General features: G+C 47.6%; 4 protein-coding genes across 8 annotated transcripts in view; 1 reads left to right on the forward strand and 3 right to left on the reverse strand.

The window, feature by feature from the left end:
* Nucleotides 1-479: 479 nt before the first annotated feature.
* APAF1 (apoptotic peptidase activating factor 1) lies at nucleotides 480-40397 on the reverse strand. Of its 3 annotated transcripts, none has more exons than XM_048509626.1 (28): nucleotides 40195-40397; nucleotides 36278-36450; nucleotides 35327-35507; nucleotides 33797-33986; nucleotides 32155-32352; nucleotides 30821-31004; nucleotides 29555-29667; nucleotides 28274-28405; nucleotides 27139-27377; nucleotides 26694-26861; nucleotides 25859-25990; nucleotides 24916-25029; nucleotides 22429-22613; nucleotides 21316-21442; nucleotides 19869-19994; nucleotides 19486-19620; nucleotides 18099-18224; nucleotides 17078-17239; nucleotides 15598-15726; nucleotides 13678-13803; nucleotides 13082-13201; nucleotides 11503-11628; nucleotides 10186-10311; nucleotides 9012-9131; nucleotides 7757-7882; nucleotides 5684-5809; nucleotides 4379-4525; nucleotides 480-3135 (listed from the first exon to the last, which is right to left on the reverse strand). In XM_048509626.1, exons 3-28 carry the CDS (start codon nucleotides 35474-35476, stop codon nucleotides 2980-2982), a joined length of 3783 nt encoding a protein of 1260 aa, XP_048365583.1. In that variant the 5' UTR covers nucleotides 35477-35507; nucleotides 36278-36450; nucleotides 40195-40397; the 3' UTR covers nucleotides 480-2979. The 3 variants fall into 3 exon arrangements, with proteins under 3 accessions (XP_048365583.1, XP_048365584.1, XP_048365585.1); XM_048509627.1 differs by having other exon boundaries at nucleotides 36274-36450; XM_048509628.1 differs by lacking the exons at nucleotides 33797-33986; nucleotides 36278-36450; nucleotides 40195-40397 and having other exon boundaries at nucleotides 35327-35429.
* A 2400-nt stretch (nucleotides 40398-42797) lies between these two features.
* Nucleotides 42798-61152, reverse strand: TMEM237 (transmembrane protein 237). 3 transcript variants are annotated; one of them, XM_048510041.1, is made up of 13 exons: nucleotides 61065-61152; nucleotides 57919-57950; nucleotides 57674-57687; nucleotides 57149-57205; nucleotides 56575-56688; nucleotides 52926-53019; nucleotides 51638-51792; nucleotides 51270-51393; nucleotides 48079-48270; nucleotides 47197-47270; nucleotides 46568-46661; nucleotides 44050-44171; nucleotides 42798-43907 (listed from the first exon to the last, which is right to left on the reverse strand). In XM_048510041.1, the coding sequence occupies exons 1-13, from the start codon at nucleotides 61080-61082 to the stop codon at nucleotides 43846-43848; spliced, it is 1152 nt and encodes a 383-aa protein (XP_048365998.1). In that variant the 5' UTR covers nucleotides 61083-61152; the 3' UTR covers nucleotides 42798-43845. The 3 variants fall into 3 exon arrangements, with proteins under 3 accessions (XP_048365998.1, XP_048365996.1, XP_048365997.1); XM_048510039.1 differs by having other exon boundaries at nucleotides 60667-61152; XM_048510040.1 differs by lacking the exon at nucleotides 61065-61152 and adding an exon at nucleotides 58543-59386.
* A 2875-nt stretch (nucleotides 61153-64027) lies between these two features.
* CCNG2 (cyclin G2) lies at nucleotides 64028-76253 on the reverse strand. Its single transcript, XM_048509517.1, has 8 exons — nucleotides 75933-76253; nucleotides 72829-72957; nucleotides 71553-71690; nucleotides 70082-70332; nucleotides 69418-69496; nucleotides 69232-69330; nucleotides 67749-67954; nucleotides 64028-65486 (listed from the first exon to the last, which is right to left on the reverse strand). Exons 2-8 carry the CDS (start codon nucleotides 72955-72957, stop codon nucleotides 65366-65368), a joined length of 1023 nt encoding a protein of 340 aa, XP_048365474.1. The 5' UTR covers nucleotides 75933-76253; the 3' UTR covers nucleotides 64028-65365.
* A 50647-nt stretch (nucleotides 76254-126900) lies between these two features.
* The window catches only part of CCNI (cyclin I), a 75261-nt gene continuing 59385 nt past the window's right edge, over nucleotides 126901-142776 (forward strand). The window contains exon 1 of the mRNA XM_048509072.1: nucleotides 126901-127033. The gene's annotated coding sequence lies outside the window, so the exon portion shown is untranslated. The remainder of the gene's footprint in view (nucleotides 127034-142776) is intronic.

Genomic DNA, 142776 nt, shown 5'->3' on the forward strand with positions numbered 1-142776 from the left:
TCCCACTCGTGATCCCTTCTGGCCCAAAATGATCAGGTTGGTTTCTCTCGACAAAGGGGCAGGGCCTTTTCAGCCCTGGCCCCTACCTGGTGGAACAGGCTCCCTAGGAAGATCAGGGCCCTGCGGGACTTACAGAGTTTCCACAGGGCCTGCAAGATGGACCTGTTCTGCCAGGCGTTTGGCCAGCCTGGTTAAAATATATCTACCATGTCATCTGGCCTCCCGTGGGCACAAGGGGGGGGGGGGGTAGCCAGACGCCATCCACATTTTAAAATGGGTTCTGTTTTTATGTAATTGATATTTAAATTATGTTTTAATGTATGTTTTAACCTTGTTGTGAACCGCCCGGAGCCCTCAGGGGGAGGGCGGTATATAAAATTAATAATAAATAAATAAAATAAGGCTAGGAAACAAACGAGGGAAGAAAACCAATGGATGAACTGAGCAAGACTTGACACACACGTAAACAAACTATCTCATCAATTCATTAAAAAAATTTATTGATTCAAGATGCACGATCAACTTATTAAAACCCAGTCCCTTTGTGAAAGCAACATTTTAGCACCATAAAAAAACCCCAGCCTGTTCAACAAATTTAACAATTTCGTTTGAAAAAGGTGTATCTTAAATAGCACAGCAGTCGGGCAGTTTAGCCCAACATGAAAGTTTTCAGACGCTATCAGGACCTCTGGTGGCCTACATTCACCCCTTCTGTTCGGCAATGTTTGAGGCCTTATTCCAGCCTAGGAAGACTTCCTCCAACTTAAGCAGTTTTTCCTCTGGTGGAAGAGCCATTTCAATTGCAGGCCGGCTTTCCGCTTTGCTGAGCAGAGTGGTAGAGTACAGACCACTATCTATGGTAACATCAAACTGGAAGCCATGTCTTCCAAGTATAATTATTTCAACAGAGGCTTTTTAGGCGCACCCTAGTCTAGGTTGCAATGGATAGCACTAACAGAAAACAGAAAAACTTATTTCAAGAAAATCTTATTTCACATTTCAACTGTAGAAAATCTCATTTTCAGGCACACACAAGAGCTGGCACAAGTTTCAGGAATTCTAAAACAAAGAAAAAGCATCCTTTTTGTATTACAAATATCCTTTCTAAATATTAGCTCCAAACTAGTGAAAAACACAAAGGATTTCCCATTGTTTCTGGACAAACTTCAGGGGTAGGTTTTCTTTAGTCCCGTTACATGGCATTCTATGGGCCATTTTGGTCTAGGGGTTTTCTGGTGAGTAGAGGCAAGAACTAAACGACCTGCACATCTGAAGGTGAAGACAGCCCATAAAATCAGACACATCTTAAGGACATGACAACTTGCTGTGGCGTATGGCATCCGAAGAAAATAAGCAAGATGTGGACTAAATACTGTTTTATTTGATGTATTTAATGTTGCCCTATAGAATTATTTATAGTTGTGGGTAAAGTTTGGCAAACTCAGAAAGGCCATAGTTAAATTTAATCTGAAGTTACTGAAAGCGCTCTTCAGAGGGATAACACTTTGAAAAAAGCGATGTAATCCATTGATGCTATTATTACTACAAATTGCTCACGTAGTAAGTTGTCTGCAAATACTTCCTTATTTCTGAAGTCCATTGATGTCAGTAGGGAAAATCCTTCAAAGGGTTTTATCTCAAACCCCAGAGACACTATTTTAGCTCCACGCCATTGAAGATAATATTGGCACAGTCCCCGAGACTGTCCAATCGGCACATTTGATTTACATTTAACACATTTACATTTCGTATTATCAATTTAAATAAAATTCACTTGGCTGAAATATATTCTTTAGACATAATGATTAAGCAGGGATAAATTTCGTGATTTTTTTCTCCTCTAAATATTCACAAACACAAGACTGCCGCCTAGAAAATTAACATATGGTTTCCACCCAGAAAGAAGTTACAAGGTAAGGAGGCAAATAGACTTAAGGAGGCAAATAGACTTCAGATACGGTCGTCTGAAGTTATGACAGTGACAACCCCTATTAAAACCCTGACTGAGGTAAAATAAACCTTGCTGAAAAGTACAGGGTTTAATTATTTCATGACGGTAAATTCTGAATTTTTTTACCAAATGGAAAATCAGTGCTGGTTTACAAATATCTTCACTGAAAATACACAGAAGTGGACCCTGAATTCTGCGGGCACAAGGATCACGGAATTCCCCCTCTCTGCCACCCCTACCCACAAACCCTTGCTCAGCCAGAGCAAATGTTATTACCAGGAGTGAGGGACCTGCAAATGGGTTAGGAAGCTGCCGGAGGAAAGGGAGGGATCAAATCTCTCCTTCCTTCTTCCACAAGCAGAGCGCTGCTCATGCAAAAGGCATTCTCTTCCCTCTCCCCACAACAGCTGCAGAGTCTGCATTACTATTGCTCCATATGTGCTCTTTGATACCGGGAATAGGCTTTTGGAAATGGCTCTGTTGTGGTGGGGAGGCAAGAAAAATTCAACTGTCAATGCCTTTTGCTGGTGATTTGCAGGAAGTAACCTGCAGTATATCTGTATATCGTACTGGGCTTTTCAGTTATTCACATAATATACCAATGCCATTACAAAATCATTTTTAAAAAATAAATCAACAAGGATTTTTTTTAAGCACCCCAAAATTGCACAAAGTGAAACAGCAGTTTATGGTACTTTGCAGTATCATTATTTATGGCTTGGGAGCTTTTGCCACTGGATCTATGCAATCTTATTAAGCTTCCTTTGATGGTGACTTTGTGCAGTACCTATAGAAATGTTTCTCCCTGTAACAGTGGGAAATAGTTCACAAGTTAGACCAAATGGAAGATTCAATATATACTGATTTGAAAACCATCCCGGATGTACCATGCAAGTAGAGCTGTGTAACTCCTGGAAAGAGGGTTTTTTTTTAAAAAAACCACTTCATGATTGAACAAATGTGTAAACGTTTGTGGAATTTGCTTCCGGCTCAAAATGCTGCTTTTTCAAAAGCTGTCAGATCCGGTCTCATGTTCCATATTCCATAATCTGCAGCACATAAAGAATGCCGAGGTTATCAACAGTCACACACACTTTGAAATCTGGAGACACATGGAGGAATTTCAGATTGGTTCCATTTGTGTAGAATGTTTGTAGGGGTTGACCAGTGTCCACGTTCCACCACTGCAAGGAAGAGAAAAATGCTTCCAGTAAATCTGAATATGGTATACTAGCAGGTTATAAATAACACCTACAAGAATTATCCCCCCCCCCACACACACACACAAAATATGATAAATGCTAACATAGCGGTTCTCAACCTGGGGGTCGTGACCCCTTTGGGGGTCGAACGACCCTTTCACAGGGGTCGCCTAAGACTCTCTGCATCAGTGTTTTCCATCTGTAAAATGGATAAATGTTAGAGTTGGGGGTCACCACAACATGAGGAACTGTATTAAAGGGTCGCGGCATTAGGAAGGTTGAGAACAACTGTGCGAACACAAGTGCGACCCTTTGCCACACTGGTTGCTGAACATAACAGCTCAGAACTATTTTGATACCATCTGAAATCCTAAAACTTATCCTACACCTTTAGGTAGTTTCTACTTATAATAATAGGATCACAACTACTGTTGCACTCTGGCAAGAACTAATTTTTCAAATGCGTATATCTATATACATGAGTTTATATCATTGTTCATATTTTTTTTATATTGCATTAGCTATAAATACAATCATTTCTTGTCAACACCATCCAACAGGTAAGTTCAACTTATTTTTAACAATTATAACAAATAGATTCAGGGTCATCCATATTAGTTCAGGTAAGTATTTAGTTCATACTCTCCCATCAGTTCAACATCCATAAGGGAAGTATACACATAAATATATATTCAGTCCACCTTGATTCATCAACATTTTATGTAAATCCACTCAGGTAGGTATTCTGTACGTATTCAATAATAAGTCCAAAATTGTGCACAGGCATAAGTCTCATGTTCCATATTCCATACAGCCTCTTCCAGTGAGTCTTTCCTTCTCATGAAGTGCCAAAAGTTATTTGTGAAGTTGCAATTGTCCACACAGTGATTAATGAATCATATAAATTTCAGACAAGGTGTTTTCAAAAACACTGGCAAATAAAACCAACCAACTGGCAAACAAAACAAAACTCACCAACACCTTGTGCTAGAACCTGTCACATGGGCAAGAGAGGGGATAATTTCCTCCTCCTATGGTGGCCCTCTAACTTCCCCTCCACATGTTGCTTGTGGGGGAGGGGGGGTTGCCACTCCCCAAAAATAGTATTTTAGATAGTATTTGGGGCTACCGGGGGTGGGGAAGGGGGCAAGGAAATTATGCATCTGTGCAGAGAATTCAGATGGGATCCAACTCGTGTTTTCGTATACAGTTGTGTTCTGCTTACCTTAACATACCCCCCAGAAGAAACAAGCATTTTACCATCCGGGGAAAAGCAGAGGTCTGTCACCCAGCCTCCGTGGGCTGATTCTCCATCCTCTATTGAAGCACGGGAACAAAGGTGAAGCTGCTCTCCACTTGAAACACTCCAGATCTGAGACATTAAGAAGACAAAATGTATATGCGGCATGATATTGGAAGCATTCACAGAGAATCGTTGTAGTACAGGTTTCTTCAGCCCACAAAACCAGATCCTATACCTGAAGTATGTAGACATGTGTCTATCTAGATTTTTCTTGAGATCCCCACAAGTTGTTCTAATATTCAGGTTAAATGCACTGAGCCCCCCCCCCCCCCCAAATCCCTGCTGCAAATTTGGTCCTGGGGGGGAATCAATTCGGCAGAGGCCAATTTACTGGTAGTCCCTGTCCCCTCAATGATGCGGCTGGCCTCCACTCGGGCCAGGACCTTTACAGCCCTGGCCCCTGCCTGGTGGAACACTCTTCCTCCAGCTGTCCAGACCCCTGGAGATCTTGGTGATTTCCACAAGAGGGCCTGTGAGATGGAGGATTGTTCCACCGGAGCTTTTTAGAATGTCCAGTCAGCTGAAAGTGCCCCCCCCCCCCCCCTTTCATCCCCACAGAACTTTGGGTCCATTATCATCTACAGGACCCACCCTCTCTTCTCTCCGCTCGGGAGGGTTTAAGAAGGATTTTAGCAGGCATTGTTATGTATTAATTGCTGCATTTTAACTTATATTATTGGAAGATTCTTGTATTTGATTTTATGTCTATTTGTATTTGAACTTTATGTTGTTCACCGCCCAGAGCCCTTCGGGGGTTGGGCGGTATATAAGTTTGATAGATAGATAGATAGATAGATAGATAGATAGATAGATAGATAGATAGATAGATAGATAGATAGATAGATAGATAGATAGATAGATAGATAGATAGATAGATAGATAGATAGATAGATGGATGGATGGATGGATGGATGGATGGATGGATGGATGGATGGATGGATGGATGGATGGATGGATGGATGGATGGATGGATGGATGGATGGATGGATGGATGGATGGATGGATGGATGGATGGATGGATGGATGGATGGATGGATGGATGGATGACCGACCCCTGGGAACAGAATGTAGGCAAAGTGAGTCAGGAGAAAACTGCCCCCTTATTGAAAAATGTGTTCTTTGAAGTCTTCAGAGTGTGTAGCTGGTCGCATACAGGCCAGTAAAGTTTTTACATTCAGTTATTATAGAAATCATTTTTAAAATAACAAAAAAAAAAAGAATAATTACCCGTATTTCTCCATTGTCATCTCCTGTGGCCAGCAGTTCATTGTCAAGAGAAAAGGCACAACATCTCGCACAACCCTCATGGCCACTCAACTTGTGAAGGACAGACAAGCTTTCAAAACTCCATATCTAGATTTGAAATTTTAAAACATAAAAATCCATTTAAATTTCAGCACTATCCCATTCAAACATTCTAGCTACCGGAGACACGAGGACCTCATCCAACTCAAGAGAGAGGCAGGAGAGCTGGAATCTCCTACACAATTATTACAAGATGCCTACAAAGGTCTGAAAACTGGGCATTTAAATATATTTGTTGCCTGAAGCCTGGGATATGAACTCTTAGTGATGGCAGAACTCTAGCCATAAGCCTGTGGCTCAGATAAAATGCTGGAATTTGGAATGGGAGAGGAAGAGATCTGCAGTGGCAGCAAGAACCCAAGTCTGTAAGCAGGTCAAGCTGTTAGAGAAGGAAGAGTTTGGATTTATACCCCACCTTTCTCTCCTGTAAGGAGACTCAAGGTGGCTTACAAACTCCTTTCCCTTCCTCTCCCCACAACAGACACCTTGTGAGGGAGGTGGGGCTGAGAGAGTTCCAAAGAACTGTGACTAGCCCAGGGGTAGGGAACCTGCGGCTCTCCAGATGTTCAGGAACTACAATTGGCCATGCTGACAGGGGCTGATGGGAATTGTAGTTCCTGAACATCTGGAGAGCCGCAGGTTCCCTACCCCTGGACTAGCCCAAGGTCACCCAGTAGGAATGTAGGAGTGCGGAAACACATCTGGTTCACCAGATAAGCCTTTGCCACTCAGATGGAGGAGTGGGGAATCAAACCTGGTTTTCCAGATTATAATCCACCTGCTCTTAACCACTACACCACACTGGAAGGGACTGAGGATGCACATGTGTATATACACATGTATGTAAGCACACAATCCAGGTCCCATGCTGCACAGGTGCAGGTGTTGTGTTCCTAGATGGCGCAAGGGATGAAGAAGGCATATACATAAGAGCCTGAAACTTATGTGTAGTTGTGTGTAGAGGAAAGATAACAAAGATGTAGGTAACGTCTAAATAAGCATTAACATACAAACCACGTAATTTACATCAGAAGTTAAGCTTTGTGGTATTTTTTATTTATATTAAGGAATATAACATAATAATATTGAGATTATCAAAGATTGTTCTTCCATGAATTATTTTTTTTTTCATTCAATACCTAAACTAAATCCTTTTCTCTTTTTTTCATTCCAATAGTCCTGTTCAGTAGGTGTATCCACATTGGTAATTCAATTCATATAATTCAAGTTTCTATAATACTTCAGTCATAAATATTGCAGCAATGAATTGAAACTGCACATTTATGACTGAACTTTAAGGTCAATTGTAAGAACTTGGGATTTATATGAATTTGGATTTATATGAATGTGGATACACCTTTGAAAGGACTATTGAATGAAAAAAGAGAAAAGGTTTAGTTTAGATTATTGAATGAAAAAAGAGAAAAATAATTCATGTGATGATACAACAGTGAATTATATTATTGTATGTTATGAGCATTGTTCCTTATTATACAAATAAGAAATACCACACTTAAATTGGCTGCCTGTAGAGGAAAGATGACACAACTTCCCCCTTATGCTTGGATGGATTATTTCCTCACAGGCACCCTGCCTACTGTAGAGTAGCTCAAGACCATAATACTAATTTTATCTAAAAGGGTTATTGGCTACTTTAAGACAGACAGGTTTGAACTGGTCAGGCATCTGTCAATACTTAAGCGTTTCTTAAGACCCGTTGCTCTAAATTTCAGAGACTTTAGAAATATGTCCAACTTTCCCACTGAAATCAAGCAAATGTAACAATCACTCATTCCGCACATGCAGAATAATGCACTTTCAAACTGCTTTCAATGCTCTTTGAAGCTGTGCGGAATGGCAAAATCCACTAGCAAACAGTTGTGAAAGTGGTTTGAAAACACATTATTTTGCGTGTGCGGAAGGGGCCAATGTTTATCTTTGGCTGGATTGGACTCGCATACAAATGTTAGTGTTGATCTGTAGGCATTGACTAACTTTGGCCGTCTTGTCAGCAGAGGTAGTAGAAAATCTGGTGGCATCATGCGAAACAGCACAAGAAAGAATAGCATCTTCGTGGCAACTCACGTCTCTTTCCAATTCTCCAGTAAGTATGTTCCAGAGCTACAATATAAAGAACTAGTGAAAATTTCTGTTGGTACAAGTTTTTCAAAAGAACAGAACTCAGAGTTTAGCTTTGCTTCAGAAATATTTAATTACAGATAACACATTTTTTTTAACTTAATAACCAGGATTAGAATAGTTTTTTCAACCTTCAGTGGTACAGCTACTGTATTGTCGAAGGCTTTCACGGTTGAATATTGGTGCTGGTCAGTAGCATTTTGATTTGCCAGGGTGCTGGCATCTTCAGAGGATCTGAAGATGCCAGCCACAGATCCTCTGAAGATGCCAGCCACAGATGCAGGCGAAACGTCAGGAGAGAATGCTGCTAGAACACGGCCATACAGCCCGGAAACCACACAGCACCCCGGTACAGCTACTGTTTGTCACTGTTTTACTGCTGATATATTTGGGTATAGTCAGAGCCGTAGCAAGGGGGAACTGCGCCTGGGGCACATCTGTGCCCTGAACCCAAGCCACGCCCACGCCCCGGTGCGCGCCTGGTGCAAGACACCCCCCGCCCCCTGGGCGCTACACCACTGGGTATAGTTATCTTATTTAACATGTTTATATCCCCAAACTCCTCCAGTAGTCAGATTACACAAAATGATAAACAAAACACATGAAAATAGAACAATTAGTTTTTGAAACATCATCCAGGTAAACATTCAGTAAAAATCTTAAAAATTCCCAGCCAGCATAAAGAATAAAGTATCCTAAAACAGCTAAAAGCTAAAGAAGAAGAAGAAGAAGAGTTTGGATTTATATCCCCCCTTTCTCTCCTGCAGGAGACTCAAAGGGGCTGACAATCTCCTTGCCCTTCCCCCCTCACAACAAACACCCTGTGAGGTAGGTGGGACTGAGAGAGCTCCGAGAAGCTGTGACTAGCCCAAGGTCACCCAGCTGGCGTGTGTGGGAGTGTACAGGCTAATCTGTATTCCCCAGATAAGCCTCCACAACTCAAGCGGCAGAGCTGGGAATCAAACCCAGTTCCTCCAGATTAGATACACGAGCTCTTAACCTCCTACACCACTGCTGCTCATGTGGCATGGGGTAGCGTTTAAAGTTTTGGACTGGAGATCCAAGTTTGGAGATCCAAATTTGAAGCCTCACAATGTCGACTTTTACCTACCTTAACGGTCCCATCAAATGACCAAGAAAGAAGCTCAGAATGTTCCAGAAGCCTGAAATTCTTGACCGATTCCTTATGACCTTCCAGGAGGAGAGATTCGTCTGACTGCCAGTTCCAGACCTGATTTTAAAAGATTTTACAAAGATTTTGTGGTTTCCTTAAGCCATTACTGAGTTAGGTTTTAATTTACCATGATGTATGTCAATGCTTATTGTCACAGAGTTGAGTTTACGCTAGAGAAAGCCTGCTACAGAGGCCAGCAAGGTGCGGCTAAGCACTGGCTGAGCACAGCTGAAAGCAATTACCACTGCACACAGAAGTTTAACTGTGAGGAAAAACTTTATCAACAGTGCAGATATTTACAGTGCATACAGGAACTCAAACAGCAAACGGGCAGCATGCCCTGCAGCAATAGGTAATCCCTAAGAGCTAGGGATTACCTATTCTTCTCTCCCTAAGAGAAGAAGAAGAAGAGTTTGGATTTATACCCCCCCACCTTTCTCTCCTGCAGGAGACTCAAAGGGGCTGACAATCTCCTTGCCCTTCCCCCCTCACAACAAACACCCTGTGAGGTGGGTGGGGCTGAGAGAGCTCTGAGAAGCTGTGACTAGCCCAAGGTCACCCAGCTGGCGTGTGTGGGAGTGTACAGGCTAATCTGAATTCCCCAGATAAGCCTCCACAGCTCAGGCGGCAGAGCGGGGAATCAAACCCGGTTCCTCCAGATTAGATACACGAGCTCTTAACCTCCTACGCCACTGCTGCTCCTGGTAAGCAAGCACTTCTTTTATATAACAAGTAACCAATCATAACGAAGAACAGCTGACTGGTTTCAGCTGGTTCTGACAAGGTGTTGGGAGGAGCAGTTGTCAGATTAGATCAGTTTGATCTACTTGTCTGCTCTCAAGATGTGACAGGTATTTTGGATACTGTAACACTTATTGCTTCATCTTTTATCTTATATCTTTATTTTCTCAAGACCTTTGGTCTGAGGAGTGTAGTAGGAAAAGAAAGGGCCAAATTCTAGAATGGGGGAATTAGCTGTAAAATAATATAGTTCTCAATAATTTCAACTATTTTTGTCTGACTTCATGGAGCTCAAGAAAAGCATGTATGTCCCTGGACTTTACATTATTCAGAAAAAGTACACTAACAGACACTTAAAATATTTCTGCACCTGAATTGTTGAATCGTCAGAGCTTGAAAGAAGGGTTTGCCCATCAGAGGTAAACTGGCAATGTTGTACGGCTTTCCTGTGTCCAGTTCTAGATTTGACAACTTTTCCACTCGACAGACTTAATACCTTTTCAAAATGAAAGCAGACAATGGAGCTGGGTAAGAAATTTATTTACAGTCACACTGGCTCAAAAGGCGAATCCGTAAGTCTTACTATAATAAGTTGCAAAAAAGCTACTTTTAAAATAAAAAAGCACAACAGCTAGAATTGCACAGTCTTGAATTCAGATTTCCCAAATAATCGACATAGGTCATAGGGAAAATCTGCCTACATGTCAATGACCTACACATTTTCTTCATTAGTATAATTATGAACTGTGTAAAGTTGGGTGGGATTCAAAGCTTTAGTGAACAAAGAATGTTTACATAAAATCAGAGGTGGGATCCCGAGAGTAGGTTACTAATTATTTGTGTGTGCCGAGAGGGGGTTACTAATGGGTGATTTTGCCACGTGATTTTTGCCTTAGTTACGCCCTCCTCTCAGCAGTAGCACGCAGAACTTGAAGCAGTCCAGCAGGAGGTGCACCGGCATGCGTGGAAGCCTGCGCCTGCGTGCATTTGTTTCCCGTCCAAGGACCGGCGCAGCAGCTGCGTCCTTGCCACAGCCCCGCCCAGGAATGCCCCGCCTCCGGAATGCCCAGCCACGCCCCCGTCGTGCCCCGCCCAGACCCATTGGCATTACGGCACATTTTGAATTCCACCACCATGGGAACCTGTTACTAAAATTTTTGGATCCCACCACTGCATAAAATCTCTGTGGGGCACTCTGTTCAGAGAAATGCTGAATCCAATCTTAAATATTAAATACCTGTTGATTTTATATACCGTGTTTCCCCGAAAATAAGACAGTGTCTTATATTAATTTTTGCTCCCCAAGATGCGCTATGTCTTATTTTCAGGGGATGTCTTATTTTTCTGCTCCACAGCTGCATGCTCTAGTGTTCTGTTCGACGGGCATGCTTCCAAACAAAAACTTTGCTACGTCTTACTTTCGGGGGATGTTTTATATTTAGCACTTCAGCAAAACCTCTACTACGTCTTATTTTCAGGGGATGTCTTATTTTCGGGGAAACAGGGTAGCTGTAGTTCATCTCATTTATAACAATGTTCAAACACAATACACTTATTTATAAAGTGCCTAAAGACATAGACACACTGCAAAAATACTAAGTACTGAATAACAAGTATTTTATAAAACAAGTAAACATATTCTAAACAGGGCAAGCGTACAAAAGATAAATGAAGAAAACTACTTTACCTTTACTGTCCCTTCCTCGTCGCCGAACGCAGCGGTTTGCAGGTCTTCGTTTAGACAACAGCAACAAATGAAAGGCTCCTGGGCTTCAGACTGATAAAGAGTTTGACCTGTGCGTCCATTAATTAGCTGCATGCAACACATACCTGGATGTTATTATAGAACACCCCACAGCGGTTTATAAACCGTATAAAATCATATAAGGAAAATAATTAAAACATAAGGTGAATAAAGTACGCTTAAAACTACATTAAGTGCACCAGAGGTGGGATCCAGCAGGTCTTCACCAGTTCCCGAGAGTGGGTTACTAATTATTTGGGTGTGCCGAGAGGGGGTTGCTAATTGGGTCCGCTTTTCCGTTAGAAATTCCATTAGGTCCCACAATCATAAAGTCCTGTTGTTTCCTATGTGGCTGGTGAGCGAAGGTAGAAAACGGGATCATTCTCCCTGTTGGGCTGTTTTAAAAACATGTTTTGGAAATATGGTGAAGTTCCTTGTTTAAGGAAAGTATCCTGCTTTTGATTTCTAGAAACAAAATTAAGTATTTGAAAGTATTAAGTATTTGACAGGCAGTCAATTAGAGGAGAAGTAGTTGTTTCTGTTGGCAGCAGACGACAGGACTTGCTATAATGAGTTTAAATTATGGACAGAAAGATACCAGCTGGAAATTAGGAACTTTTTTTTAACAGTAAGTTTTTTTTACAGGAACAGAGAAATTATTAATGCCCCGCCCCCGGAATGCCTGGCCACGCCCCCATCATGCCCCGCCCAGCCCCATTGGCGCTACGCCATTGTTTGAATCCCACCACCATGGGAACCTGTTACTAAAATTTTTGGATCCCACCACTGAAGTGCACCTATTTCCAGTGGCCTTATTCAGACACACACACACACACACACACACACACACACCCCCAATGCTCTGAGTTTGTTTCACAGCTAGAATTACCAATTCTGGGTTGTGAATTTCCTGGAGATTTGGGAATGGAGTCAGGGGAGGAGGGAATTTGGGGAAGAGGGTGAGCTCAGCAAGGGATGGGAGGCCATAAAATCAAACCTCTGCCGTTGCCATTTTCTATTTTATCTCTTAGCTAAGAGCTATGTTGTAATTCCAGGAGAAGATACCACTTGAAAACTGCTAGGGAGAACAAAGCTAATGAGGCCAAAATACGCCCCCCGCCAATTACTCCTGGGGCATTTGTCCATCACTTGTCATTCTAAGCTGTTGTTATCACAGACAGACTGTGCATAACTCAAAATTAGTTAACAGCTCTGAGAAGTTTCAAAATATGAAACTTGAACGTTCATGTTGGGATCTCTTCAGACGAGGACTGCGTTATGCGGAAAGTCAAATGATAGCCGAAAGACTGTCTATGCTTATCCTTAACATGGCTTATGTACTGAACTGTCAATCTAAATTGCCTGTGCCATTCATAATGGGAACAATCCTATGAAAGAGCATCATTTCTCCATGCTGCTTATATATGTACATGCATCCTTATACTGTATCCAAAGCCCATAGTTGAAACAATGTCGAAATCCTGGCCAAATTGATGATGTTTTTCATCATAAGCAAAATTACCTGCAGACGTTTCAGACTGTCAATGGCTAAGACGATCACTTCATTGTCCAGAAACAAAACATCTATTTCACGCTTTAACACAACAGCAGAGGACTTGCACACCTTATTTGTCTCCCAGACCTGTTAAAAACAGATGAGGCAAAAGTTTTGCAAACGAACTTTTAAGGACATATGAAGAAGAAAAAGAAGAGTTTGGATTTATAATCAGCCTCTCTCTCCTGTAAGGAGACTCAAGGCGGTTTACACATTCCTTTTCTCTCCCCACAACAGACACCTTGTGAGGGAGGCGGGGCTGAGAGAGTTCTGAAAGAACTGAGATGAGCCCAAGGTCACCCAGCAGCCTTTATGTGGAGGATTTTTCCACAGATTGTCAGATCAGAATCAGAGAGATCCAGGTTCAAATCTCCCCTCTGCCCTGGCAGCTTGGTTAATGATCCTGGGCCAGTCATACCCTCTCAGCCTAGCCTACTTCGCACAATGCTTGTTGTGAGGATAAAATATGAAGAGCCATGTTGTAATCCACTTTGGCTTGCCATAGCAGAGAGACAATGGGGCATAAATATCAAAATTAATAAATATGAACAAGTTTAACTTACTCTTATTGTCTGATCATCAGAAGACGTCAGAAACAGAGATCCGTCGTGTGAAAATGTCACAGAATGTACCCAACTCATATGTCCCCGACAGTCAGCCATTTTGGAAAAGGTTTCAATATCCCATATCTAAAGTAGACACAAAAAGTTTTTTAGAAAAACAAAGCAAAACCCTACAGATATTATATCAGTGGTTCCCAACCTTTGTTCACTTGCATACCCCTTGGCAACCCATTTCCCTACAACTGTACCCCCATATTAGCAATTATTTTCACATAACCCCAAACACTCCGGGGCGTACCCTTGGGAGTATGTGTACCCAGTGGTGGGATCCAAAAAATTTAGTAACAGGTTCTCATGGTGGTGGGATTCAAACTGTGGCGTAGCGCCAATGGGGCTGGGCGGGGCACGACGGGGACGGGGCATTCCTGGGCGGGGCTGTGGCAAGGACGCAGCTGCTGCGCTGGTCCTTGGGCGGGAAATGAATGCATGCACGTGCAGGCTGCCACGCACACCGGTGCACCTCCTGCTAGACTGCTTCAAGTTCTGCGCGCTACTGCTGAGAGGAGGGGCATAACTAAGGCAAAAATCACATGGCAAAATCACCAATTAGTAACCCCCTCTCGGCACACACAAATAACTAGTAACCTACTCTCGGGAACCTGTGAGAACCTGCTGGATCCCACCTCTGTGTGTACCCCAGGTTGGGAATTACTGCATTATACTACGTTAACAGTATCATGGGCCATCTCTTTTCACTTTTAACCAATGCACTCGCTTGGTTTAGATAAAGCTCTGATCTTGCTTGGAAAAAGGATCAAATTATTGTCTTGTGCCAAGTTCAGTCCAATTACTGCCTTCTATTAAAGGCCAAACTGGACATGTGGGTTTTTCCCCACAGCCACACAGCAGCTGCAGAGAACAGCTACCAAAAAATAAAGGGGAGCCCATTTGGGCATGGAATGCTTCCATCAGGAGAAGAGGGGCTCCTGTCCTGTCTTCCGCTCATCCCCAATAGCATGAGGCGAGCTATCTCCTTTGTTGTTCCACAGGCACAGAATATTCCAGAAGGAACTGCAAAAATGGGGAAACAACTCACCATCCAATTGCCATTTCAGCAGGGGGAAATGTCGGGGGAAGGGGGGAACAGACCCTCCTTTATGTTTTTCATTCCCCAAAGCAGCTGTGAGGAACCCAGACCCAACTATTTGAGAAACTGGGGTATTGTGGGGTTTCCAGGCTGTATGGCCATGTTCCAGTAGCATTTTGTCCTGACATTTCGCCTGCATCTGTGGCTGGCATCTTCAGCTCAGAAACCCCACAACACCCCAGTGATTCCGGCCATGAAAGCCTTCAACAATATATTTAAGGAACTCTTAGCCTTTCCTGAAGGAGAAAAGTTCCTCCAAGCCGTTGTCCTTTATTTTCAGACTGTAACTAGCTGCACTTTGGGGATGTGGTTTACAACAGCACAGGTAACCACTCTGTAAGAGGACAAAGTCGTACAGTTGTTTCTCTCTTCATTCTACCCCAAAAGTACAACCTGGTTAGGAAGATAGCCTCAGGCACAGGTTAATAAGGCTAGCTGGTCACTCTGTCTCAGCCTAACCTACCTCACAAGATTGTTGTGTTGAAGCTTAATAGAGGAGGGGAGAATGAGATTGTTAAGTTGCTTGGGTCCCAACTGGGGGAGAAAAGCAGAATATAAATCAAAAGAAAAGTTGGTACATCTTTGATCAGAATCTAAGAATGACTATATCTATTTTAGGTTTTGCTAGAAGTCACCCAAGACCCCTTTCTGCACATAGGATGCTCCTCAGAAGTTATTTAGAATGATATTTAAATCACTGAGTCTACCAAAACAGTGGGAAAGAAAGTGGGCGGGAGGGAGATATACACGGTCTTAAAATGTAGTTGACTTACCTCAACAGAATAATGGGATAAAGCAACGGCTACCATTTGACTGTTAGGACAAAAATCGCAGTACTGAATAGTACTATGGCAATTTATAAGGATCTCTGCCAATAAATCACTGGTCTTGACATCAAACAGCTGTAAGGACAATAACCATTCTAAGACCACGGTTCTATTCATACTGAACAATTAAAAAGTTACATCATTGTATGAGTTAGTAACATCAGTAATGACTATGATCGTCGCCAAATCCTTAAGAGCAAAATAATTACTTATAATTTCTTTTTACTTTACATCGCTGTATCTAAAAATATGCCTGCTGGATCTGCGTGGATGATGAAGGAACAAAATACCAAGTCTGATGAGGACAGAAGATTTATTACGGGGGGGGGGGGGGGAGAAAAGGAGAAGGAAAAACCAGCCCACACAAGCCTATTAGGTAATCCAAAGGCAGGACATTTCTGAGGACAGAGGGAGTGGGCATTCTGGACAGTCCTTGTTAGTACAATCCCCTGGCAGCTTTTGGTTTATATTAACCACAGACGGTTCAGATTTAAGATCATTTTTATTTTTATACTGCGAACACACAGCTCTGTCCCCTAATTAAAAAAAAACCCTCTAGGTATACGACAGGACACAAACAAATCGTAAACAGTCTCACAAATCAATTTGCAGCACCAGTATCTATTTTAGAGCAATATTCAGGATAATTTCAGAGTTTTGTAAAAATTACTCCAGCCATTTCCTTTTAAAAATAACATGATGGCTCATATAAAAGAGTCTACTGAAGAGACTACATAAAATGAGAGTCCTGGGGGACTTTAAAGAGTAACAGTTTTATTCCAGCAAAGTTTCCCCTGGGATGCACATAGGAGCTACAACGTCCGCTGATACCTCTTCTGGTACCAACAAAGTGTTTTTTAGGAAGTATGCAGGATCAAAGGGCTTTTGTCCAGCAAGTCTTCTGATTGGCTGTACAGATTTTTTAAAATGTTGCTTTGGCAGCAGTTACTACCACAGCACAAGGATCTTCACTGTGTCACTGAAATCTGTGGCAATCATTTTGTGGCTGGCTCCGCCTCCTGCGGCAGCCATTTTGTTGCTATGCCCACCATGCTAAGTCAGAATTCCACATGTGCCCATAGGCTCAAAAAGATTGAGGACCCCTGCTTAACATAGACTAGACTTCATCAGGTGATATGAGGGGGCATTCAGTCCATGAAAGATTATGCTGACATAAAATTTAATTCATCTTGCAGTCAAGACTCCTATTTATTTTTGCTACAACAGACTCATATGGCTACCCCTCAAAAATAATTTACAGATTTTAATCATTTCATATAGCAACTAAAAATACCATAGCTTTCCCCCTCTATTTAAGGAAGGGGGGAAAAACAATTCAGCTGCCCGTTATTTTCAAACACCAATTGGGAAAAAAACGGTGACCTATCGGAGAAAGCACACCTGTAACACGGCACATCGCACTTACAAAAAGTTTATTTTTGGCTGCCGCAATAATTCTAGTGCCATCTGACGACCAACAGCAGCATTTCACCAGCACTTCCACATCATCATAATATTCATCCATATTCCGGAAGTTTTCTCTCACATCAATTGTTTTCAGTTCATTTGCTGAACGCACCTTCCAAAGCTGCAAGAAGGAATATACTAGATGAAGCCTGAGAATCAATACAACAGAAAGTAAAATTAAATGCTATTAGCTATTAGCAAATTTCAACTTGCAAAGGGAACATTCATAAGAAAAGAAGAACATAAGAACTAGCCTGCTGGATCAGACCAGAGTCCATCTAGTCCAGCTCTCTGCTACTTGCAGTGGCCCACCAGGTGCCTTTGGGAGCTCACATACAGGATATGAAAGCAATGGCCTTCTGCTGCTGCTGCTCCCGAGCACCTGGTCTGTTAAGGCATTTGCAATCTCAGATCAAAGAGGATCAAGATTGGTAGCCAAAAATCGACTTCTCCTCCATAAATCTGTCCAAGCCCCTTTTAAAGCTATCCAGGTTAGCGGCCATCACCACCTCCTGTGGCAGCATATTCCAAACACCAATCACAGGTTGCGTGAAGAAGTGTTTCCTTTTATTAGTCCTAATTCTTCCCCCCAGCATTTTCAATGAATGCCCCTTGGTTCTAGTATTGTGAGAAAGAGAGAAAAATTTCGGAAGAGGCCACAGTTTAGCTACCGCACCCAAACACTGCATCAATTACCCATGGACTTGTCCGCCAACACCTGCTGTTGAACTGTAAGCAAGATGTTCTTGTTCCTCTCTCTCATGTTCTTTAAGTGAATAGTTGTGGTACTAAATGCCCCATGGACATCAAGAAGGCAGAGAGACAGTCCAGAAGTGTGATTTTTGCTTTTGAAGAGCTATTATCTCATTTTATTCTCAGAACCACTGTTTCAAAGATAGGTTAGATTGAAAGATGCTAGAACAGAGCAAATCCCATACAAATGCCCTTGACAGAGTGATACTCAAAGTCTTAAAGTGCACCTTCAAAGTTCCATCGGTTGAGCAGCTAGCCACATACTTGTCATCTGGTGAGAATCTACAGTGTGTAACAGAATTTAAATGGCCAAACAATGTGTTACGACAGTATTTCTTGTTCAAATCCCAGAGCTGTATTCAAACAAAGAAAAAAACACATTTGTAAAATGTTGGCACCTGGTAAACTGTAACTGGTAATTACAATTAGTAAAAATTCACCACAAACGTTTCCCCCCTTCCAGCCAACCTTTTCTACTACATGCCATACACAGTTCGAGCAATTATTACATTTGAGTACTGTAGGGGTGAGCCCCGCGAACCCAGCAGAGCCTCAGAAAGAGCGCATGGAATGCCTGTGCCATCTGTGTCCTTCTGGGCGCACATGCTCACCCATCCCCCAGACCCCCCGTGAGTCACAGGTCATGAACTACCTGACTCATGGTCACCAGGTGTCCCAGACAAAGGGACAAAGGGGCTCCTGCCCCCAGGTATGGATTAGACCCAGACGCGAGCGTTTCCTCCCGCACGTAGGCAACCCCATGATGTCATGTATCATATGATATTCTCCCGCTCTCCCGCCTCCGAGATACGCCCCTATTGTAAACCCTAATAAAGGTGCCAGGGACTAGCACACAGCAGAGTTGCCGGATCCTAGGATCGCGCTTCCTGCTGCTGGCTCTCTCCACCCGATGATATCACCGCGTCTCGCCTCTTCCTTGCGACCCCCGCGGGCCGACTTCAGAGTACGCCAAATTCAGTAATCATAAAAAATCGAGATTCAGCTACTATGGCATAAAACAGCAGAGGTCGTCCCAGTGGTAATCGGCACCCCGGGCGCCATTCCCAAAAATGCTAGGGTGGTATTTGAAACATCTTCAAATCGACAAAATTAACATCTGTCAGATTCAGAAGGAAACCCTGTTGGGATCCGCACGAATACTATGCCGATACATTATAACTTCTTAGGCCTGTGGGTGAGACTCAAAGTGTAATGAAAGGCCAACAACCAGCTAAAGAACTAGCAGCTGTGATATTAAACAATAGTAATGATAATGTATTGTCGAAGGCTTTCATGGCCGGAATCACTGGGGTGCTGTGTGGTTTCCAGGCTGTATGGCCGTGTTCTAGCAGCATTCTCTCCTGACATTTTGCCTGCATCTGTGGCTGGCATCTTCAGAGGATCCTCTGAAGATGCCAGCCACAGATGCAGGCGAAACGTCAGGAGAGAATGCTGCTAGAACATGGCCATACAGCCCGGAAACCACACAGCACCCCAGTAATGATAATGATACCAAATTCCCAGATGACTTGCCATTTGAATACTCCTGACCTCAATTACTCTGATTGTAACACACATACAAATATAAATTTTACCTTGTGATTTTCTACTCACTTTGATAAAGGTATCATTTGAACAGGTAGCTAATAGATACAGGTGGGCATTTGTGTGGTTAAACTGGCAGCAGTTGACCTGCTCGGTATGTTCTTCAAATAAATTCACAAGCTGACCCGTTCTTGAATTCCAGACCTAAAAGAGAATTTTATAAAATATTCTGGGGAGGTGGTGTCTAATACATTACAGACTCATCTTGGTGTGTGACAAAAAGCTTCCTAAAATAATTTTGCACTCCAGAATTTAAAAAAAACTAACTTCTGCAGAATAAGCAAACAGCAAGCAAATGAAAAATGCACTTGGATTCTCAATGGCAAGAATTAGAAACAGAAGTAATACTTTAGGCTTATAGAAGAGAACAAATTTGCCACCAGCATGCTTACTTTCACTTTTTTATCTGCGGAACAAGTGGCCACAAACTTGTCATCGGCAGAAAAAGCACAGCAGAGAATTTCATCCTCGTGAGCTTTTACTTCCAGAAGCTTTTCCCCGCTTTCAGCTTTAAAAATCTAGATAAATACAAGATAACAAATACTATTTTCAAATAGCTCTAGTTTGGTCTAACAAGAATGCTGGCAAAGATAAAATACTCATCATGGTTTGTTTGTTTGTTTGTTTATTATATTTTTAGACCGCCCTCTTCAGTAGGCTCAGGGCGGTGTACATCATAATTAAAACATACAATAAAATATAAAACAGTAGTTCCATCTGTAATTTAAAACAATCAAATGGCGACAGTTCCCTCCCCCCAACCCCATCCACAGGGGGCCTGGATGACATGGCTATCCCGGCTGGCCAAAAGCCTGGCGGAACAGGTCCATTTTACAGGCCCTGCGGAAACTTTGAAGGTTCCAAAACTGAAGGCAGAATGGGGCAATGTAAATAAAAGGAGTGGGGAGAAAAATAAATACATGAGGAATCCTAATCACGAATAGGATATTGGACAGCATTACGTCTGCGCAGGACCTGATTATTGTTAGAAGTTCTGCTCATACAAACAACACACATGTGAAAACTGGTAATAGTTGATCTATGGAATCAAGTTATTTGGATTACATGCAAGTATTCGATGCACAGTGATTACATACAGCTGATGAAAACACACTATGCAGAACATGAAACAGTTTATTTCAGAATGAACTTTTTACAAGCAAGATAAGAAAAAAGGCAATCGTAGCGTATGTTGTTTGCTAGACTTCCAGCTTTCTGGTTTGTGGCTAACTTTTCAATGTCATTCAGGCCCCTTCCGCACATGCAGGATAGTGCACATTCAATCCACTCTCACAACTGTTTGAAAATGGATTTTGCTATTCCGTCCAGTAAAATCCATCTTCAAAGTGCATTGAAAGTGGACTGAAAGTGCATTATTCTGCGTGTGCAGAAGGGGCCTCAGCTCTTGGGCAATTTTCTCATTCATATTTTGTTGAGAGTAGGCATTGGTATATATGTTTCTTTTCTCCCTCCCTCCCCTTTTCCCTAGGGTTAGTGGGCCTCAACCAGATGATGGGCCCCCTCCCCTTCCCCCCAGGGTGGGGGGCTCACGATCAGATGACAGGCCCCCTTCCCCTCTCCCCCTTCTTCCCCTACGGTGACCAGTCTATGTTTTTCAAAATAGATTTTTCATACATTGAAGAAACTGTGCATGTTTTCTAAACAGAACTTTCATACATTTTCCATTGATCCAATTTTCCATTGCTGGTGGGTATTTCTCTCCTTTTCTCCAGTTGCATGTTCATAACAAAGACTGTACATCACTCAATGCACTCTCAATCAAAGGTCAGTGCACAGTTGCCAATATGTAGTTGCCAAAATGTATTTATAGCATCTTACCTGCAGTGTTTTATCAGATCCGCATGATGCTATTCTCTGTCCATCCTGGGAAAAACAAGCGTGATAAACTGCATCTGTATGTGGACGCACAACCAGACGGTAGATGTTCTTCATGGATTTTTTATTTCTGCATTACAGAAAAATTAAAGACACCACCTTTACTAACTTTAGACCGAATATTCTTCCTTTTGATTAAGCTTTAACAGCATATATTTGCAATCAGACAAATTTTTAGTTAATATGTTTCAGCAGACAAATTTAACATAGGTTTTAGCCAACCAAACTGCAAATTAATGAGTGTGTGTGGTTTGTCACCAAATAGAATAGTCTTGTTATTTAAGTAGTTGCTTCATTAGAAGGATGTGTTGCATTCTTTCTTTACAATTGTATGGTACCTGAAAGGAAAACGGGGTGGGGGAACAATTCATGTATGAAAGCAGCACTCTTGTGTATACGATGTGAAGATCAGCAGTTATATGCTGCCCAGACAGTTTCTAGCTCCAAAACAATACTGAAACTGTGTTTATCTACATATCCTCCCCCCCCCCCCCCAAAAAAAAAAAAAAAAGTAATTCCTTTGGCCTGGGCTGGAAGCAGTTTCTAAAATTAGCTGGGAATGTTGGGGAGAGTTAGGGTTAGGCTATAACCCATAGGTGTCAAACTCGCGGCCCTCCAGATGTTATGGACTACAGTTCCCATTATCCCCTGCCAGCATTATGCTGGCAGGGGATGATGGGGAGTGTAGTCCATAACATCTGGAGGGCTGCGAGTTTGACACCTGTGCTATAACCCATTTTAAAACATGCACGAATGAAAATATGTTCTTTGATTGGGCTCAAACGGAAGAAAAGAAGTTTCAGAAATAATTACTTAGTTTCTGTAAACTGAAGTGTTTTGCACAACTACAGAGCATCTAAGCAAGTTGTTTACTGCCTGGGTTGGCGCCAAAGTAAAATCCCCAAAGCCAAGAATACACTCCAATTAATACCATTATTAGGACTAACCCAATAACACATCATAGCATGCAAGCTTTGTAGAACTCTTCATTGGGCAAGGTTACAAAAAAGACGAAGAGAGGGAAGATGAAGGAGAGGAAAAGATGCATCTACTAACATCCACTCCACATAAAAAGATCCCTTGGCACATTCTTCCTGCGCTCGTAGCTTTGCTTGCCGATACACTTCTGAGTTTTCAGGCTGACACAGTCCTAACTGTACAATGTCTGGAAATGGTTGTCGTCCAAGGAGGTGTCCGTTTAAAGACAGAAATTCCTGGAAGTTTTCCCGTACAACAGTGTCCTGGGGAACAAGACACATCACATCACAAACAAACAAAAGCACTGCTGGATGCAGGTGTTGTTATTGTTATCTGTAGGACCTGCATTAGATGTAGAGACATCTTCCCCTAAGCTGGGAGACTCCAACGTAGCCTCTGGCCCAAGGGAAATACATGCCGATAGCGAATGCAGATTTTGCTACTTTTCTCTTTCCCCATTTGCTACAACTGAAGAGTGTGTATGTTTAGTGTCCCCAAGTCACTTCTGACCCAGGCCAACCCTATAAATCAATCTCTTCCCAAACATCCTATTGTTAACAGCCTTGCTCAAGTCTTGCAATCTGAGGGACGTAGTTTCCTTTATTGAGTCAATCCATCTCATGCTGGATCTTCTGCTTTTCCTGTTGTCTTCAACTTTTCCCAGCATTATTGTCTTTTCTGGCAATGCTTGTCTTCTCTTAATGCAATTAATATATCATAGACTCAGGCCCTTTCCGCACAGGCCTTTTACAGTGCCCTGGGGATGGCAAAAACGCTATCCCGAGGGAGCAGTTCGCAAGGGGGGCGTAGCTGCTTCGCAGCACCGCTGCCCTTGCTCCGCCCCAGCGGCGCGAAGCCGCCATTTTCCCACCTCGCTCCCCAAGCGAGGTTTTTGGGAAATGGTGGCTTCCAGCCACTGCCGCGCGAATGGCAGCGGCTGGAAGGCGCCATCCCTCCCCCCTTGCCCAATCGACTTACTGCCCCTGCGACCGTTCGGCACATTGCCAAGGCCTGGGGACCCGCCCCTCCTGCCCTGCGACTCCGGAGCGGTTGCGCAGGGCAGGGGGCATGTCCCCTGGCCTTGGCAACGCACCGGATGGTCGCAGGGATGGTAAGTCGATCGGGCGACAGCACAGTGCCGTCTTCCCGGTCGTTACTGAGACCGTTCGTGCGAACGGTCATGTATGCCGACCCGACCCCCAGTGTGGTCATGCGGAAGCGGCCTCAGTTTAGTCATTTTAGCTTCTAGGGACAGTTCAGGCTTTTAAAACAAAATTTAAATGTATTAATTTTTCACAAAGCATTGTAACAACAAAACAATTACAAGCGAGGGGGCAGTGCAAAAGTTAAATCACTGGAAGGCTCCTAGTTGAGAGAGATCACTGCTTCCACATTTGTACTGTTGAATCAGTAAAGCAAAGAGCTCTTTTTTCTGAACAGACCAGGCTATGTTCAAAATAAGCCACCCATTCAGGGGCGTAGCTAGGGAGGAAAGGGTCCGGTGCATGAGTGCATCCTCCACCCCCACCCCCGCCCCGGAGCACCCCCTGCCCCAGAACGCCACGCCACGCCCTCACCACATGGGCATGCACCCAATGCATCGCGAACTCCCCCCTGGAGCTATGCCTCTGCACCCAGTACAATACAAACTAACTACCCCAACATGCAGAGGTAGGATCCAGCAGATTCTCACCAGTTCCCGAGAGTGGGTTACTAATTATTTGTGTGTGCCGAGAGGGGGTTACTAATTGGGTCCGCTTTGCCATCTCCACGCCCTCGCCTCCCCGAGAGGCATACTGCCTTTGAACATGAAGGTTTCATATAGCAATTGCGACTAATAATGTAACTCCCTGAACTGGGTTAATCCCTTCCAGGTACTGCAATTCATTGATTCTCAGCCTTTCGTACCTTTTACCTCACCAGTCTCTATCAAAGAACCTGTGTGTTTCACCATTGCGGTGTTCAGATTTGTGAGTTGGGGCATTTTCTATAATGTGATGATGATTTAGAAATGACCTGGTGCAAAAAAAATTTTTGGGGTTGTGGTGGGGTGGCTGCCCATGGGGGGGGGGCATCCAACTCAGGTTTTGCCAGGGCTCAGGTTTGCCCAGGTACGCCTCTGCCCCCTTTGCTGAGGGGGGGGGCTGGCGAGGGAACCTGTTACTAAAATTTTTGGATCCCACCAATGACAACCTGTACTGTCAAAGGCTTTCATAGCCAGAATCAACTGGCTGTGGTCGTTTTAGTTCCTAATGTCTCCCCCACATCTAAGGCTGCTGTCTTCATGGTCAGATATACTTCCCTCCATGGTGAAGTGTGGACTCCAAGCTCTGAAGATACCAGCCATAGATACAGGCGAAATGTTAAGAGCTAAAACCACCAGACCATGACCAAACAGCCTAGAAAACCCACAACCACCACAAAATGAACTGTACCAGAACCTGGAAAGACCCACCAAAATCATCTGCACTTTAAAGCAAACGTCCTTTTCTTTTTTTGGTAAAATTATCTCAGGCAACTGAAGTGCGAATTGTGAAAAGTAGTTGTATATTCATCACGTTGTACCTTTTGATCCAATATTTGACTGTATTCAACATATTCATGAATCAAATGAGCAGGACCCAACAGTTCTGTTTTTGTTTTAATCCAATCCAGCGAAAACAGGAGGGCGCACAGTTCCTATAAAAAGTGAGAGAAGCAGACACTGTTTTAAAATTACTTATAAACAGTTAAATAGTTTTCAGCCCCATTCAAAGGAGGGGGGGGATGGCTGGATGGAACCAATGTGACCAGTGGTGGGATCCAAAAATTTTAGTAACAGGTTCTTATGGTGGTGGGATTCAAACTGTGGCATAGCACCAATGGGGCCGTGGCCGGGGCATTCCGGGGGCCATGGCCGGGCATTCCGGGGATGGGGCATTCCTGGACGGGGCTGTGGCAAGGATGCAGCCACTGCGCAGGTCCTTGGGTGGGAAACGAATGTATGCAGGCGCAGGCTGCCACGCACGCTGGTGCACCTCCTGCTAGACTGCTTCAATTTCTGCGCGCTACTGCTGAGAGGAGGGGCGTAACTAAGGCAAAGATCACGTGGCAAAATCACCAATTAGTAACCCCCTCTCGGCACACACAAATAATTAGTAACCTACTCTCGGGAACCTGTGAGAACCTGCTGGATCCCACCTCTGAATGTGACCTTGTGCAGGTGCATTTGGCAAATGCACCAGTGGGGTGGGCAATTTGGGAGTTGGGCGGGTGCCGTGGACCTCAGCGGCCCCTGACCCAGAAGGGAGGCTGTGTTAGGAGCTGTGCTGGTGTCAGATCAGATGCCAGCATGGGAGAGAGGGCATTGCCGGGGGGAGTAGCCATTGCCAGAGTAAGTAAAAAGCTTCATCATACTTTTGTTCATGCATTTCTACATGTTAGAAGATGACATTAAGAACTGGGACACCACAAATCCCCATATATGACAGTGTACAGACTGGGAGGACTGATACTGGTTTTCACTTACCTCATGCATATTTGCACTCGCCATATGGTAAGCCAGAAAATGATACCAATACATGCAGTCCTCTTGTGGCGGAGCTGGGACAGAATGCTTATAATGTTTCTTGAATTGATGAACTGCTTTTTTATGTAGTTCCTGTGAAATTAGCATGTTAATAATACAGTAATATCATATTCACTTTTCTATTTGATTGGCACTGGCTTGGGTCCATCCTAAATTTCTGTGGGCATAACAAAGGAGGGTGATCTTCAAGACAAAAGAGCCAGCGTGGCGTAGTGGTTAAGAGCAGGTGCACCCTAATCCAGAGAACTGGGTTTGATTCTCCGCTCTGCCACGAGCTGTGGAGGCTTATCTGGTGAACTTGATTAGGCTGTGCACTCCAACACAAGCCACCTGGGTGACCTTGGGCTAGTCACAGTTCTTCGGAGCTCTCTCAGTCCCACCCACCTGACAGGGTGTTTGTTGTGGGGGGGGGGGGGAAGGGAAAGGAGATTGTAAGCCCCTTTGAGTCTCCTACAGCAGAGAAAGGGGTTGGGGGTATAAATCCAAACTCTTCTTCTTTTCTTAACCACTACACCATGCTGGCTCTCATTTAGGGGTATGTGAAAAAATTACGTAACGGGTTTTCTAATATGGGGGTACAATTTTTAGGGAAATGGGTTGCCTAGGGATACAGGAGTGAAAAACGGTTGGGAACCACTGCTCTATACTAACAGACTTGTATTATCAGAAATAGCTTTTGTACTCCGGCTAAACTTATGGCTTTTTGTGTTTTAAAGTGTGTCTGCTTTTCTGAAAAAGGAACAACTAGAAATCTGTAAAGAATGGCTACAGATACCTGAAGCTGGGATCGATTCTTCTCTGTAAGAAAATCAAGCTGGAGATCATGCAAATAATAACGAAATGATTTCCCATTCCGATCACAAAATAGGAGAGATTTGTTAACAAATTCCTGCAGCATGTCCTCAGCTTCTTCGGTCTCCATGTCCCAAAGAATACAAAACACCTAAAATACATTGTGATTTTTTAAAAAAAATTGATCAAAGAGCAAATCATTGTAGCAGTAATAATCAACTTAACCAAAGAATACCAAATTAATCAATTTAATATGCAACCACCACAACAAACAAACACAAACCAATAAAACCAGCAGAGGTTCATATATAACCAAAATGAACTTCGCGGAATGCACACGAGCTCTGAAGTTGGCACTCTTAAATGATTAAATAAATGGTGGCCTCACTGTCACACAGAGACGAGGAAAGCTTTAGAATTGCGCTTACTTTTGAAGGCACTTTAACATCCTTTTGAAGGACAGAAAGATCCATGTAGTAGTCTTTCAGATCTTTTCGAAGCATTTCGACACTTATGGACATGGCTTCATCGAGCGCTTCATAATCATAAGAGGATGACTTTCTTATCCTTTTAAATTGCTTGTTCTGAAGCTGTTTATGGTAGTATTCCCAACGATTTGGAAAATCTCGTAATAAAGCTCCTATCAAGGACACCACAAGAGGAGATCCTGTAGCACAGAAACAAATGGGTGAATTAGAAAGAGGGGGGGGAAAGGGGGTATGTGCCATTTTTAAAAATGAAGAACAATATATGTGGCTTTGAGCTCCCCCTGGGGACACAAGTGGGGTATAAATATATCCAATATTTATTTGCTCAAATTGCAGACTGAGGAAAGGAAGGATTTTCACTTTGAAAGGCATCAAGAGAACAGGAGAGTAGAAAACTCATGAAGACAAAAGGCTTATTCAAATATATGACATCTGGAGAGCCAATCCCAGTCCCAACTGGATTATGACCTGTTGAAGACATGGTTGAGTTTATAGCCTCCCTCTGTAGACATGATGAACTTATTAGGGAGAAGAGGAAGAAGAGTTTGGATTTATACCTTGCCTTTATCTCCTGTAAGGAGACTCAAGGTGGCTTACAAGCTCCTTTCCCTTCCTCTCCCCACAACAGACACCTTGTGAGGGAGGTGGGGCTGAGAGAATTCTGAGAGAACTGTGACTAGCCCAAGGTCACCCAGCAGGAATGTGTAGGAGTGCGGAAACACATCTGGTTCACCAGATAAGCCTCCGCCACACGGGTGGAGGAGTGGGGAATCAAACCCAGTTCTCCAGATTAGAATCCACCTGCTCTTAACCACTACGCCACGCTGGCTCTCAGAGAGTGGGAACTATAAATTAGAACTTTTTTTTTTGCTTGTTTTTTTAAAAGATCACAAAATGGCCAGGCGATGCTCTGAAAGAAATGCAACTACTTTATGTTTAAGAGCAACAGGGCTCAGTATCATTAAAATGGAAACAAATTAAAAAGTAATTACACTTTTCAAAATGGCATTTGTGCGGCTAAGCATTGAGAAACTATGAATATTTTTTTAATGAGGGAGAATACAAAAATGTATACCTTTGCATTCTTTTACAATACTATGAGCTTTTTCTGGCAGATCCATTATGTCCCTATTAACAAACAGGGATAAAATTTCAAGTGCTTTGTTGTGTGACAATCCACTTTCCAAAGGAACTTCATATTTATTGCCTGTGTTAGAAATAAAATTTAAAATTAGAAAGACATATATTTAATTTGACCCATATTATGTACAGAATCTATATAAGACGAGAAGAAGAGTTTGGATTTATATCCTGCCTTTCCTGTAAGGAGTCTTAAAGGGGCTTACAAGTTCCTTTCCCTTCCTCTACCCACAACAGACACCTTGTCAGGTAGATGGGGCTGAGAGAGTTCCGAAGAACTGTGACTGGCCCAGCAAGAATACACCCAGCAAGAATACAGGAGTGGGGAAACAAAGTATTTGCCTTTCTTGAGAGTCAGGAGAGGAGCACCCAGTGTACCCTGGAAAAAAAGTTATTGAAAATTTATTTTTTGAAGCATGAAAAAGATCTGTTTGAAATCTGGAGGTGGTATTGTGTTTGATGCGTATGTTAAAAATTTATATGTTTGAATTACTTTCTATCGCCGAGATATCTGTGAATGTGTATGTCACATCTTTTCTGTTGTACATTTTTGCCCAGATTTATGTAGAGGCGATTTTGAAATGATTTGTTCTTTGATCTAAGGTATTATATAAACTAATTGTTCTGAGAACTGTTTCTAAGTTGACCCTCAGTTGTTTAAGGTTGGGGTACGCATTTAGTACAGAGGTGTTCCAGGTTCTCTCTAAGTTCACCCCCCCCTTTTGTTGATATGGTGGACTTCCATGTGGCAGCACAACATCTGGATAAATCCAAATCCAACATATGACAATTTAAACAATTATGTATCAATAACCAAGACTAGGGCCCCTTCCGTGCATTCAGAATAATGCACTTCTAATGCATTTTGCAGCTGGATTTTACTGTGTGAAATAGCAAAATCCACTTTCCAACAATTGTGAAAGTGGATTGAAAGGGCATTATTCTGCATGTGCGGAAGGGGCCAAAGTCCAGGGCCTACACAACCTGAATCTGTGTTGGATTCAGCCCATTATGCCATCACTTGGACAGCGAATGGCAAAAATTGAGCTGGTACACCAGGTGGTCAGGAAAGAAAGGTACACACCTTTTTGCCCTCCACTTCCCATGGTACATGGACCACATTATCACCCATGCTGGCCTTGTATCAACAAGAAAAAATGTTTATACAACAAGAAAAATGCACATGAAATTAGGGAGGGAGAAAAAGAGTTCTTACCGCTCACAGAATCTGCCACGCTCCTGTCTCTACTGGTGATAAGAATCTGACAGTGACTATCAAATGCTTTTAATACCCAGGAATCCCAAATGTCATCGAGCACTAAGAGGGACCTATGACAAAAGACGGTTATTCTGTAAATACATTCTGCCCCGAACTCCTTAGAACAGCAAAAGTAAAACGAAATAATAGTCGATCCAATATGCATGCTTTATAAAACAATTCGATTTCCACAAGCTTCATAGATAGGCAAAACAGACTTTAGAAATAATGACGGCCAGCTGTTCCCAATACATGGTTGACTTAAGAACTAACCTTTGGAACAAACTCCTTCCGCATTATTTTGAGTGAAAAAATAATTTGATTTGCACACTTATTGGGTATGCTGCATGCAGAGGCTTGGAGAAGGGTTGGGAAGATTTGGGCGTCTTAGTTGATAGTTCCATGGGAATGTCAACTCAATGCATGGCAGCTGTGAAAAAGGCAAACTCTATGCTGGGGATCATTAGGAAAGGAGTTGATAATAAAACTGCAAGGATTGTCATGCCCTTATATAAAGCCGTGGTGCGACCGCACTTGGAGTACTGTGTTCAGTTCTGGTCGCCACATCTCAAAAAGGATATTGAGGAGATAGAAAAAGTGCAGAGAAGGGCAACGAGGATGATTGAAGGAATGGAGCACCTTCCTTATGAGGAGAGGCTGCAGCGTTTGGGACTCTTTAGTTTGGAGAGGAGACGTCTGAGGGGGGATATGATTGAAGTCTGTAAAATTATGCATGGGGTAGAAAATGTTGACAGAGAGAAATTTTTCTCTCTTTCTCACAATACTAGAACCAGGGGGCATTCATTGAAAATGCTGGGGGGAGGAATTAGGACTAATAAAAGGAAACACTTCTTCACGCAACGTGTGATTGGTGTTTGGAATATGCTGCCACAGGAGGTGGTGATGGCCACTAACCTGGATAGCTTTCAAAGGGGCTTGGACAGATTTATGGAGGAGAAGTCGATCTATGGCTACCAATCTTGATCCTCCTTGATCTGAGATTGCAAATGCCTTAGCAGACCAGGTGCTCAGGAGCAGCAGCAGCACATTCTGCACGTGAGCTCCCAAAGGCACCTGATGGGCCACTGCGAGTAGCAGAGTGCTGGACTAGATGGACTCTGGTCTGATCCAGCAGGCTCGTTCTTATGTTCTAAGACACACAACTCTAGTCAAGTTGATTTAAAGTGAAAGATCTCAAATACTGCTCTGTTCTACAGACAGCACCTTGGATATTTGCGTAACATCAGCCAACGGAGGCGATCTTTAGCTTCCTCTATATTTAGTGGAGGCCTCTGTGAAAAGGTGAAGTCTTGGTCTAGTCTCATGCAGAGATTTTGAAGCTTCATGAGTAGTCCTGCTTTATCTTGTTTGCCAACAGACACCCAATGCACTCCTCCAGGGAAGCAACCTAGCAAAAAGATGCCAAGAGGCAATTGAGGTATCACAGTGAACCAGGATGCTCAAACAAAAACTCAACTGAGTCAGGACGTTTTTTAAAAACAAAACAAAAAGCTAAACTGAAAAGGGACTTCAGAGGAGGGCGATTGCATTTATCCCAGTAGACGTACAATGTGGATCGTACAGCAATAACACCAGATATATGCTTAGTCCTCAAATTTCAAAACAGTAGCATCCAAATCCTACAAATATGGCCTTGTACTATGGTAGCTTATGGACCTGGATAGCACCTGGTCATCCCGATCTCATCAGAACTCTGAAGCTGAATAGGATCAGCTCCGGCTAGTATTTGGATGGAAGACCTCCAAAGAAACTAGGATCTTGACACAGAGATAGCCAATGGCGAACCACCTCTGAATGTCTCTTCCCTTGAAAACCTTACATGGACACCGTAAGTCAACTGTGACTGGACGGCAAAAAACAACAACACTATGGTAGCAAAAGCAGCATGCTATGCAAGGTCACAAAGCCACACTACCCTACTGCGCTGCTTGCTTGTTACGAGCACACAGAAAAACAACCTACAGTTCTGTATGCTCGATATCTGGTCACCAGCTTTATAAAAGAGCCATGGACTCAGTTTTAAAATATGACAACCGTAGCCTTAGCATAGAACAATTTCATTTATCAGCCTACTCTTGAGAGATGTTCACAGTAATTAACTAAAAAAACAATACAACTGAAAATTTGTGATACATACTTTGAATCGCTGAAGTTTTACTACTCTGCCAGTCATTTCCATTCTCTGAACTCTGAGCCCTTCGGGGGAGGGCGGGTTATAAATGTAAAGAATAAATAATTAAAATAAAACATCACTTAGCCTACAGCTTTATCAGCTGTAAAAACACCACTGCACTCACTTCTAAAGGTCGATTTGCAGATGCAGTTACTCAGAGAGAACAGCCACAGAACCAAGTTATCTGAATCACGATATGCTGTATACTGCAGGTTGCAAGCTCTGCTTAGACTGGATCATCGTTAGATCAAACAAGCATGAACCGCGGCTCATGTAATGATGCTCCATTCAGAATCATGATCAACAGGCAGCAGGATTTTATACACACTGAATAATGCACTTGATACAAAGGACTAAAAATTACCTTTCAAAAGTTCGTGGTCACGCAGTGCTTCTGCGGTCAAGACAGACTTTCCACATCCTGCCATTCCATAAACAATAACCCATCCCGAATCATTTTTTAACCTGTACAGTTTCTGTTGAATTGTTCTTGTAAGTTCTGGACGAGTGACAAACACTACCGGTCGCTGTGGAACTCCGCCTTCACAAAGGATAGTCTTAACTGAAATTCAGAAAGGAGAGATGCAAAAGGGAAGACAGTTGATTCCAATGCCTTAAATTCTATACATTTTACCCTAATTAGAAACATGTTCAACAGCCCCAATACACAAACTAATGCCATCATAATTAAAAGTAGACTTATTCTGAGCACTGCGTTTGGTGGTTCCTATGTAGACTTGTTTGTAGGTTATGTAAACATAACCTACAGACAATCTACTGACCCATTAAGAAAATTCAACAAATGCTATGTTCAGCAAAGGATAAGAGGGATTCTCTAGCTCAGGGGTAGGGAACCTTTAACACTCAAAGAGCCATTTGGACCCGTTTTCCATGGGAAAAGAAAACACTTGGAGCCGCAAATAATTTTTGACATTTAAAATAAAGATAACACTATATATATAGGTGTTTTTTTTTACCTTTTACTCCGCTCATTCTGAGAAACGCATGGATGCACCCGCCTTGCTGCTTGCAGGGCAGGCAAGGATGAAGCCGGCGGCTCGGCCTCGCCGGCTGCCGGGAAAGCGCCCGCCCCGCTCCAACAGGGCGGGCGAGAGGGGAAGCCCGAGGCGCGGCCCAGCCGACTGTGGGTAGTTGGTGCGCCCACCCTACTGCCTGCAGGGCGGGCAAGGATGGGGCCGGCGGCTCGGCTCATGGAGCCACAGTGCAAGGGCAGAAGAGCCGCATGCGGCTCTCGAGCCGCAGGTTCCCTACCCCTGCTCTAGCTACTGCAGGAGTCTACCGCATACCATGTAGCTGTGGACAAGTCTACAGAGGGACCACCAAACGCAGCGCTCAGACAAGAATCAAAGAACATGAATGGCACTGCAGACTATTTCAGCCAGAAAAATCAGCAATAGCAGAACACATGATAAACCAACCTGGACACAGAATATTATTTGAAAACACAGAAATTCTGATACATACTACTACGTCAGACTACACAGAGAAGCCATTGAAATCCACAAGCACATGGACAATTTCAACAGGAAGAAACCATGAAAATGAACAGAATTTTGGCTACCAGTGTTGAAAAACACTAGAATCAAGACAGTGACTAATCAGCTCCACACAAACACAGGACAACTATAGATAATAGCAATCAAAGGGAACAAAGGCCAGGTTACTTCTATTCAGATGCATTCACCTATTGACCTTGCTATCTTCATTGTGACTCACATGCTACAGATTTCATTGTTACTCACATGCCAAGCTACTTCTATTCAGATGACCTCACCTATTGACCTCGCAGTATATATACTCCACTTGCTTTCCTTTCGTACATCAGATCTTCTGAAGATGCCAGCCACAGATGCAGGCGAAACGTCAGGAGAGAATGCTGCTAGAACACGGCCATACAGCCCGGAAACCACACAGCACTCCAGTGATTCCGGCCATGAAAGCCTTCGACAATAAATTATACATAAATATATGTTTATCAGACTCACCATATGAGGTTACCCCATCCACTGAATTCTTTCCGTTATGAGGTGAAATAATAGGGAGGCCATCTTGGAGAAGGGCAGCAAGGTCCTTGTACCCCTCATGAAGCAGAGCATTATAAAAGGAAATGTATGCGTGGTCATCTTTGGTGAGAATTATTTCTAGAAGCATAGCTGCTCGTTCTCTCTGTGTAGTCTAATGGGAGAAAAAGAATGCCACCCAATACGGTACAAATCCACCTACAGCACTTTTAAATGTTATTGATTTCAGTAGAGTTGATAAATATGCGGCTAAACCTTTTCCCAGTTAAACTAGTCAGATTCTAAAATGCTCAAACAGCCAGAAATCCACTTACAGGCCTTCCCCATTTACCTCTGCTATCCTGAGTGGGATGCACAATGGCACAACACAGCCCAAATGCGTCAGATCTCAGAAGCTAAGCAAGACCAGTACTTGGAAAGGAGACCTCCAAGAAAGACTCTGAAGAAGAAGCCAGTGGCAAACCACCTCTGCTTAATCACTTGCTTTGACAACCCTATCAGGGGTTGCTGTGTGTCAGCTACGACTTAAGAACATAAGAAAGAGCCTGCTGGATCAGACCAGAGTCCATCTAGTCCAGCACTCTGCTACTCGCAGTGGCCCACCAGGTGCCTTTGGGAGCTCACGTGCAGGATGTGAAAGCAATGGCCTGCTGCTGCTGCTGCTCCTGAGCACCTGGTCTGCTAAGGCATTTGCAATCTCAGATCAAAGAGGATCAAGATTGGTAGCCATAGCCTGACTTCTCCTCCATAAATCTGTCCAAGCCCCTTTTAAAGCTATCCAGGTTAGTGGCCATCACCACCTCCTGTGGCAGCATATTCCAAACACCAATCACACGTTGCGTGAAGAAGTGTTTCCTTTTATTAGTCCTAATTCTTCCCCCCAGCATTTTCAATGAATGCCCCCTGGTTCTAGTATTGTGAGAACACAGACTTGGCAGTACTTTACACACACACACGCTGCTGAGTACTGACATGCAGATGGACAGAGAGTTTGGATTGATATCCCACCTTTCTCTCCTGTAAGGAGACTCAAAGGGGCTTACAAACCCCCTGAGAGGTGGATGGGGTGAAGAGAACTCCAAAGAACTGTGACTAGCCCAAGGTCACCCAGCTGGCATGTGTTGGGAGTGCACAAGCTAATCTGGTTCACCAGATAAACCTCCATAGCTCAAGTGGCAGAGCAGGGAATCAAACCCAGTTCTCCAGATTAGAGTGCACCTGCTCTTTATCTTGCTCCAACCCATGTATAATTTTATAAATCTCTATCATATCTTGTTAGCTGGGGTGCGTGGGAGTTTGACATTGGATATTCTCCACCTCTCTAGCCTTTCCTTACTGAAAAGATGCTTCAACTCCTTAATCATACTGGTTTCTCTCCTCTGTACTTTCCGCAGCTCCACATCATGAATTCCCATTTGAATTCCTAGTCCTAAGGCTGCAGCAATAAAAAGTACTAACAAACATAAAAAGAGAAAAACATCACTAATAATTTACCTGAGCTTTTACTTTCTCTTCATCTTGTAATGTTAATGCTTCATCTTCAATCATATGATCCATTATGTAAGATGTTTTGATATCCCTTTCCAAAGATATGAAGTTCTGGAGTAAATAACTTCGAGCGTTCAAATCCATGTTTATTCCCATTCACTTCTTCCTCGCTAAATGGAAACATGAGCTAGCCAAAATGAAGAAAACATCAAAATAAGTGTCACCACATTTCTTTCAGGAAAAAAAGCAAAATAGAACTTTACTTTAGATCAGAGATCCCTAATCGTTTTAACCTCTGGCCGCCTTTGGCATTCTGACATGGGGTGTTGGACACAACCACAAAATGGTGGCCGCAAAAGGAAACGCCACATGCACCCAGAGGAAATCTAAGCAGAGGAGAGAACAAGGCTTATTTTCCAAAAATACTGGGAAGAAAAGCAAGAGGAAAAAGAAGCACACGGGTAGCAGTAGCTGCTAAAGCACTGACACTGAAGCTGCCTGTTTTCCATCTTGGTTGGGCCCTGACTCCATCTTGGGCCCTGCCTACTCCCTCCCCCTTTTTTGGTCTTTAGATCGGGCGCCTGTTGTTACACAACTTCTGTTGTTTTAATTTATTTAATGTTAGTAACTGCTGCTTAAGTTTTTCATGGATCTAAGTTTTATGTTGTATTGATCTGCTGTCTCAGAGAACAGCCATATTGTGAGCCGCCTCGAGCCCTTCGGGGGTGAGGCGGCCTATAAATTTAACAAATAAATAAAAATAAATAAATAATCTGTACAGCCAATCAGATCTCTAGTGGCCAGGCACAATCCTGGGTAGGGCAGAAGCCCCACTCCCTTTCTGAAAACATTTGTTAGGCACCAGGAAAGATATTAGTGAACCCAAGACTACCACGTTGAGGACCTTTGCTTTAGATCATGCTGTGCACGTCTATTAGACAGCTAAAACTTACCTACCAGTATTTCAACTTGCAACTGATGCTGGGACCATTGGTATGAAAATAACTGTGCAATTATTCTCAAGGTTATCCAGTGTTTATAACGCACAGCCCCGGACCGGTTACCAAATGTAATACAGTAAAGACCACATGAGTCACCTTCAGCTGTGTTATCTCTTACTTGCTTTGGTTCTGAAAAAAGAAGAAAAAAAAGAGGCCAATTTGGATTTAAATAATATTATCAATATGAATTCATTTCAGTGGTAGTTGAGAGGTAGGTGTGGCATAGAGGTTAAAATCAGCAGATTCTAATCTGGAGAACTGGGGATGATTCTCCGCTGCTCCATATGAAGCCTGTGGGGTGACTTGGGGCCAGTCACAATTTTCTCAGAATTTTCCCAGCCCCACCTATCTTACAAGATGCTTCTTGTGGGGAGTGGAAGCTGCTTTGAGACTCCTTAAAAGGCCAAGAAAAGTGGGTTATAAAAACTAACTCTTTTTCTTCTTTTAATCAAAAGTGATACTGTTATTATTGTATTATGGCTTCTAATATGTTACCCTGAGCCCAGCTTCACCAGGAAGGGAGGAGGGCATGGTACAAACTGAATACAATAAAAACAAAGTCTTAGTTTCTGTATTTAATATAGACATAAACTGGCAATAATAGAATTACCTTCTGAATTCAGCTCACTAGCTGATTCTGGAATCATAGAATCATAAAGTTGGAAGAGACCCCAACGGCCATCAAGTCCAACCTCCTGCAATGCAGGAACACACAATCAAAGCTCTCCTGACAGGTGGCCATCCAGCCTCTCTTTAAAAACCTCCGAAGAAGGAGACTCCACCACACACCGAGGCAGTGCATTCCACTGTCAAACAGCCCTGACTGTCAGGAAGTCTTTCCTAATGTTTAGGTGGAATCTCTTTTCCTTTACTCCATTACTCCTGGTCCTAGTCCAGTGATAGCGAACTTTTTTGAGACCGAGTGCCCAAATTGCAACCCAAAACCCACTTATTTATTGCAAAGTGCCAACACGGCAATTTAACCTGAATACTGAAGTTTTCGTTTAGAAAAAACAGTTGGCTCCGAGGCGTGTGCTACTCAGGAGTAAGGTTGGTGGTAGTCGGTGGCTTTGCTTTGAAGCAACCATGCAACTCTTCCAATGGGTGAATCACAATCCTAGGAGGGTTTACTCAGAAGAAAGCCCCATTGCCAGCAACCGAGCTGATTCCCAGGTAAAGGATCGTGCTTTAGTTATTCGCATGAAAATCAGTGGAGTTTAACAGCGCTTAACAGGGTTACCTACACTGCTTCCCCAAAACTAGGTCTTAGGTTTAATGATAATAATTGAGCCCAGCGGCCCAGGCCAGTCTAGATGTGTGTGGGGGGGGGGGGGGCACTCTGTTTGCGCGTGCCCACAGTGACGGCTCTGAGTGCCACCTCTGGCACCTGTGCCATAGGTTCGCCACCACTGTCCTACTCTATGGAGCAGCAGAAAACAGGCTTGCTCCCTCACCAACATGACATCCCTTCAAATATCTAAAATGACTATCATGTCACCTCTGAACCTTCTCTTCACCAAACGAAACATATCCAGCTCCCTAAGTCTCTCCTCGTAGGTAGGGCATGGATTCCAGACCTTTTACCATATATCAGCTAATGAACTGATTTTGTTCAGTTGAAGAAAAAGTTGAAACCCTTTTGATACCTTCAAATGAACCAGTTCTAAAGAATCTGCATAAGTTACAATCCAAGTTGCAAAACAAATTCACATACAAAGCCCTTCACGGCCATAGACCCTTACATTTGCGAGACTGACTCTCCCACCATGCTCCACCACAACAACTTTGCTCATCAGAGCAGGGTCTTCTGCAGGTGCCAACCTGCCCATGGGCAAAATCAACAACTGCCCATTTGTGTGTCTTCTCTGCTGTGGGCCCCCACCTAATGAAACAGAAGATCAGGAAGACTCGCAATTTCATGGCTTTCCTCAAACTACACAACACTGAACTGTCCAACAGGATTTTCTATGCAAGCAACAGAGCTGCACTGAGCTAAATGGTTCCGAAGTTCAGAAAAATTATTGCCGACTGTGAGCGTATTACTTTGTATGGTTTGACGCAAGTAGGATGTTACTATATAATCTTGCATCATTTAATGTATCATGTTATGCTTTGTTTCAGTTCAGTTTCTTTCGATTTCTGGTTGGTTCTACAACCCTAATCCTATGGCACTATTTACTGAAATGTCCCATCCTATTGATTATGTTGACTCACTGTGTGTATTACGCCTTGAATCCCGGTGAGAAAGACAGACTGTAAATATAATACATATATTCAGGACATAAATTAAGATGTTGAATTGGGGCCACTGTGCAATACCAGCAAGCAACGGATGAACGTCTCCCAAGTGTGAGGCCCCAGTGACTTCTGACAACCTTGCGGTCACCAACTTCTCAGCAGTATAATTCACAAAAATACTTTATGCGCTGTCCAAAAATACAACAGTCGATCTAGGAGAGCTGCAAATATCTTTTTATTAATACCAGATGATGAGTCCCTCAATCAGGCTGGACATTAAGCAAGAGAGGAGGCATGGGGGGGGGAAAGATATTTCACTGCACGGCAGCCCAAACAAGAGTTTGTTTAGGATATTTACATACACCATCTCCCTCCTGGAAGAATTCATTTTTAAAAAATATTTTTAATTGATATTTCGGAATTATTACAGATGTATATTGTATGTCTTATATTTCATCCTCCATAACCTTTGCCCCCTTTTTCCCCTCCCCCTCTTCTTCTCTTCTTTAGATGCGCAGCAGCAGGTCCATTCTTTTCAAGCTTCTTGTCCATTTTTCTTCTGTAATTCCAATTTCGTTTAACCAGTCTTTGGCATTCCATCCAGATCCACTTCATATCTTTTTGTTTTTCTTGCCATATTTGATTTCTTGACATTATGTCAAAAATTTCTAATTGTATTTGCTCCCATATATATTCCAACCATTTCTGCACTGTCCAGATTTTTTTGTCTTTCCACCCCAATGCTATTACTGCATGGGCCGCTCTGATCATCCTGGAAGAATTCAGAGGCAACTCCATCTAAGGCCCCTTCCACACATGCAAAATAATGCATTTTCAAACCACTTTCATAACTGTTTGCAAGTGGATTTTGCCATTCCGCACAGCTTCAAAGAGCACTGAAAGCAGTTTGAAAGTGCATTATTCTGCACGTGCGGAATGAGCCTGAGAGCTGCAAACTGAGAGCACAGCTGTCACGCAATGCTTACTCCAGAGTAATTGCACAGGCTGAAACAGGAGTCCAACGGCTGCTGACAAAACTGAGCCCCGACATCAGCTTCCCCGAGTCAGAGTTCACTTCCTGAAACGCATGAAAGGCACAGAGCCATTCACAGCCTGCCAAAGAGTCCTGGGGAACCCAGAAGCTTGCTCGCTATTTCGTCAGAAGGCGGCAGCGGCTGCAAATGTAACTGTTTCTTGGAAGACTGCTGCTATTTGGGGGAAACGCACCAGAGAAGCGAGCAGATACATTCCGCTTATAGGAAGCAACACGGTTTGCAACACGGTTTGCAAAACGATCCCATCTGATCAGCGTTGCTCAGGTCTTGCAAACTAAGGGGCAGTGGCTTCCTTCATGGAGGCAACGACGCACCATGCTAATTTATCTGTGGATAGGTAGAGTATCATCCTGGAAATGTATAAATACATTCACGTATTGGAGTGGCTGCATAAAATCTGGAATATTGCATATTTAGTCAAAACGACTGATTGTAAACACTAAATGGGGAGAGCACAAATGGAGACAAGCTGCTTCTCCACCCACTGCAGATCCTTTTGCCCACCCCTCCGGGCTTCTCCCCTCCCACCCACACCTTCAACAATCCCCCTCCCCAAATCAGGACCCCAAATGAGAGCTACCTTAGGGGCGAGGGGCGCAAACCCGACCAAGGCGCTTCTGCCCCCACCCAAACGCGGCTCCGCGTGAAGGTGGTTAACCCAGGAAGGCACCCAACACCCCGGGGACTTCCTCCTCCTCCTCTCGAGTAGGCGGCGCTCGGAGGGAGGCGCCAAGCAGCCCCAGCTGATAAGGCGGGGAGGCGAAGGAAAACAAGCCCGCGGGCCCGGGAAGGGACAAAGCGCGCGCGCTCCTGGAGGCTGGCGAGGAGGAGGAAGAGGAGCGCGCGCGCCTCCGCTGGGTTTCTTCGCCTGGTTGGAAGGGAGGCTCGTGCCCTGGGACTCGGGAGCGAGCGAGGAGGAGAGAGAGGGTCTCGTCCCCCGCGTGCGCGCGCCTGCCATCCCCCTCCCCTGCCCCAAAAAAGCCCGGGGAGCTGAAGGGGAAGTTGGAAAGGGCATGCATTGCGCACCAGAAACCACGGCACCTCTGGTTCTGGAGGGCTTTCCGGGCTGTGTGGCCGTGGTCTGGTGGATCTTGTTCATAACGTTTCGCCTGCATCTGGGACTGGCATCTTCAGAGGTGCATCACAGAGAAAAGTCGGTTTCTCACTGTGGCCCCTTCCGCACACGCAAAATAATGCGTTTTCAAACCACTTTCACAACTGGTTGCAAGTGGATTTTGCTATTCCGCACAGCTTCAAAGAGCACTGAAAGCAGTTTGAAAGTGCATTATTCTGTATGTGCGGAATGAGCCTGTGTCTAAGTGAGAAGGGAAAGTTTAGTGTGGAGTTTAGTGTCCCTTCTCACTTAAGACACCGTGAGAAACAGACTTTTCTCTGTGATGCACCTCTGAAGATACCAGCCACAGATGTAGGTGAAATGTTATGAACAAGATCCACCAGACCACGGCCACACAGCCCGGAAAACCCTCCAGAACCAGTTTAATCCGGCCGTGAAAGCCTTCGACAATACATGGCAGTTCTCTTGGTTATCCTGTGTTGCTAAGCGCCAGCAAGTTGCTTCTGTCTCACGGCGACCCTATGAATCAAAACGTACCCCCAAACATCACATCGGATTAGTCTTGCTCAGGCCTTGCAAACTAAGGGGCTGTGTGGCTATGGATGGTATCATACTGGAAATGTATAAATACACTCACACTATCAGAATGTGTAAAATCTGCAATATTTCCCGTTTTATCAAAATTACTTATGAACACTAAATGATGAGAGTTTAGCATCTAGTTTCTTGCAAAATGGACATTTCCATTACGTTTTGGGAGAATAAACACAAAGAAGTTGATTGATCTAACGTTTGGTGTGCACGTTAAGTGCCCTCAAGTTGCTTCTGACTCATGGCAACCCTTGTGAATCAATGTCCTTCACAGCTGTGCTCAGATCTTGCAACCTAAGGCCCCTGGCTTCCTTTACATAGGCCCCTTCCGCACACGCAGAATAATTAATTTTCAAACCACTTTCACAACTGTTTGCAAGTGGATTTTGCTATTCCACACAGCTTCAAAGAGCATTGAAAGCAGTTTGAAAGTGCATTATTTTGCATGTGTGGAATGAGCCTTGGTTTCAAGGAAATTAAATCTCTCCCTTTGAGCTAGGCGCTCCTTGCAAACAGTTGTGAAAGTGGTTTGAAAACGCATTATTTTGCATGTACGGAAGGGGCCATAGTCAGTCCATCTCAGGTTGGGTCTTCCTTTTTTCCTTTTCCTGCCTTCAACCTTTCCCAGCATTATTGTCTTTTACATGACTCTTTCCTTCTCATAAAGTGACCAAAGTAGGACCTCGGTTCGGCTGAGCTTAGGGACACTTCAGGAAGATCTGTCATCCCTTCGTTGGATATAATGGGAGCCACTAAATCTACTTGGGTAAACTGACAGGGATTATTTTTTTTGCTGTCAAATGGCAGCCGACACGCATATGGTAATACCATGCATATGGTAATGTACCCACAACACAAAGGCTTGATTTAACTTTACACTTGGTGCATGATGTTGAATTTATTTCCAAAATTGTTAACACAATAACTATCAAGGAAATTCCTTTGCTCTCAACCTATGAGGGATCTGTGAATCTCAGCTGGTATCGGAGAGATTAGTGGAAGAGAAGACCATGCCTTTATCATTACAAAGGAGAATTTTGCTTTTCTTGGTCAAAAGAACTAAGGTGCAACCTTACCAATGTACTTGCCTGCTAGCATTGAGCATAGGGATTGGGACGAGAAAGGGTCTTTACATTAATGGCTTAAAATATATTTTTCTTCCTCTACCTCTTTTTTTTTGGAGAACTTGAAATCTTGCATATTGATTTATGTTATTGTGATTAGTCTTAATAAAAGGTATTGATATGATTGTGGACTTTGATTTCAAACCAGCACGACTGCAAACAGCTTTTGTCTTTTGACAGCAATTGCCAAGTTGTTTTTCCTACAAATATACATTTCATTGAAAGGTGATCCAGAATTCCCTTTTGCTTTTCTGTTTCACATGAAGAAATTTGCATCATACCATCAATATTTTCTGTGTGAAATACTTACAAAATTTTTATCTGTGACTTCCAAAGAAAGGGGATGTTGTTCTAAGAACTGTAAAATCATATCCTTTTAAAAAAACAGTCAAATTAAGCAAAATAGTGAAACTTTATTTGCAGAAAATTTTGAATTATTCAATGTTGTACAAAAGATGGATTTATACTTATTTTTAAAACTGGGCCTGAGTTTCAAAATTAAAAAAACAAACAATTGGACTAGTACCCTGAAGAAATTTTTACAAATTCACTTACATGTAGTTCTCAATTGTTACAAAATACCTTGTATAAAGGCAATTTATCTTGGGGAAAGTCTCTCAACAAACTAAATTGGAGCATACTTAAAGAGCAATCTTAAACAGGTTAATTCAGAAGCAAGCCACATATTTTTCAATAGGGATTACTCATAAGAAAGTACCCGCAGAATTGCAGCTTGAGTTAAACAGATTCTGGTCATGATGAAAATCTTATTCATACATTCCACTGAAATTTATATACATCATTTATTATAGTGGAATGTATTAAAGACTGAGGTATAAATTGATTTATGCTCCTGTCCAAATGGATGTATGAATCCATCTGTACATGTGCTTTATGAGCTAGCATATAAATGTCAGTATTCTTTGACAAGCTATGACCATGAAGCAATACTCTGTAATTCTGCAAACTCTTCTGGACAAACAAGCACCAAAATTGTGATATTCTGAACAAAAATGCAGTCATCTTTACAGTTTTCTTCACAGAAAATATCACTTTTAGTTATAAGAATATGACCATAGAGAGACTCTATACAGGTAGATGCATATTAGAACCAATATAAATCCCACAATGGCGGTTATTAAAGATGAATCCTGTCTAAGGCACTTTTGACTTCCTTATTTCATCATACTTTGCCATATCTGTAGTGATATTAGCAAAAATAGGTATTTACACAGTCATTTCTAATAGATCTTAAAAAAACTGCGACACTCTTCTTGTTTAACAAAAACTATGGCAAATACAATAAAAAGTGTAATTATAACGTCAATGCAAAAGAAGTATACAGCATGAAAACACATTTTGATACCAAAATTACATACAAGTACACATATACAAAGTTCAGCCATCACAGCTTTGGTTTTTGAAGAGGTTCTCTGTATCACTAAGAGACTTGGGCTTCTTTATCTGGAGGCGGGTACTCTTCGATTTCAGCGTTAAACAGTTCTACAAGGAGGGAAAAAGAGGTGAGGGTCGTTCGAATGCAGTTCAGGGCTACAATATCAGCGATCAACTCTGAAGCCATTTGAAAAACGCGACAGAAAGGAAGGAAAGAAAGGTTACAATGTGCCCTCCCTTTTTGCTGTACCTTCACTGAGATCTAGCTGAGGCTGATAAGACAAGAAAAGCCAGGAGGTACCGACAAGGAGAGCTATTACGAGATTGACGACGATCCAGGGCTGAAGAATCTCTTCCTCTGTCCTGGAGGTCCTGAAATGAAATGTACAAGTGCTTTGACAAGCTAGATTTGACACTGGCGGTCATGTCACGGGCAATCAAGCAAAAAATTACCTCAGTTTGCATTTCAAATGTATAGGACCGTGGTGGCAAACCTTTGGCACTCCAGATGTTATAGACTACAATTCCCATCAGCCCCTGCCAGCATGGCCAACTGGAACTGTAGTCCATAACATCTGGAGTGCCAAAGGTTCACCACCACTGGTAGGACAATCAAGCAAAGAATTACCTCAGTATATATTTCAAATGTATAGCCTGTCTGTTGTTGATATTTGGCCTATTTGATATAGTACTTCTTAATCATTTCTATAAAAGGTTATAGTTTTACTGCTGTTTTTTTGGGACCAGACAGAGTAATTTTTCTTGTAATAGCGTGTGACTGGCCCCAGGTCACCCAATGAGTTTCCACAGCAGAGTGAGGATTCGTTCTTGGATCTCCCAGATCCTAGCACTACACTCTGGTAAAGATAACGTTAATGAACAAGAACATTAACAAGAACCTTAGGAATTCAAAAAATGTGTATTAACAAAACAACTAGCATATATGATAAAAGGACTTAGTTCCAAATGCTGGCACTGTGGAGACCAAGAGGCATATTATAGCCATATGTGGATAGAATGTGCAGAAGTAAAAAGTAAAAAAAATTTTGGACAATTGTATTGTTATATATCGAGAAACTGGTGAAGATAAATATTGATTTAAATAATGACTTAATGTTCATGGGTGTAATGGAAGACAGAAGGGTGGACAAACAATATAGTTATATGTATAAAACAATGATCAAAGCAGCCCATGCAATAATAGCCTTGGGCTGGAAAGAAAAGAAAAAATGGACACTTCAGAGATGGTTAGAATATATCTGGGAACAAGTGACACTTGATATTTTCGATATACTAACCAAAAATAAGACGTGGCAAGATAAACAGAATGAAATTTTGAAGATATGGATAATATACGTGGACTGGATGAAAGAAGCTCGAGTCAACGAAAAAAATATGGGAGAAGAGGCTACAGAGAATGAACTTACTGCTGTTTGTGTGACAAAACTATGAAGAAGAAGCAATGGGGGGAGGGAGAAAAGGGGTGGGGAAAGTATTGCTTGAAAATGTATGAAGAAGAAAATTACTATAAACTGTAAAATTCAAATAATACAATAAAAAAAATTAAAAGAGAGAAAAAATGTGTATTAAAGCTTGTACACTGCAAAAAAACAAACAATTGAGACTTCTTGCAGTTGGTTCCCATTTGGGTAGGCATTAGTAAATCATGACTATGACTCTCGGAAGTCTGCAAGAAAGACAATAGCTTTTGAGGCAAATGATAATACAGTTTGTGAATGCTGGTCAAAATGTTTAAGTAGTGCTTACTGTGAGAGTTTATTGCCTAATGAGCCAGCATAATACTGAAAGCCACTATAATACTGCCGCAAAAAGCGTGCATTTTTAATTCTGGGGATGCAAGGTCAACGTCACTTTTTGAACGGTAAACGGTACGTTCACACTTGGCTCAACGGTGGTTGGGGGACAGGTCAGGGAACCATGGAAGTCCAGATTGAAACCTCTCTCACCAGTAGTCTTTTAATACAAAGATTGTTAAGCCATACACATCTTGTACCAGTATGGCACTTTTTACACATTTAAAGGGAAAAATGAACTATGGATCTTTATAGACAGACAAAACACCAAATTTCTCAAATTAGGGAGCTGGGAAAACATAATGCCGAATCTAAGGGAACTCAAAAAACGAACAGCTGATATATGATATAGATCAGTGATGGCGAACCTTTTCGAGACCGAGTGCCCAAATTGCAACCCAAAACCCACTTATTTATCGCAAAGCGCCAACACGGCAATTTAACCTGAATACTGAGGTTTCAGTACTAGAAAAAATGGTTGGCTCCGAGGCATGCATTACTCAGGAGTAAGCTTGGTGAAGCAACTGTGCAATGCTTCAAATGGGTGAATCACGATCCTAGGAGGGTTCACTCAGAAGCAAGCCCCATTGCCAACAACCGAGCTTACTCCCAGGTAAAGGATCATGCCTAGGCCAGCCTAGATGTGTGTGTGTGGAGGGTGATTTTAAACCCCTCTCCCACATGATTGAACTCTGTGCGCGAGTGCCCACAAACAGGGCTCTGAGTGCCATCTCTCGCACCCGTGCCATAGGTTCGCCACCACTGATATAGATATAGAACAGCGTTTGCAAGAGAATATGAATGAGATTTGGCTTCCGAAGTGACCAGTGGAGGAGTTCAAAGAATATGAAAAGACTTAATACAGTACAGTACATCACAAACCAAGCAACGATTAATATTTATTTATTGCTTATCACAAAGTTGTTGACCTTTGAAAAGGAAAAGAAATCCTACCAGAGGCTGCCGTTTTCTGAAGGTGGCGTGTAGAGGTTGATTCGGTCACTTGTCATCTGCTGGCTCAGTGACAGGATGAGAGCAGCAAAGTACACTGGGAAAAAAAACTCAGTGAAATCAGTAGAAGAAGAAAAATTTGGATTTATATCCCACCTTTCTCTCCTGTAAGGAGACTCAAGGTGGCCTACAAGCGCCTTTCCCTTCCTCTCCCCACAACAGACACCTTGTGAGGCAGGTGGGCCTGAGAGAGTTCCAAAGAACTGTGACTAGCCCAAGGTCACCCAGCAGGAATGTAGGAGTGTGGAAACACATCTGGTTCACCAGAGAAGCCTCTGCCACTCAGGTGGAGGAGTGGGGAATCAAACCCGGTTCTCCAGGTTAGAATCCACCTGCTCTTAACCACTACACCACCCTGGCTCTCCCATGAACCTCACAGGGGGGCAAAATGAGGATCTGCAATGGAGGGAGGGTCTCTCAGCACCACATTCCGCTGCAAAGTCAGATGACAGAAGTGGCCTTCCATCAGAAAGAGACAGAAGGGATGCAGGCTGTCAGCTTCCACAGGAAGCCCAAGTCACCCCAAGCCATTTGCTAAGCCTTTAGTTGACAGGCTGTGCTGCAGGACTCACAGAAAGAGGCGACGGCTGCTGGATTGAGGGTCAGGATGGCCCGGACTGCTACTGAAGCTTTAGCCAAGTCAATCCTGAAGAAAAGAGGAAGAGTTTTGATTTATATCCCGCTTTTCTCATCCTCAAGAGTCTCAAAGTGGCGAACAAATTCCTTCCCTTCCTCTCTCTGCAACAGACACCTTATGAAGAGAGTTCTGAAGAGTTCTGAAACCACCTCTCCTTGTCTCTTGCCTTGAAGAAGAAGAAGAGTTTGGATTTATATCCCCCCCTTTCTCTCCTGCAGGAGACTCAAAGGGGCTTACAATCTCCTTGCCCTTCCCCCCTCACAACAAACACTCTATGGCAGTGGTTCTCAACCTTCCTAATGCCGAGACCCTTTAATACAGTTCCTCACGTCGTGGTGACCCCCAACCCTAACATTTATCCATTTTACAGATGGAGAACACTGATGCAGAGAGTTTTAGGCGACCCCTGTGAAAGGGACGTTCGACCCCCAAAGGGGTCCCGACCCACAGGTTGAGAACCACCGCTCTATGCAACCCCACAGAGCATAAGTTGGCTGCAACTGGACAGCACTTTCCTTCACCACTGGTAGCACTTAAAGCTGAGACGGAGTTGGGAAATCCAAGGAAACAGTACAGAAGGGGGACAAAGTACATTGTTGTGGCTACGTTCACCTAAATATCACACTTCCAGCTGTTGCTTATGGTTTTAATTCTGCAAAGAACTTTGCAATGCTACGGAAGACAGCTTGCTTATACACTCATCACCAGTAAACAGTTGGTATTTTTGACATATTCCATTTATTTTCAGTGCCTTGATGACTTTGGAAGGAAACCATAAGTTCCACCAGAATGCTAGAGAAATGTCTGAAAGCCGTACCGGTCAAAGGCTGAAACTGTGCAAATGGTAAGCAGAAGGTAAAAGAGGCTCTGAGCAGGATACGCCAACGTCTTGTACTGCTCTAGCAAGTTAGACGCAGTAGACAGCTGGTTCCCTCCCAGGACATAAATCACAATGATATTCCAGACGGCACAGCCGGCAAGGAAGCCGTGAGCGAAAAGTCCCATCACCCTAAATGGATAAAAGGACATTAAACGAAAAATTAACACTTGACGACATTTTCAAAGATAAATGACCAGCAAATCAAAAGGAGGAAAACTCTGACAATGGACTGCAATGTTATAATCGTGATGTTTTGCTCAATTATGGTTCTAAGCAGCTGTCAACTTCTGCCTTTTCTCTTCCTTTATTTTTATTTATTTATTTATATTTATTTATTTATTCGGTTTATAGACCGCCCTCCCCCTAAGGGCTCAGGGCGGTGAACAACATGGATAGAGCACAATATATCAAATTGACTTAAAATTCATTAAATTAATTAATACAAGCTCTAAAGATAAAATATAAACCTTCCCCATTAAAACGTAGCATTAAAATAATAATATGAGATGGCATCCACTGTTCTCCCTCAACCCCAAGAGGGCGGCAGGGTTTAGTGATGTTATCAGAAGAGGGGGGGAACAAAGGGGAAGGAGGGGGCCCTCATCAACGGCTGGCCTCCCCAAAGGCCTGGCGGAACAGTTCAGTCTTACAGGCCCTGCGGAACTCAGCAAGGTCCCGCAGGGCCCGGACAGGTGGTGGTAAAGCGTTCCACCAGGCTGGGGCCAGAGCTGTGAAGGCTCTGGCCCTGGTAGAGGCCCGCCGTATCATTGAGGGGCCAGGGATCACCAGCAGATTGGCCTCCGCCGAACGCAGAGGCCGGTTCGGGACATATGGGGTAAGACGGTCCCGCAGGTACGGAGGTCCCAGGCCACGTAAGGCCTTAAAGGTTAATACCAGCACCTTGAAAGTGATTCGGTATTCTACTGGTAGCCAGTGCAAGCGGCTGAGCACAGGAGTTATATTTTCTCGCATGGCACTTCCTGTAAGCATACGAGCCGCTGCATTATTTTTATTTTATGCACACACATAATTATGCACACACAGACGCTCACCCTAGTTTGGGACAGCAAAGGAGCATAACATTGAATCAATAACGTTGCCAGGTCCCTCCTAGCAACCAGGGGAAGCTTTTGGAAGGTGAGTACAGGGAGCAATGATCTGCGTCCCCACGTGATGACATCACTTCTGGTGCAATACAGAAGTGTCAGCGTTGCATCAGGGGGAGGGGGGCGCTCTAGCTCTTGCCCCCCAAAACTCTGCAGTTTCAAAAAATTTATAGACCATACCAGTGTTTCCCAACCTTTTCAAGGTCAGGGTACCCTTGACCTCACTCTTCATATCTCACGGTACCCCTGCTGCCACCCTCCACCTTCCCCTCCCATTTCCCCTGCTTGCCACACCCCCACCTTCCCCTCCCAGGGTGTAGGGAAGCACTGGGGGTGGGGGTGGCTGCTGACCTTGTGGCAGGCCCTGCCTCATGGGCCAGCTCCATGTCCTTGCTGGCGCCGGTGGGAGACGCCACAAAAATGAGGGGGGGCAGTAGTGTTGCCGCGGTACCCCTGGGACATGCTCACGGCACCCCAGGGTACCAGGGAACCCTGGTTGAGAATGGCTGGACCATACTCTCTACCAAAGCTGGCTCAGAGCAGCTTACGGCAGTCTATGTACATACTAAAATCATATCACATACGCAGAGGCGTAGCTCCAAGGGGACGGGGGGGCATGCGATGCACCAGGCGCGTGTCCCGGTGGGGGTGTGGTGAGGGCGGGATGGGGACAGGGCGTTCCGGGGCAGGACAGGGGTGGAGGATGCACCAGTGCACCGGGTCTTTTCCCCTCTTGCTACGCCTCTGCACATACCAGTACAGTTTCAGTACAGATACAGTCCTAACCTTATGGTGCCCTAAATCATATAATAAACCCTGGTGAGGAGGGGACAATCAGGAAATATGAAGATGTCAACTAAAGAAAAAAGGAAAACAGGAAAGGGGAGGAAAGGGAGGTCTGCCAAGATGGTGTCGGGATACAAATTGCTCCCTTCCTTTTGGCGGGCCTGTTTCTGCTTGCTGACCAGGGCAATAGCAGGAAGGCCCAGGGGGCGGCCCACCATTAACAAGCATCAGGGAACCCTATGCATCAAAGACGTTATGTCTCTCTTCCAGGGAAACGCTGAGGTAACTGAGTATTTTCCCCCTGTAAGGAAAGGCACAGTGTATGGTGGCGGTTTGCTTTGGGAAAAGAAGAGTTTCCGCATCCAAGCACTGCAGACCTGCTCTGAAACACCACAGTTTTCATACAAGCCGCCATTTTACGTCCGGCTCCGCCCACAAAGACTGACAATGAGGTTAAGCCAAGGTATTTATATAAACGCTAAGTAATAAATTTGATAAATTATCAATTAAGTACATGAATAGCCTTTAATGAACATATAATAAGTGCAACAAAATAACCAGGGCATACATGATTATTTTGTTACACTTCTTGTCTATTTATTAAAAGATATTCGTGGCTGTATTTTAGAATTGATTGGATTATTAACTCAGCGCTTACCATATATGCCCCAATTTCTGTAATTTCAGGGTTCCGGGGTTGGTTACAGGTTTTTTCTCCCTTTTTCTGGTGCCCTCACCTGACACTGAGCCAACACTTTGGACCGAAAGATCCCAAAGACTTAATTTTTTTCAAGCAGCTTCCAGAATCAAAGCCTGTCTTTTCCCTGCTTTTAGCCCACCAGACCACAGGGTGTAAATAATTATAATTTCAGGAAAAGGAACCTCTGAGGAATTTCATCCATTTTAGCCATCTGTCGACCTCAAATAATGATACCCCACTCCTATGCAGTGGCGTAGGAGGTTAAGAGCTCGTGTATCTAATCTGGAGGAACCGTGTTTGATTCCCAGCTTTGCCGCCTGAGCTGTGGAGGCTTATCTGGGGAATTCAGATTGGCCTGTACACTCCCACACACGCCAGCTGGGTGACCTTGGGCTAGTCACAGCTTCTCGGAGCTCTCTCAGCCCCACCCACCTCACAGGGTGTTTGTTGGGAGGGAGGAAGGGCAAGGAGATTGTAAGCCCCTTTGAGTCTCCTGCAGGGGGGATATAAATCCAAACTCTTCTTCTTCTTCATACCTAAAACCCCGGTGAACTGAGAGTGCCACATCCTTGGTCGTCCAAGAAGCTTTTACATCCAAAAACACATCAATGTTCTCAGTGGTTTTGATCAAATCGTTGCGGTCAGCTGCCTGGAAACGCCCTTAAGGGAGAAACAGAAGGATCTATTCTATTACTTCTTTTCGCATAAAAAGTGTGTCAGGGTTACCAACTCTAGCTTGGGAGATGCCTGGAAATTCAGAGGCGGCGCCTGGGATGGGATCCCAGTGGAGTATAATGCAACAGAGCACACGCTCCAAAGCAGTTTGGGGATTCCATCCTCCTCCAGGGATGGACCATCTCAATCTAAGTGTACTGTCATGTCGAAAGACTAAGAAATTACTTACGATTTTTTTCAACAAACACTTTGCTAACTGGCTGGCTAGCACTGACTGGAGCAGAAAACACAAGATGTGGTTCAGAGCTTTTGGTTGGCTCCTCTTCAATTATATCCTCTTCTTCCACGCCCAGTTCGTTGGCATTTTCCGAAGGTCGGGTTTTCCTATCAGTATGAAAACAGAAGGGGGGCGGGAACAGTACAGCAGTGATTCTCTCTTTGGGGTGGAGAATTTGCCGGCACCACATTCTGTTATGGACTTTTGTGGTTTGCATTCTGCTGTTTTTGATACATAGCACTGAATAAGGAATCTAGCTTCTTATGAACTATACCTCTTTATATTTAAGAATTGTGATGCAATTGTACCAATAGTTTAAGAACTTATGTCAATAAGATACATTTGAGTTTTTGAAACGATAGTAGATTATTTATTTGACCATAATTGTTTATGTTTTCACTACCAGCCAGCCAGTGTGCTGCGCAATTCCTGGGTTAATTAGTTTCACGCCACACACCTGTTTGTGTTCATTTTGTAGTTTTCCTATTAGTATGAAAACAGAAGGGGGGGGGAACAGTACAGCAGTGATTCTCTCTTTGGGGTGGAGAACAGGGCCAGATCAGGGGGAGGGGGTGAAAGGGAGGACATCTGTTCCTGCAGGGCGCGCAGATCGGGGTAGAACCACAAGCATGTCTTGGCTGGGGCCTGGATAGAGAAAACCCCAACCATGTCTGGGAAAGGAGAGCTCTGCAGGTGGCCCGAACACATGTCCACCCCGAGGTCTTCCCTCTGGCAGATATTGAGGGCCAAATGGGTCACCAGTGAGGGGCAGCAGGCCCTTGGCAAGGAAAAGTGACTTCAGCACAAGGCTCAGCACCTTCCTCAGTCCAAGTTGGGGGGAGGCTCACAAGCTCCATCTCCAGCAGGAAAGGGAATCAGCCAGAACGGAGACTGGAGATTTGGGCACGGTGGTGGGGAGAACAGAACATGCACTTTTCAAAATAAGTTAAGAAGCAAATGGGGGAGGGGGTGGAAAGCGGTTCAGCAGCAACGCAACTTCCTCGCAAGCGTTTTCAAAAGAAAATCTGCCAAGGGTAGTGGAAGAGAAGGAAGCAGTGGCTGCAAAGAGAGCCATTTTTGCAAGCCCCCACCGCAGGCTGCTCCCTGCCCAGGGAAGTGCTAGGCAGCAAATGATCTGTGTAGACCTGGAATGATGATCCCGATGTATCAAACAGCAATAACAAAGCTCTATTAAAAATATTTGGGGGCAAATGAGAAAAAAACCCCTGCAAATCCTTACTTGACTTTTTTCCGAGGTTTACGAGTTAGAATTTCTTCATCTGGCTGGGGATCCAAACCGTTTTCATACTGTTTGGTGAAAGAACTCTCCAATTCTGAATGTTGAAAAATGGAAACACAAGGTCATTTTTACTGCAAATTAGTGATGCTGTCTACACATACTTTGTTGTACACCGCCCAGAGCCCTTCGGGGATAGGGCGGTATATAAAACTAAACGATCGATAGATCGATAGGGGGGTGGGTGGATGGATGGATGGATGGATGGATGGGTGGGTGGGTGGATGGATGGGTGGATGGATGGGTGGATGGATGGGTGGATGGGTGGATGGGTGGATGGGTGGATGGATGGATGGATGGATGGATAGATGGATAGATCAAGGAACATCATGTTGAAAGGCAGACAGAGCATTATTTCTGCGATTCCAGCATCAAATAGTCAATTTGGATATATTTCGTAACACAACCACACGTCTTAATTTTAGTGCTCCTTTTATTCACTGTAGTAATACAACTGTCAATATTCTATAAAGTCCTGCATTTACTTATTTTATTTAGCACATTCTGATGCTATTTTTTCCTGAGTCCTGCTTGGAATAGCTCACAGTTCACACCACAAATTATCGAAATAAAAACAAACGCGTTGTTAAAACACAACCCAGGGACACAAAAGCTACTAAAAACCATTGGTAAATAGACCTCAGACCAGAATCAGACCCCAACACAGGTCCAGCAAAGAACAGGTCCGGCACAAATCAGAGGGGAAAAAATAAAACCCCAAATTAAAAGATATGTCGTGGCCTGATGCACAGAAGAAAGCAAGGAAGGTACAAGGAAGAAGATACTCAAGAAGTAAAGAAATCACTTAGGAATTTATACTTAACTAGTGGGCCCAGCCACACGTTGCTGTGGCTGAGTCTGGTGAAGTGGAAAAGAAAGAAAAGGGGAAGCGAGCGGTTCGAACATGTGTCATTGCACAATGATTGCAAGGGAGGGGAGAGGCAAGGGGCCCCTCGCCGCCCTCCCCCTCTCCCGTTCCCTTGCTAACGTTCCCCTTCCTCTGCTAGGGTGGGTGGGCCATGTCCAGGTGGGCTGGTCCTGTCCCTTTCACTCCCTTCCCTTGCAGGCGAATTATCTAGCGTAAAACACGCTGGGAGGCATGAGCTACGTTGTGTTCAAATTTCAGAGCGTGTGGTCCAGCAAACCCCTGGACCCTCCCTCACCTTCCCCTTCCTCTGCTAGAGTGGGTGGGCCATGTGCAGATAGCCCGCCCTATCCCTCTCACTCCATAAGGCAGCGGTTTTCAAGGAAGGCATGGTTGGTTCCCTTGTATCAGAGGGTGTTGCTTTGACGGCCAGCAGATGGCGCTGTTGCGGAACAGAACTGTGGTTCCAACTGTCACAAGTGTGGCATGTATACAATAACTGGCACAGTTGTGACATGTACACAACAGGAGGTGTGGAAACAGTATGAAAACCTGGCTGCACATGAATGCGACGTTGTGGGAAAATTTCAAAGCAATCGGTCCAGTAGTTTGGGAGATTACCTGTCAGCAGAAAAACGAACTGATAGATTTTTATATATATAGATTTCCACCAATAACCACCAGAGACTTTTCAGTCACAAGTGGTGACTTAAGAATGTTCAGGAGACCACAGACCACTATTTCATACTGATTACGATGGAGAACAATAGATGGTAGAGAACAACAGGAGAAAACAATTTCAGTGTTGAAATGATATATGAGAAAAAGGTTACCATAATTGAACTAATCCAAGTCTGTTTATATTGCTACAGCTGCTTTTTCATTTATTGTGGGGCCCCTTTTTTAATGGGACCTGGTTCAGCTGCAACATTGCACCATGGTCCAATGTAAATCTGGCACTGGGGGAAAAAACCCCTCTATGGGGCCCTCTTTATTGAGGCCCTAAGCACGTGACCTTGAGCCAGTCATAGAAGAAGAAGAGTTTGGATTTATATCCCCCCTTTCTCTCCTGTAAGGAGACTCAAAGGGGCTTACAATCTCCTTGCCCTTTCCCCCTCACAACAGACACCCTGTGAGGTGGGTGCGGCTGAGAGAGCTCCGAGAAGCTGTGACTAGCCCAAGGTCACCCAGCTGGTGAGTGTGGGAGTGCACAGGCTAATCTGAATTCCCCAGATAAGCCTCCACAACTCAAGTGGCAGAGCTGGGAATCAAACGCGGTTCCTCCAGATCAGAGTGCACCTGCTCTTAGCCACTACGTCACTGCTGCTCTTAGCCACTATGCCACTGCTGCTCATACACTCCCATCCTAACCTACTTCACAGGGTTGTTGTTGTGAGGTTAAAACAGAGGAGAGGGGAACAATGTAAAATGTTTTGGGCCCCACTGGGGGAAAAGGTGGGGGAGAGAGAGAGAGAGAGAGAGAGAGAGAGAGAGAGAGAGAGAGACCATCTTTGTGCACAAGATAGTCTGGTTCAACAGATAAGCCTCCACAACACAAGTGGCAGAGCGGGAATCAAACCCAGTTCTCCAGATTAGAGTGCCCCTGCTCTTAACCACTACACCACGTTGGCTCTTATATATAATATATATATAATATAAATAGATTAAAGTATGCACAACAAATGTTTGTCTGCTGCTTTTGAGGTTCGCCTTAATAATCACCTAGGTTCAGCCAGCCAGCCAGCCAGCCAACACACTGCTAATCTTACAGGCTCTGCAAGCCCAAGATTGTAAACCCACACCGTCTGCACCTGAGCATGCCCTGCTTTCTCAGAACCAGCTCCTTAGCGCTGCCTGTCCACCCTTTTGTTTTCATCAGTGACTCTGGCCTTTCCTTGAGCTGTGTATCTCCTGGCCCCAAGCAAGTGGATCCCTCCTTGGTCTGCCCCTCTCATGCCCCTGTTCCAGCCACTATACTGGCTTACTCTACTAAATACACACTACACTTGATCTTAGCCGAAAAATCGAGATACCTCAATGGGCGAAGCATTATATTCAATGTAGTAATTTTAGCCATGGTGGTTTCTGCACGGGCTGAAAGCAACGGCTCCAGCCCGGTAAAACACTGTTTTGGCGGGGACCCTTCGCACAGGCGCCGCTGCCAAATCAATGCAGCAGCGCCCTGTGCCCGCCAAAACGGTGTTTTCGAAACTTGCTTGGGGAGCGAGTTTTCCTGCAAATGCCGGCTTCCATCCGCTGCCATGCGAACGGCAGCAGGTGGAAGCCGGCGTTTTCCCCTCCCCTCCCCTCCCCAGCCCCAAACGCCTCCTTACCTTCTGCTGGCAGCTGTCGCTCTGTCGTCACTCTGAGGAGGGAAGGGGACACGCCCCCGGCCTCTGGTGCTTCAGCCGTTGCTCTGGCCATTGGGGGGTGTCCCCTTCCCTCCTCAGAGTGATGACAGAGCAATGGCTGCCAGCAGAAGGTAAGGAGGCGTTTGGGACCGGGAAGGGGAGGGGAGAGGAATACGCAGCTGTGCGGAGCTTGCTCCAACAGCTGTGCATCCCATGGGGCCGTTTGTGCGAATGGCCCCAGAGCCTGCATCAGCATGATTAATGCTGATGCAGGTTCTCTCCCTTGGCTGTGCAGAAACAGCCTATGCCATTGAAGGTTGTCTTGTCTGCTAAATACATGATCTGCTTGAATTCTGTTCTGCAAATGTCCACCTACCTGGAGGCATCTTCTTTTTCTTGCGTCTCCTCTGAGGGGCAGTGTCCTGCCCCTCAGAAGTCAGAGGGTCGCTGCTTTCAAACGGCTGGTGAACAGCAGTGGGAACCATACTATCTGAAAGAACAGTTATCGAAAAACAATTTCAGTTGGCACCAAAACAAAGACAATGTAATTAAACAATTATTTCATTCCTCTGCCAGCAGCTACTGCTTCACCGTGAAGAGACTGCAAAGAGTCTACATTAACAGTTAGTTAGGCACAGATTCCAAGGCCCCTTCCGCACATGCAGAATAATTATGCACTTTCAATCCACTTTCAATACACTTTGCAACTGGATTTTACTGTGCGGAATAGCAAAATCCACTTGCAAACAATTGCGAAAGTGGATTGAAAGTGCATTATTCTGCATGTGCGGAAGGGGCCTCAGAGTACTCACGCAGCGGTGGCTTAATACAATCCGGGCCAACTGGATCACGTAAAGGCTATGTCATCCACTGTATTGCAAGCTTAAGTATGGTATATATTCTTCCATCCTACATTCGTTGTATTGCTCTTGACCAAGCCACCTTCTTACCTAATGAATTTGTCGCCTTAACCTTTTTTCTTCTGGACCGACCGAGAGGAATTTCATCTAGAGCAAAAAATAAAATAAGTTTGTATCCCATGAAGAGATTAAATTCTGCCACCACTTCTGGGGCTTTGCAGGAGCATGTGATAGGAATCTCAGTAAAAAAATGAACAAGAGAATTGTGACCAAGTACCACCCAGAACTTAGTTGAAGAGGCCCCCTTTATGTATTTGCTTATCAAAACATTTCTATGCTGCTTCTCTGCTCATATGGAGTCCCCAAGGCAGCAAACATCAGAACATTAAGTCATCTTTGACCTTAAAGCAGTAATATTAACATTTTAGTACAGAATGTTACATTTTCAATCCATGGGTGACTAAAGACACAAATTAAAAACTCAACCAACTGATAAATACCACATTCTATGGCTTTCCCAACACCTTGTACCACAGATTAGCCACATTTTAATCAAAATATAAGGCAGCAGACATTAAATAAGAAATGGACTATTAAAACAATGAACAAACTCACCTTGGTTTCCACTACTGATCAATATTGTTCCCAATCAGGGCGAAAAAAGGTTAAGAAAGAAAGAAAAAACACCGTTAAGTTTGGAACAAAAAAAACCCCCAAAAGGCAAAAACTCTCATGTGCGTGAGGTACAGTTTTCTTTCAAAAATCTCCAAAGATGATAAGCCCAAGGGCATGAAAGATACTCTTGCAGCCCCTAATATCTCTTGACCTGTCAAATTTCCCAGTGAATCAGTTAATCTTACCTTGGTACTGGTGGAAGGACACGGGGTGGACACTAAAATGAGAACCCAAAGATGTGTTAGTGTATTAAATCCTGGTAGCCTGCCCTTAGCATAAGAAAATAATTGACTGACTATTAATTATCACTTGCTGCTCAATCTAACCATGGTTATCAACAGAATGGAAGTACAGGCATTTGGAATGCCTGTTTTCCAAACAAAAAGTATTCCTCTTTACTGGGCTAACTAAAGAATGGCCCACAAACCTGGTAGCTCTCTCCCAGCAACACAGTTTAAGAATCAGATTTTATTTTACAGATATTAACAAAAGGGGGAAGAGAAGGAGAAGAGTTTGGATTTATAGCCCGCTTTTCTCTCCTGTAAGATGTCTCAAAGCGGCTTACAAACTCCTATTCCTTCCTCTTCCTGCAACAGGCACCTTGTGAGGTAGGTGGCACTGAAAGAGTTCTGACAGAACTGGGACTGGCCCAATGTCACCCAGGCGGCTTCTCATGTAGGAGTGGGGAAACAAACCCGGTTCTCCAGATTAGAGTCCACCGCTCCTAACCACTCCACCACGCCGGCAAACTGATTTCCTAAAGTCAGACAAAACCTTTTTCACTTTTTAAAAACAGAAACCAGGCTTACCACTTGCTTCTTGCCCATGCTGCATTCAAGATTCTGTGCAACCAATTCCCCCCTGTACAGTCAGTGACCCTTGTTAATCCAGTCCAGTACTAAAAATAAACCTCCAATACCCAGGATTAGCTGGTACTGTTAACACCTGATTAAAAGCCTGATGGGTGTTTTCCATTGAAATCCAGGGTGGTTTCTAATTTGCCACAGAAATACCTTCTTAACTACCACTTGCGGTTCAAATCTAACATTCTGATCTATCCGCCAACAATAATGCTCATCACAGCTGAAATTGTGGCAATCCACAGGGTAATATTCTGTGTTCCAATGGTTGGCTTTGAAACAAAACAAAAACAACACAGCCTCTTCATTCTACAAGTTTTGTCTTGCAACTTAAAGCAGGTTGCCAACTCCAGGCTGGGAAATTCCTGGAGATTCGGGGGTAGAACCTATGAGGACGGGGTTTGGGGAAGGACCTATGTAGGGCATAATTCCTTTAGTGTGGCTATTTTCTCCAGGGAAACTAATCTTCGGTGTCTGGAGAGCAACTGTCGTAATAGCCACAGCCCATTTTTTAAGCCAATGAATCTTGTGGAGGGGCTGTAGTTCAGTGGCAGAGCATCTACTTGGCATGAAGGAGGAGGAGGAGGAAGAGGAAGGAGGAAGAAGAAGGATACGAAGACGACGACGACTTTATTTGCGGTCAATGACCAAATATGGCATGAAGAAGGTTCCAGGTTCGATCCCCGGCATCGTTAGTAAGGATCAGCTCGTGGGTGATGTGAAAAATTTCTAATTGAGACTGGAGAGCTGCTCTCAATTTGGGTAGACAATATTTGCCTGGATGAAGAAGAAGAAGAGAAGAAGAGTTTGGATTTATATCCCCCCTTTCTCTCCTGTAGGAGACTCAAAGGGGCTGACAATCTCCTTGCCCTTCCCCCCTCACAACAAACACCCTGTGAGGTGGGTGGGGCTGAGAGAGCTCCGAGAAGCTGTGACTAGCCCAAGGTCACCCAGCTGGCGTGTGCGGGAGTGCACAGGCTAATCTGAATTCCGCAGATAAACCTCCACAGCTCAGGCGGCAGAGCTGGGAATCAAACCCGGTTCCTCCAGATTAGATACACGAGCTCTTAACCTCCTACGCCACTGCTGATTCAGTATCATTAAGTTTCACTTGTCCTGGCGTAAAGGGGCTAACTTTGAAGCACTGGCATTTATTGAAAGGAATCTCTGTTTGTGAGGCTTTACTCACCATTGGTTATATTAAAAAAACCAACCAGATCTTTAAAAGATTTTCTGGTACATGCTGTCTTGCGAACTGATAGTTGGGCTGTGAGTTTAAACACAAGGTTTGTTCTAACTGCATATTCACAACCCAGATTTTTTTTAAAAAAAATTATATATCTTGACAGTACAACAACATTCACTTTGAGACGTTTTTCTAATAGCAAGTCTACTACCGGTAGGAAGAAATACTACTACTAAAATGAATACTCTGCTAAAATATATTAAATTATAAACCTTCCTTTGATCATTAATGCATCAACACTGGATGCTCCAGAAACACTAATCTGAGAATGTATTAGAAGAAACCATTACCCCAGAAACTCAGATGTTATTTAAAGGGAAAGAGGAAAGAGGTTTAGGTACTACACATTTTAAATGGTATTATGAAGCATCAGTCTATACACAGAACATAAGAAACATAAGAACATATTACAAGGAAAGCTCGATTGGATCTAGACGGTGGCGGAGTGCAAAATTAGTGTAAGCAATAGTAACAATTTGAAGTACACAGATGAAATCATGTTACGTAAAGGTAATCTCTTGGGCAAGCCACCAGGTTATTACTGACCCATGGGGTGACATCACATCATGATTTTCCACATATACTCTGGTGATGTGCAATGACAGAAAAAAAATGGGAAAGAAGTCATCACAGCCATGACCGAGTATAACTTGCCTTGTGACCTTAAAGTGCTTTTATTAGGATTCCTCAAAAATATAATTTGTTAGGAAGAATTAAAAATCAAATTAAAAAAAAAAACTGGTCCCGCATGCAAACAAGCTCAACAGGAACCACACTGAGAAACACAAACTGTCCTCAAGAACACAGATATTAACATGCAAACTGACCCTCAGGTGGGAATCAAACGTGGGCATGTTGAGGGTGACGCAGTTCCAGTCTCAGCCTGCGCCTTTTCAGTCCATCCCTAGTCCTGCAAATTCTCCCCACGTGGGGGGAAAAACCCCACAACAGAAGTCGCTACAGTCACAAGAAGCACCGCAAAATCAGCTCCTCTTGCAAATGAGGCTGAAGAGTAAATCCGTGCAGGAGGATTACTTAGAGAAAAAAAATCCTAAGGGGGTGATGCTTAAATGACATCCTACCCCCAGCTGCAAAGCCCGGTAAGGTTAATTTCAGCAGCCCACCATCCCCACCCTCAACAAAGACGTTCCTCCCATTGCAAAGCAATGCTGAGTTGCAGAGCCAGGGCAGGCAGTGAATCTGCCACGTTTGGCAGCTCCCTCACCGGGCGGACATTTTCCATCCTGAGCTCACTCCTGCAAAGCTGCAATGCCCGGCAGCCCAGTTTCCAAGGCGCTGCTGGAAAACACAGAGGGAAGAGGTGGGGGGGGGGGGGGGCAGAGAAGCTGCTTCCGGGTGGGAAGAAGGGACAGGGTGAAGTTGGGCTGCAGCTGCGCCCCCTGCTGGGCTACGGCGCTCCTTCGCGTTTTTGTTCGAATCTCAAACGCAGGGACAAGAATTGCAGTTGCAAATGTATGCCCATAGGGGGCTGTGATTCACAACAGTTCATAACAATTACTGAATTAAGGGCAACCATGCAGAGTAAGGTGGACATTTCACCAAAATAATTTTTTTTTTTAAAATTGTGAAAATAATTTTAAAATGTAGACATTTTCGTTGGGATTTTGCCAGTGTCTGTCACAACTCCGTCACCTGTTTGTATGTAAAGAAGTTACTGAAGTCACTGAGCCATGCAATAATAATAATAAAATGCCACCCTAGGAACATTCTTCCACCAGCTGTGCAACAGAAGTCTCAATCAGGAAAGGTTTCCCTATCATTATCGCCATAGCAGGGTTGGGGAAACTAACTGCATTTTGCTGGCGTGGAAGACGGAGCACACTTGTCGGGACAGAGCTGACTTGTTTATGCTCTGGAAATTCAGTGTATTCAGTCCAGGATATTTTTCTGAATTGTCAATTCCTCTCCATTCCACATAATAGCTATCTGCTCCCACTTCTTGAAGTAAAAAAAAATAGACTGTCCATGTTCCACATGGTGCCTTATGGAATGACCTCTCTCCTGAAATACCCAATAAAGTCACCACTTTTCTAGCTGAAGCAGAAAAAGGGGACAGCCTCCAGATTGGCTATCCCCTCATGAGGCCCTGCCATATTTGGTCATCCCCGGCAGTGCCCCACATCAGTTCCTTCGGACCGGGTGCCACCAGCATGGGGTTTTAGACTGTTGTTATCTGACTTGTTATGCTACACATTGAATTTTAAATGTTTTTAGATGCGTTTTAAGTCATTTATTGGGCATTATATTATATTGTGAACCGCCTAGAGCCCTTCGGGGATGAGGCGGTCTATGAAATCCAATAAATAAATTTTAAAAATACTTGATCGGATTTTACTTAATTTGATTTTAATTATTTAAAGATCCAGCAGTATATTTTATAAATTCTGTTTCTCTTTTCTTATTGGATGATATGATGTTTTAGTATCTGGCATCTTATAGCTGAAATGCAATGTATGTACACACGACATGCCTAATAAAGGTCCCATTGTATTGTGTTATTGTATTTTTTGCCATCAAGTGCAGATGACTTACAGTGGCTCCTCATGGAGTTTTCCAGGCAACTGATGTTGAGAGGCGGTTTCCATTGCTTACCTCTGCATTGCAACCCTTAAGCTCCTTGCTGGTCCTCCACCCAAATACTAATCAGGACTGACTCTGTTTAGCTTCCACGGTTGGGATAATCTTGGTCACTCATGTCAGGGCCTCCACCTGTATTCAGCCTTATATTCCCACCCTTGTATTCATAATACCTCTGACTCTGATGTACTCTTGACTTCCCCCAAACAGCTGTTTCATCTCCACCCCTGCGCCACTGGGATCCCAAAGGGCCCCAGAAACAACCTCTGAGTCCCCTATTGCTTCCACCATACAGGCAGCATTTCCTTTCCAGAGTAAGGCACGCTGCATATGGCTATCCAACCACATTGCAATGTTACGTTGAGACCGCAGTCTGCCAAACCATCAATGTAGGCCTGCTTGCAAACATGGCTTAGGAGGCATTCTCCCTTGACAGCTAAACTGTCACATAGGAGATGGTCATACAGATGTCCCAATCACTACTATTTTCCAGGGACTGTCACAATTTTCTGACTCGGAACTTATATGAGTGAAGCAGGGCTCGTGGACAACAGGTTTCTGCCCTGTTCTTTCCCACCGCAGTTTGCCTTTGGAGAATGGACTCCTGGGAACAGCATGAGGGCCTGCAGTGGAAGTGAAGCACACACAAACAGAAAATGTAGGGGCTTTCCCCACTTACCATTTGCTGCGCGCTTCTCTGGGAAAGTAGCGCAGGGTCCAGCGGCACTCCCCACTTGCAAGGGCGGCAACCACGCAGCCGCCCCGACGCTGCCGCTCTCCCGCCCCTTCAGCGCGCGTCATTTTTGGCGCTGAAGGAACGGCACCTTCTGACCACGGGGCAGTGGGAAATGCAACCCCGCAGCAGAAGTCACTCGTGCCGGGAGCGCGCTGGGAGTAGCGCGCCTCAAATGGTAAGTGGGGAAAGCCCCATAGTTAGGATGCAAACATGTCATTGCAACCTTCCATCCATTTTTGTTTCCTGCACACTGAGAGGATGCATTCAGATTTCAGTCCACTGAGTTTTTAGAAGTTCTGGAGAAAGGAGATATATCTTCACTCCAGCACGTGTTCACTTACACCAAGGCCTGGTTTTCAGATGGTGACCCCATAAAGTTGGACTAGAGCAACCCACACTGCCTGCCTTCCATTTTAAATGGAACATTTATTTTGTGTTGCATAAGGGAAAGTGGAACTTTTCTATGAGGGTGAATGGAGAGCAGTATGCAAGAAAGTTCCTGCTGGTTGAGTTGTGTAGACAAATCTAGGACTTTACTCATTAGGATGCAATTCACTATGAAAGATTTTTCAAGCCGTCCGGGGTACAAGCACAAATTAGGAATTGCCTCAGACTGCTGTATTGTATTTGTCTTACAGTAAAAGTTAGCTGTCATAAATCTCTTGCAGAACCCAGTAAAGGATGTTTAGTTCTACCCCTGTAGAAAACTATAAAGACCTGGGAAAGGATTTCTGAATTAAGCTTGTTCTGACCCCAAGATGTATGCATCGATTTCCAGAACCACAGAAAGCTTCATTCTGCAATGAGCCCAGTCGCTTTGGGAATCTTTCCTGAAGCCACAGCAGACTCCGATAGGAAATGCATTTGGTTTTATTGAATTGAAGCAGAGATCCAGGTTATCATTGAGAGAAAATAGCTTCCGGAAAACATCTTTTGACATTCAGGCTCGCAGTACCAAAAAAAGCAAGCCGTCAATATACAGTATTTATATCATATACAAGATACAATAAATTAATAGCTACATGCAACATAGCTATAGAAAGTTACATACACACTGTAAAAATACAGTATTTCAGCTTATTTTGCTTTTTCAATTTTTATACAAGTTTTAATTTACATTTTTACATATTTTTTGTAAACTTTTTCTTCCTTTATAAAAATCAGAGCACGCACCACACGTCATGACCATTCACGTCGGCACTTCCACCTACACAAACAGCTACAGAATTTGAGGCCACAACCCTAATTTCTGTTGCCCCTTCATTTCTACCATATCATTGCTAATTACGTCATCATACTACGCAGTACATTTTCTTCTGTTGCTCACTTTGCATATATATTTTAAAATACTAAGTAATGCAAACATAAAATCTGTGCTTTAAGAAAAAAAATTGCAAGCAATTAAGTGTCATCACAACCACTTTTATCAACTTCACATTTCACCAACACTTCCGCATAATCGATTGCTTTTCTGCTAACAGATTTCACTTAAACATGCAAATGCGTTACGGACTCGCTTATGACAATGGAAAAAATATGGAAATAAGCTACAGGAGTTAGTAGTTAAAGGGAACGTAGAATTTACATTGAATGCCAATCTTTCTAATTCCATAGCAATGCTTTTGAATGTTAACACTACAAATTTCTAAGAAAACGTGAAGATGTTAGAGCAGAGCTTCACAAATTAATACTAATACTAGCACATATTAACCACCTGTTCTCTGGTTTATACTCCTCCCTAAATAAGCTTACTGAAATTGGATAAACCTTTTTTTTTAAAAAAAAAAACCTTTTTCTTAAAAAGAACGCACAACTAAAGTTTTGGTTAAGTACTTCAGTCCCAGATGAAATAAAGCACCTACTTCTTTGCAGTTTAGCCGACCCCCAAAGCCGCTCACTCAGATTTAACCTCGTAAGTCCAGGTTTCCAATTCAGCCAGGCGTGCCAGCACATTTATAGCCATTGTGTAAATTAGTAAGAGGCAGCATGCTCCTAATGCTTCGTCTCGCTGAAGCCTCGCTTGATCAATGAGATCTACCGTGCTACTTTTGAGTTTTACTGCCACACTAAAGGGAACGTACACTACACAGTTTGGGTACTTAGTGAGAATTCCTGCCAATGTTCAGAATGCGCGTAACTACTTATTGTTGAGAGTACTACCAAACGTTAACAGCCCCATGCAGCACATCAATTCAAAAGAGAGCCTTCCTCTTGGCTTTGGGCTTGAGGTCGAAGAAGAAAGTGCTTTCCAGGTCCCGCGGGGAACTGCTGAGGCTGTCTTCTCCACAGCTCATGTCTTCGCAGGAGTCCTCACTAGATGGGGTGGGAGTAAGGGGTAATAAACCATGGATCAGTCAAGGCAATGCATTCATTCAGACAGTTAATACGCACAAGGGTGTTTTTTTTAAATTGGTTATTCAGAAACTGATGAAAGGGCTCAATTCAAGATACCTGGGATATGATAAAATCTACTTTTCTTAAGGACAGCTGACATTCACAATACAGTATAAGTGCTTTCAAGTACTAAACACCACATTCTTGAATTCCTAAGGGTTGCTAAAAGGGGGACAATTCCCACCAAGCTCAATAAAAATTAGGTGATAACAAGCTCAAGTTCTCACCATAAGACAGAGATTAAGGCAAAATGATATAGCTTTCAGAGTACTACATTAAGAGTAAATTAGTGAAGTATACCAAGAGGTTTAGTTTTATTATACCTTGCCTTTCAGCCTGGCTCAAAGCAAGACACAGATCATTATCAAAGCATTGATTAAATCAAATAAAACCCCAAATACCCCTGCCGCCAAAGATTGCCTGTCGTGTGGGAGCCAGGTCACGTAGGGTTTTAAAGGTCATAACCAGCACCTCGAATTGAACTGAAACAAAACGGCAGCCAGCATAGATGGTTGGTTCTAAATGGTCAACGAATGTTCTTGTCAGCTAGCCCTTAACTATTATCAGGCTGCTGCATTCCAAACTAACTGCAGTTTCTGGTTGTCTTTGAGGCCAGCTCAGCGTAGAGCATATTATATTAACCCAACGGCAATGTTGCAAAAGCATGGATTGTTTTGGCCTGACTGGCCCAATCTAAGGAAGGAGAGAGCTGCTATTAGACCATCTTGTCCACTGTGCAAACTGCTTCCCAAATGCAAAACTGGGTCCTTGAGTATACCCAGTCTTATGACCTTGTCCTTTTCTTGATGCAATTATTGCCCAAGATTTAATAAAGATGCTAGGGACCATCAAAAGTCTAGTCACTTTGCATGAAAAAAAAGTGCAAAGCCCAGGAGAGCACTTTTGGCAATTGTCTCAAAGCTCAGTCTTTCATTCCACGAGCCAACTCTGGCTGCCCCAAATGCCAATAAAGCAGAGCATGGCAGGCTACATCAGACAGCAAGGCTGCGCCAAATCTACTAAAAATGGTATCATGAGAATCATTTCTTCAAAACATGTTCTGCTAGGTCTGAAAACTACATTCTGTAGACTCCTTAGGTTCGGGATGCCAAAGTGTTTGCAGGCATCATCACACTATAAGCGAAGCTGTCTTCACTTGTAAATATAAAGAGGATTATATACTTACTTCCGCGTCTACTCTCATAACTCCTACTTGCCTGGAGCTAATTTAAAAAAGCTAAAAAGGACCCTTGGCATTTCAATCTGTTTTCAAAGTCAGTAAGAGACTATGAAATTTCTACAGGCAGACCTTTATGTGTGGGAAGACTTTTTTAATCAGCAGCTGCTAGACATTTAGTCCATGGTTTACAGTTATGCCAACTGATTCACAACAGCATGTAGTTATGGCCACCACTCACTGCAGACAACACACAACATACCAAGCAGCTTTTAAAGCCATATTTTGCTACTGGGTTGATGCACCTAGAAACAAATGTGCATTGTGTAAAATGTGATAGGTGCTTTCACGTACTGATCACCTGTGTCGTTCATTCAGATGAGCTGATGTTTCCCAGTGACTGCTCCCAATAATTGTAAAAAGGGAACTGATCAACACAGGGTGATTCTCTCCTGAACTACTGGTCAACTGCTGGTTGACTAGAATCCGAGTCCAGTTTTCTTTTGGAAGAACCTTTGGCACAGCAATTGCTGATCTGAACAACGGTGTTCTTAAGTATCAGCAAGATCATAACACAGATAAATAATGCCCAACTGTTTATAGGTTTCGAGTATGAACTGTCGCTTGGTAAAACTGGCACATCAGAAGACAGTAGGAGATTCTAGCAAGACTGGCTAGCTCATACGCATATAACGGTCTTCATTCCAAGTCAGCCCATTGGTCTTTCAAGAGCAGTATTGTCCGCTCTGACCGATCGCAGTTCTTCAAGGTCTCAGGTGTTTCATATTACCTATCTGACAGTTTTAACTAAAGAAGCTGGGGACTGAACCCGGGACCTTTTGCACGATAAACAGATGCTCCGCTCCTGAGCCACAGCCACTCTTTGTTGAGACCTCGGCATTAAGACGCCCTTAATCTTGTGCTATGTTGTCACTTGATAGGAGCAGTACCCAAGATGCTGTCTCAGTGGTTTAACTGCCATTTCTTGTGCCATTGGGACCTACCTCTCACTTTCATCAAAGCATCCAGCCTCAGGGATGGTGGGCAATTCAGGAACACTGTAATAGCTGTTTTGAAGATTTTGGGCGGTACGTCTTGAAACAATCCAGACTAGCTTCTTGTGATCTGGCTTGCAGCATGCCGGAGAAGAGTAGTCCGCTAAGCATTTTGAGACCAGCTCTCTCCAATAAAGCAAGTCGCTGTCGCTTATCTTGAACAAAGAAACAAACAAACAAAATTTATAGTTACATTACAGTTTCTCAAAAGAATCCAGGACAGCTATAATCCTTGACGCACTGAGCATCAATGGTGCACAGGATTGAGTCGTAGAAGCAAATACACTAATTTCATAGATCAAGTAAGGCTGTAAAGGACTGTAGTCCAGGTGATATGCTGAACAGGTAAGTATAGGTTCAGGGTAAAATAAAGCCCCAGATCTTGTTAGCCAAAACTAGCTCAATTTTGTCAGACTTCAGAGGAGAAGGAGGCTCATCCCCAGTTAGTACTTGGATGGGAGACCACCAAGGAAGTCAGGGTCCTTTGCAAAGGCAGGCAATGGCAAGTCACTCATGCTCATCTCTGGCCTGGAAGACCCTACAAGGGCTGCTACAAAGTGCTGGCACTTTCTGCCACCACCAGAATGTCACTTGTGCTCACTGTTCTTGCCACGGCTTATTTGCTGATTCTCACATACCGGTCACCAAATCAAACACTGAGTTAGTAGAAATCTTTAAAAATCTTCTGCAACTAATACTTGATTTTTGTAGGCAAGTGAGTATTTTCATAAAGATATTGACTACCCATTTGTAAAGATACTACCCATTTCCTAAAGATACTGACTACCCATTTGTAATTCATTCTATCCTGCTTTTCTCCCTAGTTGGGACTCAAAGCAGATTTGGAACACCATACTCCCCTCTTCTATTTTTTCTCACAACAATCTACCGAGGCAGGCCAGGGTGAGTTTGTAACAAAGCCACCCAGAGGCTTCCTGAGTAGAAGGAGGGACTTCAACCCAAGTCCTTGTCTGCCACTCCATCTGCTACACCACACTGGCTCTCAGTTTCAGAGTGTGGCCAGATGTTTATCTTTAAGCTGCTTTAGCAAGGTCGCAGGAAACATTGCGGACAATTACACAGCCTCCGCTGTCAAATACATTGCTACAGGTAGGAGTTGCTCAGAAGCAACAGTTAGAATGCATTTCCTGCCTGACGCCTCATTGCTGCAATGTCCATCTCTTCCTCACAATCCCCACATGACACACAATGGGGTGAGACTACTTCCTTCATTTCACTTTCCAGAGAGATGTTATTTCATTTTTTTTTAAAATCTAGTTTGCCTTATGGCATTAAGACATCTGCTTTTCAATGTGGAAGCTTTCCTTCAAGAGCCTCTCCATCATTTCCAAAGGAGCATTCCATTACACCAAGAGGATCCCAGGTCCCAAGGGGGGTGGGGGTGGGGGGAAGACAGTCAATTTTTTTTAACCTTTGAATGCTTTTGAACACGCAGAACAATCTCAAACAGTTCGATGGATTTCAAAGTCTGCACTTCCAGAGTGAGAAGGCACAAGGCCAAGATGGATGGCTGAAAACACATGAACACACATTTAGTTCAGTTACTCCTGACTGTACTGCAATTCTTAACTACCGAACAGGCATCCCGTTGACTTACTTTTGCTTTTGAAAAAACTAGTCGGCAGTTACAAGCTTTGAGTTGTGCTTCCAGTTTGTCAAGATTCAACAATTCTTTCCTATAAGGGACAAGTTGAAAAAAAAAAAGTCAAGCTGGACAAAGAAACCCACATATTTAACCAGAGGTATCCCACCATGCATAAGAATGTGAAATATAATATGTCAGCCAGTACTGGAGTATCTAAAACCAGTACAAACAGTTTATTTACACATTCGATTTTTGCCTCATCCTTTTCCGTCAAGTTGGGCTGAGGGGGGCTTACAACAAAATAAAACAATTTAAAATTTCATTTAATACAAATAAAACTCTTAATTAATAACTTAATGGCTTTCTTATATATACAAAATTGGGGCCAATCAGAGAGGAGAAAGAGCCACAACTAACCCACTAACTGGGACAATGGGAAATAGAGAATAAGATTGAACAATAATCGGGGAAGGAAAAGAGGAAGGAAGGGGGGAGAAAAGCGAAGAAGAAAGAAAAATAAAAGGGGAAGGGGAAAGGGTGGTCAGCCAGATGAAAGTCATCACTGTCTCAACCACAGGCCTGGCAGAAGTCTAAATAAAGACAGTATAGGGAAAAGGTGAGAGGTTACCAGGGAGGATGGAAAATAAACAGGTAAATAAACTGATCCTGCACTTACCTTTCTGAGGTATGACACAGTACAATAGTATGGTACAAGTGCAAAAACGTTAAGGCAGTAGTAGCTTTGAAGTCAAAGTGCAGTTTTTCTGAGATTATTTTTTCCATCCGCTTCATGTCAGACACTGTGCATTTGCATTGGCTGATGCGGATCACGTCATGGAGGGAGGGAATGTTGCATTCCTCTTCAACCACTCGAGCAGCCAGTTGGAAACAACAGACTCCAATGCAAGACAAATGCTTTGGTTTCACCTAAGGAAGAGGAAATGAACATTTAAGAATGGCTATTACAGTAACAGGTAATATGTAACGGATGGGAAATGTAACAGATGATATTAACAGTCTGCACATTCATCTAGCGTTCTATGGATGTTGTTGGAATTCAGTTTTTACAGTGACTAGGACAAGGTCCTCGCATTAGAAAGTTACATTCCACTGCAGTAATAAAATAGTCTGCAGCTAACACAGGTCATAACTGTAAAGTGACCCACATTTACACCATTAATAATGGCAAAGGGCATTTACTAAAATTTCTACAGTAGATGTTTTATGAGGCCACATTTTTAACTGGGCAGAAGGATTCCTTTGATCGCATTAAAAAGGGTACGACGACAGTCAGGGTTGAGATCAAGGTACCAAGAGGTATTACTGGATTATTAAATATTACTTGTGCACACACCAATGTTTAACAAGAAGAGTTGGATTTATATCCCCCCTTTCTCTCCTGGAGGGAAACTGAAAGGGGCTTACAAACTCCTTTCCCTTCCCCCCCTCATAACAAACACCCTGTGAGGTAGGTGGGCCTGAGAGAGCTCTGAAGAACTGGGACTAGCCCAAGGTCACCCAGCTAGCACATGTTGGAGTGTACAGGCTAATCTGAATTCCCCAGATGCCTCCACAGCTCAGGCAGCAGAGTGAGGAATCAAACCCAGTTCCTCCAGAACCCTTAACCACTATGCCACTGCTGCTCCAAGATGTCCCTAATTCTGAACACAGTTTATTGTGGATTGGTTCTAGATGACCAGAAATTAATCCTCCTATTGTCTTTAACTTTAAAATTGGAATCAAAACCTGCAGGAGTGCCTAATGTGGGCACGATGGCACCCACAGACACCTTTCCTGGCACTCACCAAATCCTTTTAGAAAGTGGGCGGGGCCAGGTGGACTTTTGCCCAGCAAGGTTTCTAATTGGCTGTGCAGATTTAAAAGACATCCTGTTAAACAAAGGTTTGGTTTAAAGTGTTGAAGAGTTACTGTTATATAATCTCGCTCTGACATTTTCTAGCTGGCTCCACCTCCTGCAGCAGCCATTTTAAGAGTGGCTGCACCTCCTAATGCCATCACTTTGTGACTGTGCCCACCAACCTGTGCCAGAATTCCAAAGGTGCCCTGCAGGCTCAAAACGCCTGGGGACCCCCACTGAAGACAATTGGACACAACCAGATACAGCAATACTTTCCACTTTTAGATACCTTCATAAGCGCCAAAAATCTGTCCAGAATGTTGACAGCCAGAACAAATGTTTCCATGGCAAACCCAAAGAAGTTGGTCAGACTCCATAGATCTTCCACTTTTGCATTCCTCAGTCTTGGACACAAAGTGTTGTCATTCTGCAGCAAGAAAAACATTAAGTTCATCAGGAGGGCAGAAAGAGTCCTTCCCTTTTCCAGAAGCAAAAGAGCACTCAGCCACAAAGACCATATGAAAGCAGACAAAAGCACTGTGCTTTTGAGTGGCTCTAAAGTCATTGAAACATTGGGGCAATACCCCTCTCCCTGTCAGAGGAGGAGCAGATGCAGTCAAATATAAGGTAAGCCAACATGTTTGGATGCCTGCCTATGCATTCTAATAGAGGAGCGATGACAAGTTTTTTCCAGCGGGGAAGTGGGGTGGGCCAGGAAAACACTCTCCAGCCAAGCTGCCTGGGGGCAAGAACTACCCCCATCCTGTCCTAGTATCACCCAAGGAGCACGTCAAGAGAGAGAGTTCAGCCTCATACTGAAGAACCCAGGTGACACTACTCCTACTGGCCACTGAGGGCACTGCACAGCAAAGCACTCGGGCCCAGGCTAAAAAAACAACATGCAAAGCAGATGGCAGGCTTGCATATACGGAAATGAGAGGTGGCTCTCATTTGCTTGCTTTGTTTTTCCAGCAGGCACTTGCAGAAGAAAGCAGAAGTTGCTTATGATGCTTACGGCCTAGCTACTGCCAATACCTGACTAAAATCTGAGGAGGAGGAGGCAACATTGAGAAGCAGCCTGACTTTGGCTTTTCAAGCTCCCACACTCTAAGCTTCTTCCCTAATATTTCTTCTTTAATTTTTAAGGACCGGCAACACAACATTTGGTTTCTCAAGAGAGCGGTGGCAAGGGACAGACGGTGCACGAAACAGTCGCTAGGACGAAGAGACTGTTCGAACAGGAGCGTGTGTCTGTATCTGTGATAGAGTCATTCTGTTATCTAGTACCGAGAACTGGAACACTCCACCTGGACGCTTCATTAATTTGAACAGGATGTTACACACTTGTTAAAACTGCTCTAATTCAGATCAACAGGATTTGGCAAGGCTTAATTGGGACCCGATTGCAGCCAGTGTTGAAAGAGCCAGCACGGGCCGAACACAAGATGCTTTCCTTGCCAAACAAAGGCACTGGCGACAGAAGGCTTTTGGCCAGTTCCTCCAGATTTCGCCACGGCTGCGGCTCCACCATTAACTCCCGTGCCCAGGCACAAGCGCCTCCTCACCTCTGCAGTGCACTCGATCAGGCTCAAGCCCTTCTCCTGAGGTTGGTATTTCCATTCTTGCTCTAAATGGAACTTCAGCTGCTTGAAAAGCCAAGGGCCCATCTGTTCTTCAGCTCCGATATCCTTCATCTTAAAAGGGGGGGGGGGAAGTATGCAAATACTCTTAGATGGAGGAAAAAATAGCCACAACGGTAATCTATTTACAGCTGTAAAAGTGTACATCAATCAAAAAATCCCAAAGAATTTAAAATTCCAGTCTGCCTTAAGCTGCCACATCTAAAAAGCTAACGATTCCTGACAAGAATGTTTATGTATGTTACCTGTTCCACATGTCTAATCTAATCTTTTTACAGTGGATGTCAAAACCATAGTGAGAGCGAGAGAGGCAAGAGATATGATGAATCCTGGCTCACACTGAAAACAATGGCACTCCTCCCCCTCTTTCGCAGGGAGCATTTAATAGAGAGGCCACGGAGGGGAGGAGGGGGAGTGTGGAAGAGTAGCTGTCACGTAGGCACAGAGGCAGCAATTTCCATATACGACCAAAAAAAGGGAGGGGGGAGAAAGAGAGGCATGCCTGCGCATACAAACAATCCCCCTTGAACATATTCAGTCAAGCTGCAGCCCTGCGCACTGTTACTTCTTGGAAATGGGACCCACCAAAATCAGTGGGGTTAAATTCTGAGGAAATCTTAGGCTCGGAAAATCCATTCAGGAAGACAGCCCTAGTGGCTGTTAATGGTCTTTTGATCCTGCACATTCGCAGCCAGATTTCAGGGGTTATCACAAGGGTCTATTGCATTCCCAAAATGCAATGTTGTTCAGCCTCTGAATACCACATGCAGAGACAGTTCAGATAAGCTCAGGTGGGAGTACGTCGAGTGCCCCCCCCTTCACATTCTCATCTGTATTGGCCCTCAAAGTCGACTGGTCCCATCACCACCACCTGAGTTTGAGCCTAGATAAGCCTTTGATACATAAATAGAAATGACTAATGTAAAGAGTCCAGAAGCCTAGTTGACCATAAAGATCCCCACATATACAGGAAACAATTTACGCTGGCACAGGTCAAATCTTGAATAGCCCTCATTACACTATCTTTGGCAGCACCTCACCAATTATGACTTCCACACGACCACTGCAAAGTACCTCCCAGTGCCTTCAGTTCACCCTTTGTCTAGTCCTAGATAACGCTCCTGAAAAACTCTTTGAGAACCTTCTTCTGAACTGCGCACACCTCTCACCTTCCTCACTAGACTCGCTCCTGATTAACACGCACTCACCCATTACAAGGAATGCAATCAGTCCCTCCTTGCTCAGTAAATGGCCCCACGGCACTTCAAAACATCCATCTAATTGGCAGTCTCCACCACCCACTTTGGCCAAGGTTACCCTCCATAGAAAACCTTTCCAATCTCTAAAGAATATAACGGCACCATTATCCTGTTAGAGCAAAATAAATGAGAAGTCCAATGACATGTTAAAGACCGACATCATTTGTGTCAAAAAGAGCTTTCATGAGTCCCGGCTCATTTTACTAGAGAAATGCAGGATAGCAAATCACACTGGGAAATCTCCTGAGGCTGGGTTGGTGTCCATGACATCATGAGTTGTAAATCATGGTGTCAATGACATCATGAGTGTAATTCTCAGTTGGAGGGAGGGGAAGAGAAGTTGGTGCAGGAAGCAGCTTAAACACAAGTATTGACCAGGCCAAAGCTCATGGCTAAAGAGCAATAAAGAAGGTAGGTTCAGTGGCAGGGTATTCATTACTGAAATCGGGAGCCCAGGAAGTCCTTCACCCTCCCCACTCCCAAAAAATCTCTGTTCTCAATAAGATACCGCACGATTTTATTTCAGCATCAGATTTCATAGGCCTACGCTGGATAGAAGAAATCCTTGTTCAATTTCTAAGATGCCCCAAGATCTTATTCCAGCATCAGCTTTCATAGGCCTAAGCCGGGGGAGGGGGGAATGTTATCCTTTTAAGACGCTGCAAGACTCCTCTTTTGGTTGGGTTTTGCAGTAACAACGCTCCGTCTGAAAAAAAATATCAAATGCTCATCTTGGCCCTGCTGCCTTCCTTTATCAAGAGAACATAACAGCCCTGCCGGATCAGAGACTAGATATGGTCTCTGATCCAGTAGAGAGGTTCTTATCAGTGAGGGTCCATCTCGTCCAGCATCCCACCTCACCCAGTGACCAGCCAGTGACTGAAGTGGGTCAACAACTGGGCAGAGGTCAAGGCTTCCCCTCATGTCGCCTCCTGGCACTGGTATTTGGAGATTGACTGCCTCTGCAGGTGGAGGTTCCCTTTGTCACCACAGCTAGTAGCTACCGAAAGACCCCTCCTCCACAATTCTGCCTGATCCCTTTGCAAGTTGTCCGTCTCTGCGTCTGTTACTGCATCTTTTAACAGCAAAGTCCACTTTTAATCATTCACTGCATAGAGAAGTATTTCCTTTGTCCCGAATCCACAGCTCACCAGATTCATGGGAGGCCCTCAAGTTCCCATTTAAAGCCAGCTTGGGGGGGGGGGGGAGCCTCCTCGCCATTGTCGCAGTTGAGCCAGGGTTTATACCGTAGGGTTTAAACCAGGGGTGTCCATTCCTCGCCCTCCAGATGTTAGCAAATTACAATTCGCATCCGTTCCTGCCAGTATGGGGGGAGGGGACGGGATCAGAAATTGAATCCCACTACAGTTTAAACTAGAGGTGTCCATATTTGGAGGGCCAGGATTGGACACTTCTAGTTTAAACCGTATTAGAGTTTAATTCCTGACTGCCCCCCCCCCCCCAATTGCCAGTGCTGGCAGGAACTGATAGGAATTGTACTCCATGAACATCTGGAGGGCCAGGGTGGGACATCCCTCGTTTAAACCGTACTCGGGTTTAATTCCCGATCCCCCCCCCCCACGGCAACAAAAGACAACAGAACTGGCGAAGGGGGGGGGGACGTAGCAGGTAGCGCGACCCCACAAGCGAATAGAAACTTCTCTCGGGGTAGGGTAGGAAGAAAGGCTGGCCTCTCGGCGACCCCCTTCCCCTCTCGCCATCCTCCTCCCTCAGAGGAAGCCCCCCCCCGCCCGGAGCCCCCCCACTCACTTTAGCAGCGCCTGCAGGCCTTCCCGCGGGCAGGACGAAGGAGGACGGTCGGGGGCTGAAGAAGCAGCAGCAGCGGAGGCGGTGGCGGCGGCCGAGCCCGAGAACAACGACAACGGCGGTCCCTTTCTCCACACCAGCCCCGCATCCAGCCGCCGCCGCCGCCGCCCCTTCTTCAAGCCCCGGTCTTCCCCCGCCCGGATCCCGGAGTCAGCGCAAGCCCGGCAGCGGCACCATCGCCTCAGCTGCGGACGCCTCCGAGGGGCAGCCGAGCCAGGAGCGCCTCAGAGGCAGGTCAAAATGGAGTCGGGCCCGACCGAGAGCAACAGTCTCTCCGGCCACGCCCCCTTCGCCGCACACCCCGCCCACAAACCGCTCCTCCGTTGCTTTTGTTTTTCCTCCAGTACGGAAGGATACCAAGCCGAGTGATGCGGTCGGTTCATGGATTATTTTTTTTAAGCCTTCTCCTTTTTTTTTCTTAACGTGGGAGTATAACGTCCCACGGGTTGATTTCTCTCATGAGTCAGGACTGCATAGCCAACTTCACTTTGAGGTTTGGGGGGATTTTTTTCCGGTTTGCTATGAGGAGACAAAAAGGCGGAAGGAGACCGAAGTCAAATCACTCCTTTAAAGGGACAAGATGGGGGAGGAGGAAAGAGTGTTTTGAAAAGTCCGCCCAAATATCCGCGCGTTGATTGGTCGGCGTGGCGCCAGCGCTGATTGGACAAAAGCCAAGTTGCCTTTGCCAGACTTCCCCGGATGTTTTTTGCGAAGAGCTTGTGTGTTGTTGGGGCGGCTGATGATGGAAAAACTCGCAACTGACCAATCAGAAGGGACCTTTACAGTTCCTCCTGCCGCCTCCCCCATTTCGGCTGCTCTTTGATCTGATTCCCCATAGAAATAGCCAACGGTCATAACTGTCGTTTACCTGACAAGCGACGAAAACGGATAGGCAGAGTTTTGTCTTGAGCTAAACAAAGTGCGGGGCCAAAGTCTCATGAGGCCCCTTTGAAAGTGCAGCTGCCAGTTCTGTGACGGGGCCCTGCCTTGAGCCTAACACTTCAGTTTCCTCTTGCAAGATTGCCACATGGGTTTCTGCCCTGGTGCTTGTGCCTTTGACAGCTGCATGGCAGGCAGTTATTCAACAGATGCGCCTCTTCCTGTTATCACATCACCTGCTGCGTGTCTGTCTGACATTTTATTTTATTTTTATTTATTATCGTATTTATATACCGCCCCATCCCCTGAGGGCTCTGGGCGGTGAACAACAAAATGATGTTACATAAATAATCGTAACAATAAATAGGTAATATAAAATACAGCGTCATTAAAACATAAAACATAAAATTACAGCATACCACTTGGCGTCCAGTATAAACTATAAATAAAACCCCTCCCAGAGAGGGGGACGGCAGGTCTAGGTGTCACAACTCCCCAGATGTTAAAAAGGGAGTGACTCCCCAGATGTTAAAAGGGAGCAACAAAGAGGGCGCTCACCCTCAACAGCTGGCCCTCCCAAAAGCCCAGTGGAACAACTCGGTCTTACAGGCCCTGCGGAACTCTCCGAGACAGTTGGAGGAAGAGTGTTCCACCAGGCAGGGGCCAGGGCCGTAAAAGCCCTGGCCCGGGTAGAGGCCAGCCGTGTCATTGAGGGGCCGGGAACCACCAGTAAATTGGCCTCTGCCAAGCGCAGAGGCCGTGTAGGGACATATGGGGTAAGGCGGTCCCGAAGGTACGAGGGCCCCAGGCCGCGCAAGGCCTTCAAGGTTAACACCCATACACACATACACATACACATACAGTTAATATGGTTTCCAACCTAAGTAGGATAGTCGTGTTTAGTCTGTTTGTAGCAAAACTGGAATCCAGCCGTGCTCTCAGTAGGATTTCAATAAAAGATTTTGGGAAAGAGCTCACTTATTCAGAAACATGAAGAGGAAGGCATTTTGGGAATACTTATAGGGAAAATACCCCCTCTCTTGAAATTTTCCATGTAAGAATTTCCAAAATGATTTTCTCTTCACATTAGATTATAAGAAGAGCCCTGCTGGATCAGACCAGCGGTCCAGACCATACAGGAAATTTCAATCCCACTTCCATTCTCTCAGCGCATATTGGCATGTCCAGGCTAGCCAGCAGCCCTGGTGTTGATTTAGAATCATGATGGCGAATTGCTACCCAATGATTAGAGTGGGATTATTGTCAGAAAGCTAATTGTCATGGGAAGGCCACCATTTAAAAAAAAACAAATAATTCCACTGGTTTCCATAGAGCCTAATTGAATTCTCTGCAAGAGTATTTAGGATTTTTAACATAACAATAGCAAGGCCCTGGGCCTGGAAAAAAGATCTACAAAGCGGTGAATGTTGAACAAGGAAATTGCAAGTAAGATAAGACTTTTGTCTTGAAATAGAGGTTGCCAGCTATGAGTTGGAAAATACCTGGAGGTTTTGAGGGTGGAGCTGAGGAGGGAGGCGAGGCATGTCAGTGGGATATAATGGAGTTCACCTTCCCAAGTTGCCACTTTCTCCAGGTGAACTGATGTCTTTCAACTGGAAATCAGTGGCAATAGCAGGAGCCAGCCACCACCTGGAGGTTGGGAACCCCCAGTTTGCAAAACTGAGTATACCTTCCTTTGTATCTGGGGAACCTTTGGGATGGGGCGGTATATTAAGTTAAGTAAGTAAATAAACAAACAAACAAACAAACAACTATATTTTGAAACCGATATCTTATATCCAATATCTTTCAAGTAAACTAACTATGATATTAGGATAGTGTGACCATTTGTCCCGTTTTCAGCGGGACGTTCACGCTTTTTAACAATTAGTCCCTCGTCCCAAGGGGTTTTAGAAAAGTCCCGATTTTTGAAGGCTGCAGCAACCATTAGTTGTTACATTTTCTTCAGTTCGGGGAACCGGTTGTTAAAGATTAACTTCAACACCTTTGATGACTCTCCCTTAGTTCTGCAAACTGCTGATTCGTGTTCGCTTCTTCGCTGATTTGCTTATGTCTGTTAATAGTTAATCCCCTCCCCACCATGGGGTAGTGTTGAAGGCTCTATTTAAAAGTATCAAGAGTAGCCTAGAGAGCACACAACCAGCCCGGGCGGGAAGGCAAAAGCCAGCGGCGGCCCGGGCAGCCTGGCCAACCACGGAAGCGCCATGCTTGCAACCAGCGGCGGAGCAGGAAGAGCTGTAGGCCAGCGGCCTGTGGTGTAACGGGATATTGCCAGCCCTGCAGCTTGCAGAGGCGGGCGATCCAGCTGGCCTGGCGGCGACACCAGCTGGCACCACCTACATAACCAGGCCGAGGGCAGGAAGGCTGGAAGCCAGCGACGCGTAGACTGTGCGGCAAGGATATGCCTGCTGCTTACAGAAGATGGAACGGCTGACCGATAGCGGAGCCCTTGAAGCCGCCCGCTTCGCAACCAGCCGAGGCCGGGCAGGGAGCAAGAAACCCGGCGTAGCCAGGCAAATTTCGCGGGGCGAAGTCCTTATCCCGCCCTGCTTGCAGGGGCGGCTCCGGATCCGGTACGGAAATTTCGACCCGCGAGGCATATACAAGCAACCAGCGGTAGACGGGGAGGCATAAACCTGCCCGGCAAGCCAGGCCGACGGGCAAGGATCACCGCCCTGCTGCTTGCAGGGGCCGGGCAAAATCAGATCCGGCCGGCTCAGCCTGGCCAGCCCGGCACAATGAAACCGCCGACTGCGCAACCAGCCGAGGCCGGGCGACTTCGATTTCACAACCACGGCCGACGACCATGGGCAAGGATCCCCTTCCATCCTACTGCTTGCAGAACAAAATCCGGCCGACTGCGGCCTGGCGATACGGACGCCAGCCTACTTAACCAGCGAAAGGCGATATCCAGGCCGGCTCGCGGGCAAAGATCATCCAGCCCTGCTGCTTGCGGATGAAACGTCAGCTCATTTTCGGCGACCACCGAACCGCCATACTTAATACGAAGGCGGACGCTGGGCCAATGACGCATTCAGGCAAACCTTGAACGGATGCGCCATGCTGCTTTACCGGAAGTGACCGATTGGCGAGTCAGCTTTCGGCCCTGGCGCGAGTACTATTCGCCGAGGCGGGCAAGAACGATAGACCCGCGCTGGCGGGCGGCTACGGAGCAAGGATCGCCCGCCCTGCTACAGAGGCCGGACGGATCAATGACCGACCTGGCCGACCCTGGAAGCGCCACCCTGGCAACTTAGCGGGCGGAGAGTAAAACCAGCGACCAGGCGATGCCGGGCAAGGATCGCCCAGCCCTGCTGCTTAAGGTATTGAGGCGAAGATGGAAATCCGTGACTCCGACCCTGGCAAACCACCGGAAAAAGCGCCAGCCGCCAACCAGCGAAGCCAGACAGGAGGCTGGGCCAGCGAAAACGCATTCAGGCAATGCAGGCAAGGATCGCGCCAGCCTGGCGGAATAAAGAACGGATCAGCGGCACAAACTGGCAGCCACGAAACGCCGCCCTAACTGGCCAGCGGCGGGCAGGAGAACAACCCAGCGGCACGACCAGGCGGCAGCGGGCGAAATCACGCCAGCCTGCTGCCCACAGAGGCCCGGCGAAGATCAGCGGCTTAGCCTGGCAAACCCGCCCCGAGAAAACCGCCGGCTTCACTTAACTAGTAAAGCGGAGCGACAGGCAACCCATGCGGCTAACGGCAAAGGATACGCCGCCCTGCTGCTTGCAGAGCCCCGGCGAAAGATGGAGTCCCGCCCGGCCGGCCTGGCGACCACGAGAAAAGCGCCCGCCACCATAACCAGCGAAGGCGGGCAGAAGCCAGCGAAGCAGGCCCGACGCGGAGCAAAGGATCGCCCGCCCTACTGCCGCAGAAGCCCGAGGCGGCGTCAAATTCAGCGGCTTTCGGCCTGGTCGGCCCTGGCTCGCCCTTCTCACCGCCAGCCGCTGGCCGAGGAGAAAAACAAGCCAGCGGCAACCAGGCGGCAGCCCGGGCAAAGATCGCCCGCCCACCTGCTACTTGCAGAGGCCGGATGGCGTCGTCCGGCGAAGCAGCGCAGCGCTGAACTGGGCAAGATCCCTTCCATACCTTGCCGTGAGACGAAGATAAGGCCAGCGGCACCGGCCTGGCCCGCCCGAGCGCCACTTAATAGCGAAGGCGGGCAGGGCGCCAGCGAAAAACGTGAGCGGCAGCGGGCAAGGATCGCCAGCCTACTGCTTGCAAGAGGCCCGGATGAAGGTCCGGCTCGACCTGGCCCGTGGAGCAAGGATCGCATACCACTGCCTGCGGTATCTGGCGGCTTCGGCCTGGCCGACCACCGCCAGCGCTCCCTTCACTTAACCAGCGGGCGGGCAAACAGGCCCACATACGCAACCCGTGAAGCCGTGAGGCAAAGGATCACGCCCTGCTGGCGGCTCAGCCTGGCGCGCGAAACCACCTCCTGAAACCGCCGCCCTGCGAAGCCGCCCGCCACAGCGGCCAGCCCGAAAGGGGCATTCAAGAGCTGGGCCAGCGGCACATCAGGCGCTGGCTTGTGAACAGAGGATATTGCCAGCCATGCCTGGAAGTTGGCTTCGAGGTCGGCTCGGCCTGGCCCGACCACTAAGGCATAACCAGGAGGCAAAGCAGCGACGCGATACAGCGGCCCCAGCGAACCAAGGCATGCTTCCATGCGCTTGCAGGCCGGACTGAGACGGCTCCGACACCGGCCCGGCCGCCCGGGGAAACTTTACCCGCCATAACCAGCGGGCAGGGGGCTGGAGCGTGACGCGTCAGGCAGGCCCATGAGGGCAAGGGATCGCCATACACTGCTGCTACAGAGGCGGGAAGATGGAATACCGAAAACAGGCGTACAGACATCGCCATAACCAACGAACGAACTAAGGCGTGGCCATACCAGCCCGACAGCGAACCGGGATCTGCTCCCATACTGCTTGCACGGAAGCCGGAGGCGAAGATCGTCGGCTGACTCGGCCTGGTCAGCCACAGTACCGCTCTCGCAACCAGCGGGCGATAAGCCAGGCGCGTCGAAGGCGACGCGGGCGGGATCGCCGCCTGCTGCTTGCAGGACGGAGCGAAGATAGATACGCCGGAAACCGTAAAGCCTCACAACCAGCAAAGGCGGATAATTATGACGCGTATTACCAACCCGACTGGCGACAAGGATGCCGCTGCAGGTCACGGCTCGACCTGGCCGATACGGAAAACACCATATAACCAGCCGAGGCCGGGCAAAATTAAACCAGCGGCAGGCGACGGCGGGCAAAGGATCTACCGCCCTGCTGCTTGCAGGGCGAACCGAATAGATACGCCCGGAAACCGCCCACCTCACAAACAGCAAAGGCCCGGGCAGGAGGCTGGGCCAGCGAGCATAACCCTGTGCCGGCAGCGGGCAAAGGATGCACCCGCCTGCTGGTTGCAAAGGCCGGATGAAGGCGGAGCTTCGGCCTGGCCGACGCCAGAGCGCCCACCATAGTAGGAAGGAGGTCGTAGCGAAACACCAGGAGATTATTGGGCTTGTTTATAAACAATGAAAGTAAGTAATGGGTTTCGTTAAGTTACTGTTGGTAGGGATGGAGAGGGCACAATTTGCCCATGCCTGGTTCTGCTGGTAAAACCTTCTGCCTGGTGCCATGGGGATGGAGAGGGGCTGGTTGCCCATGGCTGGTTTCTGCTGGCGGCACGCCTCGCCCTGGTGCCATAGGATGGAGACGGTGGCTGAAGTGCCTGGTTTCTGCTGGCAAAACTTTTCGCCGCCCTGGTGGCATGGGGATGGAGAGGGTACAGTTTACCCATTCCTGGTTTCTGCTGTGCTTTACTGGTGCCATGGGGACGGGAGGCCCGAGTTTGGCCGGTGCCTGGTTTCTGCTGGCAAAACTTTCTGCCCTGGTGGCGTAAGGGACGGGAAGGACTGGTTGCCAATGCCGGTGTCTGGTGGCAAAAACTTTCTGCCCTGGTGCGCCGGATGGGAGAGACACCGAAAGTTGGCGGTCACCTGGTTTTCTGCTGGCAAGGCTTTTCTGCCCACAATTTGGCATGGGAATGAGGAGGAGGGCTACGTTTTGCCCATGCCCGGTTCTGCTGGCAAACTTTCTGCCCTATTGGTGGCATGGGGACGGAGAAGGGCTGGTTGCCCATACCGTTTTGCCCTGGTGCCATGGGGATGGGAGGGGCAAGGATTTGCTTATGCCGGTCTGCTGACAAAGAACTTTCTGCCCTGATTGCCATGGGGATGGGAGGGGCAGGGGATTTGGCCAGTGCCTGAACTCTGCTGGCAAAACTTTCTGCCCACAGTACCATGGGGATAGGAGGAGACAGGATTTAGCCAATCACCTAGGTCCCAATGGCTTTCTACCGGTGCCATGGGAGGAGATTTTACTATAATCTAAGCGAAAAATAAGTGGGGATGTAATTTGGAACTCATTTTGTGTGTTCAAAAGCCAGGATCCACTCGTACGGAATTGAGGTGAATCTGTGCATATGAACATAATGTATTATTGATATGAAGGTGAATTACAAGGGTTACCCGAGAATTACAAAAAATCCTGAAGTCCGTGAGGGATCCCGAGGCTTTGAAGACCTACCATGGTGCCATGGAGCATGGCATACCCAGGGATGCCATGTTTAGACTTATTAATGTCTAGAATTATGAGCTGTGACCTTCGTGGACTTGGGGTGACCAGGTGGAAGAATCATGAGGATCCATGTTTTCAAGTAGGTTTTTTTGCACCACTACTGACACCATGGCGTGGACTGTGTAATGATTGTTGTGTTTATACATGTGACTGTGACTGGGAATTTGGCCGATGTTCTGGTGATTTTGGGATGATTTGGTGAAATCGCGGGGATCCATCAGTATTTTCAAAGCAGGTTTGTGCCGCTGCAGCACCACAGAGCATGGGATCGCGTGATTGTTTAGTGCTTCCTGCAGAATAAGACATGTTCTATAATTTTATGGTGATTTCATTTTCGTTTCCAGTGTAAAATCGTATGAATTCGCGGTGATCGCGGTGCAAATCATCTGCATCTGGTTTTGCCAGATTTCCAATGAGTTTGGGCATGTTCATATAGTAATGGTATTTGTGCTTTAGGATGACCTGCAAAACTTTTTTTTGTCATGTGGTGGAGGTTGCCGGTAGGACCTTATATTTTTGCCCCAGGCTCAATTTTTTCCCAACTAAGCCTCTGGCAGTCGCGGCAGCCTCTCCTGGCGGCACTGCCTTCTGGGGGGCGCTCCTGTTTCCGCCCTGTGCTCTTCGCCCAGCGGTCAATGGCGTCCCGCGCAATGTTAAAATCTGAGATCACCTTATATTAGATAGTGTGACCATTTGTCCCGCTTTTCAGCTGACGCTCACGCTTTTAACAATTAGTCCCTCGTCCTGGGGTTTTTAGAAAAGTCCCGATTTTGAAGGTTGCAGCAACCATTAGTTGTTACATTTTCTTTTCAGTTCGGGAACCGTTGTTAAAGATTAATCTCAACACCTTTTGATGACTCTCCTTAGTTCTGCAACCGCCGGGTTAATGATTAACTTCACCTTCAACTGACCCAGCATGTTCAGCACGATTAATCCCCCTCCCACCATGGGAGGTAGTGTTGAGAGGCTCTTGCTTTTAAAAAGCATCCAAGGAAGTAGCCTAGAAGAGCACCCACCGCAACTGCCGCAGGCGGCAGGAGGCAAAGCCGATACGCACGCCTGGAGCGGGCAGCCTGGCCAGCCACCGGTGCCTTGCAAACCAGCGAAGGGCAGGAGGTCACCACGCACGCCAGGCCGTCGCTGGATAGCCCGCCCTGCGTATTTGCAGGCATGGACGAAGATGGGTCCGCTGCCCGGGTCGGGCGTTTGGCTGGCCACCTCGCAACCAGCCAGGCTGGCAGGAGGCTGGCATCGCCAGGCTGGCCGCTGGTGGATGCTGCCTACCCTGCCGCTTACAGGGCTGGCGAAGATGGGGTCGGGCGGCTCGCCTGGAGCGGGTCGCTGAACCGCCTTCGCAACCAGCGCAGGGCGGGTAGGAGGTAAAGCCCGCTGCATGGCCAGGCCGGCCATGGCAGTGGATTACCGCCTGCTACTGCAGGGCGGACGCAACGATCCGCTCGCCCGGACGGCCACCGAAAGCCGCTTCCGGCAAACCAGCGAAGCGGCGCAGGGAGGCAAAGCTCGCGGCACGCTGTGTCGCCGCTGGCAGGATGCACCCGCCTGCCGTTTCGCAGGGCGGCAAAGATGGGTCCGGCGTGCTCAGCCTGGCTAGCCATAGAACCGCCTGCTCGCAACCAAAGGCAGGGCTGTCACGCGTATCGGCAGTTTGGCTGCTGGCAGGATAATACCAGCCTGCTGTCGTAGTGCTGGCGAAGATGGTCCGCGCTCCGCCTGCCGCCATCGAAGCCCGCAACCAGCGCAGGCGCAGGGAGGCAAACGCTGCACGCCAGGCCGGGCGCGGGCAGGATACCACCAAGCTGCTTGCAGGGCGGATGAAGATGGTCCGCGGCTCGCCTGGCCGCCACTGATAACCGCAACCAGCGAAGCGGCAGGAGGCTGGGTCATGCACGGCCAGCGTCGCCGCTGGCAGGATGCCCGCCCTGCTGCTTGCAGGCTGACGAAGATGTGGGTCCGCTGCTCGCCCGGCTGGTCATTGAACCGCCTAAACCAGCGAAGCGGCAGGAGTACTGGGCCCGCAGCATGGCCAGGCCGCTGCAGGCAGTGATGCCTTCCCGCTACTTGCAGGGCGGACGAAGATGATCCGGGCGTTCAGCTCCTGGCCGCCATCGGGAAAGCGCCTGCCTGGCAAACCAGCCGCAGGCGGGCAGGAGGCAAAGCCAGCGCACGCCAGGCCGCTGCGGCAGGATGCTCTGCTGCTTACAGGGCGCGGCGAAGATGGTCCGGGCGGCTCGGCCTGGCCGCCATCAGCGCCCCGCCTCGCAAATCCAACGAGGCGGGTGAAGGTCTGCACGCTGTGTCGCCGCGGCAGTGGATGCGCTCTGAGGGCGACAAAGACGGATCCGCTCGGCCTGGCCGCCATCGAAAGCGCCCGCCTGCAACCAGCCAGGCGGGTAGGAGGCAAGGGACGGGCCAGGCCGTGGCCGCTGGCAGGATGCCCGCCCTGCCGCTTACAGGGCGGGCTTAAGATGTGGGTCCGGGCGTGTCGATTCCGGCCGCCGCTGAAACCGCCTACCGCAACCAGTGAGGCGGGCAGAGGTTGGCTACGCACGGCTACAGGCTGCAGGATGCCCTGCCGCTGCAGGGCTGGGCGAAGATGGGTCCGCCGCTCGGCCTGGCCGCCACCGGAAGCCCGCCGCAACCAGCGAAGGCAGGAGGCAAAGTTACGCACGCCAGGCCGCCGCTGGCAGCGCGCCTGCTGCTTGCAGCGTGGCTGGGCGTAAGATGGTCCGCGGCTCGCCTGGTCGGGCTACTGGAATCAGCTTCGCGAACCAGCGAGAAAGTAGTGGCGTGCCAGCGCACGCTGTGGCCGGGCCGCTGGCAGGATAATTACCGCTTGCAGGCTGGGATGAAGATGGTCCGCGCTCGCCTGCTGGTCGCTGGTAGCGCGCCTGCCCCGCTGCTTGCAGGGCGACGGAAGATGGGGTTACGTTCATTCGGCCGTCAGCTGGAAGGTCAGCAACCAGCCAGGCGGCAGGAGGCAAAGCCGCTGCACGCTGTACGGGCCGCTGGATACCGCCTCTGCTGCTTGCAGGGCGGATGAAGATGGGTCCGCTGCTCGCCCTGGCTGGCCGTGGCAGATACCGCTTCGCAGGGCGGCTTAAGATGGGTACGCGGCTCCGCCCGGCCGCCACCGCGAAGCGTCACCAGCAACCAGCGAAAGGCCGGGCCATCAGCCGGGCCGCGTGTTGATGCACCCGCCCGCTGCTGCAGGGCGGACGTAAGATGGGCTCCAGCTCGGCTCGGCCGCCGCCGGAAACCACCCACCAGGAATCGCTCACCGCGACCCGCCGAAACCGCCCGCCTGGCAACCAGCCGCAGGCATTCAAGAGGCTGGGCTGCTGCACGGCCAGGCTGGCCGCTGGCAGCGTCCGCCTGCCACTTCTGTGGTATGTGACGGAAGACGGGTTCATGGCTCGCCTGGCCGCCATCAGAAAGCGCCCGCCTGGCAAAATCCAGCGAGGCGGCAGGAGGTGCAAGCCGCGCACGGATATTCGGCCGGGCCGCTGGCAGCAGATGCACCCGCTCTGCTGCTTGCAGGCTGACGAAGATGGGGCCGCCGCTCGATTCGGCCGCCGCTGGAGCACTTCTCGCAACCAGCCAGGCGTGGCAGGCTGGGTCGACAGCGCACGCTGCGTCGCCGCTGGCAGGATGCCTGCTGCTTGCAGGCTGACGGCGATGGGTCCAGCTGCCGCCCGGCCGCCACCGGAAATACCGCAACCAGCGGCTGGCAGGAGGCAAGCTCACGCCTGGCCGCCGCTGCGATAATGCCTGGCCCTGCTGCTTGGTATGGCGAAGATGTGGTCCGGGCGGCTCGGCCTGGTCAGCCACCGGAAGCACCCGCAACCAGCGAAAGGGCAGGAGGCAAAGCTACGCACGCTGTACGGCCGCTGGCAGTGGGATGCCGCCCTGCTGCTTGCAGGCAGACGAAGATAGTAATGCTGAAACCGCCTACCACAACCAGCAGCAAGTCGAGGCCGGGCTCGCCGCAATGATTCGGCCGCCGCTGGCAGGATGCACCCGCTCTGCTGCTTGCAGGCGGCGAAGATGGGTCCGCTGCTCGGCCTGGCCGCCACCGGAAGCACCCGCCGCAACCAGCCAGGCGGCAGGAGGCAAGCTCAGATAAGGCACGCGCCAGGCCGCCGCTGGTAAGGGATAATGCTCAGCCTGCTGCTTGCAGGGCAGACGATGGGCACGCCAGGAAACCACCTCACAAACAGCAAGCATGGCAGGAGGCTGGGCTCGGCTGCATTATTCGTACCGCTGGGCGGATGCACCCGCCCCAAGCTGGCTGTGGCATGATGAAGACGGGTTCGATCACCGGCCGCCAGGAAAGCTTCCACCTAGTAGGGAAAGGAGTGGTCATGGCAGAAACACCAGGAGATTGGCTGAGCTTGTTCCTCCTGGCTGCTATGACTGAGTTTTGTTAAACGCTCTGCCCTGGGATGGCATGGGGATGGAGAGGCAACAGTTTGCCCATGCCTGGTTTCTGCTGGTAAACCTTCTGCCCTGGCGCCATGGGGATGGAGAGGGCACAGTTTGCCCATGGCTGGTTTCTGCTGGCAAACCTTCTGGCGATGGGAGGCAGAGTCGCCGCGCCTGGTTTCTGCTGCTGGCAAAACTTTCTTCGCCCCTGGTGGCATGGGATGGGAGAGGGCAACAGTTTGCCCATTCCTGGTTTCTGCTGGCAAAACTTCTGCACTGGTGCCATGGGGATGGAGGAGTCGCCAGTGCCTGGTTTCGCTGGCAAAACTTTCTGCCCTGGTGGCATGGGGACGGAGAGGACACAGCTCTGCCCATGCCCGCAGTCTGGTGGCAAAACTTTCTGCCCTGGTGCTGCTGGGGATGGAGGGCACAGTTTGGCCAGTGCCTGGTTTCTGGAAAACTTTCTGCCCTGGTATGGGGACGAGAGGGCGACAGCTCTGCCCATGCCCGCTTCTGCTGGCAAACTTTCGCCCTGGTGGCATGGGACGGAGAGGGCACAGTTTGCCCATGCCCGCTTCTGCTGGCAAACCCGCCCTGGTGCCATGGTGGGGATGGGAGGGCAGAGCTTGCCCATGCCCGGTTTCTGCTGGCAAAACTTTTCTGCCCTGTGCCATGGGGATGGGAGGGCAGAGTTTGGCCAGTGCCTTGGTTCTGCTGGCAAAACTTTCGCCCTGGTGCCATGGGGATGGAGGGCAGAGTTTGGCCAGTGCCTGGGTTCTATTGCCAAAACTTTCTATCCTGGTGCCATGGGGAGGGAGATTTTGCTATAATCTGGCAGAAAATAGTGAGGATCTGTAATTGGAACTCCATTTGTACCAGTAGTGGCAAAATCTAAAAAGCTATAGGATCCATATTTGGGCAGTCTGTGCATAAGGAACATAATGTGATGTGAAGGTGAATTTAAGCTTTCCAGTGCAAAAAAACTCTGAGAGTCCATGAGGATCTGGACTTTGAATCCCACCATGGTGCTACATGGAGCATGGCATGCAGGATTATTATGTTCGTATATGTGTCGCAGGGTATGAGCTGTGATGTTCCAGCATTTGGGTGACTGCAGCGTAGCAAACATGAGGATCCATGTTTTCAAGTAGGTTTTTGCACCACTACGGCACCAAGGAAGCCGGACTGTGTGATTGTTGTGTTTATACATGTGGCTAATGACTGGAGTTGTGGATAAAAAAAAAAAAAAAAAAAAAAAACGCAGATTTGGGATGACGAAAAAAAATCATGAGGATCCATGTTTTCAAGCAGGTTTTGTGCCACTGCAGCACCACAGAGCAGGGGATGCGTGAATGTTTTGGTGGTTGCTGCAGAATAAGACATGGTATATAATTGTATGGTGATTTCATTTGATTCCAGTGTAAAAATCATATGTCGTCATAATGATCAGTTTAAAATCATCTTGAATTATTTACCCGACCAGCAGTTTGGGCATGTTCTATAATGTGATGGCCACTTTGAGATGACCTGCTGCAAAAAACTTTTGTCATGGTGGAGGAGGGCGGTTGCCGGGCGGGACACGCATATTTTGGCCCCAGGCTCACTTCTCCCAGCTAATGCCTCTGGCAGCGGCAGCCTCCCATGCCAAGTGGCACTGCCTTCTGGGGCACCCCCCCTGTTTCCTCTGCGCTCTTTCTCGGCCAACCCCCCCGGTCAATGGCGTCCCACTTTACCAATGTTAAAATCTGGTCACCTTATATTAGGAAATTTGTGAATAGGTGTCTTTCTTAAAAGTCAGCAGCAGCAGCTATAGGGGCCCCATTTCAGGGTTGTGAACTCTGGGTTAGGAAAGTCCTAGAAATCCAAAGTGTCGATCCTAGTGATTGTGGGGGTTGTGAAGGAGAGGCCGCTCAGCAGGGATGGGATACCCATAGAGTCCACTCTCCGAAACTGACATTTTCTCCAGGGGAACTGACATCTGTAGCTTGAAGATCAGCTATAATTCTGGAAGATCTCCAATTGTAGGATGGAACATTCCTGGGATTGGGGTGGGGTAAGAGCTGGAGAAGGCAGGGTTTGGGAGGGGGACCTCAGCACTGTATAATAACTATAGAGTCCACCCTCAAAAGCAGCCATTTTATCCAGGGGAACTGATCTCTGTACTTGGAGATAAGTCATATTTCTTGGAGATCTTCAGCTCCCATCCAAAGGTTGGCAACCTTAAATCTATACTGACCACTTAATTTCCCCTGTAGGGTAAAGCCACTCTTGGAGGGGGACTGAGACTTGGAGATACTTGGAGATAAGTCATATTTCTTGGAGATCTTCAGCTCCCATCCAGAGGTTGGCAACCTTAAATCTATACTGACCACTTCCCTGTAGGGCAAAGCCACTCTTGGAGGGGGACTGAGACTCCAGGAGGAAACAAAGGAAAATGGCTTTATCACACACACATGTACCTAGAGCGCGGAGTCCAGTTTAAAGCTAAGGACTCCTTTGCTGTAGCTGCACCATTTTACTCTCCTCTAAGTGGGAGAAACTAGCTGGTATTAGTATCCCTAAGTCCATGGTGGCGAACCTATGGCACTCCAGATGTTCATGGACTACAATTCCCATCATCCCACCAGCGCAGCCCAGTGGCAGGGGATGATGAGGTGTAACTTTCCTCTTTATCTAGATATAAATTCTCCTACTAATCTAGAGTCCTGTAGATCTTAATGGGTACTCAGATGTTTCCAATAAAAGTCAGTGGGACTGAAAAGTGTTTGATTTTGACAGGATTTTAGATAACAAGAGTTTTTTTAAAAAATGTGTTCTGACAGGCAAGCAGAAACAGCACAGAAAAATAATTAAATGTTAGAGTCTATCGGCCTTTTAAAATATACCTCCTGATGCTCTCCTACCCCACTAAGGAGGGTTTTAAAAAATAACATTAAGCATCCAAACTAGACTGGCCGTCCTTTGTATTAGGACAAGCGTTAGGGTTTTTCTGAGGGAATATTTAACAGTAGAATTTTGGAGAGCAATATTCACTTCTGAGAGAAGGCCCTGTCTGGAAAGTTTTAGTTCTAAGGGTAAATATTTTGAAAAGTTATGACTCACGCAAGTTGCTCAGCAATATTACCCACTTCCGGTTTCCCCTGGGCGGTGATATGTTTTAGGGATAAACACCATGTATTTTCACAAAGCAATGCCCTATTTGTTTTGCAGAAGGTTGTTGCTGATCCTTCTCGGTGTTGCTGCGCTATGTGGGCTACTAAGGTGCAAATCCCCATGAAGCAGCATCCTATATCCTCGATGGTTAAGTTTATGCAATACCAAAACCGGCATCAGTGGAAAAACATGACTATACTGATGCAACCCCAATTTGGAGATTTCAGGACTCTTGGAAGTGCTAATTTAACTAAGGCTTGGTAACTTGCCCGCAAGCCAATTACTTTTCCCATGCAAGACCGAGGCCCAGAGCAGTTTTTAAGCCATGGAAATAATAGCTGTGGTTTATGGCATGACAGTTCCATGCCTAAGGGTGTTGATGCACTAACAATAGAAATGGAATAAAACTGAAGCATGCATATTTTTCCAGGATGACCAGCTGGCAGCTTGTGACTGACTTATGATTTCCCGCTTCAAGGGAAACCTGCCAGATAAGCAGTGAAGAACTGGATAGGGGTTGCCAATCCCCAGGGTGGATCTGGGCTCTCTCAGACTTAGAACTGGTCTCCAGATTGCTCTGATCAGTTTCTCTGGAGGAAATGATCACTTTGGAAGGTGGATTCTATATCATTGTACCCTTCTCGGGTCCACCAGGCCCTACCCACAAATCCACAGGAATTTCCCATCCCAAAGCTGGCAACCCAAGATTTGAGTTCACAGCTCATTCTCTTAGACCCAATTAATTGCCAAGCTATGGCATCGAGATTGCCAGAGGTGGCACTCACAGCCTCTCTCTGTGGGCATGCTGAAGCAGAGTTCATCATGTAAGGGGGGGGGAGTGCCCCACACACCATCTAGAGCTGTGCCTGGGCTGCTGGAGCTCGATTATTTAGCACTTAAACCTAAGACCTAGTTTTGGGGAAGCAGTGTAGAGTAACCCTATTAAAGCACTGTTAAATCCCGCTGATTTTCATGCAAAGAACTAAAGGAAGTCACGATCCGTTACTTGGGAGTAAAAGCAGCGGATTGTTGACAGGCAATGGGGGCTCTGCTTCCTGAAAGGTAAAGCTCTCCTCTAGGAGTGAAGTGATTCCACCCGATTGGAAGAGGGGATTTGCATGGTTAAGCTTCCAGAAACAAAGCCAACAACTTCCACCACCAAGCTTATTCCCCAGGTAACACATGCCCCTCAGAGGCCCTTCAACGTTTTTTCAACTAAAAGGCCTCAGTTATTCAGGCAAGGTTAAATTCGTCGCCCGTATTGGCACTCCTCCTACTGCGATAAATAAGTGGAGTTTTAGGTTTGCAGTTCATGGGCACTTTCACGGTCAGTCTCGAAAAGGTTTGCCATCGCTGTCTTAGTCATTGCGTTAGTCTTGTTTCAAAAGGAACGATGGCATTCTTACCCTGCGCAGAGCAAGGTTATCACCATTAGTATAGCAATAATGATAATCATACAAGTTAGGAACACTCCTCCAGAGAGTAAGATAAACAGTTTCTCACCGAAGTCTCCCTCAGGTTAGAAAGACCTGAAGGAGCAACCCCAGAGGCTTGCTGTGAGGAAAGACAGGTATGTTTAAGGAGGCGACAAAAATAAGGTAGGTTCACCTGGAACAATTCCAGATCTACGTGTGACCCGTAACTGGATTGTTTTAAGCTGATAAAGCCTGTGTGGGTTTTGCCCGCCCAGGATTTTTAAAAAATTAATGTGGGATGATTCAGAAAGGAAGTTAGGCCTGTTTTGCAGATCTGCCCAGGATGCGACATGCAGCTAAGGCCTCACAAGCCGCAAAGGAAATGTGACTTGCTAATATTTTATGAGAACCCAATTCTCCCTGCCCCCAATCTCAAATGCAAGTCATGTTGTAAGCGCCCCTTGTACAACAGTTGTTCTGGGAACCCTCAGATGTGGTAATGGGAAGCTATGACCATAGTAGAAATTCTTTAATATTTATGGGGTTGGACAGCTGTCTCCAAAGGTATAGCCTGGGCACATAACCCACATAACAATTCAATGTAAGCAGCCATTGTCTTAAAAATATTTAAACAATTACATTTTGTTTGGGGCAGGCCACAGAATGAAGAATTTTGCTATAAACTAAGGGCAGGTTTGTAAGAGAATGGAGAACAATTTGGCTCAATCTGAATTTAGCTAAAGAAAGCACTTTTAGAATAAGGAAAATAATGTAGACCACACCATGCGCTACATTCAGAGGTGGGATCCAACCAGTTCCATACTTAACCTCTAGAAGTGAGGATTTATAATTTCTGGCTGAAGGGGTTACTAAAACCAACCTCCTGCCCAATAAGGTTGGGTGATGCGTATCGTAAACACTGTTTGAATCCACCACCATGGAACCTGTTATTAAGCTTTTGCCTACATTTACTAAGAAGTAAATGGAGCCGAACGCAATGTCACCATAGCTTCCTAGATGGTATGCATGCAATGTATATTGTTTATTCCATAAACTACCTCCACCACCCCATTTCATATTTTTCCTATGTTGAAATCCTTCCTGTTTATAAAATATGTAACATTTTGCTATGTGGGGAAATGCACTCGGTCCCTTTTTGGTCACTTATATGATTGTATCATCACCAGCGTTTGAGATTGGTGTAACAGTTTATACTGTTTTTTTTTAATGTAGCCTGATTTTGGGCCTTGTGTTTTTAACAAGAGCATGTTGCTTGTACATGACCTTTTATAATAAAATATAATTATTTTATTTATAGATTTATTTATAGGGTTTTCAAATATCTAATAACATTATAACTTCCTCTATTTTGCCTACAACAACAAAATTAAAGGACTTCCTTGCTGTACTTCAGGAGTAATTTTCCTTTGATTATTCATTAATCCTTCCTTAATTGATAAGTTCTTTGATCAACGTTTTCAGCTCAAACTTTGAGGCTCCCTGTATTGTTGTCGTTGAGTTCTTTCTTTTCCCTCTTTTTGGCCTACATTCCACTGCTGCCACCGCTGGAAAAAAGCCTCTGGTTAAATTAAGATTAACTTACTTTCAGGTGAGCAGTGCTAAGGCTGGTAGGAGCCTGGGAGCAGATACAAGCTCGGGAAAGAGTGCCCTCCCTAGCTTGTTCCTGCCGTCAGTCTCCTCCTGGCTGCAACGCCACTTGCCTGGATGGAGGATACACTACTGATTAGCGTTGTGTGAAACCAAGATCTTGGGGTATGGGTGGACAGCAAGCAATGTTTTCTATAAGCCACGCAGCCACACAGACGCCTTATTAGTGCCATGCAGACTGAACGGCCACTGGCAGCGGGAGTTCTTGCAGAGCTCTCACAGGCGGCTCTCCATCGCTCAGTGGTAGGGAACTTCTGCGTAGTTCCCTACCATGATTAGAGCAACTATTGACAGTAAGTGTGGTGTAGTGGTTAAGACCAGGTGGATTCTAATCTGGAGAACAGGGTTTGATTCCCCACTCCTCCACCTGAGTGACAGAGGCTTATCTGGTGAACCAGATGTGTTTCCGCACTCCTACATTCCTGCTGGGTGACTAGTCACAGTTCTTCGGAACTCTGTCAGCCCCACCTGCCTCACAAGGTGTCTGTTGAGGGGAGAGGAAGGGGAAGGAGCTTGTAAGCCACCTTGAGTCTCCTTACAGGAGAGAAAAAGGGGATATAAATGGAAACTCTTCTTTTTCTTCTCAGTTAAATTGTGCCTATTATGACCATCAGGGTTAATGGAACCAAAACTGCTTAATTTCTCCTCAAGGCAGCATTCTAATAACAATGCTTGCGTCTTTCTCTCAGTTTCAGTGAAAGACGTAATAGGAGCAGCTGCATCCATCCTTCATGTTTTGGCAAAGGCAGTAAGTGATGCAAAATCTTGATTTTTCTTTTGCCTGTCTACAAGGATGGCAGCATGGAGGCCCCCGTTGAAAATGCCTCCATATTGCCATAGGAAGCAGGTCCCCATGAGAAGGAGGAACACAGTGCCTGTTTCCCATTCCTCCACGTTTCAGACTCCAATTGGGTTTGTATTCAGGGAGGTTCCCTGCTGCTCAGCTGTGTCAAATGCCCCAGGACATTCTCTTGTTGCTGATCGATGCTCAAAGTCAGCCGCGGGCCATGAAGCTGATTCTGCTAAACGCCAGAATGCTGTTCTCCTACACTTGCTGTTTGCAATCACATCTTGGAGAACGTTAAGCTTCCACAACTTGCAAAAAGAAGAGCAGTTTGGATTTATACCCCACCTTCCTTTCCTATTAAGAGTTTCAAAGCAGTTTGCAAACTCCTTCTGCTTCTTTCTTCACAACAGAGACCTTGTGGGATAGGTGGGGCTGCGATTAATCTGTGATTAGTTTGATCTGTGATTAATCTGTGATTAGTTTGAAGTCAACCAGCAGACTTCGTGTGGAGAGGTGAGAAAACAAATCCAGTTCGCCAGAAAAGAGTCTGTTGCTCGTGTGGAGGAGAGGGGAATCAAACCCAGTTCTCCAGTTGGCTGCTCTTAAGCACTACACCACACTGGCAAGGTTGGTTCTAGTTTATATTTGTTTGCACTAGAGTGCACAAAGTTGTAGGAGTCACAGTTTCCAGATTAAACATTGTGAAAAGAGCACAACCAGAAGGTGTAGTCCTGGGTGGAAGAGTTTTGTTATTATTACTGGCTGTTTTTGATCCATGTTTCACTTTCTGGTTTCAGTGTAAGCAAGAGATACTGACCTTTTCCCCATCCCTTTTGCGTTTATGTTTGGATAAATGCTTCTTCGTGCTGTGTTCTCATAACACTTAGGAAAAAACGTTTGAATGTGTCCCTCTGTTCACCCAGTACGATGTCTCAAGGGCGATTTCCACATGGATGGATGGTTCTGAATTCCTTTTTCTGGTACAACTTATGACATGTGTATGCAAAGGTACCACATCAGTAGAGCACACCAGTGCCCATGCGCTGCTGAGTTTACAGTGTGCACCACAAATCATGCCTAACACCTCCCACCACAGCGTATCGTTGGTTTTTGCTCTTCAGAAGGCAGATCAAGCAGATATTGACGAGTTTCCTACATCAGATTGGAAGCCAAGGGTCACATATTATTTTCTCTGTGGCTTGTTCCAACATTCTGCATCCAAACCTGACTCACATCTCAAAGCTGTCCCTCATTGATGCTAGCATAGCTGGTAGCACTTCACTCTGGCATCTCCTCCTAAGAAACTACATACTTTGTGTATGTATTCTTTTTTTTAATTTTTAGCCACAATGCCACAGCATGTTTTCTGGTGCAGTACCAACACCCTAGACCAGAGGTGGGATCCAGCAGGTTCTCACCAGTTCCCGAGAGTGGGTTACTAATTATTTGTGTGTGCCGAGAGGGGGTTACTAATAGGGTCCGTTTTTCCATCTCCATGCCCTCGCCTCCCCGAGAGGCATACTGCCTTTGAACGTGAAGGTTCCATATAGCAATTGCGACTAATGATGTAACTACCTGAACTGGGTTAATCCCTTTCAGGTACTGCAATTCATTGATTCTCAGCCTTTCGTACCTTTTATCTCACCAGTCTCTATCAAAGAACCTGTGTGTTTCACCATTGCTGTGTTCAGATTTGTGAGTTGGGGCATTTTCTATAATGTGATGATGATTTAGAAATGACCTGGTGCAAAAAATTTGGGGGGGGGGTGATGGTGGGGTGGTTGCCCATGGGGGGGCATCCAACTCAGGTTTTGCCCAGGGCTCAGGTTTGCCTAGGTACGCCTCTGCCGCCTTTGCTGCGGGGGGGCTGGCGAGGGAACCTGTTACTAAAATTTTGGGATCCCACCACTGCCCTAGACCTAATGAATATATTGTGCGGCATTTCTTTCTAAACAAAATATATAGAAAGGGAAACTTTTACTCATTAAAAACTCATCACAAGTAACACACTGACTTATGGCAACCCCATAGGGCTTTCAAGACAAGAGCTGTTCAGAGATAGTTTGCCACTGCCTGCCTCCACCATGATCCTGGGTATTCCTTGGAGATGTCCCATCAAAATACTTGCCAGGGTTGACACAACTTAGCTTCTAAGATCTGACAAGATCAAGCTAGTCTGGGCTAACTAGGTCAGGGACAAGTAACATTAAGGTGGCAAAAAAAGCAGACTGAAATCCTGTGTCCAATGGCATGGATGCAAATAATGGCTTATTCCAGATATTGTTCAAAGCCACGGTTTAATTCACTTTAGTTAGTATTAGTGTCTGAGCGCAAGCCACTCCACTAACTATGGTTAGTTTGTGTTCACCAACTTGGGATTGAAAACCAGGATCTGTGAAGGTGGTTTGTTTACCACAGCCCTGGCTATGGTTTCGGATTATGTAAGCAGATCTCCTGTCTTCATCTTGTCTTGTTCTCCAGCTACGCCCTCTAAGGCTACAGATAGAAGTCAAAGAGTGTGTTCTTACTGGAATTCTTAATTGTCATTTCCTTCCTCTTAACCCTGTAATTTAATGCAGGGAGATAAATCTCTGAAAGAGAATTCTCATCGTCCTCTCAAAACGACAGTTCCCAGGGTACTTTTAAAAATGAGCAGAAAAGGGAGCTACAATAACCAAGCTAATATAATTCCGTCGCTCAAAAGCCCCAAGCGCAACCCCTGACATTATGCCCATTGTGCTAACTTGAACTGGCATGTTTAATTCATCAAGTGAATATATGTTATTAGATGGGCTTTGATGTTACTGCATTGATATTTACATTCAGCATTGTAGACAGTATTTTGATATACGATCTGATGCCACTGTTTGTAACAACGCACAGATGACTCAAGAGTTTCATATGACTCATGGTTTCATGCACTCTACCCAACAGTGGTTTCATGCTTGCAGTCTTTCATTCTGATCTCAGACAACAACTCACTCTGGCACAGGGGAAGGGTAGACATGAGGATTACTGTATAAATTTTCAGCTCCTCCTCCTGTCATTGTATGGCGCCCCGAAGCAGAGTGACTCTCCCATTTTTGTGTCACACGTGCCAATGCAGTGAGTACAAAGAAGGAGATAAGCATAAATCTCATAGCTCATACTTATCAAGGCTATATGGGAAAGTGGCTTTTAAGACTGGATTGTCCATTTGAAACCATACCTTATGTATGCAATGAGGCTGCTGAACCACCATGATTTGTCAAATGAAAATCTCTGTTAGAGCCCCGAGCTCGAGGTGGGATCCCACCAGTTCTCACCACTTCTCTAGAAGTGGTTACTAAATTTTTCTGAGTGCCGAGAAGGGGTTACTAAAGCAACCTCCCTGCCCAATAGGGACTGGAGGTGTGTGTGTGCGGCGGCACCACTGTTTGAATCCCACCCCCATCGGAACCTGTTATTAAAATTTTTGGATCCCACCACTGCCCGAGCTGTGAAAACTTTTGCATTTGCAGCAGAAGGCAATTGTGTGCAGCCCTGATTGGCTAGTATCTGAGCTGTTTCAAACCAACACATTCCCTTTGCTAAAGCTTTTTTCAACTAAAAAAAAAAAATTGCCGTGTTTTCCGAAAGATGGATAATGTATGTTTAATTGAACACTTGCAAATGCAGCACTTAATTTTGAAAAACTGGACAACTGCATGATTACTTAATATTTTGTATGTATGGCTGACATGCATTGGGAAGGGGATGACAAGGGTTGCCAGCTCCAGGTTGGGAAATACCTAGAGATTCTGGGAGTGGAGCCTCAGGAGGGTGGGATTTGGGGAGGGGAGGGATTTCAGTGGGGTATAATGCTCTAGAGTCCACCTTCCATTGGACTCTAGCCATTTTCTGCAGGGGAACTTGTAACCTCTATCTGTGGATTCTGTGGGGCAGAACTTGGAATGGATTTTGCAACAACAAATTTTAAAAACAAAATGATTTACTTTCTTAACATATTAACATCAAACATCAACATTTAACATTACACTTCAAGGTCCTATTAAGGTTTCATTTCAATTCCTTCTATTTGCAGTCTACTGATACTGCCAAGTCCAATTCTTCTTTGCAAGTGAGTTGGCTCCTGAAGACTCCAAGGCAGGGGTCCCCAAACTTTTTAAACAGGGGGCCAGTTCTCTGTCCCTCAGACTGTTGGAGGGCTGGACTAAAAAAAACTATGAACAAATTCCTATGCACAAATGATTGTAAAATGTTTGATTTCACCTTTCAGCCTTTCTGTCATGGTCTATTTTTAGAACAGTGACCAAAATATGTCAAGTACAGGGTGGGCTCCAAATATTGTTGGGGAGGCTGTGGAATACCTTCCCCTGTAAAAAAAAAAAAGCAAAACTTTCCCAATGAAGCATTCCATCTAACCCAGGATCAGGTATCTTCCTGGGTTCTTTCCTCCCTAGCAGCCAGCGAGCGATTCGCCAGCCTGGCTGATGCCAATGGGAGTGAGGTGGAATAGAAAGCCTGAGAGCAACACATGGAGTAGCCGAGAGGGAAGGGCGGAGCAGGCGTTGCCACATGTAAGGTTTCCAACTCTGGGTCAGAAAATGCATGGAGATTTGGGGGTGCCATCATGTAACTGCAATCAACAGCCGTTGGGGCCAGTTCCTCCTCTCCCTTGAGCCCCCACTGCACATGAATGGAGCCATCGCTGCCAAGCCTGGCGGGCCGGATAAATGCCTTCAGGGGGCCACATTTGGCCCCCGGGCCGTAGTTTGGGGACCCCTGCTCCAAGGGCTTGATGAACAGGATTCAACATGATGAAGGTTTCCAGGAGAACTCTCACCCACTACAACCACAAAAAGAAACCCTGAAACAATAAACTCCAACATTTACAACATAGCAAAAATAAACAACTACCTTCCCAGTAGCTCCCAACAATATTGCAGTTACCTTAACAAGGTGTTAAGGGCTTATACAGATCAAGGTCCAAGTCTGGTAGCCTTGTCTCCTCCAACTACATGAGGTCTGCTGCAGCCTCTTGCTGCTTTGAGTCTCCACCCCTTACTGGGTCAACCCATTCTGAGCATGGGGGTTACAAACTGATCTCTGTCGTCTAGAAATCAGATGTAATAGCAGGAGATTCCAGAAGGGCACATAAATGTTCTTGAGAGAGGGTGGAGATTTTCAGTGATCCCCTTCCCACACCGTAAATCTACGCTCTGCTGTTCCTGAGGGTTTGCTGAAGTATCAATTTTAAAAGACAAATAATAGAATCGATAATAATACAATCTGCAATCCTTTGTGCGCAGTTGCTTAGAAGTAAAACCCAGTGAGCGAAGCAGGGCAGGCTTCTGGTAGAAAGGGCACCGTTTTCCTTTCTCTTAACTTGCAGCAAAAACAGATTCAGAAGGTCTAATCTGGCTCTCGGTGACTGTGGTGCGAGAAATTCTACTCGTCTCATTTCTTTCCATGTCAATGGAGTGACAGCAACGCAGATGCCAGAACAATCTGTTTTTTGTGCTTTTCTCATGATTATTTATTTGCCTTCTCCGCAAGTTAGATTGTCTGAAAGGGATTGGCTTCACTGATTCCAGTTTGCTTAAGCAAGGATGTGTAAAAAAAAAAAAAAAAAACCCTCCCATTTTTCTTGAAATAATGGCATATCGTTTGTCGCTCTGAGGTGGCTTTCGTGCACTGCAGTTTTTTAAAATCACATTTTAAAATCCTTCTTGTTTTAACTGACAAGGTAATGTCAGTCATTTTGATGCGTAGAGTCAGAAGTAGCATTTCCCTCCTTAATTATTATTATTATTTTGCAGTGGGGAAGTTAGTGCATACTTTCAAAGGGCTTACAGAATGAAAAGCCATAGAAGGCAATTTATAGTAGTTACAAGGTTAAATAATGGGGCTGGAGGTGGGAAACAACCAAGTGTATTTCTCTCATATGATCTGTTGTCTTGTATCTTTCTCTGTTTCAGTACAGAGGAAAATGAGAGATTCTTCTCTGGAGGGGTAATGGCTGGGGTCGTCAATTCTGAACTGGGGGGTTCCTAGAGATTTGGGGACAGAGTCTGGATAGGGCGGGGTTTGGGAAGGAGGCACCTCAGTGGCATATAATGCCATAAAGTCCCCCCTCTGAAGCATCCATTATCTCTGTAGTGAGGACAGGGGCGTACCGCCCAGGGGGGACATATGGGGTCAAATGTCCCTGGGCTGCAGCCATTTAATCATGTAGGGGGCAGAAAATCACCCTCCACCAGAGGCATAGCAAGGGGGAAACACATCTGGTGCATTGGTGCATCCTCTGCCCCTCCGACACCCCGTCCCTGCCCCAGAACGCCCCCACTCTGGAAAGCCCTCACCACGCCCTCACAGGGGCACGCGCCAGGTGCATCATGCACCCCCTGTCCCCTTGGAGCTACGCCTCTGCCCCCCATGCCCCTCCTCTTTCCCCCCAGGTCCATACACTGACTTCAAGACTTAGTGCAAAAAAAGTTGTTTGGTCATGGTGGAGGAGGTTGGCTGCGCATATGGGGGGAGGGGCAGAAAACTCAGATTTTGCACTGGGCTACATTTTTCCTAGATACACAACTCTGAGTGTGGAGATCAGTTGTAATTCCAGGAGCTCTCTGGGCCCCATCTGGGGATCAATGGCCCTAGCCTTGTTAAGTCTGTTGTAGCAAATTAAACAGGACTCCAACACAAGCTTTTGTAAGTTGGAGCTCACTTCTGGAACTTTATTCCCAGTTGATTATGTTGGTTATAAATTGCCAGGTAGTTAATTTGCTAGCTAAGTGTCGGTTATAATGAGAGGAAGGTCACATTTAGGTCTCTTCAGTCATAGCCTAGGCATGGTGTACCTTCAGGCTAGAGTTAATGAGGAATGTGGGTTTTGGTGGCTGAGGTGATGGAAATCCTGGGCTGGGCTTGGTTTCATGAATCAACAACGATCACTCATCTGTAGTGGCATGCACTGGTATTCCTCATCCAATTTTTGTTCAGGGAACCAGCGCAGGCCGAAAGAGGTGTAGTCGTCTTACAATACAAAAATCTCACAGGAATTCCTGGGTGTTCCTGCCCTCATAGCTGCACCAGAGCATCACTGTGGCCTTCTCCTTTGTCATGTTCTGCAGCAAACTCTGCCGTTTTCAGCATCCCGTGAAGGGGAACAAGCAGTCTAGTGCAGTGATGGCGAACCTTTTTGAGACAGAGTGCCCAAACTGCAACCCAAAGACCCACTTATTTATCGCAAAGTGCCAACATGGCAATTTAACCTGAATACTGAGGTTTTAGTTTAGAAAAAATGGTTGGCTCTGAGGCATGTGTTACTCGGGAGTAAGCTTGGTGGTAGTTGTTGGCTTTGCTTTGAAACAACCATGCAGCTCTTCGAACGGGTGAATCACAACCCTAGGAGGGTTTACTCAGAAGTAAGCCAAATAGCCAGCAATCAAGCTTACTCCCAGGTAAAGGATCGCGCTTTAGTTCTTTGCATGAAAATCAGTGGGGTTTAACAGCGCTTAACAGGGTTACCTACACTGCTTCCCCAAAACTAGGTCTTAGGTTTAATGCTAATAATTGAGCCCAGCGGCCCAGGCCAGCCTAGATGTGTGTGTGGGGGGGACGATTTCCCCCCCCACATGATGAACTCTGTTTACACATGCCCACAGAGAGGGTTCTGAGTGCCACCTCTGGCACCTGTGCCATAGGTTCGCCATCACTGGTCTAGTGTGTGTGGAATCAATGTGAGTTCTCAGCAGTACATTCCCTCTATCTCTGTAAGATCTCCACAGACTGTGCTTTCAGCTATATGTGAGCTCCAGTAGTGGAGGAAAGTGCACCAGTATGGTATTGTCTTTGTTGAGTTAGGCTTGGCAGACCAGTAGCTAGAGAGTGTGGCCTACTGCTTTTATGCCCTCCTGATGGTCTTTGCCAGGGCATCTGGCCAGCCACTGTGGAAAACAGGATGCTGGGCTCAATGGTCCTGTTTTGGCTGGAGTCTCAGTGTTGGTCAGGTTGACTGGCTCCAGCTTTCTGAAAGCCCCAAACTTCTCTTCTCAAACTGCATAGCTGTTGATGCATAAATGTGAAGTTTCCTTTGCGTCTGTCATTTGTAGCAGAACCTCTGCTGAACGTTTTTGTACATTATGGTAACAAAGTATGTGTTGGAAATGCTTCAGGGTGACATCTTCCTTTTAGGATTGCCCACCCCCCCCAAGGGCTCCATGATGTAAGAATGTAAGAAATAACTTGGGCGTGTCAGAATATTTACTGTGGCCCCTTCCGCACACGCAAAATAATGTGTTTTCAAACCACTTTCACAACTGTTTGCAAATGGATTTTGCTATTCCGCACAGCTTCAAAGAGCACTGAAAGCAGTTTGAAAGTGCATTATTCTGCATGTGAGGAATGAGCCTGTGTTTTATGGCATTGTTTTTATTTGCAAGTAGCTGGAACACATCTGTGGAGAAGTGGCAAACCGTACGTATTCCAAAATAAATAAATAGACTTGCAATGCATTAAAATTGTGCTCACTCACTCACTCACTCACTCTCCCTTCTCTTTTCCTTTTTCATGAATGCCGAAATAAAAGAATGGTTTTCTTCAGAAAAGAGATGGACTTTGCCTTGTGTACGAAGTGATCTAGTCAGTATAATGACTAGGTACTCTACAGTTGATAGTTCAGGCAGTAAAGGGACCAGATGGCCCTCTTGTTTGTTGAGGTCTGTCTTCTGAAACGTCCTGGTTCTTCTTTTCTCCAGCAAAAACCAGTTGAAATAGGTTTCGTTTCACTGACTCTTTTTGTAAAGAAATTGAGTGACATGCAGTCGCTCAAGGAGCCGAGCTCTGTCTGCTGCTCCGGGTGAATTGCATTTCTATTGCAGTAATTATGTGTAAAAATTTGCATCTATAAAAATAAGTTGGCATAGGCAGCTTACTTTCACTGGTCAAAGGTCTTCGTGTGCAGAATTACTTTATGTCCAACCGAAGAAACTGTGGGATTCAGGGGTAGAGATATTGCTGGTAGTTCTGTGACAGTGTTACCGCGCTGCTCAGGATAACACTTTCCCTACTCAGAGGTATCCCGCTCTCAGCAGCGCCCAGGAACCCAAGCAAGACCCGACACGGCTCGGATAAATAAAAGTGATTTATTGAGATGCTGACCTAAGTGTCAGCACCTCCGCTCCACACTACAACTCCTGCCGCCTAGCAGCCTTACAACACCTTAAGTACACTTTTCTCCCGTCGGGAGCCCGGGAGCATGAAAGACAGCCCACCACCATTCATTAACAGAATTCAAAACAACCAATCATTCATTTGCAACATGCAGGAACCAATCAGAGTCCACTAGGCATCCCCTTCTCGAGTTTCGCGCCAGAGTAGGGCGAGGCGATGACGTGTCCACTGGCGGGAAAACACAAAGGTCTTCCCCAGGTGTCCGGGGTCAGGCAGCAGAGGGTGATGACGAGAGCTTCCTTATCTGCCTGCTGACGGGATTAGGCAGGGCGAGGCGCTTCGGCTGAGGTCTCCTTTTGTCCGCGTGTATCAGGCACCTTTACACGTGAATAGGATGTGCCCAGGTGGAGCGGAGATGGCTCTCTGCCTTGGGCTAAGGAGGTTCCATACAGTCACAAATACAAAGAAACTTACAAATCCTATTTTACTATCTAATACAGGTAATTCCTATCTAGCTAGCACAGAGAACAGGACAGTTTTTAAACCTTAATTCGAACACAGTCCAGAAGTGGAGGAATCTCACTTCTGGCTCCGCTATCAACAGCAACAAATGGAGATGGCTTTGGATACAATCTAAGGACACTTCCTTGCAAGTAAGCCCCAGTGAGTAACTTGGAACATCGTTCTGAGTAAACTACTAAATATTGCATCTGCCTCTCTCCATTTTGAAAATGGACTGAACAAAGACTTGTTTGTAAGTCAAGAAAGTTTAGGACCTTTCTGGGGGGGGGGGACTTCGCACAGATTCCATCCCCAAAACGAGTTTGCCCCGTTTTATTTCCCTCAACCTGGGATTTTCCAAAAATCGCTAAAACCAGCCATCCTTTTGCAAAATTCCAGGTTGGAGCTGCTCCTGCGCAAACGGCCAGGCAAGAGGCGCTCTATTTTAAGGTGACCAGATGGTCACCTTTGTGAACCGGGACAAGGGGGGGTAGGCGGCTGTGCACGTGCAGCCGCAGGCCGTGCGCTCCTGCGGCCGTGCGTGCTGGAGGCTGCCGCGCTGCCTTGCGCCCCAGAAGGCAGTGCGGCAGCCTCCCAAAAATTGGGACAATTTGAAGAACCCGCAGGACGCGGGACAAATTGTTTAAAGGCGGGCCTGTCCCGCCAAAAGCGGGACGTCTGGTCAGCCTACTCTATTTCCCTCTCATCCACGCTGCTATCCCACAGTCAGGGAGAATCTGCCTGCCATGGAAATACTATAATTATTGCTCTGCTATTGCAGGGAGGTCCCTTTTTCTTTTGTTTGCATGTTGCACACGTGCAGCTAAATAGGTGCAGCCTATCATACTGATCGGCTTGGCTGTGGGGCTCGTTTCTGTATGCCTGCACAGCTACGCATGTGTTGCAGGAAATTAAAGAGAAAAGCGTATCCATGTGAAGGTGCGAAAGCAATCCGGATTGTTTCCATGAGCTCCAATGACTGCCTGCACAGCACGCATGTGAATGGGGAAACAGGAAAGCGGGTTCCTTTATAATGACTGCAACCCGTTATACATTTGCTGTGTGGATTCCACCAGGGATTAGTTCCATAGGAGGAAACGACTGCTTTGGAAGGTGGATTGTATATCCGTGTAGCCTGCTGAGGTCCCCCCCTCCCCAAACCCTGCCTTCTCCAGGCTGTACCCCCAAATCTCCAGGAATTTCCCGACACAGAGTTGGCAACCCTGCCCTTTAGCCACCTGTCCTTCAGTTCTCAAATTAGACCCATTTATTCCTCATTTTACCCATGAATGGAGCAGATGTGAGTGGAAATATACAAACACGGGGCTCTGGCTGTGTCAGTTGAAACAGGGCAATTGGTGACAGATTTTTATGAGCAATTATCTTCCTTTTCAGATGATGTAGGCAGGGCGAGGGAGTGGAACAACCCAAAACCCACTGTTAATTTGTTTAAAGTAAGTTTAAAGTAAATTTAAAATATCCAGAGGTTGCCATTTTGTGCATGAGGCCTTAGCAGTCATTAGGACTAGACTGAGACTCCAGAATAGAGAACCATCATGGTGTAGTGGTTGAGAGCAGGTGGATTCTAATCTGGAGAACCAGGTTTGATTCCCTACTCCTCCACCTGAGTGGCAGAGGCTTATCTGATGGACCAGATGTGTTTCTGCACTCCCACATTCCTGCTGGGTGACCTTGGGCTAGTCCCAGTTCTTCGGAACTCTCTCAGCCCCACCAACCTCACAAGGTATCTGTTGTGGGGAGAGGAAGGGTAAGCCACCTTGTAAGCCACCTTAAAGGAGAGAATGGTGGGATATAAATCAAAACTCTTCTTCAAGTCCCTCAGGGGTAGTTAGAGATTAATGCTTTGTTCTCATGATTTTGTAAACGGTCTCTGAAACAGGCTCTGTTACTTACAGGTAGCTCACTCATGCCTGATTTAAATGTAATGCTGGCTAAGCCATAAGCCCTCTTCTGTTTTTTTTTAAATTTTTTATTGTATAGAATGTTTATATAACCGTTACATATAATACATTTTTCTAACTATACATTTCCCCCCCTTTTTTTCCCTCCCTCCCCCTCTTCTTTTTCTTTGTTGTTCAAGCAAGCAGCAGAAGATCCATTCTCCATATTATCTTCTTCCAGATTTCTTCATTAAATCCGGCTTCTCTCGTCCAGGTCACAAACATTGTCCATATCTTCGTAATATCTCTTAATTTCTCTTGCCATAGCATATTTTTTGCCATCATCTCAAAAATTTCTAACTGTATTTGTTCCCATACATATTCCAACCATTTTGAGATTGTCCATTTCTTATTATCTTTCCAGCCCAATGCTATCACTGCATATGCAGCTCTAATAATAATTTTGTACGTTGGTCCCAGAGTTCTATTTACTCTTTTATCTTCTATTATTCCTATCATTAATAGATCATTATTTATATCAATTTTCACTTTTACTAATTGTTCTATATACTTCAAAAAAATTTCCCAAAACTTTTTTACCTCTTTACATTCTATCCACATATGGATGTAGTATGCTCCCTGTTCACCACAATGCCAACATCTTGGGCTCAATCCCTTAATCATATAAGCTAGCTGTATTGGGGTTCTATACCATTTAAGTATTACCTTTCTTTTCAGTTCCACATATTTTTCAATCTTTATCTTATTCATACTGTCCATGATTCTTTCCATTTTTTCATCATCAAAGAGTTTTTCTTTCTCCCATTTTTGCTTCAACATTCTCAACATAAAATCCTTATCTTCCAACATATATTTATAAACTAATCCCAATATTTTTCCTTTTAGTATTTCATGGCTCTTCAACCATTGAATTATTATACAATCACCTTTTATTCTAAATTTCTTTAATCTTTCCCAAATCCCTCTTAATACCAGCCAGTTCTCTTTCCCTCCAATTTCTATTAGATTTTGTAATGATATAACCTCTCCTTCATGGACTAGATCCGCCACTTTTTGTATTCCTTTTTCCTTCAGGTTTTTTATAGTTTCCCATCCTTCTAGCCCTCTTCTGTGAGACTTTGTACTTGCACAGCGCCATGTTTAAACTGGGCTGAACTCCATGCAAATCAATTACATGGCATGTGTAGTTTAAATAAGACTTTCTGCAAGTGTAAAGTGAGTGATGACTTTTTCCTCCTTCGTGCAGCATTAAATTGAGCCTCAGGGTTTATACTGCTGGTCCTGTCTATAAAATGCAAATGGCAGTCTCATTTTGCCTCAGGGTTGTGCAGGAAAAAGGAGAGCAAGTTTAGTCCTTTGGCCTCTACTCTGCTTCGGAATTTAAAAGCAGATCCCCTGTTTTAGTACCTGTCCATTAAAAACGCACCTCTCATATTTAAAATGTAGGAGAGGCAGTTTTGACTAGTGAAACTGAATAGAGGTCAATGAATTATCCCTTTTCTGCACAGTCCCAAAACAAAGCAAGGCGGCATAAGCATGCAACTGGAGTTTTATTTTAAAAGACTCGCAATCTTCATCAGTTCTGCTTGAGCCTTCAGAATGAAGCTGCAGGGTTCAAGGTTCAAGTCCCAAGGAATAGCAAAGGTATCCACTCCAATGTGCCAAGCTTTCTTAGCACGTGTTTAAAGGATATAGTGACATAGACCCAACTCTCTTCCAACCTAAGGAGCCTTCTTCCAACTTTAATGACTTTTTAAGAGCCACTTAAGCTGAAAGAAGGTTCTTTAATTAGTCCAGAAGAAGGCTTCCAACTTTGCTCCTTGGAGTGGTAGGATACAGCTCAGATCTACCCCGTTGTGTATTGATAGGGTTGCCAGTTCTGGGGAGATTTTGGGGGTGGAGCAGAGGTGGGATGCAGCAGGTTCTCACCAGTTCCCGAGAGTGGATTACTAATTATTTGTGTGTCCCGAGAGGGGGTTACTAATGGGGTCCGCTTTTCCATCTCCCCACCCTCGCCTCCCTGAGAGGCATACTACCTTTGAACGTGAAGGTTCCATATAGCAATTGCGACTAATAATGTAACTCCCTGAACTGGGTTAATCCCTTCCAGGTACTGCAATTCATTGATTCTCAGCCTTTCGTACCTTTTATCTCATCAGTCTCTATCAAAGAACCTGTGTGTTTCACCATTGCTGTGTTCAGATTTGTGAGTTGGGGCATTTTCTATAATGTGATGATGATTTATAAATGACCGGGTGCAAAAAAAAATTGGGGGGTCGTGGTGGGGTGGCTGCCCATGGGGGGGCATCCAACTCTGGTTTTGCGCTGGGTTCAGGTTTGCCTAGGTACACCTCTGCCCCCTTTGCTGAGGGGGGGCTGGCGAGGGAACCTGTTACTAAAATTTTTGGATACCACCACTGGGGTGGAGCCAAGGGAAGATAAGGTTTAAGGAGGGTAATTACCTCTGTAGCATCCAATGCCATAGAACCCACTCTCCAAAGAAGGAGAATTGATCTCTGTCACCCAAAGATCAGTTGTCATTATGGGAGACTGCCAGTTGCCACCTGGAGACTGGCAACTCTACATGTCTGGGAGGAATTTGCCCTCTGTGCCAAACCATTCCAAGAATTCAGACTGCTAAATCCAGCTCGGTCTGTTCCCACCATGGATTTGGGGCCAGTCTCAGTAAAATGTAAGGATAAATACATTCTTGGCGTTTGAAAATGTCACTACAGGCCCCAGACTTCTCATTCTTATCAGGAGATAGAATTGGATGTAAGCGAGCTGTTATAGAAGGAACCCTTGGAAGGCAGAACTTTCTGCTGAGTTGTAAGTTTACGGCAGCGTTTTCCACAGTAATGATTAACTGATGTCTCTCGGTGATAGAGCAAAAAAGCCATTATTCCTTATCTAGGTGCCTAGTGACACCTCTGGAATAGAGGTCAGGGTGGCGGTGGACTGGGAAATCATTGAATCATCGTGACTCCTGATTGTATCTGGTAACCTCTGCCAATAATGATTCAGAACTCTATTTGTCTTCCTTCCTACTGGTTGCAGTGACAGTGTCATTTACTACCAAATCCTGACCATTCACAGACAACCTTAGTATATCCGCTTGTGATCCACAACCGTTTATTCCCCTCAGAAGGAGCACACCCTTTACCTGCCGACTAGGCGGGCTCCATTTGCATCGTACTGTGACCGAAGCTAATGGCTGTAGCATTCCCAGGATACAAATTACTTGGCTGATCGCTCACCAATAATCCCATGAACTCTGGACCTCCAGAAATGAGGCTGAAGTCCACAGGGGAGAGCAGATAGCATACCAGAAGTAACAATTCTCTCAGCACTGAATCAGCACCATGAATCTTGTGACAGAGACATTGTGCAGGTATGAGGAAAAATGTCACTCTGTTTACCTCATGTCGTGTATCCGCAACGGAGCCCTAGTCTTCTGTTGTTGGGGGGCGGGTGTGGATAAGTAAGGATTTGCCTCTCATTTGAACTTGACAAACTGTATAGAGAAGAAGAAGAAGAGGAAGAGGAGGAAGAGGAGGAAGAGGAGGAAGAGGAGGAGTTTGGATTTATATCCCCCCTTTCTCTCCTGTAGGAGACTCAAAGGGGCTTACAATCTCCTTGCCCTTCCCCCCTCACAACAAACACCCTGTGAGGTGGGTGGGGTTCAGAGAGCTCCGAGAAGCTGTGACTAGCCCAAGGTCACCAGATGGCGTGTGTGGGAGTGCACAGGCTAATCTGAATTCCCCAGATAAACCTCCACAGCTCAGGTGGCAGAGCTGGGAATCAAACCTGGTTCCTCCAGATTAGATACACGAGCTCTTAACCTCCTACACCACTGCTGCTCCAGAGCAGATGTGGCAGTAATGTGCTCCTGTTGGTCAGAGGCAAACAGGGTGAAAATGGCACCTGGGGCAACACCTGCCCTTGGTGCCCCCGTGCCCCCACCCCCCGCGCCTCACTTATCTTAGGAGCAGCCTGGCGGGGTCGGGCTGAGGGGGGGCCCAACGTCATCAATGCGGGTTCTCGGGGTCAATTGACCCCCTTGTCCCTCTGGCAGATACACCACTGCTGTCAGTCCCAGATTGCTCGCCAGACGACTTCTAGAACCTAATTCATACTCCGAGCTACAGGAACGTGGTGGCTGTCAACCACCCACACCTCTTCCTCAACCTCTGTGGTAATACTTGTATTTATTAAAATAAAAATGCCGTGTCCACTCTCAGTCTTTCCCCACCCTCGATTTCCTTAGCTGGCTGCTTGCAGTGCCAAGGTTTTGGGGAAATCTAATTATGAAATGGACACATCATGAGCCCTCTTGGATTGTTACTGAGGCAACGTGTTGCTAATGTATAGCGTTATTTCGGTGGCCTTTTAGTGAGGGGAAGGGGGAAACGTGTCCTTGAGCTGAATCGCTGTCCTTCAGCTTAATCTACCCAGCAATGTTGCTGCAAAGATAAAATGCAGAGGACCCTGAGCTTGGGGGGAAGGATGGGTTATACACATGATAAATCAAACGGACATAATAACCATTATTATCCTGTTAATGTTGACGTGAAGTCATGTGATATTTGCTTTTATATGATGTTTGGGTTGAGACTCAGTAAGGATGGAGATGGAGCTAGGGCAGGGGTAGGGAACCTGCGGCTCTCCAGATGTTCAGGAACTACAATTCCCATCAGCCTCTGTCAGCATGGCCAATTGGCCATGCTGGTAGGGGCTGATGGGAATTGTAGTTCCTGAACATCTGGAGAGCCGCAGGTTCCCTACCCCTGAGCTAGGGGAAGGCCTGTTTGGAGAGAGGAGGGATCTCGGTGGATTATGATAATACCTCCCCCCCCCAAAGAAAACCCAGCTGTTTTCTCCAGGTGAACTGAGCCTCTGTAGTCTGGAGATCAGTTTTAATTCCACGAGATCTCCAGGCCCCATTCAGAGGTTGACAACTCTAGGTCTAAATGACGTCAGGAAGAAGGAGGAGAGAGAATCTTTACCTGGGATCCAAAGTGGTTGTCATGGTTTCTTTCTGCTTTCCTTGAAGATGGAAAATGGTTCCCCTTTTCTGGCAGTGAATAGATTAGCGAAGCCTTCCTTCCAAGCCAGCTTTTCCATCTGATTTTTGCTGATTTTCCCAGGTTGATGCAGTCTCCCACTGTGACGTCACACTGTTCTTTTGGGTCTACTGCCTTAAGGGGGCACAGTTTTGGGGATCACAGAAGGCTTTAGTGAAGGGGGAGGCAGGTAACCTTTCAGTGGCCCAACTCTGCTCTTGCTGCTTAGACTCCAAGCCGATGTCATGTGGCACCCTAAAGACTAACACATGCGGCAAAAACTTCCATAAGCTACAGCTTAGTGAGGATTTAAAATACTTTAAGGCTTTAGAAGCAGCTTCTGTGTTCAATCTGGTAGTTGCTGTTGGTTTTAGTGTTTTAATTATGGTTTTATCTTTGTAGATCTTATATTCCTTGGCTTCATCATCAACCAAAATGAAAACTGCAACCAAGAAATTAGAAGGGAATTCAGACTGGGAAGAGTAGCCATAAAGGAGCTAATAAAGAGTAAGGATGTGTTGCTGGCAACCGGAAAACCCACCAGAACCAGTTGAATCCGGCCATGAAAGCCTTCGACAATACAAAGATCAAGATAATTCATACATTAGTATTCCCCGTTATGATCTATGGGTGTGAAAGTTGGACAATGAAGAAAGCTGACAGGACGATTCGTTTGAAATGAGCAGTCGAAGGAAAGTTTTACTTTACACCCCCACAGGAAACCCATCTCTTCTTTTGGATGTCAGAAGGTTCCGTTAATGCTGACATAGTTCTAACGCTTAAATAGCTCAAAGTTGTACTCCATCATGGATTTTGTAGCCTTCTGGAACAGCAATTAACCACGACTGCTTATGCATATTCAGAATAGATGACATGAATTTTCCTGGAGCGAAAAGGTTACAATTTTGTGGAACTAAAGCAAAATAAGAACAGTCAAAACTAGCACTGACCTTGAAAAACAATAGAACATTTTTTTAAATGCAGAGAAGCTCAACCTGTTTTTTTTAGTATATTTATCATAATTTTTGAAAAATGTTGCACAATGATGAAATCTCAAATTTCTATGAAGTTTTTTTTAAAAAATAGATTTTAATGAGCACGCTAGTCAGACTGATTTAGTTATGGATCAGGCAAAGATGAAAGATAAGAGCAAGGAAAACCCCAGTTCTGTACTCATAACACATGCAAACTCTGCCTGTGAATTCCAAGTTTCCAATTATGTCAGTGTTTATTCACAACAATTGAGGTAATCAAAGGAAGAATGAGCATAGGTTAGGTAACAGAGAAAGCAAACAGAAATCAAAGTAAAGGACAAGAAGCTATATTAATCACTGAAATCTTCCCTGGCCAGTGGCAACAAATTTCCTTGCATTTCCCTTGAAGTCATGAGGTCTAGAAACTTACTTCCTTTTTAAAGGTTTGATAGGGCTCTTTGGGATTAGAACATAAGAACATAAGAAGTAGCCTGCTGGATCAGACCAGAGTCCATCTAGTCCAGCACTCTGCTACTCGCAGTGACCCACCAGGTGCCTTTGGGAGCTCACATGCAGGATGTGAAAGCAATGGCCTTCTGCTCCTGCTGCTCCTGAGCACCTAGTCTGCTAAGGCATTTGCAATCTGAGATCAAGGAGGATCAAGATTGGTAGCCATAGATCAACTTCTCCTCCATAAACCTGTCCAAGCCCTTTTTAAAGCTATCCAGGTTAGTGGCCATCACCACCTCCTGTGGCAGCATATTCCAAACACTAATCACACGTTGTGTGAAGAAGTATTTCCTTTTTTTGGTCCTAATTCTTCCCCCCAGCATTTTCAATGAATGCCCCCTGATTCTGCACTGTATGTCCGATTTTGTGGCAGTTCTGTAGAAGCCTCATTGTCAGGGCACCAAACATAGAAGAGACCCATATATAGTTCAGAAATGCCTGCAATAGGGAATTTAAAGGACTGCTGCTAAAAACAGAATTTGAGTTTTAATTTGCTGCCGATGAAATGTACTTTGTCAGCAGCCAAGCACCTTCCATCATTAATTCCCCCTATATATAAATGCATCTGGCTTCTCCCCGCCACCCCCACCCGCCATTAACAAGGCTGCGCAGCAAAGTGTGAGTCATGTTTTAAAGGCAATTCATAACAGTTTGTAAGTGCAGGCACGGCAGCTAAATGGGATGAAATGTGATCTCGGGGCACTCGTCTACATGCTTATTTCTCCTTCTATTGGTCTTAAACAAAAAGCAACGGCTGTGGAGCAATTTTACGCCATAATATCCTTCTGTGAATACTTATGCATGGCAAAATAACAATGTCCTTGTAAGCGCAGCTTGGCAGTTTAGAGTATGAGTACAATTCTGAAGCATTTCCAAGCAAAAGTATGCCTTGATCTTGCCCACACCAGCACTTTGGATGGGGAGGGTTGTGGATGGGGGGTGGGGGTGGGGAGGTGGCTCTGTGATAGAACCTTTGCTTTGCACGTGGAAGGTTCTAGGTTCAATTCCCAGCACTTCCGGTTAAAAGGACTAGGCGGTAGGCCATGTAATAGAGCTCTACCAGAAACCTTGAGGGCCCGCTGCCAAGGAGGGTAGGCAGTACTGACCCGGATGGACCAACGGTCTGTTTCGGCCTAAGGCAACCTCAGCTTCCTAAAGGCTAGGGGTCAATGCTGGTTTGGGGGGAAGACCACCACACAGCTTGTGATTTCTCCCATTGCGGCAGCTCCCTCATTAGGAAGGAAACATGAGGCTCTAATAACAGGCTATCAACCGCCCTCCCTCAGACGCCGATATGAGCTGCTGGATGACCCTTAATAGAAGCCCCTCACCAATAAATTGTAATAAGGTAAGAAGAATTTCTTGAGGGTCCAAGATCCTAGGCACTGTGTAATGCAAAACATGTGCTGCTTGCCGGTTAACCATTCCAAAAGCGCGGGAAAGCATCCCCACGGGTCTAATTGTGCATATTGTAGCCTGTATATAGAACTCCAAAGGGTTGCATAGACTGGATGGATAGTGGAATGACAGAAATGCAGACACATATTCTTCTGACAGCTTTACATCTCTGCATTCTCTCTCTCTCTCTCTCTCTCTCTCTCTCTCTCTCTCTCTCTCACACACACACACACACACACACACACACACCCCTGCCATCTCCAGCAGCTGCTGCCTAACAGGCATCCATGCCTACGCAACCCTCCTTTGAACAGAGAGAAGGGATGTAGTAATGCACTGCTGACCCAGCAGCACCGTGGTAGAACGTTGGCACACCGGCGCTCCTACGGCCTTCTGGTCGCACCGCACCCCCACTCCTCATCCCTCCATGAGTCACGGGTCATGAACTATCTGGCTCAGTCACCGGGCGTCCCGGACAAAGGGACAATGGTCTTGCCCCCAGGTGAGGATTAGGCCCAGACGCTTACGGCTCCCTCTCCGCCGCGTAGCAGCAGGTGAGATCATGCATCACATGATGATCTCCCGCTCTCCCGAACTCTCCCGCTCCGGCCCTTCTGCGCCCCCATGAGAATCATAATAAAGGTGCCAGGAACCAGCATCGCGGGAGGTCGCTGGAATTTCGGTTAGCTCCAGCTGCTGGCGATCTCCACCAGATGTTATCTCAGCGTCGCCGTCGTTTGCTAGCTGACCGGCGACAACAAATGGTGCGAAACCGGGAATCCTCAAACCTCCACCCTGCTCACCGTGCGCGCAAGGAAGGGCGGCGGTACGAGAAGTCCCGCTGGATGTCGAGCATCCAGGGACCACCGTTTCGGTCGCCCGTCCGGCTGGATCGAGGCATCCAGGGACGCTCGAGTCGAGGACGCTCTCGTCCGGCGGAACACGGTGAGTATGGGAGCTTGCAAAAGCAGGGCTTATGACAAAACGCGTTGAACTAGTTAGCAAAATCGCGGCAGGGTCTCCATAAAGAGGGCCTAGCAAATTGGTTGAGGAGATTGAAGCTCAGTGTCCATGGTACCCGAGGGGGGACATTGAATCTTAAGGACTGGGAAAACATCGAGCGCACTCTTCGCTGGGACCTGTAGCGCCGGTGTCACTGCTACTGGCGTGGAGACAATGTTATGTAAGCCATCAGCCTGCGAACCTAGGTTCCTTGCTGTGAAGGCGCCACTCGCTTCGATCTTTCACCTTCAATTTCACCCCGGAATTTTCATCTGTATCCACTAAATTGGACGCTTCGTCACTCCTTCTGCCCCCTTGCTCCTCGCCTCCTTCAAATTCTCCAGCATTTCGGCCTCTCCTGCTCCGCCTTCATTTTCCGAAACCACCGCACCTCCGTCAGCGCCCGCGTAATGCGGGTTCAAACTCTAGCAGAACGTGATAGCCACGATCTGCAAAGAAGGAAACCTGGCCGGAAGGCGATGCCGATATCCTCGCATTGTGCCCCGGGCCCACTTCACAGATACGAGGGATGGCATTGTTGGGTTGTGGTACAGCCCGTAAATATAACATCATCACCAGGCTCCGCCAAAGCTGATGCGGGATAGGAATCACTAGCCCCTCGTGAGAAGGCATGCTGGGTATCGAGGAACCACCTAATGGTTCGGACGACTGGAAGACCACCTTTAAGCGGCTCCTGAGCCCTGCAATTTGTGATCTGGGAAAGCGGTTCGCCAACTGGTCTTCAACAGGGCAGCCACCTCTGGTGACCACTACACCGCCCGGCGCAGCTTTTCGACCGATGCCTTCACCAACCCCAACGATCAGATTGTCTGCAGGGTACCCTTACGGTCGCCTCTGAATTAATACATGCGTTTATCAAAGGTTCTAATGCCGGCCAATAGCCCAGAGTTTCTCCACCATCCGGCCAAAACCCCAAGAGCCCTATGCCGAGTTTGTGAACAGGCTCCAGGAAGCTCTCAAAGGCAGAGTTGACGGCAGAGGCCCAGGGCTAACTCGTAAAGCGCCTACCGCCAAAGAGCAGCCTCGCTGGAGTGCATAAAAGCAGTCACAGGCTTAGGTAGGAACCTGAACTGGCCGACATGCTCAAAGCTTGCCAGGACATCGGGTCTTTAAGCCCATCAAGCCAGCCTTCTGGCTGCAGCCCTCTCCGCTGCCCTGAGACAGCCCGAGATGAGTGTTTCAATTGTAACAAGCCAGGACACCTCCGTAAGGACTGTAGACTGCTCATGGGGGCCTGGCCAAACGAGGGGGTCTCCCCGAGGGCGAAGACCCCAGGGAGGTCCTGGGCCGGGTGCTCCTAAAGCCTGCTGGGAAGGCCCCACCGGGCATCTCCCCAGCCGGAACAAGGCCAGCACCTCAAACCCTTCCCCGGAGCTCCCCGCGAGATCTTGGCTGCTCCAGCTCAGTATAGTGATCCCATCCCACGAGGAACCATTAGGCTGGTCTTGCCAAAGCTTCCGCCCAGCTGAACAGGGGTTGTTCATCAGGGGTCATGACTCCATGCACCAGGGAGCCATCACATCCAGGTATGGACAAACATCCATGAAACTGCCAAGTTCATCTGAACACCCTGCCTCTATGCTCTCCTTTCGATCAATCTAAGTTCCAGCTAATCTAAATCGTTGCTTTCGCTCCCCTCGCCTATACTTCCTGCTCTGCTAGCCCTTCTATTTCCAAAGTCACCGTAATGCCTCCGCCAGTGCCACAGAGTGTACGCATTTCAAATCTCTGCAGAGTCCACAATCACTGAACTACAAGCGGCTGGGATCAAATCAGATCTCGTAGCCTCTGAGCCTGTGCAAAGCCCTAAGCTCAAAGCTCCCAGTGGCAACAAATCGTCAGTACCTCCAGAGAGGCAGGATGCAGCCTGCAAAGGAACCGCCCTGCAAGGTCCAGAGAGCAAGATCTCAAATCAGAGCTGTAATCCTCCTCATTGTTACTTTATCACGGCGCTCTGTATGCCTATATATGCTGTATGTCTTACCCCTTTCAAGGGCCCTAAAATTTTCCCTTCATCAGAGGATTTGTCCATTGCTTCTAAGCTATGCTCTTATGCTTCAATTAAGTTTCTCTCCTTTTGATTATGTGTGCCAATGCCTTGGAAGCTTCACCCATTACAGCATCAACCTTAAACAGGGCCCTTGGCTTCGTGCATGCTCCCTAGGAGGCGATGGGACCTGCTTCAGGCATACTCCATCTTAGTTAAACCCTCAAAACTCTTCTTCAAACCCAGCATGAGAACCTTTTCTTCGTCCATCTGAGCCTACACTGCCACATTGGTAGCAAGTTTACATATGAAGCCAAAATCATTTTCATGCTCCCACATTCTGCTGAGCTCCCTGGCTAGTCACAGTGCCAAGGGGGGTCTCTCAGCCACACCCTATACACAGCCTCGCTGTGAAGGTAGAGAGCGAGCTCAAACGGCCAAGAGATCCCCTTACAGGAGGGAAGGTAGAGCTGACTTCCAGCCCTTCCCCATGTCCTTTCTGCACCCTCCCTCTTTCAAGCTGGGCTGGCCCAGCACCCCACCTCTAGATCCTGGGATCTGATAAAGGTTTTTGCAAACCCCTCTCAATTTGCTCCTGTGATCAAACCTCAAGCCCAGGAACTGTTTTCTTTGCATCTTCTCTACATCTTTCCTATGGATGCTATATTACGATATGACTATAATTGTGAATTGTTTAAGTTGCTTTGCAAAACACCCACACTTTAGACGGTGATTGGGATTGTTTTACAAACAAACATCAGAGCCTGGATGTGACCTCTCCTTCTCCTAAGCCGGGCAATTCTCTGCCTTGTGTCTCTTAATGCCTTGATATGTTGCAAAGTGATGGCTGTCGAGATGGGCCAACTGCACCCAAGGAAAGCTTGGCCCAAAACAAGCGAAGAAGTGGGTTCCCTATCTATCGACCCAATCAAGGTCTCATCAGCAGATCATATTCAAAGTACTGTCTCTCTAAACTAACTCAGCCAGGCGCAAACCCCCTGGAAGCTGCTTGTCTTTCTCTCCCACAGATTTCCAACTTCGATGGGGCCAACTCAATCCTGGGACAAGGAGAAAGCCGGCCCTATTGAGGAGACACGGTGCCCCCCAGCCTGGGCGAGACAGGAGGGATCTCTCTGGAGCAAGCACACCTATTCTTCCATTAAGGATCGCAGCCCCGCTGCTTCACCCCCCTGGGGGAGGCAGCCTGGGCCAGCTGTGGCTCAGAGGTTGATGCGTGTTGCTGTCCTCATCTACAATGTCGCTATTCTCTCTCCTCTCTGTAAGCCCCCTGTGAAACTTGGAGTTGCAGCCAGGGGACATTCCTGATGAATTAACCCTTAGGAACTCTCCGCTGTTTTCAGCGGCAGATGATGTTGGAACATGCCTTCTCTCACAGCTCTGCTCGTGGGAGTCACTGGAACTAGCAAATGCTAAAGACTATCAGTAGCTCTCCCTACACCCTTGAGAGAAATCCATGGACTCTAGCATGCATTGCTCCGTAGCTTTGGTGGTCAAACAACCAGAGAGCCACACATTGAACAATTAGTACGTATGTGGGCTGCCTCCAGTCCTTATATTCATCTAGCTTATGTATTGTTTATCAATGTTCATTATCTTCATGTATATGATGGTTGAATACTGTGACCCAACTGACTGTTAATTGTTGCATGCCTTGGATTTAGAAATTACACTATTTGCTATTTGTTCGCCCCGTATATCCGTCTGCGGGACTCTCTGCTGCCTCACCATCGCCCTGCCCCACGGCTCCACCCACGGAACCCAAGCACGCCGTCGCTCCTCCCTCTCCCCTTGAATCCCGGCTTGCTGGGCATTTATGGCTGACCCCTCCAAGGCGGGAATTTGTCTCCCTCGCAGTTTCCCCTGGTGGGAGTCCCTGGACTAAAGCCTCCTACAACGCTAAGACTATTGGCGGGCTGGCCTGTGCCCTTCTTGAAGTCTATCAATTCCACTTCCACACGCTCTGGATGCCCTGGCCTCCGAGCAGCAGGAACTCTGATCAAGCCGACTCTCTAGATAGTCCGTGTAAGCCGCTGTTGATTACTTGCTATTACTGCATCACTAAAGGTTGTGAAAATGTACATACCTGTATGTGTTGCTCCAATCTCTCTGATAATTCCCAGTTGATTCATATGAAAGTCGTGGAGTTGCGAGAAGTTGTATCAATCTGAAATATGGCGTGTTGCCCCATTGTTGGTCAGTCCTCTGGGGCTGGCTACGAGAGGGATGGTTAAGTGCTATTGTACAGCTCTGCATTGGTTTGATTGTATGCCTGCGATGCGATGGGATCTTGTTTCTATTCAATATTGTATCTAATATTGCCTGTAGCGTGTGTAGAAGCCCCTCGAATTTCCCTTACCTGCGCAGCAAGTTCTAATGTTACACAAGCAGCTTCGAGTCAGCTTGACCAAGCTCGGCCCTAGGACTAAATTCAGCGGAGCGTCCCTTTTAAATGCGTCTTAAATTTGCAACCCTAGCCTTTCAAATTTCAGGATGTAAAAAGAGGAGATGTAGTAATGCACTTGCTGACCCAGCAGCACCGTGGTAGAAACGTTGGCTATACGACCGGGCGCTTCTACGGCCTTCTGGTCGCTACCGCACCCCCACTCCTCATCCCTCCATGAGTCAATGGGGTCATGAACTATCTGAAGCACTCAGTCACCGGTGCGTACCCCCGGACAAAGGGACAATGGTCTTGCCCCCAGGTGAGGATTAGGCCCAGACGTTTACGCCCCTGTCCGCACGTAGCAGCCAGGTGAGATCATGCATCACATGATGATCTCCCGCTCTCCCGGACTCTCCCGTTCCGCCCTTCTACACGCCCCCATGAGAATCATAATAAAAGGTGCCAGGAACCAGCATGCGGGAGATTCGCTAGGAACACGGACCCCCGCGCTCCCGCTGCTGGCGATCTCCACCAGATGTTATCTCCGCGTCTCGTCTCGTTCTTGCGCTGACTTCGCGGCGCGACAACAAAGGGAGATGAAGGGTTGCACATGCTGGGGGGCATTAAAACTGCTGCTTTCTGGGCTACTTTCACCTGGGCTAGAATGAACACACCTGAAGCGTGTGCGCGCACACACAAACACAAAAACACACACAAAGGATTTGAGCGGAACGGAAGAATAACCAGGGTTCCCATCAAGCTGAAATCAATTTATTCAGATATAAATTGGCATAACTCAGTCTATAAACAGATGTGATTTCTGTAAGCAACAAAGCAGGCAAAGGCGAGCTCGCATGTCAAACCAGCAAAGGCCGAGGAGCAAAGATAAATGAATATGAAGCCTGCTTTCCAAAATCAGTGCTAGCTAAACAAATTCAGTATTCTTTCATAAATGAACAACATATCGACAATCTGCGGGATATTCCTATTGTAAAGCGTGAAATAGCACATTTTGTCTTCCTCAGCGGTCACAAAGATTGGTGGATTCTTTTATGGCAGCGATGGCGAACCTTTTTGAGACCGAGTGCCCAAACTGCAACCCCAAACCCACTTATTTATCGCAAAGTGCCAACCTGGTAATTTAACCTGAATATTGAGGTTTTTGTTTAGAAAAGACGGTTGGCTCCGAGGCGTGCGTTACTCAGGAGTAAGCTTAGTGGTAGTCGATGGCTTTGCTTTGAAGCAAACGCGCAACTCTTCCAACGGGTGAATCACGACCCTAGGAGGATTTACTCAGAATCAAGCCCCATTGCCAGCAACCGAGCTTACTCCCAGGTAAAGGATTGCGCTTTAGTTTAACCGCCCTTAACAAGGTTACCTACACTACTTCCCCAAAACTAGGTCTTAGGTTTAATGCTAATAATCGAGCCCAGTGGCCCAGGAGGAGGGGGCACTCTGTTTGCGCGTGCCCACAGAGAGGGCTCTGAGTGCCACCTCTGGCACCCATGCCATAGGTTCGCCATCACTGTTTTATGGTTTACAATTGGAACATTCTGCAGATTATAAGTACGTTGGTCGTTTATTAAAGGATGACTATTTTGTTTAAATGCTACTTATTTCGAAACCTGGGCTTGATTTTTATGCGTATCCTTGCTCCTCAACCTTGTCTGGTTTGACTCAGTATTCCGGTGGGAGACCCCCAAGGAATACCCAGTTCATTACGCGCAGAGGCACGCAATGGCGAAACACTTCTGACTGAACGCCTCTTGCTTTGACAAAACCCTCTGGAGTCGACACAAATCAGTTGCGACTTGCTGGCAAAAGAAAAAGGTCACAGGTCAGCACCTGGACTTCAAAATTGTACATATCCATATCTGTTCATTGCAAATAATATTTTACTGATGCAATCACTTAATTTGTAACTGGGAAGGAGGTGTGGAGAATCAAATAATGGGTCATTTTCATACATGAGTAGGATTGTCTGTTGTGCAGTAATGATGACTGTGTGCCACATCCATACAATTTGGCCATATATACAGATAGCATTTAATTCATTCTAATCTGTTTGTGTCCTTCTGTGCTTAATTGTTTTTGTAACCCATGTAAACCTCCTTCTGTAAACCTCCTTTTTTTAGAATGTATGTTATTTTCCATTGTGCTAGAAGTACGTGTAATTATCGCTCTAGGTTTAATCAGCAAATATACGTCCATTGTGCGTACTGAATACAATTGTGTTCCCTTCAATGACAGCTCATTGTTCTTGGAAATCAACGGGTTTATTTATAGGGTGATGTGGCGCAATCCCAGAGAGCACCCACTGAGAAATTCCTCGTTCAAATTGCATTCTAGTCATTACTTTCCTGGGTTCCTAAGGCAAGCCGTGTGCCTTATCTCCCAATCTGTGGTATGGGGGTGATAATAGTGATCTACCTTGCAAGGTTGTTGCACAGATTACCGCGAGATAATGGGCTCGATCCAGCCAACTGTTCTGCGGATGGATAAAAGAGGAGGGAGTCTCCCCTGACCACAAAAAAGCCTATGCAGGGAGTCGTCACGTTTCCATGGACCAAAGCCACAAGGGATGGGCGGGGGGGTTGTACTAAGGAGGGGAATTTGGAGACTGCAGTGGAAAAACTGGTGGGAGCCAATGTATGCATATAAAACCAATACAATAAATAAATAAGGTGCTTTTTTGCTTTCAAGAATGTAAAGTCATTATTGATTATTGACACAGTCATTATTGATCTTGACGTGTCATAGGCCTGTATGTCTACCTGAAAGGCCCCTTCCGCACATGCAGAATAATGCACTTTCAATCCACTTTTACAATTGTTTGCAAGTGGATTTTGCTTTTCTGCACAGCTGCAAAGTGCATTGGAAGTGGATTGAAAGTGCATTATTCTGCATGTGCAAAAGGGGCCTTAGGCTTATAGGAGCCTGAAAAGTTACGGTCCCCTTCGACCCCATGGAGAATGTGTGGAGATGCATGCAATGGGGTAGCATGCTTAGCATGGTGTATGTGTGCGTGGGAGATCTTGCCCAGCCTCCTGAAACCAGTACAGGCCCTGTACATGAACCATAAAAATCACTGGACCAAATCACTAGGCTGAGTTGCTTTGGACCGAATATATATAATTTTTGTAAATAAATAAACGTTGGTCTGCAGTTTTAGAGTTGACCAGAGTCCAGTAACCCCTTGAAGACCAAAGAAAGGTAACACTTCTTCTCCTCACTTGCACTGGCTTGTGACACCCAGTGGAGAAAGATAAAATCCCAGAGCCTTGACTTTTCCCCCAGACCCTGAAAAAAGTAGAGAACAGCAAACAGGAACAAAACATGACGTTAAAGAGCTGGCTGAGAGCCATCAGGAACAAAGGTTGTGTCGAATGTATACCTGAGATCTGAGAATCCTATGCATATATCATAAGTATACAGATAAAGTTGCTTGCTTGTGCTGCTTTATATTCTGTGCCTTCTTACTTACGGCATGAGAGCATTTAATGATACTGCACACTTAGGGGCTTTCCCCACTACAGAAGGGAGCTAAGGTCAACTCGGTTCCCTTTAATGGGGGGCGATTCCAGGCTGTCCCCACAGCAACTGAGTTGGCCCCCTGGAACCGAGCTAAGTGGGCGGGATCATCTTGGTGCCTGTTTCGCTCCTCGATCGTGATTGGTGCTTGTGTTACGGCGGGAAACAGGAGCGTTCTTTTTTTTTTTTACAGTTTTTACAGTTTACAGTTACATGCGCTTTCTGCCCACCACGACTCTCCCGTTCTGCGCATGCCACAAAAGCGGCTCGTGATTGGTTGAACGGATGAGGTGTCGTTTCGATGCTTCCCCACTTTGAAGCTTCGAAGCAGTATCGACCTTGTTCCGGCAGAAAAGTGTAGTTCATAACTGCGACAAGGATGTCGCAGTTCTGAGGGGGGGAGGGGGACCTGAGACAAAACAACGTTGAGCTCGGTGGCAGTGGGGATTCACTGAGGCGGACCTAGGTAGAAACCAGTTCAACTCTGTCAATGCGGAAAGCCCCTTAAAGGGCAATAAAGTCCAGTTGAGTTAAATGAAGTAGTTTGTATTTATAAACACTAATCTTGCGATCCTATGTTCATTTATCATTGAGTATGCCCCACTGAACTCAGTAATACACTTTGGATCCAGCTGCTATACACTTCTAGAATGTTTCCAATTAACATAAAGCAAACATTATCCCCCCCCCATAAAATAACAGAAATCATAGGGACTTAGACATCGAAGTCTGGAAATCCTTGGTTTAATGTATTTGGACTTTATAAACTCAGTCCAAACTTTTATCGCAGTCTGCGGTCCCCCAGTCATCTTTTCCACAGTGACCATGCTGAGCCCTTCGGGGGAGGGCGGTTTATAAATACAATTAATAATAATAATAATAATAATAATAATAATAATAATAATAATAATAATAATAATAATAATAATAATAATAATAATGCCAGCCACAGATGCAGGCGAAACGTCAGGAGAGAATGCTGCTAGAACACGGCCATACAGCCCGGAAACCACACAGCACCCAAGTGATTCCGGCCGTGAAAGCCTTCGACAATACAATAATAATAATAAGTGGTCACTGTAAGGATCTGTAATTTGCAAGCTTTAGAGTTTACCAGGACTCTTCATTGGTGACAAATCTGTCATGCTAGTTGGTCTTCATAGCTTTGGGTGTGTGGAGGGCGGGGTTGCTTATTTTACAGAATGGCTTTCTTCTGGGGAGCAATTTCTATTTTTTTTTTATTTGGGATGGAATCTTCTATGTCATTACCTGTCTTTTATGTAATGGGAAGGTTCTCTTTCTGTGGTTCCCAGCCTTTTTCCACTCAAAGACCACTTGGCAGCCCATTTTCCTAAACTGTACCCTCATATTAGAATCGGAATTGAAAAATTAATTTTAACTTGTGACAAAAACTACAGATTGTAGAGAAAATGTGGAACAACTTCCTCGACTGGACATTGTGCAGTCTGCATTTCAACATTCACAAAACGCTATGTCACAAAGCTGTGGTTGCCAACTCTGGGTTGGAAAACTCCTGGAGATATGGCTAGGGAGCTCAGCAGAGATGTGTGGCCACAGAGTCCTCCCTCCCAAGGTGCCATTTCCCTCAAGGGCACTGACCCCCACAGTCTGGAAACCAGCTGTAAATCCCGGAAGACCTCCAGAAGTTGTAAAAATATAAAATCCAGAAGTTGCAATCATATAAAACCGCCTCCCCGAACCAAAAAGGACTAGTTTACGCAGCTTCTGGAAGAGGAAGGCCTATGTGAAAACCCGGCTTTTACACATTTATTGATATATAGAGAGCTTATTTATTTATTTATTTGAGTCGATAGATTAACTGTGCTCTATTTATATATTTATGTTGTGCACCGCCCTGAGCCCTCTGGGGGAGGGCGGTATAGAAGCTTAATTAATTAATTAATAATAATAATAATAATAATAATAATAATAATAATAATAATAATAATAATAATAATACTCTTTTTTCTGGCTCTGAGTTGTAGTAACAAGCCATGATGGCACGATTTTCTTGTACACTATACTTCTTTCTTTTGGATGGTTGGTCCACTTGTAGCCCACTTGTCAACACATGCCCAGGGACCCCAGCATGCGACGCGGCCCTTGTCAACCCACGTGATGACCGATGCGGTATGGAATAATTTTTCGTTTGTATCACCATGTTGTATGGGTTGGTGGACACTCTTAGTCTGGTTTCTCAGTTGAGACCTGTCTGGCATAGGAGCCCCTTCTGGTAGAATACCCTACCTCCAGCATAGCTCTCAACATCATCGAAGCACGCAAGCCCCTTCCCCACGACAAGGGGGTGCAAACATCTTCGAATTGACAAAATTAACATCGGTCAAATTCAGAAGGCAGCCCTGCTGGGATCCGCGCGAATACTACACCCACACAGGCCAGCTGGGTGACCTTGGGCTAGTCACAGCTTCTCGGAGCTCTCTCAGCCCCACCCACCTCACAGGGTGTTTGTTGTGAGGGGGGAAGGGCAAGGAGATTGTCAGCCCCTTTGAGTCTCCTGCAGGAGAGAAAGGGGGGATAAAAATCCAAACTCTTCTTCTTCTTCTACACCGATACATTACCACTTCCTAGGCCTCTGGGTGAGGCTCGAATTGTAATGAAGGCCAACAACCAGCTAAAGATCTGGCAGCTGTGAAATCTACAATAATAATAATAATAATAATAATAATAATAATAATAATAATAATAATAATAATAATGCATTTCTATCCCGCCAATCTCCCAAGGGGACTTGAGTCGGCTTACATGTATGCACATAAAACAATGCAATAAACTGAAAACAGTGTGAAAACATAAACATAGATGTTTTTGTGGCCAGGGAGGGAAAAGTTCTCGACAGGGCCCCCAAGGAGGTCCAGGCCCGCTCCCTCTCCCGCCTCTGCGCTGGGCAGGATGCGGCCTTGGCCGGGGCTGGGGCGTGCGGGGAAGGGGGGGGATCCAGCCCGGGTCTCCCTCCGCGTGACGCGCCGCCTCTGCTTCCTCCTCCTCTTCCTCTTCTTCGGGCCCGCCTCGTTTGCGCGCAAGGCCCGGAGGAGGGGCCGCCGCAGCCAGCCGGGGGAAGAGGCTCGGTCGCCCGCTGCCGGTCCTTCTTTCCCTCCCCTGCTCCCCCCGGGAAGCGGCTGGTCCTCTGCTTCACTCTCTGGGCCTTATTATTTTTTTTGCACCCCCCCCCTCCTTCCTTCCCCGCCTTTGTTTGCATTTGGATCCCCCTTTGGAACCCCCAAGCCAGCAAGACGCTTTCCTCTGCCCCGGGGAGGCAGCTGTAGCAACGCCGGACCACGACCGGGCCAAGCGAATCTGGGACGCCCCCCCTCCCCCAATCCATCCATCCCGTCCAAAACGACGACCCCCCACCCCCACCCGGAGACATGAACGCCGCCGGCACTTCCTCTAACATGGAACCAGCAGGAAACTGAACACAAAGAAGCCGCTCCGCTTTCCCCGCCGGCGCCGCGACCATGCGGGCGTTTTGATGGCCCCGATGCTGGCCAAGTCCGACTGGGAATTTTGCAGCTTTGCAGGGGAGGTGAGCGCAAAAACCGCCAAGGCGATCTCCAGATCCCTTCCCGCGATCTGAGACTCTCCCGTAGGCCCCTTCAGGCCCCTTCTGCACATGCAGAATTAATGCACTTTCAATCCACCTTCACCATTGTTCGCAGGCGGGCTTTGCTGTTCTGCACAGCAAAATTCCAGCTGCGAAGTGGATTGGAAGTGGATTGGAAGTGCCTTATTCTGCATGTGCGGAAGGGGCCTTAGGATCGCTTCGCAACTTGGTTGCTGCTTCGGCGGGTCCATGTTGCTTTTGTTTGCGCGCGGGGGCCGGGGAGTCGGTTTGGGAAGACGCCGTTGCCCCTGGCTTTTTTTCCCTTCGGGGATCAGGTGGCGACTCTCGGTTTGTTGACATCGGTGGCCTTTGCCGCCGTCCGTTCTTAATCCGGCGCCTTTGCAAACAGCCCTGATCGGCGGTTTGAATAGCAGGAGCTTCGCGTCCGGCTCTCGTTTGGGCAAATCCGGACTTGCATCTTGGAGAGACCCAGGCAAATGCAACCTTCCAACTGTGTCCATGCATAGGCCGCAGCCGGACGAGTGTGAATCCCCCGGTGCAAATGGGGGTGGCGGGTCCTTTATCCTTGAAAAACGGGGTTGCTTCTCAGTTTTGTGGTTGTGGTTGGGGGAGGGTTTGGTTGTGGTTGCCAAAGGGTTCAATGGTGGTTGCAAAAATAAGGTTTTGCAGCGCCTTCCAAAACAAGGAGTCGGGTCCATGGTCCAAGCCGGAGGTGGTGCCACAGCATCGCTGGGGTTGTGTTGTTGTTTACATAATGCATGCGGGCGCCTCTTGGAGACGTGCTGTTGCGCGCGGGCGCTGCAGTGGGCGTGCTTCTCCATGCAAACCCCGTGCGCGACATGCACCCGTTTTGCGTGCAGGTTTGCGTGTGCAGTGCCCCGCGCCAAGTTGATGTGCACAGTGCGGTATGCGGGGACCCCGCACGTATAGGAGCAGAGTTGGTTGACAAGTGAAAGCAACATCCAAATCCCGAGACTTGTTTTTATTTAGTATTTATTTAATATGTTTATAGCCTTCTTTTCTCCCCAGTGGGGGACCCAGAGTGGCTTACATAATTTCCTTCTCCTCCTTTTTATCCTACAACAACCCTGCGAGGTAGGCTAGGCTGTGTGTGTCCAGGCCATTGAGATCTCATGGCATGAGTGGGGACTCGAATTTGGCCCTCCCAGATGTTTTTGTGCGAGACTCTCATCCACTACACCCCTATTGGCATACTTCTACTACTCTGTGTAGATATGTTTCACTTCAGGGTGGATGTGTGTTTCCCATCTGGTGCGTGTGCTGCCTGCACCGGGATCTTTTCCTTAGGAAATGGTTTGCTCGATTAAGCTCAATGCGCTGCGCTCAGTTTATTTCCCCGTGAACTGAAGATAACTCTGTTGTCATGAAAATACTAAAATATTTAGCAGAGAGCTGTTTGCGAAAGGTCTCGCCCGTTTCATTGCATCCCTTTGGGAATCTTGAAAGCACATTTAGCTGTGACGTTTCTCGAGTGGAGTTGAGTGCCTATTTTTGAAAAGCGGTCCCCCGTCGCAACCTAGCGGGGGATTTTGTCCCAGGCTTCTGCCTCAGTTTAGTGCTTGTTTACCTCCACGGCTCTGGGCTGCTGGTTACGTCACTGTGGCCGTCAGAAGTGGTGCAGGATATCTGGGGCTGCATTTGTCTGTCGATCCCCCTTGAACTAAGCTGCAGAGGTCGCTGCAAGAGCCTTGTGGGGTTGCCAACCTCCAGGTAGCAACTGGAGATCTCCCAGAATTACAACTGCTTGTTGGACTGCAGAGGTCAGTTCTGGAGAAATTGGATGCTTCGGAGGGTGAACTCTGTGGCACTATGCCCCGCATTAGTTCCTCACTTCTGACTCCGGTCTTCTGTAGGTTGCACCCTAAATCTCCACGAATTTCCCAGCCCAGAATTCATCTTAGCTGATTGGCAGGGAAGGCGGCGGCGGTCGTAATGACTGATTCCTCTGCTTTCTTATATCTTCCTTCCAAACCCTTCCCCGCAACTAGATTGCATCTCTCTGGAGAGGAGAAGAATCTTTCCAAGGTTGTAGTCAGAAAAGCCTATTGAATATATTTGCTTCCTTTTCACCCCACCTTTCCCCATAGCGGGAAGGCACGTCATTGTACATTTCTGTGCTTCTCTGGGATCCATCTGTTCATCCTAACTTTGCACCGAGCCATTCGCGATGCGAAGTGGTGCCCTAATTCGGGACGGTGCTGTTGCATAAGGGTTGCAGAAATGGGCAGGCAGGGGTGTGGTGGGGGCCGGTTGCAGAAGCAGCCGTTCAGCACCCGCCCAGCGATGCCGAGAGGACTAGAGATCCCTTTTTGCCGGTTTACTGTTGCTGCCACACAAGGTCGGGGGGGGGGGGGGGGGCACCTTTCCAAGATGAGGGTCATTTCAGTAGCTGAAAACAGATCAGAGTGAATGATTTGTATATTATTAACAGCACGGCCTGAAGGCATGGTGCTTTCCAGAAGGAAGAAGAACAAACAGGCCCTTGCCTTGAAGAATTTGCATTTTGCTATGGGGAAAACTACATTACATCAAGTTCCAGGTGTTGGTGCACGCAGAATTTCTCTTCTGTCTGATGCTGTTTTTAATTTAATTTTAATTTAAAAAGTGGTGGTACCCATATATAAAGTTGCATCGAGTTCCAGCAGTTCAGAAGAAGAACATAAGAACAAGCCAGCTGGATCAGACCAGAGTCCATCTAGTCCAGCTCTCTGCTACTCGCAGTGGCCCACCAGGTGCCTTTGGGAGCTCACATGCAGGATGTGAAAGCAATGGTCTTCTGCTGCTGCTGCTCCCGAGCACCTGGTCTGCTGAGGCATTTGCAATCTCAGATCAAGGAGGATCAAGACTGGTAGCCATAGATAGACTTCTCCATAAATCTGTCCAAGCCCCTTTTAAAACTATCCAGGTTAGTGGCCATCACCACCTCCTGTGGCAGCATATTTTGGATGTATGCCCTGCCTTTCTCTCTTGTAAGGAATCTCAGAGCGGCTGACAGAGTCCTTTCCCTTCCTCTCCCCACAACAACAGACACCTTATGAGGTCGGTGGGACTGAGAGAATGCGAAGAGAACTGTGACTAGCTCAAGGTCACTCAGCAGGCTTCATGTGTAGGAGCAGGGAAACAAATCCAGTTCACCGGATCAGAGTCTGCTGCTCATGTGGAAGTCCTGGGAGTCAAACCGCTCATGTGGAGGAGCGTGGAATCAAACCGTTCTCCAGATTAGAGTCCATCACTCTTGATCACTACACCACACTGGCTGTCACCTGTTAGAACTAGGGAGAGGACCCCATAAGAACATAAGGACAAGCCAGCTGGATCAGACCAGAGTCCATCTAGTCCAGCACTCTGCTACTCGCAGTGGCCCACCAGGTGCCTTTGGGAGCTCTTGTAATACTCTAGTAATAGTACTGATGTTTTTTTTGTTTTTTGCTGTCTAGTCACAGATAACTTTTGGCGACCCCATAACATTTTCAAACTAAGGCTCATTCCGCACATGCAGAATAATGCACTTTCAAACTGCTTTCAGTGCCCTTTGAAGCTGTGCGGAATGGCAAAATCCACTTGCAGACAGTTGTGAAAGTGGTTTGAAAATGCATTATTTTGCCTGTGCGGAAGGGGCCTAAGAGCCACCCAGAGAGGGTTTGCCGTTGCTTGCCTCTGTGTTGTGACCCTGGAGCTCCTTGGTGGTCTTCCATCCCAGCACTAGTCACATCTGACCCTGTTTAGCTTTTGAGATCTGATGAGATCAGGCAGGCTTGCGCTATCCAGGTCGCAAAAGAATGAGTCATACCGTGGGTATTTCAAGCATAGTCATTGTCCACTCTGACTGGCACCTGCTCCTCAGGGTCTGGAATCTTCTGCATTGTCTTTTTTTTGATACTTCCAGCGGATATATCGGCTACTGAGCCTGGGACCTCTGTATGCAAAGCAGGTAATCTATCCCTATATGCTTTGAATGCTCTCTATATATCAGTGATAGCGAACCTTTTCGAGACCGAGTGCCCAAATTGCAACCCAAAAACCCACTTATTTATCGCAAAGTGCCAACATGTCAATTTAACCTGATACTGAGGTTTTAGTTTAGTAAAAAATGGTTGGCTCCAAGGCGTGTGTTACTCAGGAGTGAGTTTGGTGGTAGTTGGTGGCTTTGCTTTGAAGCAACCATGCAACTCTTCCAATGGGTGAATCAGAACCGTAGGAGGGTTTACTCAGAAGCAAGCCCCATTGCCAGCAACCGAGCTTACTCTCAGGTAAAGGAGCACGCTTTAGTTCTTCGCATGAAAAGCAGTGGGGTTTAGCAGCGTTTACCCTGCTAAAACCTGAGTAACACATGCCTTGGAGCCAACCTACACTGCTTCCCCAAAACTAGGTCTTAGGTATAATGCTAATAATCGAGCCCAACGGCCCAGGCCAGCCGGGGGGGGGGGGGATTGTTTTCATGTGCCAACAGAGAGGGCTCTGAGTGCCACCTCTGGCACCCATGCCATAGGTTCGCCACCACTGCTATATATGCTTTGAGAGCCAGCATGGGGTAGTGGTTAAGAGCTGGTGGATTCTAATCTGGAGAACCGAGTTTCATTCCCCACACCTCCACCTGAGTGACAGAGGCTTATCTGGTGAACCAGATGCGTTTCCGCACTCCCACATTCCTGCTGGGTGACCTTGGGCTAGTCACACTTCTCTCTGAACTCTCTCAGCCCCACCTACCTCACAAGGAGTCTGTTGTGGGGAGAGGAAGGGAAAGGAGCTTGTAAGTCACTTTGAGTCTCCTTACAGGAGAGAAAGGTGGGGTATAAATCCAAACACTTCTTCTTCTGTAATGCGAACTCAGGATGTAAATATTTTAAATAAAAATGGAAGTTACTTTGGATGAAGCATTGTGTGTACTAATATGTCTGTAACAATCATGTTACTGAGATAAGAATTCAGCTTTTTGCGACTCTCAGGTTTTCTTCCAAAAAACCCCCAACCCCTTAGTCTTATGTGCTTGTGAAGGTAAACATAAGAGGTTATATATGTACTGAAACCAGAGGGTTGGCTGAGCAAGAATTTCAGTAATTGGGGGTGTGTTCTCAGTGGTTGTATCGTTCCTTGTCGGGCTCATATGAATATCAGAGCCAGAATAAATTATGCAAAATAGGAAAAAACCAAACAAACCTGCTTATTTGCATAGTGTGTGCAGGTCACCAAATTCAGTTTTCCTTAATGCACACTTTAGATTGCCTTTGCTCAAGCTGTTTATACCCATGTAATTCTTTGGGCTGTTTGTCGTAAGTGAGGCAGAACAGTTGGGACAACTTTTTAATGATTCAGAGCTTGCTTTCATAAATAGTAATGGAACCTGGCATTTATGTAGCACTGCGTGGCGTGGTGGTTGACAGGGGCGGACTCTCATCTGGAGAACTGGGTTGGGTTCCCCACTCCTCTCTGCATGATGGGCAGACTCTAACGAACCCACTCTTACACGTAAAGTCTGCTGGGTGACTTTGGGCCAGTAAAAGGCTCATTCCGCACATGCAGAATAATGCACTTTCAAACTGCTTTCAATGCTCTTTGAAGCTGTGCAGAATGGCAAAATCCACTTGCAAACAGTTGTGAAAGTGGTTTGAAAATGCATTATTTTGCGTGTGCAGAAGGGGCCAAAGTTCTTTCAAAAAACTCTCTGCCTCACCTACCTCACAGGGAAGAGAATACGATTGTTAGCCACTTTGAGACTCCTGTGGTAGAAAAAAGGGGGATATAAATCCAACTCTTCCTCTTCTCTTCAAAGCATGCACCTAAATTATCCTGCTTGAATGCTTACAATTCAGGAAGGTAGTTCAGTCAGTACCCTGACCTGGGCCGCCGCAGGGTATCCTGATCTTGTCAGATCTTGGAAGCTAAGCAAGGTCAGGCCTGGTTCGTACTTGGGTGGGAGACCACCAAGGGAGCCCAGGTCACTATTCAAAGGCAAGTGGAGGCAAACCTCCCCTGTTTTGCTCTTGCTTTGAAAACCCTCCAGGATCGCCCTGAGCTGGCTGCTGCTTAGCAGAGATTTCCACCACCAAACTGGTTCGGTGTTCTTATCTCAGCCTTGCAGATAGGCCGCCAAGAGGTCAATGCTTGCCTAAGGGTTCTTATCTCAGCCTTGCAGATAGGCCGCCAAGAGGTCAATGCTTGCCTAAGGGTTCTTTTCAAAAGTATAGAAGGGGAAAACCCTCCTGTGAGATTTAGAATCTTCCCCCCCCTGTTGAAATGAAACTCACCTCGGAGAATATATTGTTTATCTTGGGGGATTTCCTTTTGGATCCTTGTAAAGGTGATGGAAGATGGTTTGGGTTGATGAAAGGTGGCACCTTAAATGTCTGTGACTCTGGCTGATTCCACATGGGCCAAAAACAGCAGTGTGAAAACAGTGTGAAAATGGTGTAAAAGGATTTAAAACAGTGTGAAAGGGTTTATACTGTTTTCACACCATTTTCACACCGCTGTTTTTTGGCCCATGCGGAATCAGCCTCTGAGTCACACTGTGAACTATGCGATTTGTCTTGAAACATGCAAAGACCAGGCATTTCCTGCTTCCCACGCTGATCTAAACCAAGGCCTTTTCCGCACGCACAGCTTACCACAGATTTTTTTTCCAGTGGTCAGACCTCGTGTCTTCCAGACGATTTCTGTGAATTCATTCCTCAGATCTCCTTTCCCTCTGTCCTTGTTGGGTTTCTTCCCCTGTGTCTCTTCAGTTGCATTTATTCCACACGCTACTACTGAAAACGTATTCTTCCGGCTGGTGTTAGGATATCATCTGTGACGCAGAAGAACAACCCCATCCCCCTTTATTTACTTTTGCGCAGGTGCTCTAACATTACTGAGCAGTTACATTTTGAAGCCTCCATTGCTGCTATGGAGGACTATCTGCCCAAAATGGAAGCCAAAACAACTCCTGAAACAAGCACCGTTACCTGAAGGAACTCTATCCCACACAAAGAACTACCTTTTTCTGCCAGTTGTGATCCATGTAGAACCTTCCAACTCTAGGGCTCATTCCGCACATGCAGAATAATGCACTTTCAAACTGCTTTCAGTGCTCTTTGAAGCTGTGCGGAATAGCAAAATCCACTTGCAAACAGTTGTGAAAGTGGTTTGAAAACGCATTATTTTGCGAGTGCGGAAGAGGCCTATGATTCTACATGGATCACAACTGGAAGGAAAAGGTGGTTCTTTGTTTGCGGAGTGGGGTACGTGCTTCTGTTCCTTCAGGTTTTTTCAGCCAGTTGTGATCCACGTTTTTCAGCCAGTTGCGGTGCACAATTATTATTGCAGCAGACCCCAATTAGATGCAGCACTTACTCCCAGCATTCTTTGCAATTGTCCTTCAGCTTCAAAATCGCTCTCTGTCCTAATGTTTCACCAGTGGTTCATTATGAAATTGACAAATCTTCTCCAATAGGCCATACTAGTTTGTATACCGGAATATTAAGATCTCAAGTTCTGTATAAAGATTGATAGATCAACCTGGTTTGTGGCTGTGCTAATGCAGTATCACACAGGATTTTTTTAAAAAATCCCTTTCATAAAAGGAAGATGAGGAGGAGAAGAAAATGGCTAACGGGGAGGTTAGGCGATTACACAAGGGCATGGATAAGGACCCAGGTATTTTGGTGGGGCGAAGAAACAAAGACCTTTTCAACATGAGAGTGGTGGAGTCGCCTTCTTTGGAGGTTTTTAAACAAAGGCTGGATCAGCATATGTCGGGAGTGCTTTGATTGTGTGTTCCTGCATTGCCCGGGGTTGGACTTGATGGCCCTTGTGGTCTCTTCCAACTCTATGATTCTATGATCACAACATGATCTCTAGTGGCAGGGGAAGTAGTTTGTGAAACTATTACCTGTTTTTTCCCCTTTTATGTTTTCAATAGTATTACGTGTTCCTTTTAAGATTTAAGTTTTGTTTTCCTGACCAAGTTGTTTTGGAAGATTCGGGATGAAGGAAGGCTCAAGGCACATAAAGTAGTCTCTTTAGGATCTCTTTAGGATCTGCATGGACCTCTGAACTGAAGAGGGCGGCCAGTCCCCTCCCCGTTGGAGACGTGGCAAACCAAGCATGCTCTTGTGATGGGGGAGCAAAAGTGACACCTCTCAGGTCTTCCACGTTCTTCCTGCTCCTCTGAGATGGAAGAAAGCCAAGATTGTCTTTGATTTGGAAATGATGCACTTTGGGGACAAAGCAAGAGAGTGCCAGAAAATGCATTAGTGGAGTATCTTGCTTGGGTCATTTCTCTTTACAAGCCAGATATATAAAAAGAAACTCGAGGTGCCTGTTCAGAATACTTGTTGAAAAAGTGCTACAATGAAAGAGGGGATAGCAGTGATATCAAGAAGCTGAATGAAGAGCTGCATATTTTTTTTGTATTTAAAAAAAGGGCCCAAATTGCATCTAGAAAGGGCCCAAATTGCATCTAGAAAGGGCCCAAATTGCATCTAGTCCTTCCCTGAGGGAATGTGTTTGAAATGCTGCATGTTAGAAATATTTCCTTGACCTCTTCAGTATTTCTAGGAGACCTTTGAGAACATAAAAAGTGAGCTAAGTAATACTTTGTGGGATATAAGTAGTTATCCCTTTGACTTTTTTTTTCCAATTGAGGTATACTTTGCCTCAGGATGGGCAGCTTTGGGGAGGGAAAGGGTAGCTGTGTTATTTTGGGGCCTTTTTCTAGACAATTACTTCTCAGTGCTAAAAAAATTGCTTTTTGAGTGGGAGAGACCACAGATTCTATCCTTTCAGGGTAGTAATTGCCTGCACTCAAGCAGTAGCATTTTGCTTCTGAGAGAATATGATCTAAGATGTCTTCCCCAGCTCCTTCAGTTCAGTGCTTTCATTGCTAGAAGAAGAAGAGTTTGGATTTATATTCCCCCTTTCTCTCCTGCAGGAGACTCAAAGGGGCTCATAATCTCCTTGCCCTTCCCCCCTCACAACAAACACCCTGTGAGGTGGGTGGGCTGAGAGAGCTCTGAGAAGCTGTGACTAGCCCAAGGTCACCCAGCTGGCGTGTGTGGGAGTGTACAGGCTAATCTGAATTCCCCAGATAAGCCTCCACAGCTCAGGCGGCAGAGCTGGGAACCAAACCCGGTTCCTCCAGATTAGGTACATGAGCTCTTAACCTCCTACGCCACTGCTGCTCCTTGTACAAGTTTCATGGGTAGCCAGTGGATGCATTTCTGTGCGGAAGACAAGGTGACCATCTCTGGTGGCAGATGTTGGGTGTCCTAGTGGTCTGACTCACGTGAGAACAATTGCCCCAGTGATATTTTATATGGGGTTATATTGCTTGGATGTTTTATCTCCAGTACCATGTGGATACCTATTGGCTAGTGCCTGTAATGAAGAAAGCCATAAAATAAAAGCAAACAAAATTGCTGATCTTATTATTGGCTTTATTTAACGAGTGCCAAGGCATCACTGTAAAACGTTGGTAAAATGTCAAGAACTTGGTTTAAAATAGCCTATTATGCAACAGCCTTCCAGGTGAACAAGGAAGCTACAATAAATCATTTCATCCAATAAAACATGTAGAGGATCTCTGAAATCTTTTCTGTGTAAAAAGGCTGTAAACAGTTTCTGGAAGATCTGCAGGGTCATGTTCAGTTTGCCTAGAGTAGGGCCAATTGGTCATGGTGGTAGGGGCTGATGGGAATTGTAGTCCATGAACATCTGGAAAGCCACAGGTTGCAGACCCCTGGCCTAGAGATAGAACATTTAACTACGGCCTCATAGTTTTTGTGTCCTATGTCAGAGCGGGTAGGGTAGGTTGAACATCCCTGATATCTCCCCTCTAGCTAAACTGGACATGTTCAACTAGCCTGATCTAAACAGTAAAATTCCTTCCCATTCCAGGTAAGACAGTCAGACAATAGGCACGAATAAAGGCCATCCACTGCGTACTATTAAGGACATTATTTTAGGATTCAAACTCTCTAGCAGCCAGTGTACAGAGTTGTGGAAATCCTAAGGTCAACTTGGTAGCTGGAATGCAGACTGTAAAGCATTGTTGACAAGAAAAGAGGGGAAAATAAAAAAGGAGAACTTGTTACAAAATTTTTAAAAATACCCAAGGAAAAAATCATTAACTTTATCTCTCCATGGCATTATAAACAAGGCCGTCTTTCTATAAATCAGCCCTTCTTGATTTGGACTTCCATTTTGACCTGTCATTTTAGACAAGAGATCAGCTTCCCGTTCTCTCATAATCGTTAATATCGGGGGCCACAGAGGATTTTTAACAGCGAGAGGGATTATCTTGACGAAGCTGGCAGGCTAATGATAAGCTGTCTATCTGAGGCCGGGACACAGTCTTTAACATAACATAGCGAAGCAGCCTCAGGATCAAAAGGTAAATCATGACCTGTTAATAGAAAAAGAAATCAAACTGATTTAAGGGGACATCTCCAACATCAATCCTGGTGTCCAGGTATAAGAACATAAGAAAGAGCCTGCTGGATCAGACCAGAGTCCATCTAGTCCAGCACTCTGATACTTGCAGTGACCTACCAGATGCCTTTGGGAGCTTACATGCAGGATGTGGAAGCAATGGTCTTCTGCTGCTGCTGCTCCCGAGCACCTGGTCTGCTGAGGCATTTGCAATCTCAGATCAAGGAGGATCAAGACTGGTAGCCATAGATAGACTTCTCCTCCATAAATCTGTCCAAGCCCCTTTTAAGGCTATCCAAGTTAGTGGCCATCACCACTTCCTGTGGCAGCGTCTTCCAAACACCAATCACGCGGTGCGTGAAGAAATGTTTCCTGTATTTGAGATAACCTGAATGTGGTTATCTCATGGCAAACTAGATCAGAACATAGGTCATCAGGGTTAAGTACTGTCTACTCAGTTTGGTGACAGCTCTCCAAGGACTCAAATAGAAGACTTTACCATCACCTGCCACCAGATTGTTTATCCGAAGATGCTGGGAATTGAACCTTACTGCATGCCAAGGAGATGCACTTCCGCTGAGCCACTGCTGCTGTGTAAGGTGTCCAATACAAGCAATACATAGTTTTAATAAAAAATTCTCCTGAGTCAGCTGAGATTTTCAAAACGCGTGTCCCTAACCATTCCCATGATTCTTTGGAAACTCCAAACATAACATTTCATTCCTACTCTTAGCATTAAGAAAAAAAGTTCTGGCTTCTTATAGCCCCTGGGGGGGGGGGGGGGTGGGGGGGTGGGGGGGTGGGGGGGGGGGGGGGGGGGGGGGGGGGTGGGGGTGGGGGGGGTGTGGTGGGGGGGGGGGGGGGGGGGGTGGGGTGGGGGTGTGGGGGGGTGGGGGGGTGAGGGGGGGGGGGGAGGGGGGGGGGGGGGGGGTGGGGGGGGGGGGGGGTGGGGGGGGGGGGGGGTGGGGGGGGGGGGGGGTGGGGGGGGGGGGGGGTGGGGGGGGGGGGGGGTGGGGGGGGGGGGGGGTGGGGGGGGGGGGGGGTGGGGGGGGGGGGGGGTGGGGGGGGGGGGGGGTGGGGGGGGGGGGGGGTGGGGGGGGGGGGGGGTGGGGGGGGGGGGGGGTGGGGGGGGGGGGGGGTGGGGGGGGGGGGGGGTGGGGGGGGGGGGGGGTGGGGGGGGGGGGGGGTGGGGGGGGGGGGGGGTGGGGGGGGGGGGGGGTGGGGGGGGGGGGGGGTGGGGGGGGGGGGGGGTGGGGGGGGGGGGGGGTGGGGGGGGGGGGGGGTGGGGGGGGGGGGGGGTGGGGGGGGGGGGGGGTGGGGGGGGGGGGGGGTGGGGGGGGGGGGGGGTGGGGGGGGGGGGGGGTGGGGGGGGGGGGGGGTGGGGGGGGGGGGGGGTGGGGGGGGGGGGGGGTGGGGGGGGGGGGGGGTGGGGGGGGGGGGGGGTGGGGGGGGGGGGGGGTGGGGGGGGGGGGGGGTGGGGGGGGGGGGGGGTGGGGGGGGGGGGGGGTGGGGGGGGGGGGGGGTGGGGGGGGGGGGGGGTGGGGGGGGGGGGGGGTGGGGGGGGGGGGGGGTGGGGGGGGGGGGGGGTGGGGGGGGGGGGGGGTGGGGGGGGGGGGGGGTGGGGGGGGGGGGGGGTGGGGGGGGGGGGGGGTGGGGGGGGGGGGGGGTGGGGGGGGGGGGGGGTGGGGGGGGGGGGGGGTGGGGGGGGGGGGGGGTGGGGGGGGGGGGGGGTGGGGGGGGGGGGGGGTGGGGGGGGGGGGGGGTGGGGGGGGGGGGGGGTGGGGGGGGGGGGGGGTGGGGGGGGGGGGGGGTGGGGGGGGGGGGGGGTGGGGGGGGGGGGGGGTGGGGGGGGGGGGGGGTGGGGGGGGGGGGGGGTGGGGGGGGGGGGGGGTGGGGGGGGGGGGGGGTGGGGGGGGGGGGGGGTGGGGGGGGGGGGGGGTGGGGGGGGGGGGGGGTGGGGGGGGGGGGGGGTGGGGGGGGGGGGGGGTGGGGGGGGGGGGGGGTGGGGGGGGGGGGGGGTGGGGGGGGGGGGGGGTGGGGGGGGGGGGGGGTGGGGGGGGGGGGGGGTGGGGGGGGGGGGGGGTGGGGGGGGGGGGGGGTGGGGGGGGGGGGGGGTGGGGGGGGGGGGGGGTGGGGGGGGGGGGGGGTGGGGGGGGGGGGGGGTGGGGGGGGGGGGGGGTGGGGGGGGGGGGGGGTGGGGGGGGGGGGGGGTGGGGGGGGGGGGGGGTGGGGGGGGGGGGGGGTGGGGGGGGGGGGGGGTGGGGGGGGGGGGGGGTGGGGGGGGGGGGGGGTGGGGGGGGGGGGGGGTGGGGGGGGGGGGGGGTGGGGGGGGGGGGGGGTGGGGGGGGGGGGGGGTGGGGGGGGGGGGGGGTGGGGGGGGGGGGGGGTGGGGGGGGGGGGGGGTGGGGGGGGGGGGGGGTGGGGGGGGGGGGGGGTGGGGGGGGGGGGGGGTGGGGGGGGGGGGGGGTGGGGGGGGGGGGGGGTGGGGGGGGGGGGGGGTGGGGGGGGGGGGGGGTGGGGGGGGGGGGGGGTGGGGGGGGGGGGGGGTGGGGGGGGGGGGGGGTGGGGGGGGGGGGGGGTGGGGGGGGGGGGGGGTGGGGGGGGGGGGGGGTGGGGGGGGGGGGGGGTGGGGGGGGGGGGGGGTGGGGGGGGGGGGGGGTGGGGGGGGGGGGGGGTGGGGGGGGGGGGGGGTGGGGGGGGGGGGGGGTGGGGGGGGGGGGGGGTGGGGGGGGGGGGGGGTGGGGGGGGGGGGGGGTGGGGGGGGGGGGGGGTGGGGGGGGGGGGGGGTGGGGGGGGGGGGGGGTGGGGGGGGGGGGGGGTGGGGGGGGGGGGGGGTGGGGGGGGGGGGGGGTGGGGGGGGGGGGGGGTGGGGGGGGGGGGGGGTGGGGGGGGGGGGGGGTGGGGGGGGGGGGGGGTGGGGGGGGGGGGGGGTGGGGGGGGGGGGGGGTGGGGGGGGGGGGGGGTGGGGGGGGGGGGGGGTGGGGGGGGGGGGGGGTGGGGGGGGGGGGGGGTGGGGGGGGGGGGGGGTGGGGGGGGGGGGGGGTGGGGGGGGGGGGGGGTGGGGGGGGGGGGGGGTGGGGGGGGGGGGGGGTGGGGGGGGGGGGGGGTGGGGGGGGGGGGGGGTGGGGGGGGGGGGGGGTGGGGGGGGGGGGGGGTGGGGGGGGGGGGGGGTGGGGGGGGGGGGGGGTGGGGGGGGGGGGGGGTGGGGGGGGGGGGGGGTGGGGGGGGGGGGGGGTGGGGGGGGGGGGGGGTGGGGGGGGGGGGGGGTGGGGGGGGGGGGGGGTGGGGGGGGGGGGGGGTGGGGGGGGGGGGGGGTGGGGGGGGGGGGGGGTGGGGGGGGGGGGGGGTGGGGGGGGGGGGGGGTGGGGGGGGGGGGGGGTGGGGGGGGGGGGGGGTGGGGGGGGGGGGGGGTGGGGGGGGGGGGGGGTGGGGGGGGGGGGGGGTGGGGGGGGGGGGGGGTGGGGGGGGGGGGGGGTGGGGGGGGGGGGGGGTGGGGGGGGGGGGGGGTGGGGGGGGGGGGGGGTGGGGGGGGGGGGGGGTGGGGGGGGGGGGGGGTGGGGGGGGGGGGGGGTGGGGGGGGGGGGGGGTGGGGGGGGGGGGGGGTGGGGGGGGGGGGGGGTGGGGGGGGGGGGGGGTGGGGGGGGGGGGGGGTGGGGGGGGGGGGGGGTGGGGGGGGGGGGGGGTGGGGGGGGGGGGGGGTGGGGGGGGGGGGGGGTGGGGGGGGGGGGGGGTGGGGGGGGGGGGGGGTGGGGGGGGGGGGGGGTGGGGGGGGGGGGGGGTGGGGGGGGGGGGGGGTGGGGGGGGGGGGGGGTGGGGGGGGGGGGGGGTGGGGGGGGGGGGGGGTGGGGGGGGGGGGGGGTGGGGGGGGGGGGGGGTGGGGGGGGGGGGGGGTGGGGGGGGGGGGGGGTGGGGGGGGGGGGGGGTGGGGGGGGGGGGGGGTGGGGGGGGGGGGGGGTGGGGGGGGGGGGGGGTGGGGGGGGGGGGGGGTGGGGGGGGGGGGGGGTGGGGGGGGGGGGGGGTGGGGGGGGGGGGGGGTGGGGGGGGGGGGGGGTGGGGGGGGGGGGGGGTGGGGGGGGGGGGGGGTGGGGGGGGGGGGGGGTGGGGGGGGGGGGGGGTGGGGGGGGGGGGGGGTGGGGGGGGGGGGGGGTGGGGGGGGGGGGGGGTGGGGGGGGGGGGGGGTGGGGGGGGGGGGGGGTGGGGGGGGGGGGGGGTGGGGGGGGGGGGGGGTGGGGGGGGGGGGGGGTGGGGGGGGGGGGGGGTGGGGGGGGGGGGGGGTGGGGGGGGGGGGGGGTGGGGGGGGGGGGGGGTGGGGGGGGGGGGGGGTGGGGGGGGGGGGGGGTGGGGGGGGGGGGGGGTGGGGGGGGGGGGGGGTGGGGGGGGGGGGGGGTGGGGGGGGGGGGGGGTGGGGGGGGGGGGGGGTGGGGGGGGGGGGGGGTGGGGGGGGGGGGGGGTGGGGGGGGGGGGGGGTGGGGGGGGGGGGGGGTGGGGGGGGGGGGGGGTGGGGGGGGGGGGGGGTGGGGGGGGGGGGGGGTGGGGGGGGGGGGGGGTGGGGGGGGGGGGGGGTGGGGGGGGGGGGGGGTGGGGGGGGGGGGGGGTGGGGGGGGGGGGGGGTGGGGGGGGGGGGGGGTGGGGGGGGGGGGGGGTGGGGGGGGGGGGGGGTGGGGGGGGGGGGGGGTGGGGGGGGGGGGGGGTGGGGGGGGGGGGGGGTGGGGGGGGGGGGGGGTGGGGGGGGGGGGGGGTGGGGGGGGGGGGGGGTGGGGGGGGGGGGGGGTGGGGGGGGGGGGGGGTGGGGGGGGGGGGGGGTGGGGGGGGGGGGGGGTGGGGGGGGGGGGGGGTGGGGGGGGGGGGGGGTGGGGGGGGGGGGGGGTGGGGGGGGGGGGGGGTGGGGGGGGGGGGGGGTGGGGGGGGGGGGGGGTGGGGGGGGGGGGGGGTGGGGGGGGGGGGGGGTGGGGGGGGGGGGGGGTGGGGGGGGGGGGGGGTGGGGGGGGGGGGGGGTGGGGGGGGGGGGGGGTGGGGGGGGGGGGGGGTGGGGGGGGGGGGGGGTGGGGGGGGGGGGGGGTGGGGGGGGGGGGGGGTGGGGGGGGGGGGGGGTGGGGGGGGGGGGGGGTGGGGGGGGGGGGGGGTGGGGGGGGGGGGGGGTGGGGGGGGGGGGGGGTGGGGGGGGGGGGGGGTGGGGGGGGGGGGGGGTGGGGGGGGGGGGGGGTGGGGGGGGGGGGGGGTGGGGGGGGGGGGGGGTGGGGGGGGGGGGGGGTGGGGGGGGGGGGGGGTGGGGGGGG

The sequence above is a fragment of the Sphaerodactylus townsendi genome, linkage group LG10, assembly GCF_021028975.2.
Source record: "Sphaerodactylus townsendi isolate TG3544 linkage group LG10, MPM_Stown_v2.3, whole genome shotgun sequence".
NCBI lineage: Eukaryota > Metazoa > Chordata > Lepidosauria > Squamata > Sphaerodactylidae > Sphaerodactylus > Sphaerodactylus townsendi.

Bases quoted from the DNA above. Each gene is read 5' to 3' on its own strand.
- APAF1 (XM_048509626.1), bottom strand. From the start codon at position 35,476: ATGGGAATAAACATGGATTTGAACGCTCGAAGTTATTTACTCCAGAAC. The intron at 18,225-19,485 runs GTGAGTAGAAAA...GTTTGAATACAG, and splicing joins CAAATGATACCTTTATCAAA to CTCTGGGATTTGAACAAGAA. The intron at 17,240-18,098 runs GTGCACTTTAAG...TCCTTCTTGCAG, and splicing joins CAACCGATGGAACTTTGAAG to CTTTGGAAGGTGCGTTCAGC.
- TMEM237 (XM_048510039.1), bottom strand. From the start codon at position 60,693: ATGCCCACGTTTGATTCCCACCTGAGG. The intron at 48,271-51,269 runs GTATGAAGAAGA...TTATCCATTTAG, and splicing joins TCAGTTCACCGGGGTTTTAG to GGTGATGGGACTTTTCGCTC. The intron at 47,271-48,078 runs GTACGGCTTTCA...TCTTTTCTTCAG, and splicing joins ACAGTTTCAGCCTTTGACCG to GATTGACTTGGCTAAAGCTT.
- CCNG2 (XM_048509517.1), bottom strand. From the start codon at position 72,957: ATGAAGGATATCGGAGCTGAAGAACAGATGGGCCCTTGGCTTTTCAAG. The intron at 71,691-72,828 runs GTGAGGAGGCGC...TTCTTGCTGCAG, and splicing joins TGATCGAGTGCACTGCAGAG to AATGACAACACTTTGTGTCC. The intron at 67,955-69,231 runs GTTAAAAAAAAT...TCTTTGTTCAAG, and splicing joins GTGTTCAAAAGCATTCAAAG to ATAAGCGACAGCGACTTGCT.